Source organism: Martes martes (assembly GCF_963455335.1).
Source record: "Martes martes genome assembly, chromosome: 8".
Taxonomy (NCBI): Eukaryota; Metazoa; Chordata; class Mammalia; order Carnivora; family Mustelidae; genus Martes; species Martes martes.
Window position 1 is genome coordinate 141,562,092 of NC_137895.1, and position 140,754 is coordinate 141,702,845.

At 50.9% G+C, this 140,754-nt stretch overlaps 1 protein-coding gene across 2 annotated transcripts; it reads left to right on the plus strand.

Moving 5' to 3' along the window:
• Positions 1–391: 391 nt before the first annotated feature.
• Positions 392–92,298, plus strand: LARP4B (La ribonucleoprotein 4B). Of its 2 annotated transcripts, XM_080811236.1 has the most exons (19): positions 392–570; positions 26,359–26,493; positions 27,298–27,357; positions 44,931–45,081; positions 45,674–45,814; positions 58,493–58,571; positions 60,066–60,202; positions 66,261–66,364; positions 69,917–70,027; positions 71,442–71,495; positions 71,579–71,788; positions 74,170–74,276; positions 74,792–75,043; positions 76,012–76,057; positions 84,750–84,914; positions 87,262–87,386; positions 87,481–87,589; positions 88,730–88,998; positions 89,603–92,298. In XM_080811236.1, exons 2-19 carry the CDS (start codon positions 26,413–26,415, stop codon positions 89,616–89,618), a joined length of 2,217 nt encoding a protein of 738 aa, XP_080667362.1. In that variant the 5' UTR covers positions 392–570; positions 26,359–26,412; the 3' UTR covers positions 89,619–92,298. The 2 variants fall into 2 exon arrangements, with proteins under 2 accessions (XP_080667362.1, XP_080667363.1); XM_080811237.1 differs by having other exon boundaries at positions 88,730–92,298.
• Positions 92,299–140,754: the final 48,456 nt, after the last annotated feature.

Below are 140,754 nucleotides of genomic sequence, written 5' to 3' on the forward strand. Positions count from 1 at the left end.
GCAGCGGGGGCGGCGAGGGCGGCGGGGCGGGGCCGGCGAGGGCGGCGGGGCGGGGCCGGGAAGCGTGCGCGGGACGGGGCGGGGTTGCGTGCGCGCCCGCGCCAATCACAAGCGCCGCCGGGAGGGGCGCGCGCACGGAAAGGCCGGGAAGCGGAGGGGCGGGCCGGGCGCCACGCGCAGCCAATCGGGACGCCACGCCGCCCTGACGTGAGGCTCTCCCGGGCTCAGAGCGCCAGTCGACAGGCCGGGCCGCGGAGTGCGCGGGCGCGCGGGCGCGCGGGCGCGCCAGGCGGGACTTCCGCCGAGCCCCGGAAGCGAGAGCTGTGTGTTCTCATGCGAACGGGAAGGAGCGTTGGGGCGCCGGAGTCGCGAGGTTGAGACATTTTCGGGCCCGAAACGGGAAGGAGCCGCCGCCGCCCGCCGCCAGCCCGCGCCGCGCCGCCCCCGCCGCTCGTCCGGGCCGGCCGCGCCCTCCCCGCCCCTCCCTCTCGGCCCGTCCGCGTGTGGCGCGGTCGCCGGGCACCGGGGCTGCGGCGGTCGGCGGCCGGGCGGCGGCGGCGCTGCTGACAGGTGAGCGCGGCGGGCGGCGGGCGGGCCCCTCGGTGCCTTCCGCTCCCCGCTCGGTGCCGGGCCGCCGCCTCGGACCCGCGCCGCGCCCGCCTGTCACGGGCCGCCATCTTCCCGGAGGACGCGGCGGGCGGAGTGCGGGCCGGACGGGGCCGGGCGGCGGGCAGGGCCGCGGTGGCGGAGGCCGCGGGGCGGCCGGCGGGGCTTGGCCCGAGTGCGGGGCGGGCCGGGGGGGGGCCGGGCGGCGCCGGGGGGGGCGGCGGGCGGGGGCGGGCAGGGGTCTGGGGCCGGGCCGCGCCGCCGTCCGGCCCGCACTGCGGAGGCCTCGCCCTGCCCTCCGCCCCGGGCCCCGGTCCGCCGGCCGGCCGGGCGGGGAGGGGACGGGGTCACTGGGACCAGGAAGTGGGGATCCTGTTGCTCCGGGCGTGTCCGGGCGCTCGCGTCCTCCTCTCGGGCGGCTGGAGCCGAGGCGGGCTCCGGAGGGGCTGGAGGAACCCGGGGTCTGGGGACGCGGGGTGCTGGCGGCGGCGCCGGGACGCGCGGTGGCGAGGAGGACAGGTCAGCAGTGTCCCAGCACCGGCGCGCCGGGCGCGGCCGGTCAGAGTGGGAACTTCCCTTCGGCGCGGTTTCGCGCTCCGTCCGGCTGCTCCTGGTGTCTGCGAGCTGCGGCCTGCGGTTCTGGACGCGCCGCGGCGGGAGCCTCCGGGAGGGCTTCGGGGCGTCCGGCCGTCTCCTGGCCGCGGGCTGTGTGTCCTGCTGCGAGGGGACGTTCCGAGCCGTGGGGGGCCGGGCAGGCAGAAGGGCTTTCCTGGGGGGGGGGCGGTTGGTGCGGGTGCGGCGTCCAGAAAGGCCGGCGCCAGCCTGAGGACGAACGTCGTTAGCGTCCGGGTGTCCCTTCGGGAGTGCGGGTTGTCCTCCCGCCGCGCTCAGCCGCGCTGGTGGGCCGCGTGAGGGACGCACGACGCGCCCCAGTCGGGGCTCCGGGCTCGTTTGCTGGAGGGGGAGGGAAGGACGAGGTCCCCGTCCCCGGGGCTCTGCCTGCGCGGGGCGCGGTCTCCGTACTTCCCAGGGGCCGCTCCGTCCGGGCCGCAGCCCCGCAGCTGACCGGAGTTGACCCGCTGCGGCCGCCCGGCCTTCCCCGCGGGCAGCGCCGGAGCCGCCGTCGCGGGAGTCAGGCTGCCAGCGACCCTCCGCTCAGGTGTGCTGGGGTGGCTGGAGGCCTCAGGCCGCCCGTGGAGGGGACCGCTGACCTCCCTTCGAAGCTCGCCCGCGGCCGGACGCGCGCTTCGCTCCGTTCTGGAGCAGCGACTGAGCTCACTGACGGACACCAAGTCGTGGCACTGCCCGGGAGTGACCGGTCCTCTCGGTGCCTCGCTTTCCTCGTCTCATCGTCTGGTGTCAGCCTCGCGGGGCTGCCGTCCCCCCGTCGGCGGTGCTGTCTCCGCCGCGTGTTTGTACGACGACTTTCTCACCCACACCTGCGGGCGGCGCGGGCCTCCTCGCTGTTGCCGCGCTCTGCCCGCGGTGTCCGTGCCGGCTGGACGGCGTCTGCCGGGCTTGGTTTCTGCTCGATCGCCAGTTTTGCGCAGGGGAAGCAGGTTCTGAGGATAAGTGTGTATTTTGAGAAAGGAACTACCCTGTATTTGAGTGGCAGCCGGAGAGAAAATGGGTGATGAGGAGTTAGCATTTATTGGGCTTCGGCGAAGAGGAGCTGAAATTAAGTGGCAGCACATTGAGGGACGCGTTTGATTTTATGTAGGGCTCCGGCGGATTGTGCTTTCTTTTATTTGTGTTTTTAAGGATTTTATGGATTTGGCAGAGAGAGACAGCGAGAGCAGAAACACAAGCAGAGGGAGTGGGAGCGGGAAAGCAGGCTTCTGGCTGAGCCGGCTCTATCCCAGGACCGCGGGATCATGACGGACCCGAGGCGGACGCTGAGCAGCGGAGCCCCCGCAGGCGTCCTAGGGATTGTGCTTTAAAAAACGGTTGGGAGTTGGAGAATTTATGGAACTTAATATGATTTCCACTAATAAGCACAAATTTTGACAAATACGTATTTAAACTCTGCAGAAACATTCTAGTCGCTTGTTTTTATGAAGCAGTCTTCACATATCCTAAACCATGGTTCTGAAACGCAAAGTGCAAGTTGAGAGCCCCAGGTTGTTAACACTCATACCGTAAGCAGTGCCTTCAAGGAGCCCCAAGACTGTAAGTGGATTTGCAACAGTTTTACAAGTTTTTGTAGTGGGAGATCTGAGGCCCATGTTACCGAGTGGGAAGTGGGTGTGACAGACTCCTTCCACTGTTGCTTGCATGTTACGCTGCAGTTCATACTTTCCATAGTGATAAGTAGGATTATTATTTAGGTCTTCTAATTTTAGTAACGTGCTATCTTTTTTTTTTAAAGATTTTATTTATTTATTCGACAGAGATAGATCACAAGTAGGCAGAGAGGCAGCAGAGAGAGAGGAGGAAGTAGGCTCCCTGCTGAGCAGAGAGCCCGATGGGGGGCTCGATCCCAGGACCCTGGGATCATGACCCAAGCCGAAGGCAGAGGCTTAACCCACTGAGCCACCCAGGCACCCCTCCTTTGATACTTTGATAAACTGTCTTTTCACCATTTTTCTGTGAAGTCCTCATAGCTTAGTTAATAAGGACTGCTACTGAGTGATGCCAACAGTTTTGTGTCCTGTCTCACGGTTCGGTTTTTTCTTCAGTGTCCTCCTTGCTTCCTTGATAGTGGGACCTAGGTCACAGAGTGCATTGTAGAACACTAAGGCCATTTCGTATTTAAGTCAAATTTGAAAGTATGCTACTTAATTTTTAGAGGGAGTTTAATAATCATTGAGATGAGACTTAGTCTTCACTGAAAGTGTTCTTTTTTTTTTTTTTCACTGAAAGTGTTCTTAATGAAATTCGATATGCAAATGTATGGGCTTGAAAACTTAAAATTAGGATAGTATTTATTTGTGTGATAAAAATAAAGTGCCTTTTTAATTTACAACATACCATTTTACTCACACTGTGGCCAGAGGTTGCTTTATAGGCATATCCTGATTGCTAAGCCCTTGTAAAAACTCCTCCGTGACTGTCCCCTGTCTAAATGAGAAACGCCCAGGGACCCTGCTCCAGGGGCCTTGGCGTTTCTGCCCCCTCCTTGCTGGCTGGGCTGCCTTCCCTTGGCCTCAACTGACCACTGCCTCTCCCTCAGAAGCGTGGAGTTGCAAACGGTGTTGCCTTTGCTCCACATTTCTCTGCTTGAGATGGAATCTTTTTTTTTTTTTAAACTTCTTCACTCTTTAATCCATCTTTATAAAGGTATTCCAGGAGTCTTTCAGGAATGCTTGCCTTAATTTCTAAGGTCGTGCTTAGTGCTTTGCTGTTTCTGTAGCAGCTCAGGCACAGCATCTAACGAATTAGTGTAAGCTCCTTGTGGGTGAGATCTTTTTTGTTTGTAACCTCTTTGGCCAGCTCAGGTCCAGGTGCACTATACAGATCTTCTCAACTTGTGATCGGTTATGTCCCGGTAGACCTACTGTAGGTTGAAAATACTAAGTTGAAAGTGGGTTTCGTACACCTGACCTAGAGCATCATAGCTTAGCCTTGTTTGCTGTAAACAGGCTCAGAGCACTTCCATTAGCCTGCAGTTAGGGCAGAATCACCTAACACAAAGCCTATTTGTTTATGAAGTGTTGAGTATCTGTCTCCTGTAATTCACTGAATACTGTACTGAAAGTGACAGAATGGTCGCATGGGTGCAGGACGGTCGGTAGTCAGTGTATCTCAGTTGTTACTCCTGTGATCTAGGGGCTGACTGGGAGGGAGCTTCCTAACCTGGGGCAGGATCGAAATTCAGAATTTGAGGTACGGTTTCCACTGAATGTGTATTGCTTTTGCACCATTGTGAAGTTGAAAAATTGTAAGTCCAGCCATCGTAGGTTGGAGACCCATCTGTAGGTGTTCAGTAAACTGTTCAACCAGATGGAAAAAGGCGTGTCTAAAGACACCTCTCGTTTTGGTTGTAGGGAATTGATTTGCAGATTGTACAGTTGCACGCCTTTGTAAACAAACATAAAAATCTTCACTTGAAATGAGTGCAATAGAGAGTGCATGGTTATATAAAATAGACAAAATATTACTGATTTGATAGTGGTATCTAGTGCGTGCTGTGAATTGGATGGAGTCATTTAATCATGTGACTTACATTGTACTCTTTCTCAGTGTTTAAAAACTTGCCCCCTTTTAATAAAAAATGTTTCTTGGCTTTAAAGCTAAAACAGATTGTATTAATAAAACAAATCAATTACAATAGACAAAAATTATATTTATTTATTACTTATTACAAGATTTTTAAAATTTATTTGACAAAAGAGAGACACAGCAAGAGAGGGAACACAAAGAGGGGAAGCGGGAGAGGGAGAAGCAGGCTTCCCGCCGAACAGGGAGCCTAATGCGGGGCTTGATCCCAGGACCCTGGGATCTTGACCTGTGCCAAAGGCAGATACTTAATGACTGAGCCACCCAGGCACCCTGGGAATGTATTTTTAAACTTCAGTGGATTTTTCCATTTTTCATTTCCTGTAGAGAGTCTTCGCTTCAGGGTTTGGTAGGAACGAAAGGCCCTGGAGGAAAGACAAGGGTTTGTGCCTTCCTTGAGCAGGTGTTTTTGATCAGTAAGACGCTAGCAATACCAAGACAAATGATGCCAGAAGTTTTCTCTAAGGCTTGTGGTCTACGAGGGATTAGAAAAGTGGGATGTTTTATTTAAAGTAAAGCAGACAGGCTTTTGGATTCTTGAAGCTTCCATCCACAGAACTTGTTGATGGCTCTCAGCACCACACGCCCTCGAGTGGTCTCTCTGTCACTGTAGCACATCCTGTGGCGGACCCTCTCATCTCCCTTCCCTGCCTTATTTTTCTCTGTGGCTCTTATTACATTATCATGTACCATGTCATTTCCATAGTTCATGTATGGTCTGTCTTCTGGGGCTTGAATTAACTCTGTAAGCCTGAGGGTTTCTATTTTGTTCGTTGACAGGAACTCAGGCCTCTCAGTGGTACAGAGTATTCACCAAATAATTCGTGAATAAATCTGGGGGCCAGAGTGGTGAGCAAAAGGGATGGATTGCTCTGCTTTTTGGGGTTTATGGGCCACGGAGGCAGGTGGATGACCAGATAACCACATATGAGAGCCATGCATTGTGCTGGCCTTGTGGGCCTCATGGGCCCTCGAAGGAAGAGTGTGGTGGGGCAGAGTCAGCCTGCTAGGCAAACAGGGTGAGTGTCAATGACTCTGTGCACAGGGTTTGGACGAATAATCTGAATGAGGCTCAGTAAAGAAGGGCGAGTCAAGATAGCAGCTGGATCGTATAGGATGTGAGATGTCTTTGTGTAGGTGAGAAGTTTGCTCTGTATCCCAAGAACGGTGGAAAGCACTTGGAGGGTTTTCAGCAGGAGAATTACAAGACCAGAATTGCCATTTTAAGTGATTAGCCGGCATTATGGAGAGTGACGTGGAGAGGAAGGGAAGGGCATACATATGGATGGGCGTTCCACACTGGTCCCTGAGGTGGAGGGCCCTGGTGTTTATGCTTATGTGCATCCCAGGGGCAAAGGCCAAGCCCTGGCCTAAATGAAGAATAGCTTGCTTAGAAACTCATTCAGTTTTATTATACAGAATGTTTAAAATGATGGTTTAAAAATATGCCTTAAATTTACTAGTATTTAACAGTTGTAAAGTATGTTACATCAGCTTTTAAGGTGGGCCAGTTGACAGATTCCTTTTTTAGAAACATTGCTGAAAAATGAGAACATCCTGTTTTCAGATTTCCAAAAGCTTTGTTTTACTGTCAAAGCTCAAAATATAAGAACAAAAACATAGTGATCAATTTGATACACGTTTACAAGTCACCTTAATTTACAGATTTGTTATAGCTCTCTGAACATATTAAACATGCCCTTTTAAGTATTTTTTTTTTTTAAATACCGTGTCCTTTAAAACCCGTTCTTTAAAGATTGCTTTCTGAATATTTCTCTTGGTTGATTATTTTATCTCTATTTCATTCTTAAATCTTCCATCTGTGTAATTTCTGCCTTACCATATATATACATGTATACGCCCACAGAGGTGCAGTACCGTAGTCCTTTGCTGCCTGGCTTTTCCCAGCTCTGCAGAGTCATAGGATAGCAGGCACTTTTGAAAGTAGACTTGAAGTCCCTGTGGAAAGTTACCTTTTAGCAATCTAGGCGTTTAGAATGCAAAACCATTTTCTCCTTAGGAGGTAAAAACATTCAAATAATTGGTGGTCCGCTGGTTGTCATTTAGTGCAGAAGTTTAGTGTGAAAACCTTTTTGGATGAAACTTTCCTTGGGATTATTGGACGTTCCATGTTTCTTTTTGATCAATATCCATAACTCCAGTGCTGCTTGTTTTCAGAGTCTAATGCTGTTTCCGGTTTCCCTTCAACAGGTTACTTGTGTACAGACCATTGTACAAATGAGTAACTGGTGAATCAGCAGTATTTTCTTCTGCACCTCTTAAATGCGGGGGTGGGGCCAGCAGTGCAGACCGAAGGTCCGAATGACCGGGGCCGCACACTTCTTTCTGTGTGTTGTTGTGTTTCCATTTCTTCTGCTGAAATCGTTACCTTTCAGGCCTCTGTGCCGGAGAGTTAACCTCTAAGGGTGAATGGACTGGGGGAAGAAGAAAATAACATTTGCAGGCCGTTTGGGGGTTCAGTCGCTTGAGCTCCTGTCCTTGGCTCAGGTCATGATCCTAGGAGTGGGTCCTGCATCAGGCTCCCTGCTCAGCGGGGAGCCTGCTTCTCCCTCTCCCCTACCTGCTGCTCCCCCTGCCCACTCTCTCTCTGTGTTAAATAAATGAATAAAATTTTTTTTAAAAAAGAAAGAACAGAACATGCATCTGCCATACACATCTGCAGGAGTCTCTGTGACCTGGTAAGGCTTCCCTCGGAGTGCGTCTTCCCTTGGAGTGTGGCCTCTTCCTGCACAGGACTTCCTTGAGGTCCTCCTGACCCTGCGTTTTAGTAGGTTTGGTCAGGCCCACGGACAGTCTTGGGACTTTTCCTTTGAAGTTCAGAATATGGAAAGTGTGCTTGTCACTGCAGGTTTTTGCTCTGTTAACTCACTGTTTTTCTTGAAAATGCAAGATTACAGCTTAAGGTAAAGAGCCATAGGTCAGATGTTTTCCAAGGGTCATTATGTGGCCACAAATGATATTACTGGGCAGTTTTATGAGCAGGGAAATAAAAAGCTAGATCATTAACTTCCGGTTTACGTTGTAGCGCGGTAAGTTTGTTAGAAACTTATAAGGAACGTACTGACCGAGTGTTTAGTAATGGCATAGTACATTTGATCAGCCTTAATCCAGTTGTGTGGAGAATTTTGTTTTCATCAGCACCATTGGTCACTGTGGAGTTACCAGACGGAGAGAGAAAGCTTTTGTTCTTCCGCCCTGTTCCTACAGTGCTCTGTGGGAGTGCGGTAACACTTGGGACAGTCACTGTCTGAGGCTGAGTGTGGGTCTGCTTTATTTTATTAAATAAAATTTAGAGATTTGATAACTTATCTCTGAAATAACTGTCAGAAAAATAGTGTAACTCTGCAGTTGCTGTTCAAGGATTTTGGAGCTTTAATGACTCAAACCGAAGGCCCCAGGAGTGTAAAGTTAGTGCAAGGGGCAGCTAGTTAGCAGGTGGCAGAGCTCCGTGCCTGTGCTGTCCTCTCTGAGCTCAGCCCTGCGTTGTACTCTAATTACAGACCTCATGTAAGATGCTGCTTAATAGTGGGATTTCAAAAGAAAAAGTGAAACTGGTAAAAGCATTCACTTTATGTATGCTACAGAATTTTAAGTTGGCATTTTATTTTTTTTAAAGCAGAATCTTAAAGCTGCTATTAAACTGTGTTTTTAAAAACATTGAGAAAACATTTATAATAAGAAAAGTAAGGATATTGTTTATCATTTTAGATAATTTAACTCACTGGCTTTAATCAGCTTTGGAAGGCGCAAGTAGGTCTTCCAGTTTGTGTCCTCTATTAAGACTGTGGTTTACATACTGTCTTTGAGAATTAGTTTGAGAAATTCCTAAGAATTTGGCGGTTTCCTTCCTAAACTGCACTTTGGTATCTCTGCTGCTGGTGCAGGGTTCTGTGTTCACGCTTTGGTAGTGTCCGCGCCTGTGTTCGTGCTCCTCCCTTTTCAGTAAAGAGGAGCTCGAACCTGAGAGAGGGTCACTTCGGTGAGCGCTGTACCGCCTCTCCCAGCCGAGTTTACCGTCCTCAGCCGCTGTTCTCTTCCGCTTCCTGCCGTGTGCAATGACTTCAGATTTTAGCAACCTGGAGTTTGCCTACAAAATGTGAGAAATGAATGCAGATTGCCACAGTTCTCACCCTCAGCAGTGTGTTTGGCTTGGAATTCAGAGGACCCAAAATCCTTGCTTGTTTTTGTTTTTGTTTTTCAGAACACCTGTTTTGCTGTTTGGAAAACTGAGGCCTGGAGACAGTTTGCTTTACATGACATGATGAAGACTAGAAAATGGGGTCTATCTAGTTTCTTTCTTCTAAGTCCATTGCAAATAGGACCCAGCTCTTGCATATGCTGCGTTAGGTACAGTAACCTGATATATTTGTGGCCTATGCCACACAGCCCAGCTGAGCTTCAGAAATGCTGGTTTTTATTTTATTTTATTTATTTATTTTTTTAAGATTTTATTTATTTATTTGACAGAGATCACAGGCAGGCAGAGAGAGAGGAAGAGAGCAGACTCCCTGCTGAGCAGGGAGCCTGATGCGGGGCTCGATCCCAGGACCCTGAGATCATGACCTGAGCTGAAGGCAGAGGCTTTAACCCACTGAGCCACCCAGGCGCCCCTGACCAGAACGTTTTAATAGTACTTTTTATAGTGAGTGTCATTGGGGTCAGGGGCTCCCCACATCCCAGGACTGAGAGAAGTTCATTTACCTTGCTGAACAGCCTGTCAGAATTATTGGAGCCGATGAGGACTCTGATAGTTTGCTTGGAACTTCTATGGTGTTGTTAAGTTCATCTGTTGAACTCCAATCCTAACTGAGTCGTGATCCAGTTATTTCTAAAATGGAGATGGTATTAGGCCTAGGATACATATCCTTTGGTATATCAGAATGAAAGATTATCTAAAGTGGTATATATTTTTGAACTCATTAACTGTGGAACTTAAATTCTTTTTTAAGAGTAGTGTCAGTTTGGGCGCCTGGGTGGCTCAGTTGGTTAAGCAGCTGCCTTCAGCTCAGGTCATGGTCCCAGAGTCCTGGGATCGAGTCCCACATCGGGCTCCCAGCTCCATGGGGAGTCTGCTTCTCCCTCTGACCTCCCTTCTCGTGCTCTCTCTCACTCTGTCTCTCTCTCTCTCTCAAAATAAATAAATAAAAAAAAATCTTAAAAAAAAAAGAGTAGTGTCAGTTTTATAAGGAACACTTCATGTTAGGTGGTATTCGTTGCATTTCAGTATTCCCTTTTAGCCGGGTCATGTTGGGAGATGTGAAAGCATGCTCAGGTTGTCACACCTGGCATTTGAGCCCTGGTCTCAGGCTCTGGCTGCTACTTTGTGAGTCAGGGTGGTGCTTTGTGGCTCCCCAGGTCCGGCCTCTGCCTAGTAATTAGTTATGACTGCATTGGTGTTTAATCGTGCTCTGTGCCGTACCTGCCCTAAACAAGCTCACAGCAGGTCAGATGAGCATGCCCAGTGTCACTGCCCAGTTAGTGGGAGTCAGGGTGCTGGGTGTGCCTCGAGTCCCTGCTCTTGACCTCCTCCTCAGATGCCCAGCTTGCTGTCCATAAGGTGGACTAGGGGGTCCTTGAACTTCCTAGTCTGTGTTTAACATTTCAGGTATATGTCTGTTTTCCCTGGGGAAGGACTCAGCTTTCAGCAGATTTTCAAAAAGATATTTGACCTCCACCTTCAATACAAGTCATAGTTTTAGTGTGTTTGCTACTCGGAAGTTCAAGGATTCGTTGTTATTTTTTTAGTTAAATGTAACTTTTTATTGTCAGCATCACTCTGTAGTTAACTCTCTGCATGCTCAGATTCCACGTACACACGTATGCACACACACATACAGCATCTAGAGAGTATTTGAAAGGAAATGAAATGAAAATGAACCCATAGTAATTTTGCCCCAACCTAAAAACACTGCCTTTTCCTACATTAACACATTTTTGTAGTTTGCAGCAACAGAGGCTTTTACTGGGCATCATCATTTTAAATACCAAGAATTTCTTCTCATGTGTTTATTGCATGAAAAATGCAGTGACTAAACAAATGTGTATCTGCTGAGGTTTTGTTCTGTTAGGTTCTGTGTCAGAAATACAGTGACTGAGAAGGTAGACTTTCCTGCCTTCCCAGCACTGAAGAGACAGTGCACATTTGGCACACACTGTCCCTGGGTGTGAAGGCCTTGCAACCCAGGCGGTGGAGGAGATGGCGGGTCCCAAGTGCAGGCCTTTGGGGTTGAAAACTACGGAGTGCAAGACCGTCTCCTGTATCGGAAAAGTCATCTACAAAGAATTGGTGGGGTTGGAGATGCATAAGAAGTTGGGGTGGTAATTTGGTTCAGAGATGATGGGTATCTGAGCAGTTTTTATCAGTAATAGAGATCGGGAGACAGATACAGGCTTATTTGAGAGGAAGAAGTTAAAAGTGTTTTGTAGGTTTCTGGATTGGGCAGCTGGGTAGAAGTTCTGTTCTCTTTCCTTGAGATGGAGGGATTGTCAGTTTTTATTTATTTGTCTTAAATGAGAAGGGTGGTGGGAATGGATTTTTTTTTTTTTTACAGATACTTCTTATTCATTTGACAGACAGAGATCACAGGTTGGCAGAGAGGCAGGCAGAGAGAGAGGAGGAAGCAGGCTCCCTGCTGAGCAGAGAGCCCGATGTGGGGCTCGACCCCATAACTCTGAGATCATGACCCAAGCTGAAGGCAGAGGCCCAACCCACTGAGCCACCCGGGCACCCCGGGAACGGATTTTTTTTTAAAACAACTGATTTTGAGGAGTCTATAGGTCAAAAAATGGTCTGCAGAGGGGTGCCTGGGTGGCTCAGTGGGTTAAGCCTCTGCCTTCGGCTCGGGTTGTGATCCCAGGGTCCTGGGATCGAGCCCCACATCGCGCCCTCTGCTTGGCAAGGAGCCTGCTTCTCCCTCTCTCTCTGCCTGCCTCTGTGCCGACTTGTGCTCTCTGTTAAATAAATAAGTAAATAAATAAAAATCTTTAAAAAAAAAAGGTCTGCACATATTTGCTTAGTTACACTGATGTTCGTTCTGTGGTGTTCACTGAAGCCATGAACGCAGAGCCCAGGGAGGCACAGCTCACGCCGGTGAGCCCAGGTGCCGCGCCTGGTGGCCGGTGGGCCAGGCCGGCTGTGCCGGTGCCACCTGCGCTCTGCCTGCCCGTTACGCTGTCGGCTTAGAAAAGCCAGTGCAGTGCGTTGCCAAACTTGTTCAGCGCAGTTATACTCCTTGGTGCAGTTACATGATTTAGCTAATAGAAATGGATAAAAATAGTAGAAAAACATTCATAGGAAAACTCATTTGAAAACTTTGGAGTGTCTCAGTAAAAACAAACCACTAAGAAAACTGTTCACTTGGGTCTGTGGATAGGACGGTTGTAAACAATTGGAGAATAATTACTCCAGCAGGACTGTACGGTTCACACTTGGAAGCGAAGCTGAACGTTAAAGAGACGAAGTGCAAGTCTTAGGGGACGCGTTGCGGTTTACGTGAGAAGCAAAGACGGCCTCGACCGACGGGCTCGGTCTCAGGCAACCCGAGTGACGGAGCCTGGACAAGTCGAAGTGGCTACGGACCCGCGCGCGGGCTTCGGAAGGACCTGCTTTCGCTTCCGGTCGCTTCGGGTCGCGCGGGGCGGCGAGCGCTTTACTGCGCTCCGCGGGGGAGCGGCGTCCGCGGCCGAAGGGAGCGGGAGGCCGCGGGGATGACGCGTGTCCCGCGGCGAGGGCGTCCCGCGGCGAGGGCGGGCGTGCGGAGGCCTCGGGAGCGTCTCCCGGGAGCGGGGCGTCGGCCGTCCCGGCGGAGCGCGCCTGCCTGCGAGGCCCCAGCCTCTCCCTCCCGTCCTGCCGGTGTCTGGCGCGTCGTCTTCGGAGAGAGCCCCGCGGGCGCGTTTGAGCGGCGAAGGGAGAAGTGGGGTCCAGACCGCAGGTAGAGGACCCGTGCGCCTTCAGTGAATACGCTGTTTTTTCTCCAAGCCAATGTTTGGGTAGGATTGATTTGTTTGAGAGAGAGAAAGAGCAAGACGGGGAGAGAGCGGGAGCCTGCGGGCGGGGCAGACTCCCGACTTGGCGCTCGATCCCAGGACCCTGCGATGATGACCTGAGCCGAAGACAGACGAGTCATCGACTGAGCCCCCCAGGTGCCCACTCCAGACCTTCCTGGACGTGGAAACTACTGAGGAGAAACTGGGTCATTGTCATGAAGCGTTTTCACGTTGTCGAATGCATAGGCTGTAGCTGGGTCCCTAGCGCTGACTTAGGAGGCCTGACTTTCACGAGCTGTGTAGGAGGACGGTTGTTACAGAGTATTTCCCTCTCCCCAGAGTGCCGAGAAGTACACATCTGGTAGGAATATTAAATTCAAGAAAGGGGGATGCACTTTAATGTAGGTTTTGAAATTAGGCCTATTTTATCACCACTTAGAAAGCTATTAAATGGCTTTTAATTTTCTGAAAGACTTATTAGAGCGAGCCACGGCAGGACAGCATGAGCAGGGGCGGGGAGAGGGAGAGGGAATCTTCAAACAGACTTCCCGTGGAGATCAGAGTCTGACACGGCTCCATCCCAGGACCCAGAGATCCTGACCTGTGTGGAGGGCAGACGCGGGACCCAGTGAGCCCCCCAGGCACAGTAGTCGTCTTTATCACTTCCACCTGTTGGATCGAACTGCTCTTGACGTAGAGCCCTGCACGCTCTTGGGAATGTTTTCACGACTCGCTGAGTCCCATTGTCCTTCATTTGGAGAAACACTGTGCATTCAAGATGTTCTTCCTTTGTTTTGATTAATTGGCTGTTGATTAACACAGATCAAAAGTACCTTTTCTGAAAGTAAAGCTTTTTTTTTTTTTTTTTTTAAGTGTAACATCTTTGCAAACTGCATGCCTGTTAGAGGGTGAAGAAGTGGAAATAGTCTGCCAGTGTCAGGTGTACAGGTTTTTGTTGTGTTGGCTTTTCTTAAATTTAACTTTTTTTTGAGTAAACTACTCTGTATAGTTCCGGACTTCAGACCGGTTTCCACCTCTGATTCTGATCTTTGGTGCCCTCCTGGGTCAGCGGCATGTGGCTGTCCGGCAGCCCGGCTCAGTGCGCTCTGAGCCGCTGTCGAGCTCCAGCCTTTGCAGCTGAGCTCTCTTCTAAGGCTGCTCACCGCCACTGTGTCGTCCGGGGTCCCCTGAAAAGTTGTAGTTAGGTCACAGTAGATTGGGAACAGTAGTAAAATGTGGCTGGCATTCCTCAGGGGAATGAAAGACAGACAAGAAGACTGAGGTGCGCCGAGACTTCTCCTTTGCAAAGGGTTGAAGCAAGGTCCTATCCTATCCAGCCTTGGTTTTTCCAAGAGGACTTCGGGGTCTCTTGAAAGACTTTTTTGTGGTGTTGGTTCTGACCTTTCCTTGGTGCACCTGTACACTGATACTACATTAAGCTGTCAGCATTTTTTGTGTTCAGATGTAAATGAGAGAAAGTGAAGATTTTTAGGGAGAGTGTGGATTATCTCAAGAAAATGATGCCACGTTCAAAATGAAGTTAACAAAACTGCGTCATCAAACAAGGGAGAGCCACACATAATGCAGTTCCCTGGGGTAAAAATAAATTCTGAAAGAGATTGAATGAGGCATTTCTGCTCTTTGTCCATAAGGTGATAATACAGATGAAATGCCAGCAGTAGGCTGTTTTTTTTCCCCTTGGACACTAGACACACTTGGCTTGCAATCCGGAGGTTGTGTGCGGCAGAGGAAAGAGATGGCAGAGGTGGAGGTGCCCCTTGACCCAAAAGTGCCTGGGTGGCCGTGATCCCGGGACGGAGGGGCCCTGAGTAAGGCCTGAGCGGTTCAGCGGGCTGTCTGGCCTGCCACTGTGGCAGCCCTGGCTGGCCCGGGCTTACGGTTTACAGTATGGGAAGTGGTTCTTAATGGGGAAATGATGATAGACAGATGGAGGTCAGAGTACATTCTAAACAGGCTGGATTCGGGGCAGTTAGCTTCTCAACTATGGGATTGAACGTCTTTGTAGAAAACAGTTCTTCCTGTATTTCACTCCTTCCATTTTAGGCGGCACAGAGTAGACAGGCTGCATCGTGTCCGTGGAGGCCACTGGTCTGGTCTGGCCTTGCACTTGCTGGTCGTGTTCAGGCAGGCGTGCGGACCAGCCGAGCTCGTGCCCTGTGTAGCTAGGCCTAATGTGGTCGATGCTCTTTGCGTCTGCTTCTCTTGGGTGAAAAGATGTGTATCTGTTTCAGGACGTGGTCTTCTCCTGGAAAAGAAGTGACTCATGGTCAGAGGAAAAGATAGAGTTTGAGGGCAGAAAGGCGCTTTCTCTAAGGATATGATCGCCCACCCCAGCTTTGTGCCCTCTTTTACAAAATAACCATCACAGTCACACGCAGAGTGAGAGATAGGACTTTATAGTCTTCGTATTTGTTTCACTTGTTTCAAATAATATTTTATTTAGGCTTCCTTATGACCAAGTATTGGGCTGGTAGTTTGAAGTTTGTCAAAAATGCTTGTAACCAGAGGGTTAATGAGATGACCTAAACTCTCCCTTTGTTTTGTGCTATATTTTCATAAGAATTCCAGCTAAGACAGTCTTTTGAAATAATTGACCTCTCCACAGTGAGATAACATGTCATGCACCAATTTTTTTTTCTTTTGAGGTAGTGCGGGGAGAGGCAGAGAGAGGAAGAGAAAGAATCTTTTTTTTTAAAGATATTATTTATTCATTTGACAGGCAGAGATCAGAAGTAGGCAGAGAGGCAGGCAGAGAGAGAGGGGGAAGCAGGCTCCCCGCCGAGCAGAGAGCCCGATGCGGGGCTCGATCCCAGGACCCTGGGACCATGACCTGAGCCAAAGGCAGACGCTTAACCCACTGAGCCACCCAGGCGCCCCGGGAGAGAAAGAATCTTAAGCAGATTCCATGCCCAGCGGGGGGCCCAATGCAGGGCTCCATGTCGCAGCCCTGAGATCATGATCTGAGCGGAAACCGAGTGTCGACACTTCACCGACTGACCCACCCAGGCGTCCTGCCACCAACCAGCTTATTCATAAAGCTAGAAGGGACCTTTCTGGGTGTGTGTGTGTGTAGTTTCTAAAGAAATTCTAAAAAGCTGTTAGTGGGAAAATTTTTAAATGTAACTTTGGGGGTTTACTTCTCATGTAGGTACTTTTCCAGTCCTATTTGCTAGAGAAATAAGCGTGTCTTGTGTCTGATTCTATGCCCTCTCTAGGAGCAGAATCAGATCGAACTGTAAAAAATAAGTTACCTTTTCCCGCTGCCGGCTCTTTCAGTAGAAGCACAGGTGTACATGTGTAAAAGGAAATTTAAAAAATTAATCTGGAAGCTTACTGGCAGCATCTGTTCGGGACTGTTTCTCTACGGGGAGCCAGTTTAAATGTGTAATTGAACAACCACTTACTAAGGTTGGATTCCTTTCTTTCGTTTGTTTGTGTCTTTGCGTGCCAGCCGCAGTTACGGGGAAGAAGCTCTGCGGGGAGAATGGGCTGTCGTGGAGATAGTGCGTCGGAGAAATCGCTCTCCTGGAGACAGCTGTCTGTTGCTCTGTGAATGTTCCACTCTTCAAGCCTACAGAGTCCGTTGAATATATGATCTTTGTAAGGTGCCATGGAAGGTACATAGACTAACCTGCCCCAAGACAGGATCACGCGATGCAGACAGCCGCTGAGCCGCGAGATAAACCGGATAGTGCGGCCCGCAGCATCGGGCGAGTGCACGAGGAACCCTAACTCCTGTTGGAATATTTCATTTTCTTACGCCTCCATTTAGAGGTGTGCAAATGGAGTTCCTAGAAGAAAGTTGCTCTTCTTAATCAGTGTCCTTCCAGATCTGCAGATGCTCTGATTGTACTGGAATGATTTGAGTTAGTTCTTTGCCCATTTCTGTTTTTCCCAAGGAGTTTTAGTTCTGGAGGTCTGGAGGTCAACTGTCTTTCTACAAAGTATGTCCAGACATTGAAAGTAACAGATTTTGGCTTTTCTAACTGATTCTCAAAGGGGATCATCTAGTACTCTATTAGGGCAGTCTCTAAAGTTCTCAACCACCCGTTTTCCATATTTGGATAAACCTGTGTTTACTTACCTTGTTGAATGTTCATTTACGGTTTTTGGAAAACAGTCCCAGCAGTTCCAGCGGCGTTCTCAGAAGGCGTGTCTGTGCGGCAGCGTCTTGTCCCGTCCCGCGGCTCTTTTCAGGCTCTGTCCCTGAACCCCTCGCTCCCAGCTGTGGACTGCAGGACGTGGAAGGTGCCTTAGCTGACTTGACCTGTCCCTCATTTTGTGGTTGCAGGCCCGGAAGCGGAGTGTGGAGACAGCACTGCAGCTAAGCCACCTGTGTATGGCTGTTACTGACAGAAGGACTCTCTTGGGGGTAACCTGTAGCATCCATTGGTGGGACACATACTCCTCCCGTACCCTGTATGTAAGGACACGAAACACCTGGGTTCCTTAAAGAGGGTCGGGATAGTAGGGGAGAAGCACAGATGTGGTCAGTGCCCTGAAGAACTGGGAAGGCTGTGCGTGCGTGCAGGAAGGAGAGAGGAATGGGAAGGAAGCCCTCAAAGAGGGAGGAGCGGCCCAGGCCAGAATAGAGTGTGTGAAGTGTTGAATACCCGGGTGGGTGGGGAGACTGGAGGGTGACCTGGAGAAGTAGAGACTCTTGGCTTCAGAAGAATGTTTTTAGATTGAGAAAAGAGGTCTTATATCTGGTCCCCATATAGTAGAATCTCATCTCATATGAAATGTTTACATTTCAAGGTCAACTGATAAAAAACGATCTGTATACTTGAAAACTCCCCAGGAAGGTGCAACAGATCATCTCTCAACACAGCAAGTTTTTCTTTTGGCATCGAATCAGGTCTTCGTCATATAAAGAGATGAAATATTTGGCTTATATTTAGGCACTATGTTGGTTTTTTAAAAAGTGCTTGTTTTTAAATGCTTTCTTCAATCATCTGTGCACCGGTGCACTGTGGACTGTCCCCAGAGAAGGGAGGAAGGAATGGAGACCGGCTGCGGAAGCTGCAGGTGCTGGGAGGTCGTGTCACGGTGGAGATGCCCACTGGTGTGGGTCGGCGGGGTGAGCTGCCTGCCCTGCTGAACTCCTCTGTGGGCACAGAGAGTGGCAGAGCAGAACCTAGATGTGTGTCTATGGATGAGCTCGCTGTGTGACCTCGACTGAGTCATCTCTGAACCCATTTTCCCAGTCCACTAAGTGGGCAGGAGACCTTACTAAGAGAATTGAAGTCGATTCGGTGACATGTAAAGCACTTCAAGAATTATTGCATAACAGAGATCCAAATGCTAATTCTTTCCTTTTTGGATTTCTAATATGCAGACAGATCATCTATGTTTACACATCACCGTCTTGTAAGCAGGGGGAAAAATCATGTTTAAGAGAATGATATCTTTATTTTGATCGTTTTAGAAATTATCAAGTTCTTCAGCTATGGTTCTCATTGTTATACACGGGTCCACTGAAGCATGCCAAGCACATGGATGAAAATAAGGATCTTGACCTCTAATAGTTTGAGTTATTTCCACTTTCTGGCTATTATGTTGCGATGAGTACTCATGTGCAAGTTTTGGTGATGATACGTGCTTTCTGTTCTCTTGGGTGTGTACCTGGGTGTGGGATTGCTCGGTCATACGATGAGCTTGTGTTCAGCGTCCGCGGCCGTTTCCCAGAGGGGCCGAGTGGCCTCCCGTTCCCGCTGGCGGCGCACTGGGCTTCCAGTTCGTTCTGTCCTCGCCAGCACTTGTTGTTTGTCTTTTGATTATATCCATTCCGGTGAGTTTGAAGTGGCATTTCGTGTTTTGGTTTGCCTTTCGCTAATGACTAATGATGTTGAGCATCTTTTCATGTGCTTATTGGCCATTTGTATGTCTTTGGGAAAATGTCAGTTCAGACTCTGCCTGTCTTTTACTTACTTGTCTCTTAGAATTGAGTTCTAGGAACACGCTCTTCCCTCTCTTGCTCTGTATATATACACATATGCTTTATGAAGTATGTAATTTGCAAATATTCTCTTCCATTCCCTGGGTTATCTTTTCACTTTGCTGGTGCTGTGCTTTGAAGCCCAAAAGTTTTTAATTTTGATGAAGACCAGTGGATTTTTTTCTTCTGGTACCTGTGCTTTTGGTGTCCCGTCTGAGAAGACATCGCCTGGTCCAGGCCATGAAGATTCACTGCTGTGTTTTCTTCTGAGTGTTGCAGTTCTAGCTTTTACATTTAGGTGGGGTTTGTTTTTTTTTTTTAAAGTTTATTTTACTTTTTAGTGATCTCTGTACCCAACGTGGCGCTTGAACTCACAACCCTGCCAGCGGGAGTTACGTGCTCCACCCACTGAACCTCCCAGGTGCCCCATATTTAGGTGTTTGATCCATTTTGAATTAATTTTTATGTGTAGAGTTGGACAGAGTCAGCCTTTGTTCTCTTGCACGTGGATACCAGTTGTCCCATCACCGTTTGTTGAGAAGAGCTTTCTTCCCGCATTCAAAGGTCTTGGCACCCATTTGAGAATTAACTGACCGTAAATGTGAGGGTCTGTTTCTGGACTCTCAGTTCTGTCTGTTGGTCTGTGTGTGTCTCCTTATGCCAGTACCACACTGTCTTAATTGCTATAGTTTTGTAGTAAGTTTTGAAATTAGGAAGTGTGAGTCTTTCAGCTTTGTCCTTTGCAAGATTATTTGGCTATTCTGGGTCCCTTGAATTTCTGTAGGAATTTTAGGATCAGCTCATTAATTTCTGCAGAAAAGTCAGGGGGGATTTTGTAGGGATTGGGTTGACTCTTTAGATGTGGGGACTGTTGCCATCAGAATACCACGTCTTCCCATCTGTGAACGTAGGGTGTCTCCTCTCCATGAACACCAGGCATCTGTACATCAGGACTAGTTTTGTCTTCTGTTCGTGGTTCTCAAACATTGTGGTCTTGGGCCTCTTTGCACTTTGAAACATTATTGCAGATCTTTAGGAATTTAGTTTGTAGGGCTTATCTTTGTATTAAAAATTAAGACTCAAATATAAAAAGATTTTTCTTTGACAATGATAACAAAGCCATTACATGTAATATAAATAACAGTGGTTATGATAAAAGGTAACAGTCTTTTCAAAAACAAAAAATAATTTGATGAGAAAGACATTGTTTTATATTTATAAGTCTTTTCAATGTCTAATAGACTCTCAGGTCACTTCTTCTCTGTTTCTGCATTTGATCTGTTAGCGATATGTTATTTTGGTTGAAGGACGAGAAGGAAATCTGACCTTACACAAATACATAGTTTGAAAAGTGAGGAATCTTTTAGTAGTCTTTTCATATAACCTTGGCCATTCTCTGTAACTGCACCAGAACCCATCGCGGTTTATGAGGAGAGAGTGCGTGGCATCTTGGCATTGTTGGGACAATTCATATGACCTGGGGGCCCTGAGAAGGTCTCTGGGACCCCTGACAGGCCCAGGCCACCCTTTGTGACCCTCTGTCTTAGAGAACAGGACTGAGTTATGCATTTCCATAAGAAAAATGCTGTGACACCCATTTGGCAGTTTTATTAATCTGTATTGACAACCCACTGGGAAGGGAGTTGGATGCTTTTCCTGCTGGATCAGTGCTTACTCCTTCCTATAGGAAAAGTGCAGCGGTGCTCTGGGTTGTGTGCTTGCTTGGCAAACGTGCAGCCGGCAGGCCCGGTGAGTTCTATGAAGTGTGTGTGGTTACGAGACAATAAGGTATTCAAAAAATTGAGACTACAGAAGTGAAGCAAAATGAAAAACTACCCCTTTTTTAAAACACCTAGTTCATATTTGTTGTGCATTTTCCTTTTTTTTTTTTTAAGATTTTGCTTATTATTAGATTGAGAGAATTGAGTGGGGAGAGCGGCAGAGGGAGAAGCAGGCTCTCTGTCCCAGGACCATGGGATCATGACCTGCGCCCAAGGCAAACGCTTAACCAATTGAGCCCCATCCTGGTGTATATACTTGTAAATATTCATGGTTAGTTATGTGAATTTTAGAACATAGCTGTAATTATCCTGTCCATAGTCTGATACCCTGCTTTTTTAACTTAATGTAACCTCTGAATATTTTAAATAGTTTCTGCTTTTCTATAATTATTTTTATTTTTTTGTTTCTTGCTAAAGCTGCTGTGAACATGGTTTGTGAAATAGTTTACTTATTTTTATATTATTTCATTAGCACAGATTTTTTTTTTTTTAAGATTTTATTTATTTGACAGATCACAAGTAGGCAGAGAGGCAGGCAGAGAGAGAGTGGAGGAAGCAGGATCCCCGCCAAGCAGAGAGCCCAATGCAGGGCTTGATCCCAGGACCCTGGGATCATGACCCGAGCCAGAGTCAGAGGCTTAACTCACTGAGCCACCCAGGCGCCCCAGCACAGATTTTAAATAACAGCAAGCGTGTGAAGTTTTAGATGGATGTTGATACTATATTCTAGTCAAACTTTTCTTTTTACTTTTTATTGTGGGAATTTTTTTTTTTTAAGATTTTTATTTATTTATTTATTTGACAGAGAGAGAGAGAGAGATCACAAGTCGGCAGAGAGGCAGGCAGAGAGAGAGAGAGGGAAGCAGGCTCCCGCTGATTAGAGAGCCTGATGCGGGGCTCGATCCCAGGACCCTGGACTCATGACCTGAGCCAAAGGCAGAGGCTTTAACCCACTGAGCCACCCAAGTGCTCCTATTGTGGGAATTTTTAACCATAGAAGTAGAGCGGGTGGGTAGCAGAGCAGCCCTCTGTGTGCCCGTCTGTCTTCAACTGCCAGCCACTTGCTGCAGTCTTGTATTTTTGTTTCTTAAATTTACCAAAAAAAATTGTTAGCATATTTTAAAGCAAATTCTGGGAATGTAATGTCATCTGTAGTCTTTCAGTTTATATGTCTCCCAGATAAGACCTTTAAACAGACACATCACCTGGATTGTGCCCAAGTGGAATCAATAATCATTCGATAATACCCTTTGTTACCTAGGCAACAGTCAGTTTTTCCTGTCAAAAATGTCATTCTAAAGTTAATTTATTTCAATCCAGATACAGTTCTCTCGTTCCATAAGGTTATTTTGGTTAAAGCTTTTGTATTTTGTGGCAATAAAAAACCCCTCCCATTTTTCCCTGTCTTCAGTGCGCTGCAGACGCGAGGCCATCTGTCTTCTAGAATGCCCCACAGTTTGGATTTGGCTGATGGCTTTGTGTTGATGTGATTTAACATGTATTGTCCCAGAATTTCCTTTAAATTGGGAGTCCGATCTAGAGGTTTGATTAACTACAGGTTCTTTTTTTGGGAAGAATGACTGATAAATGGTGCTCGCTCTTCCCATGAGGAAGAATGTAACACCTGGTCGTCCCACTTTCCTGACAGGATGGAAAAGTTGCTCTAGTGTCCCCTCTCATCCGGCCGTTGTGCAGTTCTCCATCAGCTCTGCCCCGGGCCTGAGCAGACATCAGTGGTTATTGCTTTTTTATTTCATTAGCTCTTGAAAACAGTTCGATTTTCTGATTTGGTCTGTCAGTGTTTATCCGTCGTGGCTCCTGCTCGGAGAGCCGCTCGCCCTGACCAGCTGCGCTGCAGGCGTCACGCAGGAACGGCAGCCCGATGACTGCTGGCCTGTGCAAAGCTTCGAGAGGTGACTCGGTATCCTGAGACCCTCCAGAGGTGACCAGCGTGGCGTGTGGGTTTGAACACGTTTGTTACCCGTTCGTTCTGTCCAGGCTCTGTCCTTCCGCGGCCGTGAGAGCGCGGCCCTTCCCCTCCCGCGGCTTCTGTGCCGAGACCGCAGGCGCGCTCCCTGGCTTCCTTGCTGTCGTGGTGAGTGTGGCCCAGGTTGGCGTGTCAGAAGCAGTCACCGGCGCTCTTGGAAAGCGTGGACAAGATGAAGAAGGCCTGAGGAGTTGTCACGGGGGGAAGTGACAACCGAATGCCGTGGGAGGTCCTAGATGGGACCCCCGAGACCTTAATGAATGTTTCATTATGAAACAGACATCTCTGGTAATGGGAAAAGGATTCTTTAGGAACAGATCCGAGAGACCCATCCTCTCCCAAGTGTTTAGTAAGACTGATAAAACTTTTAGGTGTAGCTTTGACAGGTGAAATTTAAAATGTCCAACTAGCATAGAGACCACAGGACAGGAAGGAGGCCCTTTGATTTCATCTCTGCCTTTTCACTTTCAGAGATGAAATCAAACCAGGGAAGTCAGTCCTTTTGTTCAGCTCAGGAAGGCTTTGTGAAGGCTGCCACTGAACACTGTCGGGTTTTCAAATTCCTAGGTCTTATGCTGGCAAATGCTTTGTTTTGGGGATAAACCCCCCCCCCCCAATTTCTCTTTAAAACCTGGAGACCTGCTCTTTGGCCATTCCTGGAAGCAGTAGTTTAAATGGTTTAAGTCTCAAGTTGGTTTGGGGCTCCTGAATGAGTGATGAAAAGGTGGTTTTGTTATTTATTGAACTTTTATCAGTGTTGCGTCATCCTCGTACTCTGTCTTTATTTTAGATTCAGACATTTGATAAAGTCTGATTTTAATGCTTTGTACCTTTTGTGCTGCTTGAACAAGGTGGAGATCAGTAAGGTCTTTTCAGGTGTAGGACTTAGAAAAACAGTGCATGTTAGATCAGTAATTAAGAGATCTTGTGGTGTGACGTCAGGAGTATTTATTTGTGTACAGGAGGCCTGGGACACAGCCAGGTCGGCTATGTCCGTTGTGCTAGGACACTGCCGTGCTGCTTTTTAAACCTTTTGTCATGGAACATTTTCAAGCATGCACAAGCAGACTGGATTGAATCGTGAACCCCCATATCCCTCTTTCAAGGGGAACAAATACAAACTCCCACCTCTCTGTCCACGGTTATTTTGAGGAAAATTCCAGACATCATATTATTGACCCTGTAATATTTCAGTATGCAACTCTGTAAGGCCTGTTTTTTTTTATTTTTATTTTTATTTTTATTTTTTTTAAAGATTTTATTTATTTATTTGACAGACAGAGATCACAAGTAGGCAGAGAGGCAGGCAGAGAGAGAGGAGGAAGCAGGCTCCGCCCACTGAGCAGAGAGCCCGATGCGGGGCTTGATCCCAGGACCCTGAGATCATGACCTGAGCTGAAGGCAGAGGCTTTAACCCACTGAGCCACTCAGGCGCCCCGTGTTTTGTTTTTTTTTTTAATTAAAGATAACCATAGCATCATTCTCACATATTAGAAAATATAGTAATTTTTTGATACCATCAAATACCCCATCGGTACTGCTTCCCTGATTGTCATTTGTTTGAATTGAATAAAGCCACACAAACCAAGTAAAGCCATGGTTTGGCCAGTATGTGCATCTTGTGTCGGTGGTGTTGAGGAAGCCAGGCTACTTGTCCGAGTACCGCACCCCTGGGATCCGGAGGAGCGCTGTTTGTAGTGAGTTCGTAAGTAAGGAGCAGTAAGTTAGTTATGAGACCATCCTGGGTGTGTGCGTACTGTTCGTTCTTTTGTTTTGCAAGACCACTTCCTGGCCTTGCTGCTGGTTCTATCAGGAGGCACAGAGTCTCTGACTGAAAAAATATAAGTAGTAGTTGTAATAAAGGATTCTTTCAGTTGAATTTCCCCCTTTTGGCTGTCTTACCTTGTTTTTAACCAAACATTTTTTTATTTCGTTGAGAATCTTACAAATCGAGGAGTTCATAGTGGTAAAGTGTTTACAACACCTTCTGTGACATCTAGTTAGCATCCCGTGACTTCATTTCTGGATTTGGTGTTTGGGGAGAGTCGATGACTGACCGTCCGTCTGTCCGTCCGTCCGTCCATCCCTCCCTCCCTCCCTTCCTTTCTTTCTCTTTCTTTCGGTTTTATTTATTTGAGAGAGAGGGGGAGAGAAAGAGTACCAGTAGGGGGAGGAGTGCAGGGAGAGGGAGAAGTAGTTGTCCAGTGGAGCAGGGAGCCCAGGATCATGACAGGAGCCGAAGGCAGATGCTTCATCGAGTCACCCAGGCGCCCCTTGATGTTCGTTTCTGTGATAGTTTCACATGTTGCAAACTCTTACAGTTTAACATCAGATACCCTGATTTTGGAGGACGTTGACCTCCATGAAACTGATCTGTTTCAGGCGTTTCTTCGCTTCCTGCAGTTTATATTGCCAAAGCTGTCAGCCCAGAAGTGATTTTGTGCTTTCGTGCCTGATGGTAGCGTTGACCGTTGGAAGCGATACCTCCAGTCGTCAGACGATTTCATCAACAAGAGTTTTGGGAATTTATGATACGCAGATTATTGAGAGTAGGGAGCACCGTCGTAGGAACTAAGAACCTGCCTGGTTACCTTGCGAGACAGAAATAGCTAGCTTTCAAATCTCTGTATCTGGCCTGTGGCTGCTGTGTTTCAGGAGAGCCTGAGAGGAACCTGGATTAAAGCCAGTCCTAGTGGTTGCTCTGAGGCAGCGCGGCGCTGCAGAAAGAGGGAAACACCAGAGGTCAGCCCCGGGTGTCTGAGAACCCTGGTTCTTAAGCTGATCGTACGAAATAATGAGTATTGTTGTCTTCAAGAGTTATTATTTATGCTGTTTGGGAAAATCAGATGAGATCTCTTATTTGAAGTTCAGTCTCTAACTGTTGAGGCGAACCAGTGCTTTGGAAAGTCTGCTTTGCAGCAGCGGGGCTCGATCCCAGGATTCTGGGATCATGACCAGAGCTGAAGGCAGATGCTTAACCACTGAGCCACCCAGAGGCCCCGGTCCTGCTGTCTTGAGGTGGTTTTCGGTTTGTGTGGGTCAAGATTTTGAAGGGATTCCTTTTTAACTAATTATTGTTTATTTCTCTTTAAAACTCTTGTTCTGGAACGAAATGAATTAATGGGGCCAGTCAAAATGATACATGTAAATTTGGGATTCATCAAATCAGAAATTGGAGTCCTATTCTTTTTATTATTTTCTGTTTTTAAGAAAATGGTTTTCTGAGTATGAGTGGGTTTGTATGTGTTAACACGTGATTTCTAGTCTTAGTATATTCTTGGGTTGAATTATGGGCAGATTCCTTTTTTTTTTTAAGATTATGTTTGTTAAGACAGAGCGAGAAAGAGCGAGAGAATGTGCGCATGAGCAGTGGGAAAGGGAGAAGCAGGCGCCCCTGCTGAGCAGGAAGCCTCACTCGGTTCAATCCCAGGACCCCGAGATCACAACCTGAGTTGAAGGCAGACGAGTAACCTCTGGAGCCACCCAGGCGCCCCGTGGTAGATTTTTTTAAACTACCCAGACTGCAGAGGCGCCCGGGTGGCTCAGTCCGTTGGGTGGCTGGCTCTTGATCTCTCCTGGGCCCTTGATCTCAGGGTCATGAGTTCAAGTCCTGAGTTGGGCTCCATGCTGGGCGTGAGCCCAAATTTAAAATAAATAGGTAAATAAGCCGCTTAGACTCCAGAGGGATAAACACATGCCCTGGAAAACCTGAGAATTTTAAGACTTCCTAGTAACTTGATTTTGAGTATCTGTTGTATTCTGTACTTCAATTACTGATGTTGTCTTCTGTTGTTTCACAGCATTCTACGGTTGCCGTTCAGCTTCTCCCAGTGCAGCCACAAAGTAAACAGCTCATGACTTCTGATCAGGACACTAAGGTCGTGGCTGAACCGCAGGGCCAGCGAGTCCAGGAAGGGAAAGACAGCGCTCATCTGGTGAGTGTGGGTCGAGGCCAGAATTGGCCTGGTGCCTCGCTCTCCTCTTCTCATCACAGATGCTGTGTTGGATTTAATAAGTAAATCAGAGTAGTAACTCTGGCATATCTTACAACCGAAGTATAGGTGTTATATTCTGAATAAGTTTATGGGGAGCTTAGTAGTAGAGGAAGAAGTAGTAGGTGAGAGAGAAAACACGTATCTCTAGGCACTTAAAAGCTTTTGGAGTTGAAATCAAGAAAAATGCAGTGATTTATAAATACTGTAATAACATTACACCTGTTGTACTGATAGGTATTTAAAGAATTAACTAGGACTGTAAAATAAATTTTTTTTTTTAAGATTTTATTTATTTATTTGTCAGAGAGAGAGAAAGAGTGAGCACAGGCAGACAGAGTGGCAGAGGGAGAAGCAGGCTCCCTGCGGAGCAAGGAGCCCGATGTGGGACTCGATCCCAGGACGCTGGGATCATGACCTGAGCCGAAGGCAGCTGCTTAACCAACTGAGCCACCCAGGCGTCCCTGTAAAATAAATTTTGACTGCTTTTAAGATTTTACCATATCAAGCAAAGCAGATTTTTATTAAATTTTCCCCTTTGAAACTACAAGGAATTTTGCTTACAGTGGTCAGTTAGAATTTTAAAATATTTTAAGTTTCTAGGCTCCTACATCTTTCTAAATATTATTGGTTTGTCATGTAAAAATGTATTTTTCTTAGGGGGTTTTGTTTTTGCTAAACTACTGTGGTTTGAAAATACTGCCTTCCATTGTAATGATGGTGTGTTTGATGTTTTTAATTTTACAGATGAATGGTCCCATATCTCAGACCACTCCTCAGACAAGCTCCATCCCAGCTTTGAGTCAGGTAATTCACAGCCTAGAGGCGCAAACAACTATGTATTGTAACGAAATTAGAAAATGTTGATGTTTCCAACAAAGGGGGGTCTGGTGGGGGGGGAGCCCCATGTGGGTTGTTGTAAGTGGCCAGTACTCTGTGTCCTCCTCTGACTTCTGTGTGTGCTGCACGTCTAGGTCTACAGACGGGTGTGCCGCATGTTCATTTAGTGTCAAATACTCATCGTTGTGTTCTTAGTGATCCACTGGTAATCTGTGGGCTATATATGACTAGAGCTACATTTTGAAAGTCTTTGTTCTTTAAAGTACACAAGTCATAGTAGGCTTTTACTAAGAAAATCAGTTTCACGTTTTGGCTGTGGTTAATGAAAGAATAAGCAAATGGAGATGCATTGGTGTTTAACTCTGTCTTTACCTTATGTGCATACGCGTATGCCAGGTGCATTTGGAGCCACTCCAGACTTAGCTTGGCATCTTCTAAGTGATCTTATAAACCTGGAACAATTTAAAATATAAAAACTTCTAAAGTAATCTTAGAAAACTTAGAGTAAATTTTGTCCAAATTGCAAGCAGTTCATGTAGAAACTGAAGGAGGGATTGGATTGCTGATCCTTTTAATAAGGTAGAATTTTTTTTTTAAAGATTTTATTTATTTATTGGACAGAGATCACAAGTAGGCAGGGAGGCAGGCAGAGAGAGAGGAGGAAGCAGGCTCCCTGCTGAGCAGAGAGCCTGATGCAGGGCTCGATCCCAGGACCCTGAGATCATGACCTGAGCCGAAGGCAGAGGCTTTAACCCACTGAGCCACCCAGGCACCCCCAATAAGGTAGAATTTTTAAAAATGAAAGATTCCCTCCAAACTATTATTACTTCATTGTCGTTATTGTATATGTACTTTTTTTGGTATATTGTATTTTACATTGATTTTTTAAAATGAATTTTATAATATTTTAAGTAGTTTAAGATCCCAATACAAGACCTTTAGTAATCTAAAAAGGAAATTATACAGAAATCATTAAAAAAAAATCTTTTTAGGACCAATCTTCTTCCTCCCCATGGTTGATTTACGGTCGAACATAATATTCAGATAATCTTTTTAAAACTTATTGCAAGGATAAAACTAAATTTTGGAATCTTTTTTTTTTTTTTTGCCTGTTTTGTTAATTTATGCATAAATATTGAGATAAGACCTATCTAGAAAAGAATTGAAACACTTGAGCCAGAATGTAGAATTTCACTTCTCTACAGAAATAATATGCAACTAGTACTGCCTGTATATGCTTTGTCACTTGTAAGAGCTAATGCCCTATAAGAGACCCTTGATGGCAAGTTCTTGGTTTGGCCTTGATCTTTTGCACCCCTTGTGGCCCTTGGGCACATTCCATCTCTGATGCAAAGTTTTGTAAAATGTGGATGTACTATTTGCCAGTGTTAAAAGGGTGTTGCACACTTAGGTTTTTCATAGGATCATTAAATACTAGAGCTGGAAGGTGCCCTGGGAGATATCTGGGCTTATAACAAAGCTTTATTTACAACAAACTTGAGCATCTTTACAAAAAATGAAAGGATACACACATTTTTATGGAGTTGTAATCAGCACACATATATTTCACCTCATCTTTTCCCACATGGCATGATTTCGTCTGTGTATCTCCTTGTCCTTGCCATTATGGTATTTTCTTTATGTTGCATTGCTCTGGTTCTTTAGCCATTGGTTTGGGGGCATTTGTATTGTTTTTCTTTCTTTCCTGCTGTTATAAACGGCATGGCTTTGAATAGCTTTCTAGCTGGCATCATCACGGTGCGCCCGAGTGTGTGGGCGTGGCCGTCAGTGTAGAGCTGCAGGTGTTTCGGTAGCTGAGTGAGAGTGTCCGGCGGGCTGATTCCGGAAGCGGTCTGTTGAAGGTTCAGCCTTCCTCCAGCTGGATATGGTGAGAGTAGAATTGCCGTTAGTGGTGCCCAAAGAAGTGTCTGAATAATTCAGCAGCAACTTTGCATTTATCCAGTGGTAATATTAATCCTATCTATTGTACAGTTCTCCCCACCCCCGCCACTGAAACCTTACTGAATAGTAATTCTTTACAACCCCAGCCAATCAGTGAGCATTAAAAAAATGGATCTTTAGCTCATGAAGTTGAGACCCAGAGACACTTAAGTAATTTCCTCAAGATTACTTATTTGTAGGGTGGCAGAACCATAATTTGAACGCAGGCAACCCGGCTTCAGAGTCCAAACTCAAGGTAAGATACACCTCCTCTTTGGTGTCTGTTATTTCATTTAAAAAAAGAAACAAGTAGAAAATAATACCCCAAACAAAAACCTATTTGAATGATCTCTGAGTGGATGGAATTAACTTGGGATAAAATTGTGAGGATTTCAGGTGGGGAATAGCATGACTTGTATTTTAGGAGGATGGCTTTGGCTTCAGTATGTTTTTGTATATAATAGATTGTAGTGAGCAAAGAAGGCAAATAGGAAACTGTTAAGGAACGGAGGTTAGAAGCGATGATGGTGGATCGGACTAGGAATGATTGGATTTCAGATTATTCTGGAGGTGGGTTTAACCACACCAAGTGGTGGATTGGATTGGAGTGAGGGAGAGAGAAGTCAGGGGTAGCGGAACAGCCCGATGGATAGCGGTTTCATTTATTATGAGATGGAAAAAATTGGAGAAGGAAAGGTTTGTGGAGGGGAAATCCAGCTGGTAGAAACTCAGGCAAGCAGTGGGGGGGCAGTGGGGCCAGTTGGACCTCAGTGGAGAGGTTGGAGTCTGTTGGGTTTAAGTTTGAAATAAACAGAGGTTTTATTACTTACTACTTTATAAATTTATTATATAGAAAAGACCATTAGAACTATGTAAATATAGATTGGGGATATATAATTGAAAAGCAACTGAGTTACTACTTGGAATAAAATCAACTCTAATCCTTTTTTTTTTCCCTCCGTAATTTTTTGCTTATCTTGACAGACGTTTATATCCTGCAGTGGCATTCTTGGCTTTAACTTTTCTTTTCATTGATGCATCCTTTTCTAATCACCTATATTGCTTTTATAATTTGATTAAAATTTATTTAAGAAGTTATGTTCTATATTATTTTTAAAAAATGTTTCAAGTGGGGCGCCTGGGTGGCTCAGTTGGTTAAGCGTCGGCTTTCAGCTCAGCTCGTGATCCCAGGGTCCTGGGATGGAGCCCCTCATTGGGCTCCCTGCTGGGTGGGGAGTCTGCTTCTCCTTCTGCCATTCACTCTGCTTGTGCTCTCTGGCTCTCTGTATCTATCAAATAATAAAATCATTAAAAAAAAAAGTTTCAGATGTCTTAGTTTTCTCTCAGCAGTTTTAAGACCCATAAGGGCAGGAACTGTGTAATGGACTTCATTGATACGTCTTTGCAAGGCATACTTTACCTAAATTGAAAAATCTCATTAATATCAGCATGTTATAATTGATAGTTTAGTTGTTTATTCTAAAACTTATCTTTACCTAATCATACATATATCTGGTTACCATAGGAATTACGTATAATATCCAGAAGTTATAACTGCCTAATTTTTCATCCTACTTAAACTTCAGTAACACAGGGGCGCCTGGGTGGCTCAGTGGGTTAAGCCGCTGCCTTCGGCTCAGGTCATGATCTCAGGGTCCTGGGATCGAGCCCCGCATCGGACTCTCTGCTCAGCAGGGAGCCTGCTCCCCTCTCCCTCTCTCTGCCTGCCTCTCTGCCTACTTGTGATCTCTCTCTGTCAAATAAATAAATAAAATCTTTAAAAAAAAATAAAAAAAAATAAAAAAAAAACTTCAGTAACACACAAAAACTGTTCTCTTGTAAAATTCTCCTCCTCCTCTATGTCACTCGTGTCATACAGATTACATCTTTATTGCTACATGCCCAATAATATAGACTTACAATTTTTTTTATGCATTTGCCTTTTAAATCTGTAGAAAATAAAAAATGGAGCAGTAAATCAAAATAATAAGACTGGCTTTTGTAACTGTCCGTGTATTCGCCTTTGTCAGAGAGCTTTGTGTCTTCACACAGCTTTGTGTTACTGTGTCATGTATTTCATATGAGCCTGAAGGACTCCTTTAGCCTTTCTTCCTGGGCAGACCCGGTGTTAACAAACTGCTTCAGCTTTTGTTTATCTGAGAATGTTTTAGTTTCTTCTTCAGTTTTGAAGGACAGTTTTGCTGGATAAGGAATTCTCAGTGGACAGTTTTTTCTTTCAGTGCTTTAACTCTATCTGCCCCTGCCTTCCTAGCCTGTAAGGTTTCTGATGATAAACTGGCTGATACTCTCACTGAAGAGCTCTTGTACCTTACACGTAGCGTTTTTCTTGCTGCTTTCAAGATTGCTTTGTTTTTCAACAGTTTGATTGTAATGTCTCTTGCTGTGGGTCTTTGTGTTTATCCTACTTGAAGTTTGTTGAGTTTGTGGATTTGTAAATTTGTGTATTCATCAAAATTGGGAAGTTTTGGGCTACTATTTCTTCAAATATTCTCTCTTGCCCTTCCTCTGTTGGGACTCCCACGATGAATGTGTTGGTCCATAGGGGACATAGATGATGTCCTGTAAGTCCTTCAGGCTCTGCTCACTTTTCTCTGTTTTTTTTTTTTTTTTTTTTTTTTAACTCCTCTAGATAATTTCATTTGTCCCTGTTTAAATTTGCTGATTCTTCTGTCTACCCAAGTCTGCTGTTGAAAACCCTCTAGTGACTTTTTCAGTTCAGTAACTGTACTGCTGTTCAGCTCCAGAATATTTCCTTTTGGTTCTTTTTATAAATACCTGTCTCTTTGTTGGTATTCTCATTTTCGTTTTGTTCATATATCATTTTACTGGTTAACATTAGTTCGTTGTCCATGTTTTTCCCTTGTTCTTTGAGCACATTTAAAAATGTTGTTTTAAAGTCTTTGTGGAGTAAGTCCCATCTCTGAGCTTTCTTGGGGATAGTGAATTTTGTTCCTTTGAGTGAGTTGTGTTTTCCTGTGTCTTTGTTTGCCTTGTGATTTTTGTCGTTGCTGAGAACTGGGCATTTGATTTTATGTGTATAATGTCGTACTGTTTTGAGGCTTTCCCAAATTATTTTTGAAAAGACTGTCCCTTGTCATATGTGTGTTCATTGAAGTCTCTGTTCTTGTAGCTTGTGTTAGCCAATGTTTTGACAGAGATTTCTATTAATGCCGGGACTGAAACAGACAGTCCAGACCCCTTCCTCCCCAAAGGAAACAGGAGAGAGACTACAGCTACCCTTTCTAGTCTTCATAGATTGGCTCTGTTCTGAAACAGCCCCTCACGGATTAGCTCAGCATGCTTAGAGACTTGGGGATCACCCCAAGGTGGAAGCCTAAGGTCTTCTCAGGACTGTTCTGAGTGTCTGTCTTGCCTGGGTGTGGCTTTTGGAATTTCCCATATACATGACTGCTATTGATTTCCCTGATTTCCCAGAGTTTCACCCTAGCTTTTGTGGGCTTCAGACAGTCCTTTATTTACTTTATCTTTTTTTTGTTTTTTAAAGATTTTATTTATTTATTTGACAGACAGAGATTACGAGTAGGCAGAGAGGCAGGCAGAGAGAGAGGAAGGGAAGCAGGCTCCCCGCTGAGCAGAGAGCCCGATGCGGGGCTCCATCCCAGGACCCTGGGACCATGACCTGAGCTGAAGGCAGAGGCTTTAACCCACTGAGCCACCCAGGTGCCCCCTCTTTTTGTTTTTTTTTTTTTACACTTTAAACTGAAATTTTTTTCAATTTTTAAAGATTTTATATTTTTATAAAATACGAGAGAGCATGAGCAAGGGGGAGGGGTGGGGGGGAGAAGCAGATTTCTCGCTGAGCAGGGAGCCTGACTCAGGACTCTGGGATCGTGACCTGAACTGAAGGCAGTTGTTGAACTGACTGAGCCACCCAGGCGCCCCTTTTCGTTGTTTTCTTGATATTTCTGAGGGGAATGAAAGCTTGGAGATACTTAGTTCCCCATTTTCCTCGACTTTTTATAACATTTTAAAGGAGAACGTTTTCTAAGCTGTTATTTAATTGATTTTCTAATAATAGGGAACTACTGATAAACTCTTACTGCTTGTAACTTTTACAGAAATGCAAAACTTCATTGCCCAAACCAATAAAATGCAAACTAATGACATTCATTTAGTCTGGCAGGTGACGTTTTATTGGAACTAAAGCTGCGTCGCCAGATACTTGTGTTACCAGTTCCCCAGGGCTTCTTCAGCCTGAGCTGCTGAACGCCACACGCACGACTTGCCCATGACTTTGCTGGTGTGTTTCTATGGCATACTTGGTGTCGCTTGGCCCTCACCAGGCGTGAGTGAGTTTGGGACACTTTATTTTTTTTTAAGATTTTATTTCTTTATTTTACAGAGAGATAGAGAGCACAAGTAGGTAGAGAGGCAGGCAGAGGGAGAGGGAGAAGCAGGCTCCCTGCTGAGCAGGGAGCCTGACGCGGGGCTCGATCCTAGGACCCTGGGATCATGACCTGAGCCAAACTGAGCCACCCAGCCACCCCTGATGCTGGGACATTTTAAATCCAACTCTTTTCTCAACAGAGCAGGTCAGTTAAAGTATTGTTGCACAGTGCTGCTGTGCTCCTCAACTTATGTACAAACATGGGCATGTCTTTAAGATTTTGTGTTTACATCTTTTTAAATTAAATTATTTACTTGAGAGTGAGAGAGTGTGCACGAGTGTGGGGAGAAGCAGAGGGAGAGGGACAAGCAGACTCCACACTGAGCACGGGGCCTGACATGGCGCTCGATCTCATGACCCTGAAATTATGACCTGAGCTGAAATCAGAAGGTGTGTGTTTAAGGAGCTGAGCCACCCAGGTATTCCTGTGTTTGCATCTTTTAATCCTTTTAGAGCACCTGCAGATTCTGAGGCCAGTACAGACCCAGGTTTGAGGTAGTTGATGGGACCAGCGCTGAGACTTGCTGTTAGCATGCTTTCCTAGAGGCATAAAGAGTGACCAGCGTGTGGGGATGGGAGACGGTAGTCCTGCCTAGTTGGGGGGGATGATCTTACAAAGGATGATGCGATTGGGAAAGCATGGCTAGGAGTCATGACAGATGGGCAAACGCAGGCCGTGCTGGGGTTGTTTGGTTGGGTTCCGTGGATGGACTAGAGAAGGTGAGGAGGGAGGCATGACAGAGTAGGAGGCGGCTCTAGAGGTGGCCTGGCGCCAGAGTGCGAGGACTTAGGAGGGGTATTAAGGTTCTGATCTGAGTATTTTACTTACTGTCCTCATGCCAACTCTTTAAAACAGCTGTTGTGGGGCGCCTGGGTGGCTCAGTTGGTTAAGTGGCTGCCTTTGGCTCAGGTCATGATCCCAGCGTCCTGGGATCGAGTCCCACATCGGGCTCCTTGCTCAGCAGGGAGCCTGCTTCTCCCTCTGCCTCTGCCTTCCACTCTGTCTGCCTGTGCTCGCTCTCTCGCTCTCTCACTCTCTCGCTCTCTCTCTGACAAATAAATAAATAAAATCTTTAAAAAAAAAAAAGAATTCCTGACTTTAAAAAAAATAATAATAAAACAGCTGTTGCTGGCCCCACTTTACAAATCAGAAAGCTCATAACAAAGATTAGATGACTTTCCAAAGCTTATGCATGTAGTAAACATAAACCGAGCCTCACACCTGGACGATAATCTGGACTAGGAAGGGTTTGGGGAACTTTCAAGGGACTTGGTACTATTGGCCTGGTGGATGTTGATTTTCTTTTTTTCTCTCATTTGCTCTTTCCTTTGTCCTAGTGAGAATTTATAGACATCTGTGCGAGTGAAAATAATAAAGTAAACCTGATGTGCCCATCGTGACCTTGAAGAGTCCCCCCCCCCCATTTTGCTACTGGTATTTTATCTCTTCCTTCCCTATACACACACACTTTAAAAAAAAATGATGTGTATGTATTTACTTCTTGACTTGCTGAGGTGTTTGAGAGCAAATCCTGACTATGCGCCATTCACCGTAAACACTGCCGTGTGTGTCCCTTGTGGACACCGTTCTGGCGTCGCGCCTCGCAGGTACTCCTCTGTACCTGCGGGCTCGGTTCTCAAGGCCGGAAGTGAGCTGCAGCGCTCGCCGCCCGTACAGTCTAAAGAACACGGGTTCGTCGTCGTTTCTCCGTGGGTTGCCGTCATCCCACGGCATGTAATTCAGAGAATGCGGAAACAGCGTGGAAAACGCAGGAGTCTGCGATGTCTTGTTCTGGCTGGGATAACAATTGTAGGGATTTTTTTTTTAATAGAATGTATGAGAATAGGAAAAATACTACGGAAATTATGTATTGTTCTTCTGAGGCTTTGGATTCCCCGTGGCGTTTGGTCTCTAGTGCGTGGCGGAGGACGGCTGCTCGGCGGGGCCTCTTGTGGTTCGGGTTTTGGATTTGAGTGGCAGGGACATGTGACTGCTGTGCAAGGGGTTATTTTTGGTGTCTGGGTGTCGGCCTCTCGTCAGAAGTCACAGCAAGTTCGCGTGAGATGCACTTGGGGAGGCTCTGAGAACGGCAGGCATGGTTGTGTGAGCTTTTCAACGTTCGAACATGGGTTGTTGCTTCAGCAAAGAAGTAAGCGGTGACAGTGACAGCGAAAAAGCCGGCCTGTTGCCGGACTCTGTGGTGGAGGCGGAGTCGGGGCACCAGATAAGTAAAGCTTTGTCTTCATTATTTGATACCCTTGAAGGTGAGGAGCTGCCCGGCGTCCGACATGGAGGCGGCGGGGCGGCTGCGGGAGCCGCTCTGGGGGTGAGGGCTTCCGTGAGGCCGGGGCCCCCGCGGGGGCTGGGGCTGAGGCTGTCGTCGGACTCCGTGTCCCCTCCCGTGCCCCGGTTCCTGCCTAGGTCTGAAAGCTTCGACGAGACAGAGACGACTTCAGACCGTGCTCTGGAGCACGGTCGTGGCCGTGTCTCGGTCACTCGCGGTGTGAGCTCTGTCGGCGGTTGGGGTTTCTCTGAAGACGTTCGTCCCAAAGGTGACCAGGCTCTGTCTTCCGGCCAGGGAGTGCAGGGAGGCGCCCTCGTAGGGAGCCGTCTCGGCCGTCCCCCGGCCGCTCGCATAAACGCCCTCACAGGGCACAGCAGGGCGGTGAACGTTCAGATCCGAAGTGACGGTAGCTCTTCAGGCGGGTCTGGCAGGGGGCTGACGGGCAGACACCCTGTTTGCGGTGGTCACCAGGCACATGGGACTTGGAGAGAGAGCGAGTTGTACAGTATTTGTGTTGTAGATCCTGACGGCCTGGGCCTCGCCGAGGAGCTGTGTGCCCCCGTGTGTGGCGCAGCTGCCGGGGAAGATGGTCGCTCAGCTGTCACCTCTGAGGGACTTCGCAGAGGGGCCCGGCCGCCGGGGAAGGCTGCACAAGGCCCAGGACAGTTAGCGGCCCCGCAGGAAGAGCGGTCCCCACGGGGCATGCCCAGCCCGAATGAAAGCAAGGAAGTTTTTAAGGAAAATACTAAACCTGGTTTGGAACTAACGACTGTGTCTTTAAGGGCTCACGCTTACACCGGGTTCCCTCAAGATTGCACAGAAAGCAGCGCAGTACGTAATGCGGGCACACTCCCTGCACTTAACCGTAACGTGGGCACTAGCTCGCCGGGACGTGTGTGTGTCCTCCCGGAAGGAAGTGAGAACTGTAGTCTAGAACAGGTAAGTCCCATGGGTGACTCGCACGTTGATTCACTAACCCACCCTTCAGAAACGGAGAACAATGGTGGATCTGGGGCTGTAGCAGTGAGCGTAGGCCGGAGCTTAAACTCTGAAAAGGGAAGAGAAGATAATTCTCTGAGACCGCTGAAGGACAGTGATTATTTCCGCCTTGATGTCGGCAGGCCGGAAGGTAGTCTCCTTCCCCGGAGTCTAGATAGGATTCCTCCGAGTTGGGAAAGGTGTGTCCCTTGCCTGAGCCTTAGAAACCAGCGTCTTCCCGTTCATGCCAGTTGCCGAGAAGTAGCCCGTAACGGACCCGGTGATGCGGGACTGGCCTGCCTGCTGGGGCCAGCCACGGCCGGGGGGCAGCAGCCTGGCGTCTGCAGCCTGAAACCCGGAAGCATCCAGCCTGTGAACAAAGCCCACTCGTCTTTGCACTCTGAAAGTAGCTCGCCTTGCCCAGATGGGGATAAAGTGAGCATTTTTGAAGGAGAGGGTCATGGACAGAGGGCTTTCGAGTGGAGACCTTCACATCAGGTGGCAGACCTGTGTGCAGACGCTGGGGCCAGCCCGGCCCAAGCACAGATCTGTGATGTAACTGCGGCGCCGTGCAAGACAGGCGTGGAGGGAGTGTTCCCCAGAACGGGCACCCCGGAACTCGGGAGCTCCCAGGAGGTGCCCCCGGACGGCGAGTCTCTTGACGGCTCCGGCTGTTTTCAGGGTAGCTTTATCTCCTCTGCGTTTGCTTTCACCGGCCCAGAAGAAGAACGTGAAACTCGCCCGCGTGTTAAAACAGAAGATGAGGTGTGTGTGAAGAGTGCAGTGCGTGACCAGCCAGGGTCAGGAAGTGCCGGAGAAGAGTCACTGAAGGCCAGTCCAAGAGAGACCCGTGAGGGTGACGGAGGAGATGTGAAGTCAGACTCGGAGACCACCTCCCCCTGGGAGACCGGCGCAGCACCCCGCGGGGCGGCTCGGGGTCCGGTGGCCCCCACGGCGCCGCCCGGTGGCAGCAGCCGCTGCACGTGGGAGGGCGATGCGGCCGGCGCCCTGAGTGCCTGCAGACGGGAGGGTCCCGGTCGCGCTCCGCCTCTGAGCCAGGGTTCGAGTTCGGGCGAGCAGAGGTCGCAGGTAGGAGACACGGACTCTGTTCACAGCCGTGAAAAGGCAGGACTGCAGCAGGTGTTCTCAGACTCCGCTGAGGAGCGTGCGGATGCCTTAGTGGGTGGCACGACGGGGACAAGCACGCCGGCAGCACCAGGTCAGGGAGGGGAGAGGGACAGCATCCACGTGTGCGGGGTGAGCACACACGCTCGCCGTGTCAGGCAAAGTCGTGCCCGACCCGTGCCGAATGGCCCTGCGTGGACCGGCGGGGTGGATTTTGTGGGAAGTCCACAGGTGACTCTCAGAGAAATGGAACTGGGGGAGACTCTTGAGGGATGTTCCCGTGTGGCCCGAGTGGACGGATGCACAGACCCTCCTCACGAGGTGCTGCACGTGGTTCCTGTCATCGCAGGGGACAGTGCAGAAATAGCAGCGCCACACGGCGGGGCCCGTGTCTTCCCCCTCACAGAAGACGCTGTAAATACACCTGCGAACCCTGCAGGAGGGGACTTGCCCAGCTTCCCGGGGCCGTGGTTCTCCCCGTTTCTGAATGAACCCGCCTGTTACCCAGTGGGAGGGTTTGCACGTGCGACGTTTTCTGAAGGACTGGCCGGTGGCTGCCGGGAGCTTCCAGGGGGCTGTGCGTGGGCTCGTGCCGCCGGGAACGAGGCCTCGGAAGAGGAGCAGGTGCCCAGCGAGTGTCTGCACGGGAGGCCGCCGGACGTAGAGGTCGCTCTGTTCTGGCTGGAGAAGCCCCCCTACCGGCTACCAGTGGCAGAAGAGGCTGTTCTTTGGGGATGGCAGAATAGAGGTGGACAGTTAGTAAGTATGTTTTTCAGTTTTTATTGTCGGGGAATGCTGGTGCTTCACTTTGATTGCTTTTAACTTCCACGAAGTTTTATTCTACATAATGGACAGTCATTTGAATGTTTATGTCAGGCCGTGAGTTCTTGTAGCATCAGCTTACCCATTTCCCACCTGGGGACTGTGACTCAGTTTACCGTGTGATATATTGGGCCAGCGTTGGTGTGCCAGCTGTCGTTAGCACGTGTCTGGCTGTCAGACGCAGCTCGGTGCAGACCTCTGCTGTGAGGGCGCGGCGGCTGCTCCTCAGGGCTGCCCTGCCCCGCCCGGCTCCTTCCTCACGACCCCCTTGTCGGAACGGAGCAAGCGTTTGTCCCGTGGCATTTTAAAGTCCTTTCACAGAGGCCACACTCGGACAGTAGAGAAGACTCAAAATCCGTGCGTCCTGCTACACGTTTGCTGCTTTTCACTGGCTTGGAGGTCTGTCTCGTGTCCGGAGCAGCCCCTGCAGGCCTTGGCCACAGGGTGCTGGGGCGCTGCTCCTTGGAGAGGCCGCAAGCGCCGCCGCCGCCGCCGCCGCCGCCGCCGCCGCCGTCGTCGGTCGGTGCGGTGGCTTCTCGGCAGCCCGCGACGAGCCCGAACATCCCGCCAGACGTGCGGCCCGTCCTGCGCTTCACGGTCCTTCTGCACATGCGTGACTGAAGGGCAAACTGCTAACAGCAGAATCTCGTTGGCTCAACCGGCAGATTGTTTTGTTTATAAATTCAGTTTATTTAAGCTATAAACCGGGACGCCTGGGTGGCTCAGCGTGTTAAGCCTCTGCCTTCGGCTCAGGTCATGATCCCAGGGTCCCGGGATCGAGTCCCTCCCTGGCCTTCCTGCTCAGTGGGGAGCCTGCTTCCCCCTCTGTCTGCAGCTCGCCCTGCTTCTGTGCTCGCTCGCTCTCTCTCACACACACAAATAAGTAAAACCCCCCCTTTTTTTTTAAGTAAAACTAAAAAACCGTTCACCCATTTTCCTAGCCCCCCAACCACAGCCACCAGATTTGTTCTACGAGCTTGGTTTATTTGTTCGTTTTTAAATCCCGCACAGAAGTGAGATCATAGGGTGTCTGTCTGACTTGTTTGCTTCAGCAGAGCGCCCTGGCAGTTCTGTCTGCGTCGCTGCAGGCGGCAGGACTTCACTGGTTTCATTTACGACCGAGTAATGTTCCGTCGCGTAGACACCACATGCGCTTTACCCAGCAGCAGACACTCCGGTGGCTTCCATATCTTGGCTTCTGTAAATAATGTTGCAGGGAACATCCGGTGCAGATACTTTTTTTCAAATCAGTATTTTTGTTTTCTTCGGGTAAACATCTGGAAGTGGGACTCTTGGATCTTATGGGTTTCTACTTTGGGTTTTTTTTTTTTTTTTAAGATTTTATTTATTTATTTGACAGAGATCACAAGTAGGCAGAGAGGCAGGCAGAGAGAGAGGAGGAAGCAGGCTCCCTGCTGAGCAGAGAGCCCGATGCGGGACTCGATCCCAGGACCCTGAGATCATGACCTGAGCCGAAGGCAGAGGCTTAACCCACTGAGCCATCCAGGCTCCCATTACTTTCAGTTTTTTGAGGGACCTCCATACTGTTTTCCAGAGTGGCTGCCCCAGTCTGCGTTCCCCCCAGCAGTGCACGGCCTCCCTTGTCAGCATCCTCACCAGCACTTGTTATTTCTTACCTTTTTGGTAACAGTTTATTTACCTTTTTTAAATTTTTATTTTATTTATTTTTTTTTCAATAAAGATTTTATTTATTTATTTGACAGAGAGAGAGAGAGAGATCACAAGTAGGCAGAGAGGCAGGCATAGAGAGGGAGGGAGCGCTCCCCACTGAGCAGAGAGCCCGATGTGGGGCTCGATCCCAGGACCCTGAGATCATGACCTGAGCCGAAGGCAGAGGCCCAACCCTACTGAGCCACCCAGGCGCCCCATTTACCTTTTTTTTTTTTAAAGGATTTTATTTATTTAAGAGAAGAGAGAGAGTGCGCGCACGCACGTGTGTACACAGGAGCAGAGAGGGGAGGGTCAGAGGCAGAGGGAGAGACATAAGCAGATTCCCCTCTGAGCAGGGAGCCTGACACGGCGCTGGATCCCAGGACCCTGGACTCAGGATCCAAGCTGAAGGCAGGTGCTTAACCGACTCAGCCACCCAGGTGCCCCATGATAGTTTATTTATTACTAGTGATTTTTGTTGCATTAAGCAAGAAAAATGATTGATGGTAGTAAGGAGATAGATGCGGTTCAAATGTTAATGTCAGTTACATGAGCATCAGTAACATAGGGAATTACCCATTAATCTCTTTTCCATTCCCACATTTGGGACTTTTGCCAAAAGGAGTTAAATTTAAGTTAATTGCTTTTGTTTCTTAAATAGTCGTGGAGGCAGAACATCACAAAATTAGGCCTTTAAGTGATACGCACAGAACTGTTTGTGTAGCGGGCTTGAGGACCAGTCAGCTGCCAGTCTGTGCGGGGCTCATCCGTGTAGTGCACAGACGGGCCCTGGTGCTCCCTTCACATGAGATGCGCAGGTCCTTTTTGATTGTGACGTAGGCCTGCACGGTGCTCTCGTTTGAGCACATTTAATGCAGGTTGTTTTCTTTTCACCACTTGATTTCTCAGAGCCCTTGTCTGGACGTTGTTTCCCACCGGTCCTGGGCAGTGGCTCCTGCTGCATTTATCAGATGAAGAACGGGACGTGACGGACGCTTGAGGAGCCAGTGGACTGCGCTGAGTGGTTGCGCTGAGTGGTTGCGCTTCTTTGGCGGCAATAGTCCATGCTAACTTGAAATAAAACGTTTGAAAGTTTCCTTTCCCAACTGTTTCACATACTTTATATTCCCCAGCTCCCTTGTCTGCTTCTCTGATACTCATTACTGATTGCTACTCAGTAACGTGTCAGTGGGACCGTTCTTTCTCCTGTCCAGAAAAGAGATTCATGAATTGTTAGGTTTTTTGTTTTTGTTTCTTCTTCTTCTTCTTTTTTTTTTTTTTAAGATTTTATTTATTTATTTGACAGAGATCACAAGTAGGCTGAGAGACAGGCAGAGAGAGAGGAGGAAGCAGGCTCCCTGTTGAGCAGGGAGCCCGACACGGGGCTCAATCCCAGGACCCTGGGATCACGACCTGAGCCGAAGGCAGAGGCTTTAACCCGCTGAGCCACCCAGGCGCCCCTCTTCTTCTTCTTCTTTTTTTTTTTAATGGAGCCTACTATTGAGGGGTAGAGTTTCTTTAACGTGTCAGAATTTATTTATTGATTTATTATTATTATTATTTAAGATTTTATTTGTTTATTTGAGAGAGAGAGCATGGGGGGGGGGTCAGAGCTTGGAGCCTGATGCGGGACTCGATCTCAGGACTCCAGGATCATGACCTGAGCCGAAGGCAGTTGCTTAACCAACTGAGCCACCCAGCCTCCCTTGATTTATTATTTTTTAAGAATTTCTGGATGCTCTACTTTGAAAGAGTGGTGTTGGTCGTTTATATAAAATTACTTCAGGGATGGGGCCCCTGGGTGGCTCAGTGGGTTAAGGTCTCTGCCTTCGGCTCAGGTCATGATCCCGGGGTCCTGGGATCGAGCCCCGCATCGGGCTCTCTGCTCTGTGGGGAGCCTGTTTCCTCCTCTCTCTATGCCTGCCTCTCTGCCTACTTGTGATCTCTGTCAAATAAATAAATAAAATACTAAAAAAATAATAACATTACTTAAGGGCATGGCTATTAAGGTCAGCTCACTTTTTTTCTTTTTTTTAAGATTTTATTTATTTGACAGAGGGAGATCACAAGTAGGCAGAGAGGCAGGCAGAGAGAGAGGAGGAAGCAGGTTCCCCACTGAGCAGAGAGCCCGATGCGGGGCTCGATCCCAGGACCCCGAGATCATGACCTGAGCTGAAGGCAGAGGCTTTAACCCACTGAGCCACCCAGGCACCCCAGGTCAGCTCACTTTTTAATAACCACTGCTTAGCCATGAATTTTTAGTGGAAAAATAAGGTCGCCAAGCAGGTGAAACTTGAGTTGTTGATGGATGCTTGGAGTTCCACATGACTTCAGGAGAAGACCCACACCTTAAAGAAATACAGCAGACAAGTCATTTTTCATGTGAATTACAAGAAGGTAATGAGTTCTTGGTAATGTTTTGTTTTTGCTGATGTTAGAACAGTTTTCTAATTACTGTCTTCGAGGACATGTTAGTTAAGCTCTCTCTGCCATGGTTTTCTTCTTTGTGACACCCTCATAGGGCGGTTGGGATTCCGCTCAGGAAGGCACATGAATGTGCCCGGCACCTAGCAGACTCGAGGTAGTTGTCATGTCATCAGCTCCTAAGTATATGTCTCCATTCTTTCATCCCTTGTCACTCAAGAGCATCACTTGAATACCGGTTAACTGCTTAACATTGTGCTAAGTCCCAAATTCTTGACTTGGATTGGAGTATTCACCACCGAAGAAGTAGTACCTTACATAAGGATAGGTTTCTTTTCAGTTCTGGCACAAAACTCTTGTTATTCTTTATTAAACATTCATTTCTTGAGCACCTTTCTCAGGCACAGCTGTACTGAGGTCAGGACTGCGAGGCACTAGCTTCCGAGGTGTGACACTCCTGGAGAAGGGGAGCCTCGCTTTCTGCCCTGTCACGCGTGCTTCATAAGGAGAATCCCAGACAGGCCTCATTAGGCCTCTGGTTCTGGGGGGGTGGTGATCGGTTCCCTCACCTCGTAGGTGTGAGCAAAGTGCATACTGTCGTCTAACCACATGGCCTCTCCTGTCCGTGTCAGTTTTGGTTCTCACTGCAAGCCTTAATCGCCCCAGCCAGGGGGACTTATTCTGTCTTCTGAAGATTATTAATGCACACTTGTCCTCGATGGCGGATCATGATATTTCCTGACCCTTTTCACATCTGGGGACAGTACTGCGTAACATCTGCCCTTGGGCTCATGCAGGGAGGCTGCTCCCAGTTCAGGACTCCTGCCTGACGTTCCCTGAGGGCTCCTGGGACTAGGACCCTTGTCGCTCTCCTAGGAAACTCCGACTTGTGCAGGTGGTATCAAGGCTTGTGTTAACGTGGGCAAAGGAAGTTATTTTAGGTTTGCTGAGAGCATTGTGTTGACGAATTGGAGTGAGTTGGGGGAGCAGCTGCCCCAGGGACATTGATTTTTCTTTAGACTCAGATATCCACTTGAGGTGTGTGAGCAAGAGAAGAAAAATTAGGGGCTAGTTAGGGGCGCCTGGGTGGCTCAGTGGGTTAAAGCCTCTGCCTTCGGCTCAGGTCATGATTCCAGGGTCCTGGGATCGAGCCCCGCATCGGGCTCTCTGCTCAGCAGGGAGCCTGCTTCCTCCTCTCTCTCTGCCTGCCTCTCTGCCTACTTGTGATCTCTGTCTCTGTCAAATAAATAAATAAAATCTTTAAAAAAAAAAAAAATTAGGGGCTAGTTAGGTGCACTCACTCGTCCCCAAAGGAAATGAAGGTGTGAGCGTGTGGACACTGGGGGAGCATTTGGGACAAACAGCACGTTGGAGCAGGAAGGAGACCAAGGTCCCTGCGTGTGAGCAGCACGGAGCCCTTGCCCGACAGACCCGTTGTGAGACCTTTGCTCTTCTGAGGGTCTTGTGCTGTCTGTCTCCTTTGCTTATGTGAATGGTGGAGATTGAAGAATTTTATCCATCCACAGTCCATTTAGGTGGTCAGTCTGTGAGTTGTGTCTAGGACAGAAATGACAGTTGGGTCCCCCGTTATTTCCTGAATGTCCACGAAGGTAGGTGCCTCGTCTTTCATGTGCAGTTTCTGGAGAGCCTTCTGTTTATTGGGAACTGAGGAGCCTGCTGGTGGACGAAGCTGAGCTCGGCCTGTCAACTAATGTTCCTTTGCACGACTTTTCCTCCCCAGTGGATGTATAAATAGACTCCGCCTTTCTGGCCTCTCTCACACAGATGCGTTTCAAGTATGATTAGTGAGTAAAATTGTGTTTGATTGGAATTGGGATACAGATGTTTGTCACATTCTCCCCTAGGTACCGACAGCCAAGGTTTCGGAGCTAAACCCTAATGCTAAAGTGTGGGGGACGCCGGTGCTGCACTTGGAAGTGGGCGGCGCAGCGGACGGCGGTGTGAGTGCTGACTGGGAGGAGCCGTCGGGCCCTTGCACAGACTGCGGCCAGGAGGGTGAGCTGTGGGCGTGACTGGGATGAGGAGAGTCTTTGCTCTCACGGTGTTGTCTTTGTTCCCATTTTTTTTTTTTTTAAGGGTATTATTTATTTATTTGACAGACAGAGATCACAAGTAGGCAGAGAGGCAGAGAGAGAGAGAGGAGGAAGCAGGGTCCCCGCTGAGCAGGGAGCCCGATGCGGGGCTCGATCCCAGGCCCCTGAGACCATGACCTGGGCCGAAGCAGAGGCTTAACCCACTGAGCCACCCAGGTGCCCCTCTTTGTTCCCATTTAACCCATCTTGAAGGAATTGCTGACTGGGGCACGTGGCTGGTTCAGTCAGCAGAGCACGCAACTCTGGATCTCAGAGTTGTGAGCTAAAGCCCCACCTTGGGCAGGGAGCCTACTTAAAATTTAAAAAAAAGAAAAAAAAGAATTGAAAAAAGAAATTGTTAATTAAAATTTGTGTTGTGGTTATAGTACTGAAGAGCCAAGGAGTCCAAGTTACAGAAATTGAAGTAACTGCAGCTGTAAGCTTTTATTTTGTTTTGTTTTAAAAGAAAGTTACTCTTCTGATTTTGCCTTTTGGGATAAAATTCCTAATTACAGGATTGGATGCCAATGGTGATGGTGACAAAAGTCGTGAGAATGTGGCGCTGTCAGATTTGCAGGAGTCAGACCAAACCGCTGTGAGCACTTTGGCTCTGGATCGTTCAGAACATGAGTCTCCGCCTGAAAATAGCGAGACCGGTAAGGTTGTGTCATGAACTCACTCTTATATAGAGTGAGCTTTTTCATTTTGCTTTTTAAAAGCAAATTTAGCGTAAGTCTTTCTCTAAACACCGTGCCTTTCATTGGTTCCTTTGATTCTCCTTGAAATTCCCTCTTAAGTGGGTACGGAGCTCTGTCAGGAAGGCGCCGCAGGGAGCGGGAGAGCCGAGCGGTTCCTGGAAGGCGGGTCTGGGTTGACTGGGAGAAGCGGGAGGGGGACTGCAGGGCGAGGCGTCCGGGACAGTGCAGCGAGGGACCGTGAGTGCTGGAGGCGAGAGTCGGAGCCTGCGGAGTTTGCTTCTTCATAAAAAGGGGGGGCGTGTGGAAGGCTGTTTGCAGAAGAAAAAGAGCGGGAGGCGGGGGCGAAGAGAGCAGTTGTCATGGGGCCGGGATGCGGGCCGCTGTAGAACTACCCCAGGGAGATGGACGCGGACGGCTCAGTCCGGTTTTGGTTCTGCCTGCATCTGGAAGGCGAGCGCAGCGCGAAGGCCCTGCGGATGGTGGGGGGGCTGCAGCTGCCTCGCGAGCGGCTGGATGGGGCCGTTGGAGTGGGACAGATGACTCGCCGAAGGTGGCTGACGGGAATCACGCAGACCAGAGGCGCGGGGAGTGTGTCTGGGCCCTCAGGGGACGGTCCGGAGCCACGCGCGAGCCTTCCCGGCGTGTCGCTGCTCGAGGTTTCCCAGGAGGCAGTCTGTTAACACACGTTCTTGCACGTAGTGCTCACGCGCTTCCAGGGGACAGCGGCGTGTCCGTGTTGGTGTGTCCCCTGAAAGGGCGAGCCCTGTGAACGCCTTGCCTTCACCGTGGCCGCTGGCACTCGTCCTCCCGCCCTCTCTTCTCCCGCCTCTGCCTCTGTCACCCAGAGCCTGTTCTCACTTCCTTCCTTCCATCAGCTCTCTGCCTCTGGTATGTCTGGTCCTGACCGGATTGACGGTGGCCGAACAAAACAACGTAGTGTGCAATGCTGTCGTTTTGAGTTCGCGATCACAGACTCCCAGCTGTGCTGCCACGGGGCCCAGTGCGGCCGAGCTCCTGGACGGCCGTAGCGAGCCCTCTGTTTTCTCCTAGACCCTGGCGCTCTCCTCGTCCTCTTTCTTCGGGCTGTAGAGCTGTACACGGACGTACAACAGACCTCTCGTGCTGGAACTGGAGCCCAGCTTTTCTGTAGGTTTTATTTGCCCTGGTTTGGTGCACACGGTTGGGGGCATGATAGGGTTGATTTGCTGACTTCCGCTCCCACTCTGTTCTCTGCCGCGTTTGGTAAGATGTGTGTGTCCCTGTAACGCCGTCCAGATCGTGGGCATACCTGTCACCGCTGAAGGCTTCCTGGGCCCCTCCCTGCCCCGGGCAACCACTGATCCAGGCTCTCTGTCACTCTGGGTTAGTTTGCGTTTTCTAGAATTTTATATAAATGGATTTTTATGGCACGTGTGCTTTTTGTGAGGCTTCTTTTACTTGGCTTACTAATTTCAAGATTCACTCGTGTTGTAACATTCATAGGTCATTTTTCGCTGTTTCTGAGCGCAGCGTTCCGTTCCATCCTCTGTCCCGGTTGGTGTTTCATTCACCTGCTGGTGACTATCTGGGTGTTTTCCGGTTTGGGGTGGGGCTCTCACCAGTAAAGCTGCTATGAACACTTATAAGGCAGGACTTCGTATACATGGACGTTTTCGCTTCTCTTGGGGAAATACATAAGAATGGAATCGATGATCATCTGGTAGGTTATCTTAAGAAATGGTGGAGCTGTGGTCTGTAGTGGTGCCGCTGTAAGCGCGTCCGCCGTGGAGTGAAGCCCTGGCTGCGCCACCTGATGTAGTCAGTCCTTCAGTTTCAGCCCTTCAGAAGGTGGTTGGATCTTACTGTAGTTTTAAGTTCTTTTTCCTAATGACTGATAGTGTCAACCATCTTTAACATACGCATTTTACCATTTTGGTGAAGGGTCTGTTTGGGTCTTCTGCCCATTTTCCTGCTGGGTTGTTTATCACCGAGTTTTGGGAGTTCTTTATATGTTTGTACACAAGTTCTTATCAGATTTATAATTGCGAATACATTCTCTCAGTCTGTGGCTTGTCTTTTGTTCTTCTGACATTATCTTTTGAAAATTCGAAGTTTAAATTTTATAGGTAGTCTAGTGGTTTTTTTTTTTTTTTAAAAGATTTATTTATTTATTTATTTGACAGACAGAGATCACAAGTAGGCAGAGAGGCAGGCAGAGAGAGGGGGAAGCAGGCTCCCTGCTGAGGAGAGAGCCCGATGTGGGGCTCAATCCCAGGACCCTGAGATCATGACCCGAGCTGAAGGCAGAGGCTTAACCCACTGAGCCACCCAGGCACCCCAGTCTAGTTTATTTATTTATTTTTATTTTTTAATATTTTTTATTAATTTGACAGAGATCACAAGTTGGCAGAGAGGCAGGCAGAGAGAGAGGGGGGAAGCAGGCTCCCCGCTGAGCAGAGAGCCTGATGCGGGGCTCAATCCCAGGACCCCGGGATCATGACCTGAGCCGAAGGTGGAGGCTTAACCCACTGAGCCACCCAGGCGCCCCTGTGGCTCATTTTAAGTTAATTGTTGGATATAGCGTGAGGTACAGCAGCAAAGTCTTTTTTTTAATTACCATTTGCTAGAAAGACTCCTCCTTTTCCATTGAGCTGTAAGTTGCACACTACAACTTTGTGTTGTCATCAGGATCATTTGTCCCTACATGTGTCAGTTTATCTCTGGACTGTGTCTTTCCTTTCCACCCATCTGTTAAATCTGTTTTCACAACAGTGCCACACTGTTGTGATTACTGTAAGTAATTCTTAAAAACAAGTGGTGTTAGCTTTCCAATTTTGTTCTTTTTCAGAATTATTTTGGCTATTCTAGTTCCTCCTTTTCATTTCCATACAGGTTATAATGACCTGGTCAGTGTCTGTCTCCAAAGTGGTGAGATTTTTATTGGGATTGCATTGAATCCATAGATCTCTTGGAGAAAAATGTCATTTTAGTGTGGTGCGTGCGAGCTGTTGCATGTCTACACCTGGTTAGGTCTTCCTTAATATCTCTTGGCTGTATTTTTTACTTTCCAGTGTCCTAGTCTTCCACATCTTCTGTACTTATTTAATTTGAAATTATTATAGTATGTAGAAATATAGCGAATTTTTGTAAACTGATATTCTCTGGAAACATGTTAAGGTCACTTATTAGTTGTAGGAACTTTTTGCGGATTCCATATCTTTTACATAGACAGTCTTGTTATTAGTGAATACATTCAGCTTTATTTCTTATCCAGTCTGATTCCTTTTTCTTTCATTCTTCCTTTCTCTTTGTCTTTCTGTCATTCTTCCTTTTTCCTTTTTGTCTTTCTGTCTGTCTGTCTTTGCCTCTAACTTCTTCGTCTTGCCTGATCTCCCTGGATAGTGCCTTCATTACCAAGGTGGACAGAGGGGTACCTGGATGGCTTAGTCAGTGGCATGTGTGGCTCTTGATATGGGGTTGTGAGTTCAAGCTCCACGGTGAGTGCAGGGATTACTTTTAAAAACAGAGGTGAACAGATCATGAGAGCAAACATCTGACTAATCATAGGGGAAAGACATTGCGTTTTACAGTAAGTATAATGTTAGTTTTGTTCTTATGTACATGACCTTTATCAGGTTCATGAGGTGCTCTTCTGTTATGTTTGACTGAGAGTTTATATAAGGAGTGGTTGTTGGAATTTGTCATGCTTTTTTCTCCATCGTGGCAATGATCATACTTTTTTCTTTGAGTCTTAGGATGATTTTTCCTGTATTCAGCTCACCTTATATTCCTGGGATAAGCTTCACTGGATCATGATGTAATACATTTTTGATTAGTTGTTAGATTAGATTGGCCGGAATTTTGCATAGAATTTTTATACCTGTGTTTATGAGGGATGTTGGTCTGTAGTTTTCTCTTCAGTGTCTTCCGTCCTATGCAGTTTTTTGGGGAAGAGGTTATTTCTTTTTTAAATGAAGAAGTGGAGCCATTTGGGCCAAGGGTTTTGTGTTAGGGTAGGTTTTCAGCTGTAGCTTTTGTTTTTAAGTAGGCTCCACACCTAGCACAGAGCCCAGCACGGGGCTGAAAACCCGCAACCATGAGACCAAGACCTGAGCCAAAACCCTAAGTCAGACACTCAACTGTCTGAGCCACCCAGGTGGCCCTACAGTTTGCTTTTTCATGTAGGGCTACTCAGGTTTTCTGTATCTTCCTGAGGGAGTTTTAGTTACTTGGGTCTTGTAAAGATTCAGTCCCCGTCATTTGAAGTGTCAACTCTGTTTCTTAGACTTGCTCCTAATGCTGTGTTGATTCACCGTTTGTAGGATCTGCAGCTATGTCACATAACTCCTTACTGTTATTGGTAATTTGTGTCTCTTTTCTCCCTGTGATAAGTCCGTGTAGAGGTTCGTCAGTTTTGGTGATCATCTGAAAGAACCGGTAGTTGGTTTAGTTGTTTTTCCTCCATTGTTTTTCTCCTTCATCTTTCCTTGGTTTTCTTCTGATCTGTATGATCTACTTTCTCTTGGTTACTTGGGGTTTACTTTTTTCCCCTAGTGTCTTACAGTGGAAACGGTGCTCATTGATGAGAGGCATTTCTTCTTTTCTGAGGTAGCTGTTCACTTCCGTAAGTCTCCAAAGTAGTCATTAGCACAGCCTCACAAGTTCTGATACATAGTGGGTGTGGTTTTTTAAAAAATGCAGTTCAAAATTATTTCTGATTTCTTTTTGAAATTTTTTTCTTTGATCCATGGGTAATTTACAAGTCTGGTATTTAGCTTCCAAATATTTAGGGATTTTCCGGGAACCTTTCTTTTCTTGGTTTCTAATTTAATCTCCTTATAGTCATGGGACATAATTCGTATGACTTGAATCCCTTTAAATTTATTAAGATTTGTACTGTGGCCCAGAATCTGGGCCATCTTAGTACATGTTCCCTTTGCCCTTGAGAAGAATATGTATTTTGCTTTTGTTAGGGGGATGCTCTGTGGTTATCACTTCAGGTGGTCTTCATTCGTTTGTGTAAATTTGGACCTCCTTCTGGTACCCTTTTGCTTCCACCTTAAGAAGGACTTGGATGTTTCTTGTAGTGCATATCTGCTGTGGTGGATTGTTTCAGCCAAACCGGTTTTATTTTACATTCATTTTTGCTTTGTATAGAATTCTCTGTTGTCAGATTTTTTTTGGTCAAGCCCTTTTTCTTTATCAGTGGTCTTGGGCGTTTTGATTATGATGTAACTTAAAGACAGTCTTTATGTTTCTTATGGTAGGTGTTCATTGAGTTTCTCCAGTCTGTGATTTATAAATGTTTTCACCAGACTTGGAGAAATGTTGGCTATAATATCTTCAAATGTTGCTCCTCCCCCAATGCCTCCCTGGCCGTTTCTTTTCTTCTTGATCTCTGGCTATTCCTCTGTTAAGACCCTTGAAGTTGTCCCAGAGTTCACTGATCCTCTCTCCTTTTTTTTTAAAGATTTTATTTATTACTTATTTGACAGACAGAGATCACAAGTAGGCAGAGAGACAGGCAGAGAGAAGAAGGGAAGTAGGCTCCCTGCTGAGCAGGGAGCCTGATGTGGGGCTCCATCCCAGGACCCTGAGATCATGACCTGAGCCGAAGGCAGAGGCTTAACCCACTGAGCCACCCAGGCGCCCCTCTCCTTTTTTTTTTTTTTTTTTAATACATATTTTTAAAGATTTTACTTATTTATTTGACAGAGAGTGTGATAGCACCAGGAGAGGGGCAAAGGGAGAGGGAGAAGCAGACTCCCCGCTGAGTAGGTAGCCCGACAGGGCATTCTGTCCCAGGACCCTGAGATCATGACCTGAGGCGGAGGCAGAGGCTGAACCCGCTGAGCCACCCAGGCGCCCCATCCTCTGTCCTTTTTATAAATTCTTATTTCTTGGTTTCATTTTGGAAAGTTTCTGGTATATCTGTCTTCAAGCTCATTAATCTATAATGTCTAATCTGTTAATTCCATCAAGTATATTTTTCATATCAGACCTTGTAGTTTTCATCTGTAGAAGTCTGATTTGGGTCTTTTAAATATTTTTCATGTTTCTACCTAACTTTTGAAGCATGTGGACAATTGCCATGATGATTATCCTGTTGACACCTGTGTCAACTGTTCTGGCTAGGTCGCTGTTAGTTAATGGGTGACTTTTCCTGCTTGGTCAAATTCATGGTAATTTTTGGTTGGGTGCTTGGTATTTTTGTATTTCTTTCTTTAGATAGTTTGATTATTGTTCCAGGATGCATCTAACTGACATGGAAATAGTTTGATCTTTCTTAAAACTTGTTCTAAGGTTTGTTAGGCAGGAGTGGAGTGCCGCTTGGGAGCCAGTTACTTCCAGCCCCCGAGGCCAGACCCCATGCTCTGGGTAGCTGTGGTGTTCTGGTCCAGCTGGTGGGAGCAGGCACTGCTTCCAGCCCTGTGTGAGGGAGGGATGCATGCTGCGTCTCGTCCTTTTGGGTGCTTCTTCCCCACTTCCCGGGATCGCATCACACCCATGCTGTGACCGGGGTGCCTGCTCGTGAGGCCTTCCTGGTGTGGCCTGTCCTGGCACCCTCTTCTGTGCCTCTAGCTCAGCACGCCCACTGGCTTCTTGGCTTCCCATACCACTTGCAGAGCCCGGGCTTGGGAAAGTTGTAGGTCTCATATCTCTTAGGGACCAATGTTCCTACATCTGGAAAACTTGTTTCATTTACTCCGTTTTGTTTTTCCATTCAGAAATATCTATTCAGAACCCACCATGTGCCATTTACTTGGGATGCATCAGTGAGTGTAACTGACAAGAGCCCCTACTGTACTTGAGCTTACCTCTGTTTGGCAGAGACAGGCAATTGCTACTACACATACTAAGCTTGTGATAGATAGGGTAAGAGGATGGGAATCACAATAGAAATGACAAAAGCATAAGGAAACAGTATAAGAAAAATGGGGTAAGGTTACAATTTTTTCTAGCTTTATTGAGGTATAATTGACAAGTAAAATTTGAATATGTTTACAGTATCCAACATTGATCATTTGATATTATATAGTCAGTGTGAAATGATTACCATAATCAAGCTAATTAACACATCTGTTACCTCACAGAGTATTTTTGTTTTTCTGGTTTCGGTGTCCTGAGAACACGTACGATCTACTCTCCTAGCAAGTTTGCAGCATGTGATACAGTATTGTTGACTGTAGCCAGCGTGCTGTACCTAAGATCCCCAGAACCGCACTGAGCTGGTGACTGAATCGTATCCTGTGACCAGCACCTCCCCGTTGTCCCCACTCTCCAGGCATGGGTCTGTCCTTTGCTTGTATAGTTTGGACTTTGTAGATTCCACATACAGGTGAGATCATGTAGTTTTTCCCTTTCTCTGACTTAGTCACTTAGCGTAGTGCCTCAGTGCTCATGTTGTCTCAAATGGCAGGATTCTTCCTTTTTTATAGCTCATGTATATCCCAGTGTGTGTATACATCACATCTTCTTCATCTGCTCCTCCGCGGACAGCCACCTGGGGGGTCCTTGGTCTCGGCTCCTGTGAGCAGAGCCGCGGTGAACACGGGCGCGCAGAGAGCCTTCCAGGTGCTGATGTCCCTCCTGTGGGATGTGCGCCCCGTTGTGCGATTGCTGGGCCGTAGGGCAGCTCTGGTTTTAACTTTCTGAGGACACTCCGTACTGGTTTCCAGAGGGGCGGCCCCACCTTGCATTCCCAACAGTTCCTTTTTCTTCACATCCTCACCAACACTTGTTGTCTTGGTTTTTGATGGTAACTATCCTAACAGGTCTGATGAGTGATACCTCACCGTGGTTCTGATGTGCATTTCCCTAATGGTTAGTGATGTTGGGCACCTTTTCATGTACCTGTTAGCCATTTGTAAATCTTCTTTGGAAAAATGTATATTTAGGTCCTTTGCTCAGTTTTTTTGGAACATTTTATTTATTTATGAGAGAGCAAGTATGAGCAGGTGGAGGGGCAAAGAGAGAGGGAGAAGCAGGCTCCTTGCTGAGGTTAGAGCCTGATGTGGGACTCGATCCCAAGACCCTGAGATCATGACCTGAGCCGAAGGCAGACACTTAACCAACTGAGCCCCCCAGGTGCCCCCTTTGCCCATTTTTAAATCAGGTTTTTGTTTTGCTCTCAAGTGTGAATAAATTTCTTATATGTTTTGGATATAACCCCTTATCAGATAAATATAGATACTGTAAATATTTTCTCCCATTCCATAGGTGACATTTTCATTTTGTCAGTGGCTTCCTTTGCTGTGCAAAAGCTTTTAGCTTGATGTAATCACACTTGTTTGTTTTTGTTTCTGTTGCCTGTGCTTTTGGTATAGGTCCAAAAAGTTGTTGCCAAGACCAGTGTTGAGGAGCTTTTCTCCCACATTTTCTTCTAGGAGTTCTATAGTTTTAGGTGTTACGTGCATCTTTAACCCATTTTGAGTTGATTTTTGTCTACTTTACAACAACACGACATCTTATGTGATGTAAAATAAAGGTTCAATTTCATTCTTTTGCATGTGGCTGTCCAATTTTCCCAACACCACTCATTGAAGACACTTCTTCCCCATTAAATATTCTTGTCAGCCTTGTTGAAAATCAGTTGACTGTATATGTGTGGGTTTATTTCTGGACTCTGTTCACTGATTGTGTGTCTTTTAATTTTCATACCAACCTGTCTTGATGACTTAACTTTGTAGTGTGATTTGAAGTCCCCTTTGTCCTTTCTTGAGATTGCTTTGGCTATTCAGGGTCTTTGTGGTTTCGTATGAATTTTAGGATTGTTTGGTCTGTTTCTTTGAAAAATGCCATCGGAATTTTGGGTTGGATTGCATTTAGTCTGTGGATTGCTTTGAGAGTGTGGACATTCTAACGATAATGTTGCAATCCGTAAGTGAGGACTGTCTTTCCACTTACTTGTGTCTTACTCCGTTTCTTTGATCAGCGTCTGGAGCTCTCAGGGTACAGGTCTTTCACTTCCTTGGTTGAATTCTTTCGTGGGTATTTTGTTCTTTCTGATGCAGTCGTGAATGGGTTTGTTTTCTCGATCTCTTTTTCAGCTTGTTGGTGTTCATACGCAGACTGGCACATGGTGCCTATCACTCACATAGACTTCCCCACTTGTCTTCATTCTTGATTCTTGTTGTCGCTCTAAGGGGCTGTAGTCACGTGACCAGTCTTTGCATTTGCTGAGTCTTCCGTCCGCACGGCTGACCCTGCTGTGGAAACGCTGTGTTGAGTTCTCGGGTTTATCCTTGTGTTCTTCAACTCCAGGGTTTCTGTTTGGTTCTTTCCTGTGGTTTCTGTTTCGTTACTAAACTTGTTTCTGCATCATTTTCCTGATTGCATTTAGTTGTCTGTGTGTGTGTTCTCTTGGATTTCACTGAGTTTCTTTTAGGTGATTATTTGGAATCCATCTGTGTTTCATTGGCATCAGTTACCAGAGCCTTGTTAGTTTCCATTGGTGGTGTCGCATGTGCCCAGTTCTTGTAGCCGCATTTTGATGCTGTGCATTTGAAGGAGCAAACACCTCTTCCTGTCGTTACAGACTGGTTTTGTCTGGCAAGGACATTCTCCTGTGGGTTTGGGCTGATGGCATTTCCTCTGCTTTCACAGTCATGATGGGTCAGAGCTGGGTTACGAGGCTGCTGCTGGGTCTGCAGTGGAGTTAGTGGGCTTGTTAGCAGGCTGTGGGTCTCGCCTGGTCCCTGGGCACGTCTCCGGGTGGGCAGAACTGCTTGTGGACTGTGGTGCAGCTGGGAGGAGCTGAAGCCAAGTCCCAGGTGCGCTTCAGGACCCCGAGGTCGGCTGGCCTGTCTCTAGGGGCACTGACTGCAGGCATTTTCCTTTGGGACCCTTGGCCAACAGACCTGCTCAGGGACCAGCCGGAAGGTGGCTGGAGCCCACTTCCAGGACCCACGTAGTACTTGAGTGTGACTGAGTATGCTAACTGGACTGCAGCCCAGTGGGACTGGAGCTGGGTCATCGGCCATTGTGGGGTCCAAAGCCAGGACTGAGGTCTGCGCCTATGACCGGGGGCTTGGGTGGGCAAGGCTCCTTCTTGGCAGAGGATGCTGGGGACAGGACCAAGTCAAACAGGGCTGTAGCTGGGGCCTCTGTCAAGTCAGCTGCCTGTACGCAGCTGGGGCCCGCTCTCTCAAATGGCTCTGCGTAGCCTTGGACTACAACCGGGTTTCAGTCTCCTCCCTGGATGCTGCAGCTGCCATAGGGCACTTTTGTCTGAGGATGGATGCTGGATTGTTGCTGAGGGGAGCATGAGTGGGGACCCCCTCTTCTGCCATCTTGCCGCCGGCACCGCCCCTCCATTTCCAGCTCTTTGCCGGTTGTTCTCTCTCTCTCGCCTAGAAGCAGATGACCTCATGTCTGTGTCTTAATTGTGAGGACTGGAGCTGTCAGAAGAGGACTTTACTCCTGACACTGTCTCACATCCTGTGACCCCTGTGCCCGTGTGCTCCCAAGGGGCCCTGCCTCGGCTGCGTGAGGAGTCTTCCGCATAGCTCTGTTCTCACTTCCGTTACGTGAGGCCGCCTTCGCTATCCTGTCTTCCCCCACCAGAGCGCTCCAGAAGCATCGTCTGGATCAGCTGCCTCTGTGCGCTCGCCTCCCATGCGCCCTCAAGCCCTGTCCAGGTGGACTGTTGCCCCAGCCTCATCACCGGCACTGCCTTTCTCCAGGCCTCCGGTGATGGGGTGCTGCCAGGCCGAGTGGGGCACCCATGTCCTCCCTCATCTGGCCTTGCTGTGTCCTGTTTCCTGCTGACTCCATGTCCCGTCGCCCTGGCCTTGTCCTCTCAGTTTTCCTTGGGAGATTGGCAAGCCCAGGGGGGTCAGTCCTAGACCTCAGCTCTTCCTGTGTTCGTGGCTCGAGTCCCGTCCTTCACCTAGAATAGTCCCAAGTACTAGTTTGTCCTTGATTGTTGCACTGGCGTCCGCACTACACTCTTTGCTTCCCTCTTGTGCCTTCACTGTCCGTCTTCAGCGCAGAGCAGAGTAATTGCTCCAAGACGTCCGTTGGCTTCCTGTCACATGTAGGTTAGAATCCTCATGTCCTCAGCCTCCCTCCCTGCCTCTGTGGGCTCCTTCCTCATGTGTTCCCTTGTGCACATGGGGGAACTGCCTGCTAGGGGGTACGCTCCCTCAGACCCCTGCCAGGCGTGCCGTCCCCTCCGACGGGCTCTGCCCCGTGCCTCCTCTGGGGCGGCACCCCTCTGGCTGGCGTGACTGGAGCAGCTCTGCCCTGCTCTCCCCGCACCTGTGGTATTCTCCTCGGTGTCCGGTTGCCCCTGACTCTGTGTCGAACGTTCACTTATTCAGCTGTGCATTGCTTCTCCCTCCGGAGGCAGAGTTTGACACCTTTAGGCTGAGGAAACAGCTTTGCAAGAGTGCCTGGCGTGTGGGAGACAGTAGATGTCTGAAATCTGTGGTGGGGTACGAGTTTTAAGTGAGTGCCCAGGAGAGGCCTTTCTGGACAAAGGAATGACATTAGATTGTGTTTCAAGGGCCTTTTGTAATTTCCAGCCTCATCAAGTCCATTGGTTTTATTTTGTTGGTTGTGGGTTTTCTTGCTTTGTTTTATTGTCTGCTTTTGCTGTTTGGGGGTGGATTTTGGTAAAGCTCTATATGAAACAGGCACGAGCTCTCTGTTCTTATTTGTTAATAAATGCCCTACTTTCTCCTTACTTTTTGTTGGTCTTTGACTTTTAAAATTTAAGAGTTTCTTCTCAGAAAATTCCACGTATAGGATTACGCAGATCTACGCAGAAGTGTATGAAAAACTTGTTAGTTCTTTGTGTTTCCGTGCCTCTGATATCCTGGCAACCTAAAAATAGGGTCCTCGCCTGCTGTGCAGAGTCTGGGGGAGGGGAGCAGGGACCTCACCCCAAACTCCAGTGTGAAAATCCTGCTGTCACAGTGTGTGGCTGCTGGCGGTGCCAGGGCCTTACCCGGAGCTCCAGCCCCCTGGTCCGTGACCAGTGCCTCGTGGAAAACTCACTTAAATGTCGCCCACTGTACCATCTGTCATCTCGGGAGAAGTCTCCGCTAGTAGCTGGTGCCGGCCTCTGTCTGCTCGTGAGGGCCTGCTTACGTGGTACTTTCCCGTCGGACCCCTGAAGCACAGCGCTTGCCGCCTGGAGCTTTGACTGTGTGGACATTAGAGCAAGTTCGTAAGGCTCCGGTGTAGAGACTGCGTCGTCCTTACGGCCCGTGGGCTTAGAATCCCCAGCCTTTATCGTTCTGGCGTGTGTTGATCTTTTTCCTTGCTTTTATTCTTTCCTTTATATTTTGTTGTTGTTTAAGTATCTGTGTGCTTGTAGGCTACCTGGAAGTCCTTTTTGAATCAAGACAAGGTATTAAAGAAACTTAACTCCTTTTTCGGGGCGGAGGGGCGGGGAAGAAGGACCTCCACACTTTGCTAATAAGCCTTACTCCTCAGATTGACTGTTGTTTCGGTTTAGGGGAGAGGGGATTTTAAGTTTTTTGCCTCTAATTTCCTTTTCTTAGTAGGTAAAGTAGCGGTTTTCTTTCTGTCTGTGCACAGTGTAGATGAATTAATATGTATATTGAAAACAGGAGAATCACTGTGCTGAATCATCTGCTTGGTAAATTTTAAACCGTTTTTCCTGAGTTGATCATTTCTTTTATGTAGGAGGAAATGAGTCTCAGCCGGAAAGCCAGGAGGACCCCCGAGAAGTACTTAAAAAGACGCTGGAATTCTGCTTATCTAGGTAAGGATGCCGATGGCTTTTCTAGTGCCTGCTCTCTCGGGTGTTGTGCACTGGCTGTTGTGTACAGATGTGACGCTGTGCAGAAGGGGCAGGGAGCTGTTGATTTCTGCACAGAACGTGGGGAATTTGGAGGAGCGAAAGGCTCTGACGGGGAGAACTGAACCGGGTCAGCTAGGCCAGTGTTTCCCACGGTTCTCCCCAGATTCACTGTGATGATCATGACCTGGGTTGCTTTTTGAAATTCAGAGTCCTGGACACGACCCCCCCCGCCCCCACTCCCACGGAATCAGACTCTGAGGGTGGGACCTCACAGAGACACTCTTGAGCACAGTGAAGTCAGATTTCCTGTTCTAGTTCCCCCTGTACGCCAGGCTCTGCGGTGGCAAATCGTTCTGGGTGTGCCACTTGTAGTTTCACTTGTGCCTTTGTCCTGAGTACTGCCTTTTCTGTTGACACGCGGAATGGAACCTTTAAAGTTCCATGTGGCAGAAACATACATACAGGAAGATGGGATTGGGTTCAATGTAGTTTTCTTTGTGAGGATAACTGATGGGCCGTGTGTAAGGTTTTCAGTCAGCGATGGTGGTATTTCAAGTGTTTCTCTGGGGCCGCCTTCGGACTTTCACAGAGCCTCTGGGAAGGACTGCTGTAGAGACTGTGGGGCTGTGTGGAGGGGAGAGACGGGGCGGGTGCCCCAGCTTGCCTTCCTGGCCCACCCCTCCCCAGTTAGGGCCCTGGCACACGGCTCCTGCGTACGCTCTGCAGGGGAGAGCCGCTGCTCTGAGGCCGCGAGGTGGAAGGGGGGCGGCGTCTGCATCTCGCATAGCTCCCTCTGTCCCTCCTGCGCTACCTGACCGGTGGGGATGGAGCAGTGTTGCCATCTGCGGAGCTTGGAGACTGTCCTCTGCCTTCCCTAGGACCGGTGTGTCTGCATTGAGGTGTTCTGAGCACGTCGTCCTGTTAACGGAGACTTCTTATTAGAAGCCTCACCAGAGGCCCAAACCCCTGAGCTGCCAGCGCCTGCAGCCTGCCTGCTGTGACCCCAAGAACTGTGGGATTGGTCCCGGGTCCTTCTCTGCTTCCGGCTGCTGGCGTTCCAGATGGCTTGGCGGGCGCAGCAGGCACTTGGGCACTGGCCTTTCCTGGCCTGTCCGTAGCTTTCTTAGCTAGAAAGAAAGCTGGATTTTCTTACCTAAAAAACTGTGTGTGTATTTTTAATAAGCTACTCAGACGCTTTTTAGAACAAAGATAAGCTATAAATACATTTTTAAAGGATTATCCACTCATTCATTGTGATTGTAAAAGGTGCACTATACTTCTGCTCTCTCTGCCTCCCCAGATGTCTTTAAAAATTTTCCCTAATCTCCGAGAGAGGACGAGACACAGTTGGGCTTGGAGCTCTCATCTGGCTCTGAAGCCGTGCCACGCTCACCCCTCTTTGGAAGCGTCCCTTTAGAGAAGGAGGCATTAAAAGCTCTTGTCTTCTTTCCGCAGGGAGAACCTGGCTAGCGACATGTACCTTATATCACAGATGGACAGTGATCAGTATGTGCCAATCACCACGGTAGCTAACCTGGACCATGTCAAGAAGCTCAGCACTGACATGAACTTGATTGTGGAGGTGCTGAGGTGTAAGTAAACGGCGGCCTGGGTGGGTGAGAATGTGGTCTCGCCAGGTACTTGATGGCAAGTGTGGTCTTCCTTCAGCTTCCTGGCTGCTCCGGCCGTCGCCCTGTCTGGCGGGGGGGCGTTGATGGGCTCAGAAACGCATCTCACCGGGAGTGCGCCCGAGAAAGGCTGCTGCAGAGGCGGAGGGCCGCTGGGGCTGGTGAAAGATGTGGGGAAGGATGGTGCTGGAGGCCAGTTCCATTAGCATACTAGCAACAAGAAGGGCTTTACATTTCAAATTCCGGCTCAAGTTTGGGTGAAATGGGACTTTCTTTAAAAGGATATTGTGAGTGAAGTTGTTTCTTGGACCTCTGACCACATCACAGCAGGGTTTAATACCTCAGAGACCGGCAGGGGTTCGGGGACTGTGGGCTTCTAAGCTGTGGTTTGCTGGTGCAGGCGTCTCCAGCCCAGCCACTTGGTCGTGTGTTTCCGAAGACACCATCTGCCTGAGGTTACAGCCGACGTCCAGGGCCCCGCAGTGTGCGTGCGTGCCGCTTGGCTGGGTCCCCGTGGGCCTCGGCGTGCGGCTGTGAGACCACCGCCGCCCGGGGTTTTTGGAGGGCCTTTGTACGGCCTCCACCCCTCTCTGCCGCCCAGGATGGCTTCTCTGGGGATGAGTTTTAAATTCAGTGTCCTGTATATTGGATCTCTTTTCAAACGGGATTGTTTTTAATTAAAGTCACTTTCTGTAATAGGACTGCAAGTACCAGATGATTTATTTCTGTAGTCTCCCTTCTCAGGGTTGCTCTGACTCCTTCACAAAGAACACAGTGTACAGTGTGCCCCCTTGCCCCAAATATTTCTAAATGAGGGGACATCCGTCAGGCCAGAACTGAAACCCCATTTCCCTGTGTCACCGCTGTGACTCTGCGTCACTGAGGCAGCAGTGTTTCCACACTCTCCCCAGGACGACTGATAGGTAGCGATGCCTTTTTCTTGTGTGCGTTCGACTTCATAGAAGAATAGGTGAACATCTTATCTTAAAACTTGGTTGGATTTCTGTTCGCAAATGAAAGTTCTCTGCTTCCTGTTCCTAGACAGATTTTGTAAGATCACTAAATTATTTGAGCAGATAGTGAAGAAACGAGCAAGCATCATCTATGAAGTTTGAATTCTGAAAATTATAACCGCTGTTTCCCAAGATAGTTTATGCTTTCCAGTGTGGCTTTGTTTTTGACGTTCCATTCAGAACAGAAGTCTGTTTGATGGATCGGGTTGAGTTTGGTCCTGTCTGGCGCACTTAAATAAAGGCCAGTGGCTTTCCTAACCTAAAAACACTTACTCAGTTCACAGTCTTTGGTCACTTTCAGGAGTCCCAGATGTAGTTATTTCTTCTAGGCGTTCCTTGGAAACTCAGCTGCCCCGTGGATGATTCCTGGTTGACACTGGCAGGAGTCGTTCCTGCAGAGCATGAGCCTGTTGGATTGCCCTGTGTGGTTGCTGCAGGGAGGCTCTTTCTCTCCGTGGACCCACAGCCCTGCCGCCCTCTCTGCCCTTCTTCTGCCTTCCGTGCTGGCGGCGGGGGGAGGGTCTGGAGTTGCAGGGGTACCTCCTCGCCTTCCTCCTCAGTTCTTAAGTGTCTCATTGCCTCCGTTCACTTGGCTTCAGACAGAGACACATGTGCCGGCACGACGAACTGATGGATTGTGGAGTTAGCGTAGTGGTTGTAGTTCTGCAGACGGTGAGAGAAATAAGCCTCTGTGAGCAGAGATCTCCTGTTTAAATCTTACCCCCGTCCCCAGAATGCCTAGCACGTAACATTAGATACACAGTAGACACTTGATAACATTTTAATTTGAATATTCCCCAGTACAACACCAAAAGTCTGGTGTTGGTTGAACTGCATAAATTGTTTTTGTGTCATAATATACGTGGTACAGAGTGCATGGTACAGAACGCCTGATTCAAATGCTTTGCTTTTATACTTAATGCATTTGAAATTGCTGATTTAAAAATAGACTCAGGTGTTCGTCACCAGAGCATGAATAGATGCATTGTGATGGAGCCTCACCGTGAACGCTAGAACAATTAAAATAAACTAGGCTACATTTTCAGCAAGAATCCATCGTAATGCTGACTACAAAAAAGCCTGTTTCACGTGCCTACGGGACGATAATGTCTGCAGAGTGTAGGTACGAGTCACATAGATCGGAGTTGGCCTTTCGTGGGTTCAGAGGTCCGGGGTGAGAGTGTAAAGACGCGAGTGGGACTGACCTTCCTGGTTCAAGGTGAACCTTAAGTGGGGGGTGGGCACACGAACTGGGGACAAAACCGGGAGATGAGAAGCACAGGGAACTTCGCCAGTCCCTGCTCGTTTTGTTTTTACAGCTTTCCTGAGGTAGAGTTTACACACCTTAAGTTACTGCCTGTACATCTGTCAAGTCATGACATCTTTATGCACCTGCAGAGCTACCGTAATGGCGATGACGACCGTACTGTCCGCCCGGGAGTTTCCTCCTGCTTCAGGCAGCCCCTCATCTGCTTTTTGTCACTGTGCCTTAGTTTGCGTTTTCTGAAGCTTCATGCAAATGCAGTCTGTCGTGTAGTAGCCTTTGGGGGTGGGGGTCTGGTCTTCTGTGCTCAGCACAATTGTTGTAGAGCGCATCGCGGGGGGGGGGTCTGGTTTTGTGCCTCAGCCTGATTGTTGGAGGGCGCATGGTGGGGGTCCGGTCTCCCGCGCCCGGCGCGATCGTTGGAGAGCGCAGGTGGTTGGAAGCGCAGCGCATCGGTAGCTTTTGGCCTTTCATTGCCGAGTCCTGCTCCGTGCAGTAGATCGGCCACGCTTGGTTATTCACCCCCGTTGGTAGACTGGCTCTCGCCAGGTTTGGACCACTCCAGATCAGGTGCCGCGAGCACTGGTGCGCAGGTCCCGTTGTGCGCGGGCTTCCGCTTCTCTCTCTCAGTAGCCGGGTCGGGAGGGAGGGTGTATTCTAACTTGTGAAACTGCCCGCGGTGATGCGGCGCGTTGCCCCACACCCTAGCCGGCGCCGGCTGTGTGCGGGTGTCTTACTTGCGGATTCTCTGACTTTACCTCATTGCTCGTTCGGTTTCTGTTTCCTTAATGGCTGGTGACACGGAACGGTCTTTCCACGTGCCTCTTTGCTCTCCTTTTATCTTTGTTGGAGTGTCTGTTCTTGTGCCCCCCCCCCCTTTATTAGTTTTCTTACAGTGGAGGTTTGTGGGAGGGTATGTAGTGTGAGATCTGTGTTGTCATTATCTGGGTCCGGATACAAGCTGTTACCAGGCATGTGATTTGCAAATACATTCTCCTAGTCTCCAGCTTCTCTTTTGTATTCTACCAATAATAGTGTCTTTTGAACAACACTCTCTTGAATTTTTGGTATAGTCCAGCTTATTAATTTTTTTCTTTTATGATCTTGCTTTTGGTGGTATAGCTATTAAGAAATCTTTGGTTACCAAAGCCATGGAGGTTTTTTCCCAGAAGTTTTATAGTTTTAGGGTTTACATTTTTAGGTCTGTAGTCCATTTTAAGCTAATACTAGTATGTGGTTTGAGGTATGGATCTAAGTTCTCTGCCCTCCTCTCATGTGGATATGCAGTTGTTCCAGCGCCGTTAGCTGGCTGGGCTCTCCCTTCTCCCCTCAGTTGGATGGTGCCGTTGTCGGGATCATCCGCCCCCACTGCAGATTTATCTCTGGGCCTGTGTCCTTGATCTGCTTCTCTGTTTTGACACCTGCCCTGCAGTGTCTTTTTTTTTTTTTTTTTTAAGGTTTGTTGTTGTTGTTAAGATTTTATTTATTTATTTATTTGTCAGAGAGAGAAAGAGAGAGAGCACGCACAAGCAGGCAGAGAGGCAGGCAGAGGTGGAGAGAGAAGCAGGCTCCCCGCTGAGCAAGGAGCCCGATGCGGGACTCAGTCCCAGGACCCGGGATCGTGACCTGAGCTGAAGGCAGACGCTTAACTGACTGAGCCACCCTTAAAAACATTTTTATTGGGATTGCATTGAATGTACATATCGATTTGGGGAGAATTGACACATAACGATAGTGAGGTTTACATTCCATGAACACAGTGACTCTCCATTTATTTATATCTTTTATAATTTGTTCTTGGTAATGTTCTGCAGTTTTCAGTGTACAGGTAGTCCGTATCTTAACAGATTTTATAATTATTTTCCTGTTTTTGACACAGTTTTAAATGTGTTTATTTCAGTTTTCCATCAGCGCTAGGATGTAGAAATATCATTCATTTTTGTATTTTAGAGTTTGAAGAAAACTTTGTTAAAACTTCTCAGTTCTAGTTTTTTGGGAAATTTTTTCAGATTTTCTTCATAGAGATAAGCTTGTTGCCTGTGAATGGAAAGTTTCAGCTCTTCGTACCCAGTCTGGGTGCGTCCAGTTTCTGTCACTCGTGTTATTGCCCTGGTTGAGCCTTCGGGACAGTGCCGACCAGAAGTGGAGAGAGTGGCTGTTGTTGCTTTGTCCTGTCTTCAGTAAGTGTGATGCTAGACGCTGGCTTTTCCTACGTGAGGAGGTTTCCCTCCTATTCCTAATTTGCTAAAAATTTCTTTTCAGGAATGTTGGGTTTTGCCACATACTTTGCATCTGTGAGGTGATTGTATGTTTTTTTTTGTTTTTTTAGTCCATTAATGTGAATTCTGTTCCTTAATTTGTTTTTAAAGATTTTATTTATTTATTTGACAGAGAGATCACAAGTAGGCAGAGAGGCAGGCAGAGAGAGAGGGGGAAGCAGGCTCCCTGCTGAGCAGAGAGCCTGATGTGGGGCTCGATCCCAGGACCCTGGGATCATGACCTGAGCTGAAGGCAGAGGCTTTAACCCACTGAGCCACCCAGGTGGCCCTGTTGCTTAATTTTTGATTGGTGAACCAACCTTTCATTACTGAGATAAACCCCACTTGTCATGGTTTATTATCATTTTTATATATTGTGGGGTTCGATATGGCAAAATTTGGTGAGAATTTTTCATCTGTGTTCGCAGGGGATATTGGTCTGTAGTTTTCTTGCTTTGTGTTGTCTTTGTTCCGTCTGGGTATCGGAGAGCTGCCGGCTTCGCAGGTGGAGTTGGCGTGTGTTCTCTTTCAGGTATTTAGGAAGAGGTTGTGCTGTAGAATGGGTTTATTTTTTTCCTCAAGTGTTTGATAGGATTCTCCGGGGATACCACGTGGGCCTTGAGTTTCTTTCTCTCGTAGATCCGGGACTGTGTTGGTGACTGTCTTCTTAGAGCGAACGTTGATAGCCTGTATCTTTAAGGATGTTTCTGTTTCGTGTAAGTTGTCTAACTTACGTTTGTTGGCAGGAACTTTTTCATAATGTTCCCTTGGGGTACTTTCAATATTAGTAGAACCTGTAGCGAAGTTAGTCTTCGTTCCTGGTGTCCAGAGCATGTCTTCATTGGGGGTGGACAGCTCTGAGCCCTGACTGTGTTGTGCTGTGTTGTGACTGGAATCTACACGTGGTACAGTTTCGTAGACGTGACACCAAAACAGAACATCACGAAAAGGAGCGTATGTAAAAACTTGTGAGGTCTGAATCCGGCTTGTCCCTGTGTTAGCACGGTTGCCCCAGCACCACCCTGCTTGTGTTGACCATGGGCTGCGGTTGTGGAGGACGTCATTGCTGGGAAAAGCTGCGTAGGACGCCCGTGGCACCTTGTGATTCAAAATAAAGAGTCGTGATAGGTCAGAAAATTATTTTACACTAGGGGCTCGTAGAAAAGAGGAAGCCAGTAACTCTGAGTTGTGATCTACATGTTGTTTGCGCTGTTGAATCCTTGTTTCGTGGTGTTAAATTTATTCTAGATCTTAAAGGACTTTTTAAATTCCTGTGCTCCTTAGTTTTGAGAAATTTAACCTGAGATGGGTGTAAAACCTTCTGATGGGTTGTGTTAAGGTGTCCCACTGCATACAGGTGTCTTCGTTGTGTTTAGTAAATGAGATACAGCACATCACACTGGAGTGTCAGTGTTATGTCATAACTAGAATACAGATAATTTGTTTGAATATTTGTGTTTTACCATTCATTTTTCTTCTCTTTGTAGCTTTACCGTTAGTCCAAGTGGATGAGAAGGGAGAAAAAGTAAGGCCAAATCAGAGTCGCTGCATTGTGATCCTGCGGGAAATACCGGAGTCCACGCCTGTCGAAGTAAGTCCCCTCTGAAGGGTGCTTGGACTTTCTTTGTGGGTTTTTGTTTTATTTCTGTTTACTTCTGTGGTTTATTTAGAGGGCGTGTTGTAAAGAATACGCACAGTAACACTTTCTTCCCAGGATTTATTTATACATTGTTGGTTACAGTGTGACTCATTTTTAAGAGTGGTGCTCAAACTTTTTGGTCTTGGAGCTCCATTATATCCTTCACATTAAAAAATACTGAAGAGGGTGGGACGCCTGGATGGCTCCGTTGGTTAAGTGATCCCCAGGGTCCTGGGATCGAGCCCCGTGTGGGGCTCCCTACTCAGCGGGGAGCCTGCTTCTCCCTGTTACCCACCTTTGTGCTCTGTCCTCTCACTCTGTCTCAAATTTAAAAAAAAAAAAAGGTACCAACTTAGGCAATAATTTGAGGGAACCGCAGTATTTGATAGTGTCAGAGTCATGAAAAGTCTTCCGCAGTGACTGCGTTGCTAGGAGCCTCCGTCACTTGTCCAGAAGCGTGGACTGCGGTGCCTCTTGCAGTGACGAGCTGGCGGCCGCCCCAGAAATGAGGAGGAGCCTTCCTGTGAGGCTCCGACAGAGCCAGCTCTGGCCTGTTGACAGCACAGCCGCTGTCTGCTGCGGGGACTGAGACCCCGGGAGGTTTGTTCGTCGGTCCGGGGTGTCCGTGGGTCCGGCCTGAGGGATCGTGCCGCCCGCGCGCTCAGAGCCGCCTCTGTGGAGGTGGTCGGTGCATGTGCGGGTGTCTGAGGGACACTTCTTGGTGGGGTGTGATGGAGGTGCCCTTTGACAGCCCTGTCCTAAGAAGTCTCGCCCTTCTCGAGTGCGGCCCTTTTCCAGCGAGTTTTACTTTTTGTTCGGCGAACGCTGTCTTCTAGCTCTGTGTTCTCTGTGAAGGAAAAGAAATTGGGAATGAATTTCTTATCCTCTTCTTTTTAAGGTTGTCAATACGGAGTGTCCCCTTACTTCTTTCTGCCAGTCCGGAGCCTTTGTTAGCCCCCAGTGATCCGGCCCAGGAGGGCCTCCGAGACACCCGTGAGGGCCAAAGGGGAGAAGAGTGTTCTCTTCTGAGCTGCACCCGTTGATCTCGGTCTGTTTGTGTCATTCCAGACAGCACAGCCTAGGTCTGTGCTCAAGTTGAGTCCCGGAAGTGTTCTAGATTTTTTGTAAACCGAGGTTGAAACAGAAGGGAGGGCGGGGAGCGGGGCCGGATGCAGGGGCGGACGCGGGGCGCGCGGGGGACGGGGCGGAGCGCGCGGGGGGGCGGGGCGGAGCGTGCGGGGGCGGGACGGGGCGCGCGGGGGACGGGGCGGAGCGCGCGGGGGACGGGGCGGAGCGCGCGGGGGACGGGGCGGAGCGCGCGGGGGACGGGGCGGAGCGCGCGGGGGACGGGGCGGAGCGCGCGGGGGACGGGGCGGAGCGCGCGGGGGACGGGGCGGAGCGCGCGGGGGGCGGAGCGCGCGGGGGGCGGAGCGCGCGGGGGGCGGAGCGCGCGGGGGGCGGAGCGCGCGGGGGGCGGAGCGCGCGGGGGGCGGAGCGCGCGGGGGGCGGAGCGCGCGGGGGGCGGAGCGCGCGGGGGGCGGAGCGCGCGGGGGGCGGAGCACGCGGGGGGCGGAGCGCGCGGGGGGCGGAGCGCGCGGGGGGCGGAGCACGCGGGGGGCGGAGCACGCGGGGGGCGGAGCACGCGGGGGGCGGAGCACGCGGGGGGCGGAGCACGCGGGGGGCGGAGCACGCGGGGGGCGGAGCACGCGGGGGGCGGAGCACGCGGGGGGCGGAGCACGCGGGGGGCGGAGCACGCGGGGGGCGGAGCACGCGGGGGGCGGAGCACGCGGGGGGCGGAGCGCAGAGCCCTGCGCCCCGGCTGCGGAGCGCGTCTCCTGGTGCCGCGCAGCCCGGTGCAGGTCGGTGCTTGGAGGAGTCTGTCAATGGCCGTTCCTTTGGTTGTGTAATAGGCTTTCACGGAATGGCCCCGATTCCCCGGGCATGCGTTGCTCTGGAACCCACGGCGGTGTCCCTGGCGCCGCCCCTGTGCTGGCCTGTCCCCGTGGGCGCGGCCCGGTGTCTGCGCCGTTAGCGCCTCGGCTGTCCGCGGCGGGAGTGGGCGTCCCGCGCTCCTGGGCCGCGCGGGAGTTGGCGGCCTTCGCGGCGGGGACTCGCGTGGGCCGTCCGCAAGGGGACGGGGCTGGGATTCGGCACCCGCTGCTCCGTCTCCGCGCTGGTCCTCATCTCCTTCCCGCGCCTCCCGCTCGCGCGGGTCACGTTCGTTCTCTCTGTCTCCGTTTCTTGGCTTCTCGCTCCGACTCTTCCGTTTCCCCGGCCGCGTCCGGGGCTGTGGGGCCGTCCTCCGCGGGCCGGCGGCTGCCCCTTCCCGGGCGTCGCCGCTCCCAGGCCCGGCTGGCGCGCGCTGCCGCCCCGAACCCCACGGTATTTTGTTCGTTTGCTTCGGACGAGCTCGTTTTCTTTCCGAGAGACTGAGAGTGAGATGCGTTTATCCAGCATTTGCCGCTGACGGTGCTCTCCGTGCGCGTCCAGGTCCAGCCCCGCTCCGGCCTCCTTCCTGCCCGCGGCGTCCTTCAGTTCTCGGGCTGCGGCTCTCCTGGCAGGGAGGGTTTTCAGCTTTTGTGTGTTTGAGAAATTCTTTTCTTTTTTATTCATTCTTCTTGAGAAAATCTGTATTTTGCCTTCATTATGGAAGCCCTTTTCTCTGGGCGCAGAACTCGGGATTCCAGGTTTGCGTTCCCTCCCCGTGTGCGCAGCGGCCCGTCCGGCTCGTGCGGCGTTTCTCCTCTGCTCCGCTGCGTGTGGGCGCTGCTCCCCTGTCCCCGGCGCTGCGAGGACGTTAAGCAGCTTGATGGTGATGCCCCTTGGGGCCGCTCGCTCGTCTCGTGAACGGAAGTTTCCTGAGGTGTTATTTCTTCACTTTTTCTCTTCTCCCGTCTTTTCTTGTCAGAGTTCCTAACTAACTGCTGATCCTGCGACTGCATTTTTCATTCCAGAAGTTCTTTTTGGATCTTTGTTTCTTTCCTCTTCTGTGTCTCTCTTGAACGTGCTCCGTCTTTACCTTTTTGAATATAGACTGTATATCCCAGAACGGCTTTAACACTCTTGCCTTTTTATTCTGTCGTCTGTATCATTTCTGGGTCTCATGTGATTGATCTTTTTTTCTCCTTCAGGTCACATTTTTCTGTTTCTTTGTGTGCCCGGTAGATTTTGAATGGATGCCAGGCATTTTGGATTTCACTCTACTGGGTACTAAGTGTTTGCATATTGTTTCCTGGAACTGGCGTTGAGCTTTGTGCGGGGGTCCCTTCGACCCCCCAGGAGTGCTGTGAGGCGGAAGTAGGGCCCCGCGACTCCAGGGCGTGTCCGTGCCCACGCCAGAGCAGTGTCCTTCGGCACGCTGCGCCCGAGCGCCTGTGCGCTAGGAGTGTTCTCTGCTCTGCCTGGCGGGGGAGACACACCCCCTGTCCCTGGGAGTCATTTCTACTTGGTAAGGACACGTGTGGCATAGTTGAGAATTAATTTCTCCCTCTCTCTTTCCTGTAGGAAGTAGAAGCACTATTTAAAGGAGACAATTTACCGAAATTTATAAACTGTGAATTTGCCTATAACGATAATTGGTTTATTACGTTTGAAACTGAAGCTGATGCACAGCAGGTAAGCTGCTCCTCCCCCCACCCCCCCCACCCCCCGTGGAGCTCATCGTTACCTTTACTTCACAAGCCATATGTGGGGGGCACTGAGTTGGGGCCTAGAGATTACTGCTGTATGGTGGTCCTAAGTTTGATTATAAAGCGCAGAGGAAATCAGGGTATAGAGACTGAAGTAGGCATGTTTGTGTAGACCGTTTGTGTAGCAGTAAAGCATGTGGCATTATTTCCCAAGGACATGTAGGACAAGTAGCCCATGAACTTGACTTCTGTTCTTTTATCTGGGTAAGAGAAAGTTTTAATATTCGAAAAATGTTCTGGGAAATTTGAACGTCATTTTCAGTTTCACGAGAAATCATTGTGCGTGTCCGAGAGTTCCATAGGCCCTGGGGAAGCTCTGTGAGGAGAGGGGAGGAGTGAAGATCCTCTACCTGGCCTAAAAGAGGAATCTTAATTGGGGGAAACATTAACATGCTTCAAGGAATGCCAGTACAGTTGACCCTGAGTGGCAGGGGAGTTAGGGATGCTGACCCCATGCAGGGAGGATGCGCATCGAACTCTGGACGCCTCACGTCTGAACTGCTCGTACTCCACCGCCAGCCCCCCTGCAGCCTTACTGACAGCAGCGACATTTGGCACGTGTTTCGTATGTTATTTGTGTTGTGTACTGTGTTCTCACAATAAAGTAAGCTAGAGGAGAGAGGAGACTATGGAGAAAGTCATGGGGAGGAGAAAGTCCGTGCATAGTCCTGTCCTGTGCGTATCCACCGAAGTCTGCCTTTAAGTGGACCCTCGCGGTTCCGACGCCGGTTTTTGGGGGAGCTGTGCGGTGGGAGGCGACGTGGGTGCTGCGCTGATCAGAAGAAACAGGCCTCTGAAGGACGGGCGTGACTGGGTTGGAGGGAAGGGACACAGGCGGGGCCGGGTGGTGGGAGATGAGGGGATCCCGTTGGCGGAGCAGGCGAAAGGCCCCTCAGCAGCACGGGGCGGGGGGTGGCCGGGGGCAGCGCGGGCGGCGCGGAGCCTTCCGAGCTGAGGAGGGCCGTTAGGAGAGGCGTAGGAGCTGCGCCGGTACCGCCATCAGAGTATGTCCCTTTCTCCGACTGTGAATCCGCTTTCCCAACAGGGTAGCTGCTGGGGGCTCAGTGTCCTTAGTCTGTGGTCATGGGAGGCTTTGGTGACGTGTGTCAGTACTGATAGAATCGTATGCCGGCATCGTTCAGGAGAGTTTTTGCTAGAGTCTCCCTAGGTCTTAGAGGTTCTTTGAAGGAATCTGTGACCTGAAATGGGCTAAGAATCGGTGTTCCGGGTCTTGTCTGTCGTACCTTAACTGTACCGTTCCCTGTTTGAGGCGTTGGGTTGTTAGTTCATCTGACTTACAAGATTGACACGGTGGCATTTTGGGTGATTTTTGCCCTCAGGCTTACAAGTATCTGCGAGAAGAAGTCAAAACTTTTCAAGGAAAACCAATTAAGGTAAGCAAGACCTTCGTTATACTTTCTTTACTTGCAGCCCAGTTCTTGAGCACGCTGACAGAAATCTCTCTGTTCCCACCTAGGCACGGATAAAAGCAAAGGCAATAGCTATAAACACATTTTTGCCAAAGAACGGATTTAGACCGCTGGACATGAGCCTTTACGCGCAGCAGCGCTACACAGCCTCCTTTTACTTGCCTCCGGTCTACAGCCCCCAGCAGCAGTTCCCCCTGTACAGCCTGATCGCCCCCCAGACGTGGTCGGCGACACACAGCTATCTCGATCCCCCCCTGGTGAGTCCTGTCGTTACTCGGAGCTCGTGCAGCAGGACGCTGTGGACGCTGCACCGGGTGCTCGGGAGGGGTGTTATTCTGGTAGCGAACCAGGGACATAGATGGTTTGCCAGCATAAAACAGACCTAAGTTCTTTGGCGGATTTAAACTTATTCGGGAGATCAGTTGGCAGCTTCGTACCCGTACAAATGCCTTCGGAGGCTCTAATGTTGATCTCGGCCCAGTCCCCCTGCCCTCCCCTGTGGCGGCACCTTCCTGTGCCGTGCAGTCCCCGGGAGGACACACAGTGTGGTCCGGGCTCCGGGAGACCGGGGTTGCTCCGGAGCGCAGGGCGGGTCGCCGGGAGAAGTGCTTTTGAGGAGACAGAGGTGTGCCGGTAGCGCCACAGCCGAGGACGAGTGGAAGACCTGCGAGCTTTTTCCCTCACACCAGGCCTAGGGTCGACTGGCCGGCGGAGCGGGGCCGGTCGCTTTCCTCCAGGGGCGCTGCCGGCGAGAGCGGAGAGGTCGGGGAGGTCAGGAGGACCCTGCCTTGGCGCGGCTGCGCGCTTGGTGGAGTGTGGGGTGTGAGGAGCAGGGCTCGTCTGCTCGGCCCTGGCCGTTGGCCTCCCGTCCAAGACTGTGCGGACGGACGGACGGACAGGTGCGCCTGGGGCTGCGGGGCAGTGGAGCGTGCGGAAGGTCGCGGTCGGGAAAGCAGGAGGTGAGTTGATGACTGAGGATGCGGCTGCGGCCTGAGTCAGGGCCAGTCGTGCGGCGCTCAGGTCAGGTGCGGGGCGCGGGAGACGCCTGCGAGCCAGGCCCTGCCGCGGCTCCCCTTACCCCTCGCGGTGGGAGGAGGGCGTTGGCTGAAGGGAGAGCTGGAGAGGAGCGCGTCGCCTGAGCGGGGATGGTGCCTGTTCGCTGCTGACTCGGGAAGACGTGTTTGTGAAGGGACGCGGCTGGGGAGACAGCAGTGTCCGTCAGACACGTGGTCATTGGCAAAGTGGGACTGAATACGGTGAAACCTCAAATTTGGAGGTTGCCAGGTGTTCCGTCCTCCTCCGTTGAGCTTACAGCAGGGGCGTGAGGGAGGCGAGGCTGCAGGAGAGGGGGCGGCGTGTGCCGAGGCACTGGCAGCGGTGGCATCGTCGGGGTCTCGGAGCTGACCCAGAGGCGGAGGCGGGGAACTGGGAGACAGAGCTGTTCGGCTTCTTACTGTGCCCTGAGGCAAGTGCTTTTGGCCCGTGGCTTACGGGATGCGAGGAGGGCAGATGGGGAAGGGTCAGGACGGGTCCTCTCTGGCACTGGCAGAGCCCGGAGGTCTAGAACCCCACAGTTGCGGGGCCGTCAGCAGACAGGTGCTGGTGTTAGAGCCGCTTCTCTCTCTTCAGAGGGACTTCTCATAACGCACTCCTTTTTTGAAATCTTTGTTGCTCTCCGTAAAAGCCGACAGCCTCGTGGCTGATACGTGATGAGCGAACCTCCTGGGGAGATGGAGTCCTCAAACTCTTGTGTGGGAGAATCTCTCCCAAGGAGGCTGGCCGCCCTGGTCGTGCGGTGTAGGTCCTCTTAAGTCTCTCCTCTGACTTCTCTAATTGTACCTGTATCGGGCTGGAGTAGGGGCCCTTGGCACCTGGGGTCAGTTGTCTGGCCACTTAGGAGGGTTCCTATGACCCTGGTTTGGGGCACCTGAGGCCTTGTGCTTGCTTGAAAGCGTACTGTTTCATTTTGAGCAGATGTGAACATGCGGTGCCTGTGAACTCTCGGCGAGTCCTATTAAATTACTGGGTCAGGAACTGATTTATTTTTTAAACTCTTGAGCGCAGTCACTCAGATAGCAGAGTTGTGTATGTAAAAGTACATCCAGGAAGTGATTTGTCACGAGCGACCTTAGCATACATAGTTTATAATCTCAGAATCTGGTTTTGGTGGGATTGATCCATTTTTAAATAGTCTGACTCTGGCGGCTGTTCTCAGGCAGGGTGTTGAGGCGGCTCACAAAGTTCCAAGGGTATCTTTCTGCCCCGGCGTTTCCCCTGCTGCTTTTCCCTTTTCCTTTTTTTAAAAATCAGCTTTTGGTCCTCTGCTGTCCTTAACATCCGTTTTCTGTCCCGCTCGCTCTCGGCTCTAGCGTCCGAGTAGGTGTCAGTGGCTTCCTTGGCAGGCTGCTGTGAGATCACCCGAGTCGGCCCGGAAAAAGGTCTTGCCCCAGCCCGGCTCAGGAGATACTGGTCATTGGCAGTGATCTAACACCATGCTCTTTTCAGCCTGGGAATATTTTTGGTATAAAACGGAATAAAATGTTGAGAAACAGCCTAGATAAGCAGAAGGTCTGTATGGTGTTCGCCAATTCCAGGTCTGTTTATGGCTTGTTGACTTGTTTGTTTTTACTGAATCTAGGTGACTCCGTTTCCAAATACTGGATTTATAAATGGGTTTACGTCTCCAACCTTCAAACCTGCAGCATCTCCTCTGACTTCCCTCAGACAGTACCCTCCACGAAGCAGGCAAGTTGCATGAGTGGTTGAAGGGCTGTGGTTGTCTGGGGTTGGTGGTACCGGGTCACTGCCGTGTGGTGTGCTTGAAGGGCAAAGCAAGACAGGTGGCGTTAAACCTGGTGGTCCTCCCCACATGCACGAGTCACTTTGACTTAGTGAAGAAACAGCCTTGGCGATCCGTTGGGATGTGTTTTACCGCGCAAATCAGACTGCTTGAGGCGTGGACTTACATTCTGTGAGATGAAGCCCTAAAACGTGTGCCGAGAGCCTGCAGGTTGTCTGCACCTTGTCTCTGCGGGCGTCCGCTTTTAACGTGGGCTTGGACGCCACTGAGCAGGACGTTGATACCTTATAGATTCGCGCTAGCAGACATGGTATGCGTGAGCTGTTTCTTCAGTAACATTTTTAAGATTTTTCTAAGTAGAGAGCACATTTTAGCCAAGACATTCCTATATTAGTAATCCCATTTTAGGATGCCATGATCCCATTATAACTGAATGAGCATGCAAACCTTTTGTTTACAGGAATCCTAGTAAATCTCATCTACGCCACGCCATTCCCACCGCAGAGAGAGGAGCTGGGCTATTAGAAAGCCCTTCGATATTTAACTTCACTGCTGATCGGCTAATTAATGGTGTTCGAAGCCCACAGACACGGCAGACAGGTCAGCCTAGAACACGGATACAGAACCCTCCGACCTACACCAAGAGGGAGGTTGGGTCTGGCCGAGTGGAGCAGAGCAGCGCGGAGTCGCCTCCTGGCTTAGGGAGAGGGAGGTGAGTGCTTCGGAGCTGCTGTCAGACAGCTGCGACCTGCCTTTCCTAATAAGTTCGTAATATTTACAGGCTCCGTCAATTTAGGCATGTTTTGTAAATGTTATTTTCAAATACATTACAGGCAAGGGCTCTCAGCTCGTTAGGCCATCTTGGGCAGGACTGCTTGTAGATTTTCTGTAAAGGAAAGGAATTAGTCAGAATTATTTCTTTCCAGCTTACACAGACAGTACCAGTATATTCAGTTGGAATAACAAAGGGAGAAGTACATAAAAACAAAATTATGGAATAGAATTAGCCTGTGGGCTGTCAGGCCACAGAAACCTGTCCGGGGCATGAGAGTTGCGTGTGGCTTCAGGGCCCGCCAGGACTTGGCCGCTCCATCGGTGTTTGGTGCTTCAGTGCGGGACACGGTGCCGGTCCCAGACAGCTAGAGCCCTGTGCACACAGCGGGGAGCTGGCTGTTGGAGGTGCCTAGGGCTTGGAAACCTTAGTGCTGGCCGGTGGCAGCGGACGGGGGCTGACGTGGTCATGTCGGGGCTAAGAGGGAGGGAGGGAGAGCACGCCAGGCTGCTTCGGCGTCTTTCCACTTTGATGATTAACCCGGTCCGTTTTCATTAGCAGTGTTTAACAGTTCACCTGTAGCTCATTGTCTGATTTTATGTGTCTTGTCATTGCAACTGAATGGACATTCAGGTATTTCTGGAACAAAAATTCTAAACGTCCACTAGGAAAATTCTCTCAGTAGATGTTTTTCTTACTTTTTTGTTTTTTTAAATCTCAACATCACTTTCAGTCTTTTACTACAAAATTTTTGTTTTGCTTATACTTCCTAAGGTTGGGATTTTACAATAAAAAATCAACTGTAACAGATTACAAAGTAAGAAAGGCTATGTGTGCACATACATGTGCTCAGTGAAAAACCTTTCAAGTGGAAAAAAAAATCAGTGTTTTGCTTTCCTCTTCTCTAGGAAGAATTCCTTTGGCTACCGGAAGAAACGGGAGGAGAAGCTGACAGTGAGTACATCCAGCCCTGACACCATCAGAAGACTTGTAAACCTAATTTGTACTAAACAGACGTGCGATTTAACTGCATGAATGATGGTTAAGACGTGTGGAGCTTTTCTCTTACCGTGATGAGCGTCAGGTGATAACTGACTCGGCAGCCTGAAGGGGACAAGCTGGCGGCGTGTCTGTAGACATGCCGATCGCCGCCGTGGCTGCAGAGTGTCGCCCCCTGGTGTCTCCATGTGCGTGGGCTGTGCGGCAGGCACGGCCGACCACCCAGTAGGCATGCAGGGCGGTCTGTGCACACGTGGAGATGCGTTCCCTGGGTAACCGCGTGGTACGAGTGAAAGTAACTGAACTTAACGGTTCTTGACAAGCAGAGTGAACTTCTGTGTGGGAATTAGTTCATTGGTATTTTTCGTTCAGAACATTTAACTTGTATACCCTACACAGAAAGCATTACTGCTGGGGTTCCTGGGGGGCGCTCGGTGGGTTAAGTGTCTGCCTTCAGCTCAGGTCATGATTTCCAGGTCCTGGGATCGAGTCCTATATCGGGCTCCCTGCTTGGTGGGGAGTCTGCTTCTCCCTCTCCCTCTCCCCCTCCTCCTGCTTCTGCCTCTTTCTGTCTCTTAAAAAAAAAGGGAAAGAAAGCAAGAAAGCATTACTGCCTTCTGTTGTAACTTACGTTTGGAACAAACCCAGGAATAAAGGGAGGCTCATGTGAGTGCTGAGTACCTGAGGCATGGCCACATTTGCTGGGGTTCTGTACGAGTTCCTCCCGTGGCTCTCGCATGCGGGTGGAGCTGCTGTGTCTCCACACGTGGGAGGAAGGATATAGAAGGGAGAACGATATAGACATCGACACTTGGAGGACTGGAGAGACTGAGTAAATTCTTGGTCCAGCCCCCTGAGCCCGTGGGTATGTGCTCTCCCATTGGAAAAGATCTGTTTTCTCTGTCTTGAACTCGGAAAGTACAAATTAGTAGTTAGTAAAACACCCAGAATTCTGCCTTGTTGGTTAGTTTAGTCTGGTTTTGGTGAACCCTTTGGTACGGTCATTTTTATTGGCTGATTATAGTTGGAATTAATTCCTATAACGTTTGGACTGGCAAGGCTAGCATCAGAGTAGGTCGTCAGTTAATAGTTACCTTAAAAGAATTATTCTCCTTGGTTACTAAATCACATTTAGAGGTGACGTTTCTTCCCCCTGCCATCTCTGTTACATTTGTGTTCCTGACTCCCAGTGGTTGTGGCCACGTGGAACGCCAGGCATGTGATGCAGGCGCGTTTCTTTTTTTTTTTCTTTTTTATATATATATATTTTTAAATTTCTTTTCAGTGTAACAAAATTCATTGTTTTTGCACCACACCCAGTGCTCCATGCAATGCGTGCCCTCCCTAATACCCACCACCTGGCTCCCCCAACCTCCCACCCCCTGTCCCTTCAAAACCCTCAGGTTGTTTTTAAGGGGAGTGCATTTGTGGTTGTGTCGGGACAGTCTGGTGACTTCTGGAACTTAGAAATGGGTAATAGCGTGTGCTCTCCTGGCCCAGCCAGGCTGTGGGGCGAGGGCCACATTCGTACCTCACCTCCAGCCGTGCAAATCCTAAAAACTGTTGAACACTGCACTCAAGACGAGCCCTCACCCGTGGGCGCTGCCGCTCGGTAGCTCTGCACCTCGGCCGTTGTCGCCTGCCCCTCTTCTTCCTCAGGCCTCGGGGTCTAGTAAACTTCTGTGAAGTTTGAATGCCTGGAAATGTGGTCTTCTGAAAACCTGGGTTCCCCTCAGAAAATGCAAACGTTGAAAGCCCCTGAGAAGTACTTTGAGACCACGGGTCTGGGCCTCAGTCAGAGCCTTGCCGAGCCACCGAGGCTCCCGAAGTGTGGAGGGACCGAGGGATCGTAAGTGCGGGCTTGCTTCTGAGGGCTCGTCGCCCCCCGGAACGAGCTGAACCTCAGCTACCTGCACCGTGATAAAGGTGAGAAACGGACCCCGGAAAGACACGGTGGGGTTGATATTTTTAACTTCTTACCGTGTTGTAGTGGTTTATTGTTAAGTGTTCAGTTGCACTTAGTCGACCCAGTATAGCTTCAGCGTGGCGTCGTGATTCAGGACTGCCACGCGTCACCAGTGCTCGTCGCAGCAGGTGCGCACCTTCCTCCCCTTCCTCCCCATCCCCTGCCCCTCTCCCCTCTGGCGACCAGCAGTGTGTGTTCTACAGTGAAGAGTCTGTGCCTTGGTTTCTCTCTTCCCTTTGCTTATCTGCTTTTTCTTCAGTTCTGCATATGCGTGAGATTGTACGGTGCTGCCTTTCTTTGACTTACTTCACTTAGTGTAATACCCCGTGTTCCACGCATGTCATTGCAGATGACAAGATTTTGTTCTTTTTGATGGCTGACTAATATTCCATCGTTACACACACACACACACACACACACACACACACACACACACACAGTTTGGCTGTTGTAAATAGCACTGCTGTAAACACCGGGGTGCGTGTATCCCTTTGAATTAGTGTTTTTGTTTTCTTTGGGTAAATACCTAGTGTAATTGCTGGGCCAGAGGGTAGCTCTATTTTTATTTTTTTGAGGAATCTCCATATTGTTTTCCAGAGCGGCTACAGCAGTTTGCATTCCCACCAACAGTGCACGAGGTTCCCCTTTCTCCGCATCCTTGTCAACACCTTCATTTCCTGACTTGTTAATTTTAGCCATTCGGACCACTGTGACTTTTTATCTCATTGTGGTTTTGATTTGCATTCCTTGATGATGGGTGATGTTGAGCATCTTTTCATGTGTCTGTTGGCCATCCAGATACCTCTGGAGAAATGTCTGTTCATGTCTTCTGCCTGTCTTTTAATAGGAGTATTAATTTTGGGGTGTTGTAGAAGTTCTTGTAATTTTGGACACTAACCCTTTATTAGATACATCACTTGCATGTACCTTCTCCCATTCTGAAAGTTGCCCTGCAGTTTGGTTGATTGTGTTTCCTGTGCTGTGCAGAGAGTTTGTATCTTGATGAAGTCCCACTAGTTCATTTTTGCTTTTGTTTCCCTGGCCTCTGGAGGCTTTCCAAGAAAGAAGTTGCTACTGCCACTGTCAGAGAAATTACTGCCTGTGTTCTCTTTAGGATTTTTATGGTTTTAGGTGTCACACTGAGGTCTTTGAATTTATTTCTGTGTGTGGTGTAAGAAAATGGTCCAGTTTCATTCTGCATGTGGCTGTCCAGTTTTCCCAGCATCATTTGTTGAAGAGACTGTCTTGTTTTCATTGGACATTCTTTCCTGTTTTGTAGAAGATTAGTTGACTGTAGAGTTGAGGGTTCATTTCTGGGCTCTCTTTTCTGTTCTACTGATCTGTGCGTCTGTTTCTCTGCCAGAACCATACTGTCTTTATGACCACAGCTTTGTAAAACAGCTCGAAGTCTGGAATTGTGATGCTTCCAGCTTTTTTTTTCTTTTTCAGGATTGCTTTGCCTATTTGAGGTCTTGTGTGATTCCGTACAAATTTTGGGATCATTTGTTCTATCTCTGTGAAAAATGCTGTTGGTATTTTGATAGGGATTACATTCGACGTGCAGACTGCTTTGGGTCTTACAGGCACTTTCACAACATCTATCTGTTCTTTCAGTCCATGAACATGGGACGCCTTTGCATTTCTTCATGTCATCTTCAGTTTCTCTCATCAGTGTTTCACAGTTTGCAGAGTGTGCACGTCTTTCTCCTGTTTGGTCAGGCTTCTTCCCAGTATCTTACCTGTTTTTGGTGCAGTACCGAATGGGATTGATTCTTTAATTTCTCTTTGTGTTGCTCCATTATTGGTGTATAGATACACAACAGATTTCTATACATTGATTTTGTAACCTGTGACTTTACTGAATTTGTTTATCAGTTCTAACAGTTTTTTGGTGGAATCTTTCCAGTTTAAGGTATAGGCCATTATCTGAAAATAATGGAAGTTTTGACTTCTTCCTTGCCGATTTGGATGACCTTCATTCCTTCCTTCCTTAAGATTTGATTTAATTATTAGAGAGACAGAGGCAGTGAGAGAGTGCAGGTGGAGTGCAGAAAGAGAGCGCCTGATGGGGGGCTCGATCCCAGGACGCTGGGATCACGACCTGAGCCGAAGGCAGACACTAAACCGACGGAGCTACTCAGGCACCCCTGGACGACTTTTAGTTCTCTCTGTTGTCTGACTGCTGAGGCCAGGACTTCCAGTGCTGTCGTAAGTAACAGTGGTGAGAGCAGACATCTTTCTTGTGTTGCTGACCATACAGGAAAGGCTCTCACTTCTTCCCCGTTGAAGATGCTGTGGGTTTTTTGTAGATGGGCTTTATTATATATCGAGGTATTTTCCCTCTGTACCTACTTTATTGGGGGGTTTTTATCATGATTGGATGTTGTACTTTGTCTGCATCTACGGAAATGATCATGTGTTTTTTTATTTGTAAGCATTTTATTTATTTGACAAAGAGACAGCGACAGAGGGAACACAAGCAGGGGGAGTGGGAGAGGGAGAAGCAGGCTTCCTGTGGAGCAGGGAGCCTGATGCAGGGCTCGATCCCAGGACCCTGGGATCATGACCTGAGCTGAAAGCAGAGGCTTAACCACTGAGCCACTGAGGTGCCTGCTCATATGGTTTTTATCCTTTCTTTTATTAATGTGGTAAATCATGTTGATTGATTTGTGAATATTGAACCATGCTTGAAGCCAGGAATAAATTCCACTTGATTGTAGTGAATGATTTTTTTAATGTGTTGTTGGATTTTGTTTGCTAGTATTTTATTGAGAATTTTTGCATCCATGTTCATCAGGGATAAGTATGCCTGAACTTTTCTTTTTTTTAGTGGAGTCTTTATCTGATTTTAGAATTAGGATAATGCTGGTAGAATTCCCCTGGCAAGCCATTTGGCCCTGGACTTTTGTATTTTGATTACTTATTCAATTTCTTTGCTGGTTATTTGTCTGTTTAAATTTTCTGCTTTTTCTTGTTTCAGTTTTGGTAGATTATATGATTTTCGGAGCTTATCAATGTCTTCCAAGTTGGCCATTTTTTTCGCATGCAGTTTTTTTTATAATATCCTCTTATTATTGTTTGTATTTCTGTGGTGTTGGCTGTTGTTTTTCCTCTCGTTTGTGATTTTATTTATTTAGGGCCCTTTCTCTTTTCTTTTTGGTAAGTCTGGCCAGGGGTTTATCAGTTTTATTCATTTTTTCAAAGAACCAGCTCCTGGTTCATTGATCTGTTCTGTTGTTTTCTTTAGTTTCTGTATCACTTTTTTCTGCTCTTATCTTTATTATTTCCTTCCTTCTGTTGGTTTAGGCTTCGTTGTTCTCTTTCTTCTCTTCTAGGTGTAAGATTGTTTGAGATTTTTTTTGCTTCTTGACGTAGGCCTGTGCTATATACTTCGCTCCTAGAACAGCTTTGCTGTGTCCCAGAGGTTTTGGAGCATTGTGTTTTCATTGTCATTTGTTTCCCTGTGTTTTTTAATTTCTTATTTGATTTCCTGATTGACCTGTTCATTCATTGTTTAGTAGCATGTTGTTTAACCTTCAAATATTTGTGGTCTTTCCAGATTTTTTCTTGTGGTTGACTTCAAGTTTCATAGCCTCGCAGTCTGAAAAGATGCATGGTATGATCTCAGTCTTTTTTGTAGTTGTGGAGGCCTGCTTTGTGACCTAATATGTGGTCTGTTCTAGAGAATGTCCCGTGTGCACTTGAAAAGAATGTGTATTCTGCTGTGTTAGAATGAAATGTTCTAAATATATCTGTGAAGTCCATCTGCTCCACTGTGTCATTCCAAGCCATTGTGTCCTCGTGGCTTTGCTGCTTATATACTCTGTCCATTGCTGTGAGTGGGGTGTGGAAGTCCCCTACTGTTACTTGTGTTGTCACCAATATGTTTGTGTTTGTTATTAAGAGGTTTACATATTTGGGTGCTCAAATACAATTTTTAGGTCTTTTTTGTTGGATTGTCCCCTTTTCTATGATATAGTGCCCTTCCTGTTCTCTTGTTACAGTCTTTGGTTTATAATCTAGACTCTCTGTTGCAAGTCTTGCTACTCCGGCCTCCTTTGACAGCCAGGTACTTGGATAAATGGTTCTCCAGCCCTCACTGTCCATCTGGAGGTGTCTTTGGGTCGAAAATGAGTCATAGGCAGCCCATAGATGGATCTTACCTTTTTTTTTTTTTAATCTATTTTGAGTCTTTGTGTCTTTTGATTGGAGCATTTAGTCCATTTACGTACAGAGTGATTGTTGATAGATCTATGTTTTGTGCCATTTTATTACTGATTTCATTGTTTCTGGAGATTTTCTCTGATCATTTCCTGTCTTTGTCATTTTTGGTCTTTGTTTTCCCCTCAGAGAGTCACCTTAATATTTCTTGCAGGGCTGGTTTAGTGGTCATGAACTTCTTTAGGTTTTGTTGGTCTGGGAAACCCTTTGTCTTTCCTATTCTGAATGACAGCCTTGCTGGATCCAGTGTTCTCGGACGCAGATTTTTCCCATTCAGCACATTGACTGTATCATGCCACTCCCTTGTGCTTTGCCAGGTTTCTGTTGCAGAATCGCCTGCTAACTTTATGGGTCTTCCTTTTTAAGTTAATGATTTGTGTTGGTGCTTTGAAGACGTTTTCTTTATCACTATTTTTTGCAAGTATAGTTTACAGTATGTCTTGGTGTTGGCCTGCTTTTATTGGTTTTGATGGGAGTTCTTTTTTTCCTTCTGGATCCCAGCGTAGGGAAGTTTTCAGTGTTACTTCTTCACATGAGCTTTCTGCCCCCTTTCCTCTCTTCCTCTGGGACTGCTGTTGAGAAGAATGTTGTTATGTTTGAGAGAGTCACTGAGTTCCCTAAGTCTGTTCTTGTGTTCCTCATGTTCCATGGTGCTTGCTTGCTTCTGTTCAACTTCATTACTTTCCATTACTTCATCTTCTAAGTCACTAATTTGTTCCTGTTTCCTCCAGCCTGCGGTTCATTGCATCAAGCCTGTTCCTATCTTGTTTATTGTGCTCATCATCTCTGATCGATTGTTTTTTTGTTTGTTTGTTTTTGCTTTTATCTCTGGGGTAAGGGTCTCCCTGATGTCTTCTTTTCTCAAGCTCAGTGGGCATCCTTATGATCATTACTTTAAGTTCTCTGTCAAGCATATTACTTACATCTTTTTTGCTTAGATATCTGGCTGTGGTCTTAACCTTATTCTGTGGTTTGGGATGAATTCCCCTAAGACACAGTGGGATTTTTGTCAGCGTGGGTCCCTTTTCATTCTTTAACCTGCTTGAGTTAACCTCTCTTGAGTTGTAACAACCTTTCTCCAGATTCTGCCTCTGTAGGGAATCATCTTCCTGTTGGTGTAAGTTGCCGAGCAGTGTTGGTCCTTCGAAGCTACCTGAGCCCCATGAAAGCCGTGTTTCCGGTCAGAGTAGCCTGCACTTCACCCAGATAACTGTCCCCCTCTGTCCCTTATCTTCTCCAAGGAACTGGATGCTCACAGTATGACTCTAGCTTGTTAAAGCAACTTGCTCTGATAATTTTTCAATAAAAATACATCCCTTTCTTCGGGATCTTGGGTTTATAAATTACTCTTGGATATTATTGTGAAGAAAACTCAAGAAATCTGATAAAAATCTGTCATCAAATACCATGTTTTTACATAGTGATTTTAAAGTATAAAGTGTTTAAATAAATAAGGTTTCAGGTAACTGAAGTCCCTTCCCCCTTCTTAAACTATTTTTTTTAAAAGTATTTATTTGACAGAGATCACAGGTAGGCAGAAAGGCAGGCAGAGAGGGCGGAGGGAAGCCGGCTCCCCACCTAGCAGAGAGCCTGATGCGGGGCTCGATCCCAAGACCCTGGGATCATGACCTGAGCCGAAGGCAGAGGCTTTAACCCACTGAGCCACCCAGGCACCCCTTAAACTGTTTTTTAAAAGATTTTATTTATTTATTTGAGAGAGTGAGAGAGTGAGCAAGCATGAGAGGGGAGGAGGGGCAGAGGGAGAGGGAGAAGCAGACCCCCCATTGAGCAGAAGGCCGGATGGGGGAGTCAATCCCAGGACTGTGGGATCGTGACCTGAGGCGAAGGCAGATGCTTACGTGACTGAGCCACCCAGGCCCCTTTTTTAAACTATTTTTTAATGGAAATCTTTGTAAAGTTTCTTACATAAGTTTCAGAGCAGAGTGGCATTTTTTTGTTTCTTTCTTTCACTGTCTCCTCTGTAAGTCAGGTGACAGGCTCTCCAGTAATAACACAGTCCTTGTCTGGAGATGCATACGGTCAGTGGCCATACTCAGGCTGTCGTGATGTTCAGCGGGTGGGGTTGAATTTGCCTCCCTCACTTGTCCATCCGCTGTCCGTGTGCTGTGCTCTGCTCAGCCGCATGCTCGTGTGCCCCGGTCTGTGGCCGGCTGTGGGCCGGGAACCGGACGGTCTCGGCATCCCAGAGAGGTAGCTCTGTATAGCCGGCGGCAGCCTCAGGAGGGTTCAGCTTCCTAGCTGTGCTCCTGATGGTTCCAGTTGTGTAATAAATGACCTTTGCTTAAGTGACGAAGTGCTGTGGTGGTGGGGAGACCTCTGTTGTTCCCAGACAGGCGGAAGCCGGAAGTTGGAATGCATCGCGCGCCTTGCTCTTGGGCCCCGGGGCGTAGTCCCAGCCAGTCTGCGCTCCTGCAGCATGACCGTGTTGTTCTCTTTCAGAGGAGTCAAACTCAGTCTCCAACGCCACCAAAGCCCCCGTCCCCGAGCTTCGAATTAGGACTGTCCAACTTCCCTCCGTTGCCTGGGGCAGCAGGCCACCTGAAGACAGAGGACCTGTTTGAAAACAGGCTGTCTAGCTTGTTACTAGGGTCCTCGAAAGAAAGGGTAAGCTCCGGACCGCGGTGTCTGCCTGGTGCCGAGTCGGCGCCAGGTGCTCTGCCACACTCTTCCTACAGGCAGTGCTGGTGTGTGCGGGAGCTCCAGAGAAGGGGGTGATCCAGAGGCTCCGTGGGTGTGCAGTGGCAGGGTCAGACTGGAACCTGTGACTAGACCTTCTCTGTTCATTCCCTTACTGCCCACCAAGGTCAGGTGTAAACCGGTCTCACGTGCCATACGGATGCTCCCTGTCCCCACAGGGCTCAGATGGCGCTTCTGTTGTTGTTGTTCAGGACCTGCCTTTCTTTTACAAGTCCACAAAATAAAACAGAAGTCTGAGTTGCAGCAGAAGTGGTAGACTTTTTAGTGATGCATGCCACAGCAAGGGGCCTGGAGACGTCCTTCTGTAATTCTGCTTGGTGGCTTTGGTCAGCTCTGCGACCACACTAGTTGCTCTCCCTCTTCTGTAAGCACCTGGTGAGCTACGTGAGCCAGAGACTATGAGACTGCAGTGCTCCGTCTGGCTTCTACAGCAGTTCTCAAGGGACGGAGGGTCTATGCAGCTGCTGGGAATGATGCATGGCGCCTGGGTGAGCTCTCGCCGGGGCAGAGGTGTGGGGCACCTAGCAAGTTGCCACAGTAACAAGCGTCCTTGTGTGAGATCTCTGCCTGGCTCAGTCACAGTCCCCTCCTGCGCCCTGATGGAAGGCCTCTGGATTGGGGCAGGTGCCGCCTTGCAGCTGCACCAGCCCGTGGAGACGTACGGGGCCACCACACAGCCCCTGCGTTACCAGCTCTGGTAACCAGAGCCTCGGGGTACCAGGGGCTCGGGGTGGGGGGGCATTCATCAAGCCCTGTGTCCGGTCCCCGTCATGCTGCCACGTGCTTACTGCTCTGGTCCTTAACCTTGGAGGGGGCGTGGACTCCAGGGGTCTGTGCGTGACAGTACCCAGCACATGCTGCCCTTGGCGTGTCCTGTGCGTTATTTTATGTCTTAAACTTTCAGACCTTAGTCTCTGGGTTACAGCTGCCTTCTCCATCGATGTCAGAGTTCGAGCGCTGGAGGGACCTTGACTTCTAGCATTCCCCTGGCCTTAACTCCCCTTGGTGGCGGGGACGGGAGGCTGGCCTCCATCTGCTTCAAAAGCAGCAACTGCAATGGTTTACATTTCGAGTCTCCGTGTAATTTTTTTTTTTTTTTTTTTTTTTTTTTAAGAAAAAAGGGCCACTTTAAACGGGTCTGAGCTGGATCCCACTGCCGGGGGTGTCACAGCTTCTCCCCGAAGCCCCTGCAGCAGCTTTTTCCGTTGCCTCGGTGCTTGTGTGCGGGAGGCGGCTGGAAGGGGCTTGGCAGCTCGCCCCCGAGGGGAGCGGGTCGCGCACCGGCTGCCGTCTGCACTGCAGCGTAGCGAGACCCCTGGAGTCGATGAACCTTTACAGAAAGGAGGCGTTTTCTGCTCCCGCAGCTGAGCATGGACTTGTGAAGAGTCTGGTGCTCTGGTAGGGCCCCGGTGCCAGGGGCAGAGGGCACAGACGGTGCCATCCCGCCCACCTTGCTCCCTCCAGGTGTTCTCAGCTCAGTCCGCCTCCAAACCTTTGGTCTGCTCGGAAAGTAGAATTGGAAGGAAGCGTTCTTTGTGCTTGTGCAGACTGGCAGTGACGTGGCCGTCACCCGGCACGAGGAACGCCGCCCTGGTGCACTGCCTGGAGCAGGTGCCCCGGGTGCTGCTCACGGCCATGTCCCACGGCCAAGGGCAGGTTCATGCCCATGTTCCCAGCTTCCGTTTCCACAGCTGTTAAACTGGGGGTTCATACACCTGCTTCCAGGGGCGGGAACTGTCCGCGCCTGCCACCCACCTTGAGGCACCCAAATTGATGTCTGTATTGAAGGGTCAGTCTTTCGGGCTTTAGTTACAAGGAGCTGTGCGGAATTCGGTCGGGAGCTCCACATGTAACAGAGACTTGAAGGCTCCTCGTGTGCCAGGCTGTGCTGGGCACTGGGGTGTCAGGAATAAGGTGCCTTTGAAACTTACTCCGTGCAGAAAACCAGCTTATGGGCGATGCGAGTGGAGCCCCGAGGGGAGCCCGAGTCGCAGAAGTGGTGAGGGGGCCGTGGGCCGTGGGGGAGCGCTCTGGACAGGCAGGGCTCTCTTTCCTCATGCTGCTAGTTGGCAGTGTTTTCCAGCTGCCCCGCTTGGTCTAGGCCATGCTTTGACCCTGGTGCCCCCCACTGGAGGAAGGTGGGGAGGCTTGTCATTCAGACTAGGGCCTTTGTTTGTGTGTCTAATTCATGGGGACAGAAGTCTGAGGGCTGCATCTCTACCCAAGTTTAAACTGTCCTCCTCCTGGTTTTCAGAGCCTAAACGCGGATGCAGGCACGAGCACGCTTCCCGCGGTGACCCCCAGAGAGCCCTTGGTGCCGGCTCCCTGTGCCACGTCTGCAGCCGCTGGGCGCTCCCCCTCCCCCGCCCGGCTGCCGGAGTAAGTATTGCCTTCTGCCGCCCCTGGCGCCGTCAGACTGCCCTCGCCTGTTGCGGGGGAGCGCGAGAGTCACGCCTGCGGTGGCATTTTACAGGGATCCCAAGATGGTGGAGAAGCAGAGAGAAGCCTCGAGTGTGGACAGACTTCCTTCTGCCCTAACTACGACGGCCAGTAAATCGGTGCAGGTGAACGGTGCTGCCACGGTACGTGTCCCAGCCGCCCTGGCCGGGGAGGGGCTCGGTGTTCCTTTCCTGTGTCAGCTGCTTTTCAGTGACATCTGGCTTGCTGGGTTTTTACCTGTGTCGGTGCCATGCTTTCCGCACTGAATACCTCGGGTGTGGCTGCCGACCTCCCACCGAGGGCGCGGGTTGTCGCTCGTTGCTGCCACCTTGGGGGCTGCTGCTTTCCCTGTTGGTTGAGTGAGGTTGTCTTTTGAAGTGTCAAGACTGCAGCCCCATGTTTTCCATGGATTCTGATCACTCGGGCAAGTCTCCCCCCAAGGGATGTCGAGAAGGAGCCGCGCCTCCCCTGTCCACCTGTTCTCCCCGCTGGGCGGCTCCATCCTGGCCACGGGCCTCCCCTCCGGCTCCTCTGCCTGCCTCCTCCCCCCTCGGTGCACCCAGCCTTGTCTATTCTGATTTGGGGAACTTTTGTCTTTTAGATTTGGGAGTTAAACCCCAGCTATAAGGTTGCATCTTGAAAGGAAACGTTTATAGGTTACAGTTACTTTTAAGTTAGTACACGGCTCATGGAGGTGAGACAGTTCTCAGTGTCTCTTCTGTTACTCGGCTTTCAAGCTTCCACTTACCTGAAAAATTAACTTTTTGAAAAGTTTTTAACTCTGTCTTCACCTTTCTGAATCCACACCACCAGCCTCTGGTTTGAAATGGGCACAAACATTATTTGAACCTCCTTGGTCAGCGATGGGCAGCATGGCTTTCGGGGGTTCCAGGAAGCCTGTGCTGTGCAGAGTGACGGTGTTTGCAAGGACCGTGGGCAGGGTCCTTGGCTCTGCTTCTGGCTCTTTCCAGGGGCACCTTTTCTCACACCTTTTAGGCTTCTGTGTGACTTGGGAGGGCACAGGGTCGGCACTGTGTATCTCAGGACTGTTTCTGGTTTTACCCATTTTTATAAGATGTTCCTAGAGTGTCTCGGAGAGAACCTTGTGCTGCAGGGGAAACAAAACCTGTTGAAATTCATGAACTTTTACAAGTGATAGCGCTTCCGAGTGTGGAATTGAGCACCTGCTGAAAACTTGGTTCACTTAGCAGAAGCGAACTTACTCTCGCACATTTGGAGGTGTCCTTCCGTGTACGTGACCCTAGCATTGTGTCTGTTCCCAGGAACTGCGAAAACCCAGCTACGCGGAGATCTGTCAGAGGACGAGTAGAGAGCCTCCGTCTTCCCCGTTGCAGCCGCCGAAAGAACAGAAGCCCAGCGCCGTCGGCTGCGGGAAGGAAGAGAAGAAGCCCGCCGAGAGAGAGCCCCCCGCCCCCAAGTCCAACCCGGGACCACCCAAAGACCAGAGGAGGCCACCAGGCCGCCGGCCCTCGCCCCCGGCCGCCGGGAAGCGTCCACACAGAGAACAGAGCACCCCTCCCAAGTCCCCTCAGTGAGCGCCGAGGTCTGGGAGGGCTGTGAGGAGCTGGGGTCGCCACAACTAAGCACTGTCCCCCTCGGGGCCGAGAATGAGCCGCTGGTTAGGGGCTTGCAGCATAGACAAGGCCGGTGAGGTGCCTGCAAGTGGTTTTTCTTCCATGAGTCAGATTTCCCCCCTCTTGAAAAAAATCTATTTTTCAGGATTTAATTCATATAAACCTTATTTTAGGTTGGTGCTTAACTGGAGGTGATGCATAAGTCTGATTTTTTTCAGGATAGAAAATGCATTTATCCTAACAAATTGATATTTTTATTAAGCCTCCATGTGGCTATGAATGCAAGCTATATATAGTGAGTTTTTCTAAATTAAGCGGAACTATGCTACTTCTTTTTTTAAAATAACTGGTTAGCAAGTGCATTCCTCTGCGATGTCCAGACCGATGCGTGGGCTGAGGACAGCTGGGATGGAGGTTGGAGGTGACACGGTCAGTGTGGCCTGGAGAAGAGATGGGGTCAGGTCGTGCCCTCGCTGGCATGGGAGTTGTGCTTCATTCAGAACCTTAGCAAGTGACGCTAGTGTTTTGTTTTTGTTTTTGTTTTTGTTTTTTTTTTTAAAGTATAGCCCGTTTTTGATCTACTGGGCGAGATGCACCCAAGAGAGCCCTGAAACCTTGAGTTTTGATGTGCTGCAAGCAAGTAACCAGCCGCTCACTCCTGGCTCACGTGGCTGTTGTGTAAGATAGAGTCAAAGCACATTGTGAATAGAACTTAAATGAAAACATAAACCTGGTTGCCCACTGCCGTGTCCCCGCGAAAATGTACGCTGATGTTGTCCTGCTCCTGGGAGCAGCGGGGAGGGCGTGGGCACCACCGTGGCTGCCGCGTCTGCCCCACGTTAGCCGGCTCCGTGGGCGCCTTCCCGGACCTCCGCGGCGGCACACGGTGGAAGTGTTCCTTAAGTCGTGAGAGAGTGGTGTCTGCAGTGCCCTTGGTGGCGAGGCTCGCCGTTCCTCCGAGACGAGGGTCTCAGCGACCCCCTCTGGAAGTGCTGTGCTCTGAGGAACACGCATGCACTCACGCTAGCAGCTCATAATAAAGTTACATATAAATTATTTTGTTTTAAAATGCCTAAATTTTTTCTTGAAGTATTCTAAGCAGCAGACATTAAAACATTTCCTGCTAAATGTAACCATACAGTTTATTCCACAAAAAGTTATTTAACAAGACGGAGGGTTCTTTTTAAAACATTATTTCCATCCAATATTTAAAGACTTGAATTTTATTTAAACTTGAAAATGACTTTGCCTTAACTTTTGTATAAGACAGCTTAGAGTTGGTGGAGACTGGCCCCTGGGTTGGCGCGAGTGGATCACAGAGCCGCTCGGTTTGGTGGGGCTGCCGCCGCGGGTGTCGCTGAGCGCACGCTCTGTAGCACAGGGCCTGGCAGTGGCGTCCGTAGTAGACCCGAAGATTTCAACAGTTGACCTTTTCCAGATGGTTGGGGATCCTGTAAATGCAGGTGGTCGATGCTGTATTACATATGTGCACCTGGGAGTGTGTGCTTTGCTTGTACAGTTGTAAATAATCAGAACATATTAAAAAGGTACCCTACAGAGAAAAATCTGATAAAAATTATTGATATATTATAAATGTTGCTATTGAGCTGGATGTAGATAAACTAAATGTTGTGGTTTGAATATTATTTTAATTTGTTGAGGTGTTTTTCTTTTTCTCTGATGCTGGTGTGTTGGTCTGATTCTGCCTCTTTGCTGCTGCAGAAGGGACGTGGAAAGTCCTAGCAAAGCCTTCCGACGCTTTCGTGCTCTTCTCACAAGTCTGTAAATACGTACTAATCATAGCTAATGTGAAAGCAGAAGGTAGGAAGCCGGAGCTGGCAGGAGCTTCAGGAGACAGTAAAAGATGATCTACTTAAAATCAGAACTAGCTACGCACGGTTCGCCCTGCCAGAGGGGCGCCCGCCCTGGTGCGCGGGACCGTCTCCCCAGAGAAGCCGCCAGGACTCGAGTGTCCGGAGCACACCATGCTAGCGTAAGAGGAACGTGGGGGTTTCTTTTTTCGTAGGTGAGGGATTGCTGACTTAAGAAATCAGGAATTAATTGACCTCTGACGCCCCAACTCCCACGGGTGCTGTAAGGAGAGCTGGAAAGGCGAGGCCCAGGACGTCCTGCCTGCGGTGGTCTTTGCCGGGGGAGGGAGCGGACGCGGTCAGCCTCCGTCACCCCCCGTCCGCAGACCCCGTGGAGCTGAGACTGCTAGAGCCAGCTGTAGCCGTCCCCCGCAGGCAGGGTGAAGGTGGCCAGTAGTGACAGCAACGGGGCCGGGCCCGGCCCGGGGGCAGCTGGTGCGCGGGAGTGGCGTGGCCTGGCGGTCCGGCCCCACGCTGCTGCCCTGCGGCCCCGCCGGTCGCATCCAGGGTTGTGGCTCGCCCTGCGGGGGGTTTTATAGCGCCCTTTCTGATGAAGTCAAGATGATCCGCCAAATAGCTCTATCTCATGTCCGAAAACCAGCTTTCGGAGAGCACTGTGAGACTTCCCGCTCACGGAAGGGGAGCCCGCGCGAGAGGAGGCTGGGGACGCGGCTGGCAGACGGTGGCTCTGGCGCGAGGGGCCAGCAGTTGGAGGCTTTTGTCCATTTGTAGAAGCGGAAGTCTTTCCTTTCCCCAGCAGAGTCTCAGGGCGTGGAATCAGAGATACAGCAATCGCAAATGACACGTAACTTGTGAAATTGTGTGAGGACACTTGCAATTTGGAAATAGAGGGATGAGAATCTTGCCCCATTTCACCAGACATGAATTTCAGTAGAGTAGTTGCTTTTTAAGAGTTGGTGTCCCCGATGTTCCTGGTCTGGCCCGCCTGTCCCCGCGTCACTGATTGTCACTAGCGGGCGGCAGTAGACGCTTCAGGTGGCTGAGTTCGCCAGCGTGGCGCAGTTTACATTTACAAGCCGGTTCAGCTCGTTAGGAGAGCCGCGGGGGGAGGAAGGTGCGTGTCTGCGCCTGCTGCCGGCCGGCTGCGGTCGCGGGCTCGTGCGCTTGGTGGCCCGTCACCTGGAGCGCGGCAGACAATCCAAGCCAGGAGTGGGGCCGGCAGCCGCCAGGCCGTGGAGCGGGACGTAATCCGGAAGCTTTCTGGAGGGCCTTTGTTTTTGTTCTACTTCTTTTCATTAAGACTGGAATCAAGCTTATGTGTAAACTATTGATAATTTAAGTTTCCTTTTGTGTCATTCAGTGTAAAACTGTCTAATTTGGAAAAAAATGTAGGTTATGAAAAATAAAGATTTAGGCACTGTTCAATTTTTCTTTTGATTTTTTTTAAATTAAAAATTCCTTCAAGAATACATCTTTTTTAAAAATAATTCTTGTCTCTTCCCGTCAGTGTACGTGAGAATGGAATGTGATTGCCTCCCAGCTGGTGTTGGATTGTCGCGGCTTCTCGCACACTCGGAGCGGCCGCGGTGTGAGGGGCCCCGGGCGTCGTGGCGGGCTGGGGTGTTGCGGGGAGCCCTGCACGGAGTACGGGTTCGGCCACGGAGCGGAGTGTCCCCGGGTTGGGGTCTTGCATGCTTGTGTGAAACAGCGCATCTCTTGTCAGTGTTCCCAAAGAGGCCCTCGGCGAGGGGCTCTTGTGGTTCTCGGGTCAACGGAGCCTCGGAAACAAGGTAACCGACTCTCCCCGGAACACTGGCGACGCCACTGCCCAGGGCTGCGGGCGGGTGCACGGCCCGGACGTGGCTGAATTGGGGCTCGCACGGGTGGGCTCCCTGGATGGCGTTTGATCGTCCTCGTCTGAGCGGTTTCCTTTTCCCGTTCCTTCCTGCGGGGTTATCTTTCTCACACTGACGTGCTGTTCCTGCTCTGTTCCGCTACTGACTGTTACGTGTGTTACAGATACTTCCCTCGACCTCCGCCAGCTGTCTTAACTTAACTTACCTTACGGTGTTTGATTATCATGGAGTAAAATTTATCATTCTTCTCCTCTGTGGTCCTAGCGTCTTGGTCTTGTTTATGACGTATTTTCCGACTCTGTAGGCATAAGATAATGTGTGTGTACGCGCGTGTGTGTGCGTGTGCATGCGTTCAGTCCACCTGGGATTGCCAGCCTGTGCACAGTGCGTGTGTGGTCTGGGTCACGGCTGAATTCTACTCGGGCCATACGGAGACTCTCTTTTCTCTGCGTCACTCATTTCTTCTCCGTGATGTGTGCTGCCACCCTTGGTGTCTGCAGAGTCCCCACAGACGCGTGCTTGTTGTCCGGGCGCCCCCCGTTCTTTACGGTCCGTAGTTTGGTCTCTGCTGACACCGTAGGCTTCCGCTCAACTGGCGTCCCGCGTTACTAGGAGTTTCTTTATGGAACTCCTCGCAGTTGCCATTCAGTGTGCGCCACGAAGGCAGGGACTGAGCCCGTCCCAGTCGCCTCTGTATCCTCTGTTCGGAGTATACTGTCTGCCGCGTGGTCGGGGCTCAGTAAATGTTAAGTTGATGAGATATTGAGCACATATTCTTTTTAGCACAGCACGGGCCTAGAAAATTTGAAAGAACTGGGCTGATGCTTTGCTGTTTCCAGGTGACCATCCAAAACTCAGTGGCTTGACGTGACAGTCACACATCAGGATTGGCTGATGAAGGCTCGGTGTGGCGGCTCTGCCGACCCCGGCCCCACTTGTCCAAGATGTGTGGGGAGACACACGCCTCACCACTGTGCGCTGCTCCTCTGGGCCCACAGGCCAGCCAAAGCCCGTTTTTTGATGGCCACGGGAGGGTGCAGGAGCTGAACCGTGGCGTTTAAGCTTCCCTTCCCCCAAGAAGGCGGAATTGTTGCACTCCACTCCTTGGTCTGTCCAGATCTGTCACCAACATTGAAATCCTGTGTTTTTCTGAATCCTGGAACCAAAGCGATGGTTGAAGCAGCACCAGCAGACGGTCTCACACGGCGGGGGGCACGGGCGGGGAGCCCCGTTTGAGCCCAGGGCGCTCAGACTGGTGTGTCTGGGGTTCCCTTTGACGCTCTGTTCCCGGCCACCCTGTGAAGGCGGGTGGGAGGTAAGGTGGGGGGTCAGAGCGACGGGGGACTTTCAGCAGCGCCTCCCCACTCGGGTCTGCGTGTCTGTGGAACCAGAAACACCGCGGAGCGCCGCTAGCACGTCGGGCGCCCACCAGATGCCTGGGCCTTGTGCTCCTGTGCTGGGAGGCTTGGGTGGGTGGCGCCGGCCTGCTCTGAGCTGCAGCGGGCAAGTGGGCCACCAGGCAAGGGGGTTCCGCTACACTGTCAGGGCCCAGGGTGGCATTACCAGAGGAGCTCCCCCCGCCCAGCCAGCCCACGGGGGGGAGGAACGGCTCCATGGCAGGCGCTGGTGATGGCGTGTGCAAGCCACAAGGTGGCGCTGCAGCCATCCGTGCGTGACCCCCGTGGGACAGCCAGCGCCGGGTTTGCTCCAGCCCAGGCTGTCCTTTGAGCCGCGGTAGCCCCTTGTGTTGCTGAAACTCACGACCTGTTCGCGAAGGACTGTGCGCCCGTGGGCTCTGTCAGAACGCACGTGTGTGCAAGGGCCCTCCGGAACACAGAGAGGCAAAGCAGGTGTGCTCTGGGGGCCCGCAGCAGGACCCGTGCTCGGGACACTCACAGGCCCAACCAGAGGGCTCTTGTGAGCCCGTGCGGCGGCCCCAACGACGGTGGCCGCACGAGCCTGGGGTCCAGGGAAGGAAGGAAGAGCCGGCCGTGCCTGGCCTGGCCCCCGGTGGCCCGCGAGGCGTTCGGCACAGAAAGGTTGGCCGGCGGTGTCTGCGTGTGGGAACAGGTGGGAGAGGCGGGAACAGGCAGGTGGCCGCGCGTCAGGGCCGAAACCCCACCCAGTCTGCACCCAGCCCGTAGAGTCAGCCCTTTTGTCGTCGTGACCCGGGAACGGTCCCTGCCGCCGCCGCCGCAGGGCCGGGAGTGCGGGAGGTGAGAGCCGCCCGGGCCGCACTGCAGGTGGCCGGCTCGGCTCCCGGCCGCATCCGGCTCCCACTGACCCCGGGCAGCCTCCAGGCAGAGGCCGTGTGCCGGCGGGTTGCCGCCGGCCTGGGTACGGAGCCCGCTCGCGGCCGGGGCCTGGCCCGATGCCCCTGAAAACCCCACGAGCGGACTCTTCTTGTTGGCACCAGTGTCCGAGCCAGCCTGAGCCTAATCGGCAAAGGCAAACCGAGGTTTCTTCCTGCGGCCTCTCCTGCCGTGAGCTTGGGGTTCCGGGCGGGGGGTGGGGTAGGGACCCGGGAGGGTCGCCCTGCACGCCAGCTGCCGTGGAGGACAGTCGGGAGGTACTTGCGGTCGACAGGTCGAGTGCCCCGGGGAAGAAGCGGGCAGCCCCGCAGGAGCCCCAGACTAGTGCGGGCTCGGGGGCCGCCTGGGGCCAAGCCGGGGCCCAGTCGTCCTTGGGAGTTTTCTTCCCTCCGCCAACTTTGGGTTTCTTTTGCTCTTCGCTCCCTAGTTTCAGGAGTGTAAGATGACAGATTTATGATCCTTCCTGAGGTCAGCGTCCATGCTGTACATTTCCCTGTCCCTTGAATCCCAGTTCTTTGTGTTTTATTTATTTATTTTTTTTGAGATTTCTTCTTGACCCATGGATTTTGTAGAAGGTGGTGTTTCACTTCACGGTGTTGGGAGGTTTTCCTCTTGTCTTCGTGTTACCGGTGCCTTGTTTGGTGCCATCGTGCTTAGGGAGGTCGCCTTATGACCGCTGTCCCCTCCGATGCGTCAGGCTGGGCTTGGTGGCACGCTGTGTGGCGCTCCGGGCCTGCGCTCTGTGGGGCGGCCCCCGGTCCCCACTGTGGCGCACACTCCGCTGGCCAGTGAGCGTTTGCGGGGTCTTGGGGAGCTCGGATGTGGGAACCTGCACCTGTATCGTCTCCCTCCCCATTATTGGGCATCATTGGTCCCCTTCCCACCTGCACCCTCTCCGGCCCTCTGTCTCTGCTCGGGGCCGTGTGCGCACCGAGGAACCGTCCCTGCGCTGCGCGGTGTGTCTTCCACGAGCTCCTCTGTCTCGTCCTGTCCTCCCTTCCCGGACGGTGCTGGGCGTCATCTGCCAAGTCCTCATGCCCCAGGTCACCCGGGGGGTTAAACACACGAGTCAGCTGCTGTGTGCGACAAGCATGGCACCTGGCATTTCAGCACTTCAGCTGCTGTCACCAGCTCGGGGACCTGTATGATGGGCGCAGGCGAGCGAGGACCTGGGGACAGCAGCCTGGTGGGGCGGCTTGGTGAGAGGACATGCGGCAGAGCCAGCTGCCCGAGGGAGCCGGCAGGGGGATGGTGCCTCACTGGAGCTCACAAGGCAGCCTGGAGGGGCCACGGGCCCGCGCGGGTGTCCTCTGGTATGGCCGCGCCCGGCTGTGGGGAACCCACACGTGTGCAGTGGGCACAGAGGGTGCTAGACGGTGGGGGACAATGCGGCCAGTGTGGACGAGTGTCCATCCGGCTGACCGGGGGAGGGCAGTGTGGACGAGTGACCGTCCCGCTGACCGGGGGAGGTCGGTGTGGACGAGTGACCGTCCCGCTGACCCGGGGAGGGCCGTGTGGACGAGTGACCGTCCCGCTGACGGGGGGGGAGGTCAGTGTGGACGAGTGTCTGTCCGGCTGACCGGGGGAGGACAGTGTGGACGAGTGTCCGTCCGGCTGACCGGGGGAGGACAGTGTGGACGAGTGTCCGTCCGGCTGACCGGGGGAGGGCAGTGTGGACGAGTGACCGTCCCGCTGACAGGGGGAGGTCAGTGTGGACGAGTGTCCGTCCGGCTGACCGGGGGAGGGCGGTGTGGACGAGTGACCATCCCGCTGACCGGGGGAGGTCGGTGTGGACGAGTGTCCGTCCGGCTGACCGGGGGAGGACGGTGTGGACGAGTGTCCGTCCGGCTGACCGGGGGAGGACGGTGTGGGCGAGTGTCCATCCGGCTGACCAGGGGAGTACAGTGTGGACGAGTCACTGTCCCACTGGCCGGGGGAGGTCGGTGTGGACGAGTGACCATCCCGCTGACCGGGGGAGGTCGGTGTGGACGAGTGACCGTCCCGCTGACCGGGGGAGGGCGGTGTGGACGAGTGTCCGTCCGGCTGACCGGGGGAGGACGGTGTGGACGAGTGTCCGTCCGGCTGACCGGGGGAGGACGGTGTGGACGAGTGTCCGTCCGGCTGACCGGGGGAGGGCGGTGTGGACGAGTGACCGTCCCGCTGACCGGGGGAGGACGGTGTGGGTGAGTGTCCATCCGGCTGACCAGGGGAGTACAGTGTGGACGAGTCACTGTCCCACTGGCCGGGGGAGGTCGGTGTGGACGAGTGACCATCCCGCTGACCGGGGGAGGTCGGTGTGGACGAGTGACCGTCCCGCTGACCGGGGGAGGGCGGTGTGGACGAGTGACCGTCCCGCTGACCGGGGCAGGACAGTGTGGGCGAGTGACCAGCCAGGTATGCGAGAGGAATTGAGGGTGACCTGAAACCCCCCAAGGTGAGGGCAGCCGGTCTGTTGGGGCTGCCTGGTGTCCTGTCACGGAGATCCATGGCCTGGTGTCCTTGGCTGTCCCGGGAGCAGGGTCCAGCCGTGCTGCGTGGGAGCCCCGGGCAGCGTCTCGGGGCCACTGTCCTTGAAGCCTCCTCGGCGGCCCTCTGCCCTGAGGCTGCCCGTGTGTGACTGCCACCCAGCGCTGCTATAGCCCAAACCAGGGACACTTGGTGGCTTTCACAGAGTTCAGGGGTCATGCAGTGAGCGTGCAAGGGGCGTTGGGTCAGCTCGGTTCTCAGGGTTCGCCGCCACAGTGACCACTGCACTCCCATGGTGGTGTCCCCTGCCTGCCTGGCGGACCCGGCGACCTTGCTGGGGCTCCCTGGGGGGAGTTGTTGGGGCGGCACCGGAAGGGCTCAGCCGGTCGCTGAGCTCCAGGCGGCCCCACGGTGTCCGGGCCTGCCTCGTCTGAGTCCGTGTCCTCCTCACGTGCCCAGGCCTCATGCAGTCATGTCAGAGCCACCAGGAATTTCTCACCTCGCTGGGTGGACTCGGGAGCCGACCCCATCCTCGAGCAGCACTGGTCAGACCTGCGGGTCCACCCTGGGGCGGTGGTAGGGCGCCTGCGAGGGGTGGCCCGGACCCACGGGGACGCTCCTTGGGAAATGCCACCGCTGACACCGTGCATCCCGACCCCTCCCTGAGCCCTCCCTGAACCTGCCGGCTTGCTGCCACTGTGCACCTGTGCCGAGCAACTGACCTCCCCGTGGTGCCCCGGGCGGCCCACGGCCTCACGAGCCTCGAGCGGCTGCCCTGACCGGCCATCCACCCCAGCCCACGTGCCTGCCGCCACCCGTGGGAGTGCATGTGACCTCCGGGCCTGCTGACCCCGAGGCCCAGGGGCCATCTGACAGGATGTGGCCATGTGTGGCTGGCCCCCAGTGGACTGCACGCCCCTCTGGGGGCATGCACTGATTTGGGGGCTCTGTTTCGTGTAACGCCAGTGGCCTGGTGCCTGGAAGCGTTCGACGTGTTGGGCAGCCCGAGGGGAGCCATGTGAGAAGGCCGTCCGTGCCGCCTCGGGAGAAAAAAGTGGGGGGGGGGTGGCCGAGAGGGGGTGTGGCCGGAAGAGGCTGGAGGACCACGGCCTGAGCCCTGGGGGTGCAGGGGGGCAGCACGGGGCAGCTCCAGAGTTGCGTTTGCACACTTGAATTTTGGGAGGCCGCAGCGGTCGGGGAGTCCGGGCACCAGCGGAGCCGGAGCACAGAGGAAGGAGGTGATACGGGCCAACACGTGTGGACAGCGCCCTGCGGGCAAGCAAGCCCCCCAGAGCTCCCTGCATGACCACCGCTGCTCCAAGAGGGGCCCAGCTGCAGCGCGGGCTGGGGATGCTGGGTGCAGGGGTGCCTGCCTCCTCCAGGAGGTCGCCAGCATCTCGAGGGCTGACGAGGGGCTAGTGGGCTGAGGTGGGCCATGCTTCCCACGTAGACACGGAAACCACAGCGATCCCCTCTTCTGCCCTCGTGGACCTCTCCTCGACCACCCATGGGCAGCCGTCTTGGTTTCCCTGGCTTTCCGTCCCACTTTGCAGAAGGGACACCTTCAGGGCCAGTCGCCCTGACCATGAGCCCGACAGTCAGACTGGGCTGGAGGCCGGCTGAGCGGAGCCCAGTGGCCGCAGGGCTGTCTGTCCCACTGTGCTGATGGGACACACAGTCTGCTGCCGTGGGAGTGGCACAGGGGAGGCCTCCCACCTGTCCGAAGACAGGAGAACAGCGCTTCCCACCCCGCCCTCGGTCCTGCCCACCTCGGCCCTTTCTCAGTAAACCCACTCACGGCCAGTGCTCTTGGCCAGCACCGTCCTGCCAAAATGCAGTGTGAGTCCACACGGGACCGTGAGCGCCCTAGTCGGTGAGAGCATAGAAAGAAACGGGCCACTAACTTGGAGCTAAGTTCAGGCCCTCCATCCGCGTCCGCCTGCTTCGCTGCAAGACGCTAGGCTTCCCCGGAGCTCCAGACGCCTTCGGGGGTGCACGGCCTTCGGAGGTCCCAGCACCATTGGCCCCACTTGTATTTCTGGGAGCATCTGACCTTCCTTGCTCACTCTGTGGAATTAAGCCAGGAGTCTGGAGAGGCTGTTGTGCAACCTCGAGGGTCTCCGTCTGACACTCCGCCGCCCCTCCTGCCTGGACCGTCGGTGTCCCCGTGGCCTTCGCTGCTAAGGTCCACACTCTGGCCCGTGCTGGGTCCCCACGCAGTGGACGGATGCTGGCCCGTCACCCGGGCAGCCGTGATGTGCTCACAGGGGACCTGCACCCGGCAGGGGATCGCGGGACGGCTCAGCGTGGACGGGCAGTTCCGGCTTCTCTGCCGCCTGCCTCTGCGCCCGCTGGGGACCGGACGTCCATGTGTCCGGATCCAAGGGTCGAAGCAGGTCTTGCCGCCCCAACGGCAGTCCTGGCTCCCGCCGCCGCCTTCCAGTGCGCGTGGCGTTGCATGAAACGGGTCTGTCCCTCGCCTGTCCTCCCTGACCCTTTCAGGAGCAGGAGTTCTTCATTCCGAGGCAGAAAGCTCTGCAAACCGCAGTCACGGAGATTACCTGCCCCGTGTTTTTCTGGCGGTTTCATGGTTTCAGTCCTTGCGTTCAGGTCTGAGATCCATTGCGCCAACTTCCGCGTGGGAGGTGAGGGGCGAGCAGGGTGCCGCTGCCGCCCGCGGGTTGAGTGACTTTCCCCCGGTGGTTTACTTTGCACTTTGGTCGAACGTCAGCTGATCCAGTGTGTGCGAGTCTGATTCCCGACCCCGCTGTGCGCCGAGCCTGCCCGTCTGTCCGCCCACTAACTTGTCGGCCTCTGCTGACCGGGGCTTCTCGGTGGCTGGGAACCAGGAGGCGCCCGCCCCCCACTTAGTCCTTTATTTGCGAGGTCGTGGGGCCACGGCAGCTGGTCAGTTCTCATCAGAACGTCCTTCTGGGATTCGGATGGGAATCAGCAAGGATCTGCAGACCCCGTCGGGGGGTACAGAGTCCCCGGCCCTTTCCGAGGCTCTCCTGGAGCCCTCCGAGGGGTATTGGACCTTCGCACGGCGCTCCGTATGTCTTCTGTTAAGTTCATCTCTGCACGGTTCGTGTTCTGGCGCGGTCGTGGCCGGTGCTCCCCACTTCCTTGCCATCATTGCAGGCGCGTGGGAACATGGCTTCTGTGTCCCTCTAGCGGTCCCTGCCGGATCAGACCTCAGCCATGCCACCGGCAGCAGCCGTGGGACGGGTCTGGTCCTGCCGAGCCCTCGAGAATGTGTCTTTATTTATTTATTATTTATTTTTAAAGATTTTATTATTTGAGAGAGCATTGGGGGGAGGGTCTGAGAGAGAAGGAGACACCCCCGTGAGCAGGGAGCCCCATGCGGGACTTGATCCCAGGACCCCAGGATCATGACCCGATCCGAAGGCAGGCGCTTCAGGCATGGAGCGCCCCAGGGGCCTGGGAATGTGTCTTTATTTATTTATTTTTTTTTAAGATTTTTTTTTTTTTTAATTCATTTGACAGAGAGATCACAAGTAGGCAGAGAGGCAGGCAGAGAGAGAGGAGGAAGCAGGCTCCCCGCCAAGCAGAGAGCCCGATGCGGGGCTCGATCCCAGGACCCTGGGATCATGACCTGAGCCAAAGGCAGTGGCTTAACCCACTGAGCCACCCAGGGGCCCCCGAGGGTTCCACTTTTTTTTTTTTTAAGATTTTATTTATTTGACAGAGAGATCACAAGTAGGCAGAAAGAGAGAGGGGGAAGCAGGCTCCCCGCTGAGCAGGGAGCCCGATGCGGGGCTCAATCCCAGGACCCTGGGACCATGACCTGAGCTGAAGGCAGAGGCTTTAACCCCCTGAGCCACCCAGGCGCCCCGGGAATGTGTCTTTAAAGCAAACATTTCATAGCGTCAAATAAGCCCCGTGAAACACTGGAGCGCTGTCTGGAGACCAAGGGACCAAAGGCCCTACCGACGCCCTGGACGCTGCCGGCCTCCCTGCCCTGGCCTACGTGCCCTCTCCTTTGAAGACTAAAAATACTCAAAAACAGCCCCCAGCCCGGAAGCCGCAGGTGGCACGGCTCTGCCCGGACTCAGTGCCTTTCAGGGGCGCACGGGGGTACCCGGGGCGCGGGGTGGAAGCCCGTGTGCCACGGGGCGTCTGGCCGTGCAGCCCCGGCCCTGCCTGAAGACCACGCGTGGCCTCGCCGGGCATCGCGCTCAGGGCTCCCAGCCGGGCCGCTGCAGCGTCAGCTCGCGGGGGCTCCGGAGCGCAGAGCCACTCAGCTCCGGGTCCGCGGAATCCAGGCGCGCTGCTGCAGCCGCCAAGCCCGCAGGCACACCGAGCACGTGCGCCCGAGCACGCACACCGAGCACGAGGACACGCGCACGCACACCGAGCACGAGGACACGCACACCGAGCACGAGGACACGCGCACGCACACCGAGCACGCGGACACGCGCACGCACGCACGCACACCGAGCACGCGCGCCCGAGCACGCAGACAAGTGCACGCAGACACGTGCACGCACATCGAGCACGCACACCGAGCACGCGGACACGTGCACGCACACCGAGCACGCGGACACGCGCACGCGGACACACGCACGCACACCGAGCACGCAGACAAGTGCACGCAGACACGTGCACGCACATCGAGCACGCACACCGAGCACGCGGACACGTGCACGCACACCGAGCGCGGACACGCGCACGCACGCCCGAGCCAGTACACACCGGGGCAGCCGCAGGAAGGCCAGTCCCGGCCCGGCGTCCTGTGTCCCCAGCAGGGACGCCCCAGGGAGTCAGCCAGCAAAAGAGCAAGGTCACGAGGACAGGGGAGGGAGCCGCCGCCGCGTGCGCGTGGACGGCGCGTGGACGGCGCGTGGACGGCGCGGCGGAGCTCCGTGTCGCAGAGCCGGTGCGTCACGGTAAGGAGAGGCGGCCCCGGAGCGCTTTAGCGCTTTAGCGACCCGCGTCGCCGATGCCGGGCCGAGCCCGGAGCCTTTGCATTGCGCGCGGCAGAGCTCAACGATTCTGCTCTTGAACGGAGATGCCGGTGACCGCAGCCACGCGCGGGCCGAGGGGTGCGGGTAGGGACCCGCAGCGCGCACGCCCCGGGCCGGGAGGCGCCGAGTCCAGGCCGCACGCGTCGCCGCGGCGGGGAGGGCGCTCCGGGCGCGCGCAGGCCCAGCTCTCCGGGAGGGAGCGCGTCGCGACGCCCCGGGCCGCTCCGGCCGTGTCTGGTCCCGGTGCACCCGCTTCCCCGCGTCGCCTGCGCCCCACCCCCCGCTGCGAACACCGTCTGTTCTCGCTCTGGAGTTTATTCCTCTGTCCTTCGGGCTCCACGGTCAGCGCGGTCCCGCCGGCCCGGCTGTGGCTTAACTCGCGCCGCGCCGCGCCGCCAGGGTCCCTCCCCGCGGCCGCGGCTGAGGAGCCCCCGTCCGCGGTCCCGCCCGGCCTCCCTCCGCGGTCCCGCCCGGCCTCCGTCCGCGGTCCCGCCCGGCCTCCGTCCGCGGTCCCGCCCGGCCTCCCTCCGCGGTCCCGCCCGGCCTCCCTCCGCGGTCCCTCCCGGCCTCCCTCCGCGGTCCCGCCCGGCCTCCGTCCGCGGTCCCGCCCGGCCCCCGTCCGCGGTCCCGCCCGGCCCCCGTCCGCGGTCCCGCCCGGCCTCCGTCCGCGGTCCCGCCCGGCCCCCGTCCGCGGTCCCGCCCGGCCTCCCTCCGCGGTCCCGCCCGGCCTCCCTCCGCGGTCCCTCCCGGCCTCCCTCCGCGGTCCCGCCCGGCCTCCGTCCGCGGTCCCGCCCGGCCTCCGTCCGCGGTCCCGCCCGGCCTCCGTCCGCGGTCCCGCCCGGCCTCCGTCCGCGGTCCCGCCCGGCCCCCGTCCGCGGTCCCGCCCGGCCTCCCTCCGCGGTCCCGCCCGGCCTCCGTCCGCGGTCCCGCCCGGCCTCCGTCCGCGGGCGCGCTGCCCCCGCGTCCCCCGCTGCGAGGGCCGCCGCGGGGACCGGGGGCGCGAGTGCCTGCCCGGGGTCCCGGGGTTTTCCGCGCGTCGACGCCGGCAGTGCGCTGGCGGGGCCCGGGGTCGCTCCGGGCTTGACATCCCGAGGGACCGCCGCGCCCGTGCGCGTCCCCGCCCGCAGCGCCCGCGGTTTCCGACGGCCCCGCGGCCCCGCGGCCCCGCGACCTGCTGTTGGCGCCGCCGCGGACCCCGGGCTCCGGCCAGGGCGAGCCGAAGCGCGCGGCGGTGTGGACGCGTCTCAGGCGTCCGTCCCTGAGGACACGAGCCGCCGAGCGCCTTCTCATGAGTCTGTCCACGGCTTTCTCTGGAAACTGTCTGGGACCTCGGCCCATTGTTTAATTGAATTTTTTGTTTTCCTACTCTTAGGTTTTATACGTTCTTTGCGTATTCTGGGTGTCAGCGCCTTATTGGACACATGGTCTGCAAGCACGTTCTCCTGGTCCGGAGGCTGCCTTTTCGCCGGGGTGACGGATTCCTGTGCCCTGCGGGACGTTAGTCTGATGCAACCCACTTATTTATTGGTGCTTTTGATGCCTTTGCTGTTGGTGTCAAATCTAGAAAATCCAGGAAAACAACATCAGGGCGTTTACTGCTAAGTTTTCTTTCAGGAGTCTTACGGTTTCAGGCCTTACTTTCAAGTCTTTGATCCATTTCGGGTGAATTTTTGTGTATGGAGTACAGGAGTGGTCCCCTTGCCTTCTTCTGCACTTGGCTGTCCAGTGTCCCAGCACCAGTTACGGAAGAGACTGTCCTTGTCCCATTGCATATTCTCGCCTCCTTTGTCGTGAATTAATTGCCCATAGATGTGTGGGTTTATTTCTGGGGTCTCTCTTCCATCGACTTATATGTCTGTGTTTATGCCAATACCAAACGGCTTTCATTACTGTGGCGCGTAATACAGACGGAGACTGGCCTGCGCGACGCCTTCAGCGCTCCTCTTCTTTCTCAAGATTACTTTGGCTACTTGGGCCCTTTAGTGGTTCCGTATAAATTTCAGGATTGTTTGTTTTATTTTTGTGGAAAATGTCATTGGAATTTTGGTACGGACTGAGTTAAATCTGTAGATTGCTTTGGATAATGTGGACATTTTAACCATGTTAATTCTTCAGTCCATGAATGTGGTAGGTCTTTCCATCTGTGTCTTTTTCAGTTTCTTTCATGAATGCGTTATAGACTTTTGCGTACAGACAGCTCACCTCCGTGGTTAATTTTATCCCTAAGTATTTTATTGGTTTTGATCCAATTGTAGATGGCATTATTAATTTCTCTTTTGATCATTTGTTATTAATGTATGGAAACACAACAGATTCCTGTGCTGTGATTTTATATCTCAGAATCAATAATCAGTCCTGAATTCATCTATTACATCGAGTAGTTTTTGGGGGGAGTCTTCAGGGGTCAGTGTGTAAATATGACGTCATCTGCAAAAAGCGACAGTTTTACTTCTTTTCCAGTTTGGATGTATTTTTTGTCCTGCCTGGTCGCTATGGGTAGGATGTCCCGGAACGCCTTGAACAGGAGTGTGAGAGTGGACCTCCCGGTCCTGTCCCTGGTCTTAGGGGAAGAGCTTTCAGCTTTCCACTGTTGGGGTGACGTACGCTGTGGGCTTGTCAGACGTGCCCTTTATCCTGTGGAGGAGTGTTTCCTCTATTCTCACTTTGTTGGAGTCTTTATCGTGCACGGATGTTGAGTTTTGGCCAGTGCTTTTTCCGCACCCGTGTTTCTGCACCATGCGTTGACATGCTGATGGCACGTCTGTCCTTCATTGTGTCACTGCGCTCCATGCCACGTCGGTCTGCAGATGTCAAACGCTCCGCGCATCCCAGGGGTGGTCCTACTGGATCACGCTGTAGGATCCTTTCACAGTGTTGTTGGATTTGGTTTGCTAATAATTCACTGAGGATTTTTTTGGATCCATGTTCGTTAGAGGTACTGGCCCGTAGCTCTCTTTTCTTGTGTCCTTGTGGCTTTGGTATCAGGGTAATGCTGCCCTCGTAAAATGAATTTTTAATTGTTCCTTCTCTTCTGTGTTTTGGAAGAGTTTGAGAAGGACAGCTGTTAATTTTTTCTTTGCATGTTCCGTGGAATTCCCCAGTGAGGCTGTCTGGTTCTGGACTTTTGTCTGTCGGAGGTTTTCTATCACTGAGTCAACCTCCTTAGCAGTGATCAGTATTCAGATTGTCTATTTCTTCCCGGCTCAGTCTTCTAAGTGACCTTCTAGGTGCACGCACTCGGACAGGCTTCTGAAGTTACCTGGAGTCTGTGAAGCCGGGGGCTTGAACTGCCCCATGGGCCTCTGGGTCCGGTCCCTGCAGCTGTTAGGTCTGCTGCTGCTGGAAGGAGGCTTGGAGGCGGTTGGAGTCTCCTCCAGGGACGGAGCCCTCTGCTGGGGATGGGGGCAGGCGAGCGGGCTCATCTGAGCATCAGCAAAGGGAAGGGGAGCGTCGAGGAGGGCCAGCCAGGCTCAGATCCCAGAGCACAGGCCCTCATCAGGATGTGCCCCTGTGCCCCCCACGGCTCGCTCCCGGAGCTCCGGAGTCCCGCCGCTGGGTCAGCGACTGCTGGCCAGTCTGCAGGACACACAAGCGCAGGTTTGGGCTCCCGCGCTCGGTCACCAGAGGGCGGTGGAAGGCCGCGAAGGCCCCAGGCTCCGCCGCGGCGCCTCCTCCTCCCGGGGGCAGGATCAAGGCTCCGCTTGACGCCCGAGGGCCCCGCGCCTGCTCAGCCCGGTGCATTAATGCCTGCGGCCGCAGTCCTCTCAGGCAGCTCTGCGCCTGTTTCAAAGCCGATTTTGGGGCTGTGAGTTCTGGCCGGGCCTGGGGAGGCCCCCGGGCGGGCCGCTGTGGGCAGTGCAGGCCTGGCCTGGGACGCCCAGGAGGTGTTTTCACGCCCGGGGCCTGCGCGGAATGTGGCGGTGGGCGCTGTCTAAACGTCTCCAGTCCTCTGTCCCCGTAACCGTAAGGGTCAGGTCAGCCACAGCCTGGCGGGCCTCCCTGTCCCGCCTCCCTGTCCCTCGCCCCCGTCCAAGGCTGCTCGGGGGCTTCCCGGCCGGGCCCCGAGGCTCTGTGGCCGGGGTCCCTGACCTCCAGGCACCGTGGGGCCCAGGGAGCCGTGGGTGCTGCTGCAGGCCCGCAGCCCGGGGACGTAGATGGAGCCGCGCGTGGGGATGTCCCCCTTTGCCGGAAGAGCTGGAGGACACCGAGGCCGGGGTCCGCGTTTTCTTGGAGGGGGGGCATGTGTAGGCTGGACAGCCCCTTGTCTGGTGCCGGAGGATCTGAGGACCTGGCGGTCTCCCCTGTGTCACCCTGTGAGTCCCCAGAGTTAACCCCGTGTCTGCCGGCTCGGCCCTGCCGGCTCTGGGCCCCGTGCGGGCGGCTGCCGAGCCCCGAGGTGTCCTTCACACGACGGCCCAGCCGCCGCCTGGGCCTTCTCTCCCGAACACGTTTTCCTGCTTCTTCCAGATTCTGCCCAAATGTCCCCCATCTCCAGGCTCTGGTTCCTTTTCCCTGGACAATTCCTGCAATTTGTGTCCCTTCCCTCGTTTTACTGTGAGCGGTCAGGAGAAGCCGGCGCAGCGCGGACCCAGCTCAGCCTCCCGGGCCGCAGATGAAGCCTCAGCCCCGGCGGCTCCGGCGTTCGCGCGGGCGTTCCCGAGTGTTCCCGGGTGTGCGCGGGCCTCCGCGGGTGTTCCCCAGGGCTGGGCTCCCGCCGTCCGCACCACAGAGGCCTGGTTCCCACCAGACGCTCTGTAACGCGGGGGTTTCTCTCCTGCCCTCACCCGAAGCCCGTGAACATCCGCGTTCCGGCCGACAGGTGTATGGTTTTCCAGAAGCTTCTCTAAGTGCCTGCCCCGCCGTCACCCAGCCCCCCACGTTCCCGAACCGGGCCCTGCCGCCGCACCCCGCCCCTCGGCGCCGGGAGAGCCGCAGCCGGGCTTTCTCACGGTCGGGGCTGGTTCCGGCGGGAGGGCCTCGCTCTGGCCTGGGGTGGCCCCTGCTCCCTGTCCCCGCGCACCTTCCCCTCTCTTCTCAGGCGGACGCCGGTCCTGGTGGGTCAGGGCCCCCCGTGGCCTCACTTACCCCAGCCGCGCCGGGGTGGGGTCAGCATTCGACACAGATGGAGCCCGAGGGGCGGAGGCTGTGGGCGTGAGGGGCAGGGGTGCGGCGGGCGGAGCACCTGGGGAAGCCGGGCTGGAGGAGAAACGGAGAGCCAAGAGCAGCGCAGGCTGGCGAGGCCGATGAAGGAGGAGGGCCGGGACCCTATCCCGGGTGCCGAGTGCAAGGGCCCCAGGAACGGTATCAGGTTCACACTTGGGAAGTTCCCAGCAAGTTACACACGGGTGGACTGGGCAGGGAAGAGGCTGGGAGAAGGGGTGCGAGTCCTGAAGACAGTGCAGGGGAAGGTTGGATCTTGGTGGGAACGGAGAGAAAGGGGCATGGGGGGCCGGCCAGGGAGGGGGGCACCACCTGAGTTGTGAGCAGTGGGGCGTGGGCTGGCGGCGGGGGCAGGGAGTGCGGGGCCCAGCGGAGGACACGGGCTCTGACAGCGGGACAGAGCAGTGTGGGTCCCTGCGCCCGTCTCCGCTGCGGGTGGCAGGTGGCTGGTGGGGGCCTTCAGAGGACACACGTGGGGTCCGTGTCCAGCGGGTCTAGGCTAGTCTCCAGGGAGGGGAGCCCTGTGTCCCTTCGTGGAGAACGGGGGACATGGGAAACTACCCCCTGTCCTCCTGGTTCTGTGCCAGTCTCCAGAGAGATGGAAGCTGACCCAGGACCAGCCCAGCTGGCAGCAGGTGATGGGCTGGAGAGACACGTGTGGTGTGGACAACTCCTGCAAGGGACAAGGGTCACTGAGCTCCGTGGGAAAAGAGATAAGCCCCTCCCTGGCTCTCCACAGGCAGAGGTCCTCACGGGACCCTCTTACCGAGCACAGGACAGGGAGGGGATCTCAGCAGAACCTGACGCTGTGGTTGGGTTTGGGGAGGGACAGGAGCATGGGGGAGGGTCCTGACCGGCATCTCACTGAGAATACTGTCACACTTTGGGGTCCTTGGTGCTGTGTGCATTTTCTGCCTATAAAAAGTAAAATTATTTGCATTCTGCTTGGATTGTAAAAAGGAAGGATCTGAGCGATGCTCTCCGATAGCATGAGTTACTGAATTCCTCCTTTGGCCCTCACCACCTCCCTGCCCTGTGGGCCCAGAGGGCCTTCGCCCCAAATCCTCCTGCCTCTAGCCGGCCTCGCGCACTGGATGTCACCAGGCCCCTGAGCCCCAGCCCTTCTCCCTGCTCGCCCACCTTCGCTGACTCTGCTGGGGTCTCCAGGCTGAGGGAAGCCGCTGGGTTGAATCTGGCTGAGGCCCAGGGGCTCTCTCCCTCCTCAAGGATCCCACTGTGGGGTTATGTTTGCCAGAAACACTGCCACAGTTCCTTGAGCACTGGGAGCTGATCTCGGTGCCCCTTCCCCTGCCCGTGCTTCAGTCCTTAGCAGGGGACCGGGGACCCAGCACCGTGGACACTGCTGCCCCCCCCAAGGGTTCCCCGATGCCCCGCCTTCCCTGCCCCCGTGTGGAGAGGCAGGCCTGTCAGAAGTGGCAGGTGTCCTCGGAGGGGAGCATCTAAGAGCCGGTTCTGGGTTCTCTGTGCTTTCCTCCCACCCGGATGTGCGACCTGTCACTGGAGGCCTGGAATGAGGCAGGCGGAGGGGTGCGCCGGAGGGCCACTGGCCGCTGGCCGGCAGCGCGTGTGAGCAGGCGGGGAGGCAGGTGTGTTGCTCAGGGTGACCGGTCGCCCCGAGGGCGCACCCGCGCTCTTCCCTCTGACGCGTCTCTGAGGCCGGCCCCCTCCTGCCTCCTGCCTCGCGGGCGAAGCTCCTGCGGGGAAGGGCCGGGGCGGGGCGGGGGCATCAGCGCCTCCGTCCAGGGCAGGCGAGGGCTGCCGCCGGGGCGGCTCCGCGTGCTCGGGCTCACCAGCGGCGGTTCCAGAAGCCTCGGCCCCGCCTCCAGCCCCCGCGGCCGTGGACGCCTCGGCCCCGCTCCCGGCCGCGGCCCCCTGGGCCGGGCCCCAGCCGTCCGGGTGCGCGGGAAAGCTGGCCGCGAGCGAGGGCGACGGAGCCGGGGGGGAGGGGGCGCGGCGAGCCCAAGAAGGAGCCGCTTTGCTGCGGCCACGGTCGCGTCCTTCCCTGCGCTGGGGCGCGCCGGCCCTGGGGGCGCGGACGGCCCAGTTCCCCACGTCAGGCCGTCAGCCGCCGGCGCGAGGCGGTTCGGCCCCGATTTCCACACAGGCCCCGCGGAGGGCCGTGCGCCCCGCGGTGAGTGCGGCGGCTGCGCGCTCAGGGCGCAGGCGGTCCCGGTTGCCGAGGCTCCCGGCTGGAGAAGGCGCGCGGCGCGGGGGGAGGCTGGGGCCCGCGCGGGGGCGAACCCGGGGACCCGGCTGCTGGGCGCGGGGCTCGGCGTCCTCGGCGGCCTGAGAGCCCTTTCCCCGCAGCGCGGCCTGCGGCGCCGAGACTCCCGCCCTCCTGCCGCGGGCCCGGGGGCGGAGTCCTCGGCGCCGCGCACCCCTGCGGGCGGGCTCTGCGGGCTGCGGGTGCGGCTGGGAGCGCGCGTCTGCCTCCAGGCGGGGGCTCCTCCCCGGTCTCTGCTGCGGCCCAAACGGGGGTGGGCGTCCGGCCCGGCTCCGGCGGCTCCAAGGGCCCTTCCGCGGCGAGGCTGGGTTCCGGGAGTTCTGGACCGGCCCAGCCGCTCGGCTCCCCGTGAGCGGCGGGAGTGCCAGCTGCCGCCTGGGGGTTCTGCAGGGCGCCCCTGCCCGCCTCCTGCTCCCCGCAGATGCCCCCACGCTGGCCTGAAGGCCGGTCCTCCGCCTACCCCGCGGGGACTCCGCGCTCGGGGGAGGGAGCAGTTCGAGGCCCCCCAGGGTCTGGACCCCTGGTGCCAGTAGAGATGTAACGCGAGGCACGGAAGTAATTTTAAATTAACTAGTAGCCACGATAAAAAAATATACAGAATTAATTGAAGTATTTTTAATTGACTCAACACATCCAAAATACTGCCGGTTCAATAGATAATAATCAGAAATGATCAAAGCCCCGTGATGCTGCACACCCAGCACGAGGCGCTCTGGAGAGGGGCAGCTTTGGCCAGAGGGGCTCCCCTTCCGCACCCCAGTGGGCCTCCTGAGCCACGTCTGGTCCACCAACCAGGGACAGCAGAGCTCAGGAGCTGAGCAACACCAGCCCATCTCCCACGAGGGGGAAGCCTTGGGACAGTGGCCGGCTCTGGGGGCACAGCGGTCTTGTTCCAACTCCCACAAGGGCCAAGGGGCCTGTGGGCCGAAGGGATACAAGTTCAAGTTCTGCTTTGCCATTTAATAGCTGTGTGACCTGGGGCATGTCACCTAACCTCTCTGAGCCTCTGTTAATGCAGATGACAAATGGGGGGAGTAAAACCCACCTGTTGGGTCTTTTTTTTTTTTTTTTTTTTAAATATTTTATTTATTTTTATTTGAGAGAGACACAGTGAGAGAGAGCATGAAAGGGGAGAAGGTCAGAGGGAGCAGACTTCCCATGGAGAAGGGAGCCCGATGTGGGACTCGATCCCAGGACCCTGGGATCATGACCTGAGCTGAAGGCAGTCGCTTAACCAACTGAGCCACCCAGGCGCCCCTGTTGGGTCTTTTGAAATGAGGAAATCATGTGTGAAAATGCTAAGACCAGGACCTAGGAGGACCCCATGTGGGGTGACAGCGAGGCTCCTTTGCCTCAGCTCGGGGAGCTCAGTACCATGAGCGGCTCACCTGTCCCCCTAGGACCACCGACCTTTAAGCCCAGCCCCTCACCCCACGGCCCCCTGCTCCATCAGCCTCAGCCGGTCCCCAAGAGTCTGTCAACCCCCCAACCCCTGCAGGGACCGATCCTGAAGGTCCACTGCTGTGCCCCCAGAGCCGGCCACTGTTCCTTCTCTGAGAAGTGCCTGTCCTTCCCACCTCTCGGGCCGTGCCCCAGTGGCCACCTCTGGTTATGTGTCACCTGAGGCGCAGGGAGAGACAGGAGAGGCACAGAGACTTGGGAAAGACTGGGCAAGGGGTCTGGCCTGGGTTCTGGTTGGTTTTCCTTGGTCTAGCCCCTGGGGACACCGGATGGTACCCCTGCCCTCGCCTTGATGTGAGGCTCCTGCCACCTGACAGGCTGTCTAAGCCAGGGCGAGTGGTTTCCATGTGCCCGCAGAGTGAGCTGAGATGGCATGAGCACGGGGAGGAGGGGCCACAGCCCACGGAGCTGTCCCACCGTGGAAGGGACGGGAGCCTTCTAGAGACCCCAACCCTCCCGGGCTGCTGTGCAGTGCTGGCCGTGGGGCTGGGGGGCCAGCTTCCCTACAGCTGGGGCCCCCAGTCTTGCTGCTGGTGGACATGGAGCTGGGCCTCCCGCCTTCACCCAGTATCCTGGGCCCCTGCCTACCCCACAGGGACTCCCTCTGGGACCACCTGTCATGCCTGGGGGGAGCCAGAGCCTGGCTACCCTGACTGGTCAGCCCGTCCTCCTGTCCAGGCTCTGGACACTTGTCTGTCTGCAACAGAAGGCCGCAGCAAGCCTGCCTCCGTTCAGGTGCTCCCCTATGACTGGGCGACCGGGACGCTGGCCCAGCCTCCCTCCCCGTCGGCCAACTGGGGGAAGCAGGCCTCTTGCTGTCCTGCAGAGCGTGCGTGGGGCCTCCAGCCGGTGTGGCTGGACCCGGCGACTCTTCTGCTCTGCGTAGAAACCCGTGAAGCAGATGAACGGGGCTCTCATTTCCAGGGTCGGGTCACAAGGGGCTCCTCCGCTGGGCAGAGGAGGCCGGCCGCAGCCAGATCCTGGCAGAAGCCGAGCCCTCAGAGCTGCTGCAAGGCCTGGATTCCCAGGCAGACATGTAGCAGGGGCTGTGTGCCGGGGCTGTGCCCTGGGGCTGCTGACGGACGGGCTGTTTGCTACCCAGCAGCTGGCAGCCACGCCATTCTTCCTTGTCCAGGTGTGACCTCCAAGGACAGCGGAAGCCCCTGCAATGGGACTGTGCCCTTGGCATTATTTGGGGGACCCGCAAAGCAGTGGGATGGGATGATCACAGGTGGAATATTCAGGAAAGGTCCCCAGGACAGGGGTACCCCCCAGCTGTGGCAGCCTGCACCCACGCACTCGCCCATGATGGGGGCCTGGCAGTGCTTGGTCCTGGCGGTGACCGATGAGTCTGAAGGGGGTCAAGGAGGTCTCCCCTTCTCTGGTCCTCAGAGCAGCCCTGGGCATCAGACACTCGTGGGGCACAGACCTAGCGCAAGGTGTGCCTGCAACATTCACGGCAATCACGCCAGCTAAACCGCCATCTGGGCTACCCTCTGCAGGGGGAGACATGGGGGGGCATCTGCAATCCCCCACTGATGGGGCCTGTTCCTGAGGGAGTTGTACGTGCTTCTAGGACCCGCTGAGGGAGCCCCAGGTTTATTTCCAGAGACTGCCCCGGAGTCGGCAGGGCCCATCCCACGCCTGTCCTGTCCACTGTTCAGTTACATTTTGGGGGGAAATCAAGGCAGGACATCACCGAGTGAGTAATGCTCTCCAGCTGGCTGCCCAGGATGCGGGGCCTGGTTCCCAGGGGGACCTGGCCCCAGGTCTGACTGGCTTCATTGTTGGGGGACAACATGCTTCTAATTGTGGGCTCCCAGTTTAGAGCGGGGTCCTGTCTAGACCTGGTCCCCCATTGTAGGCCTTGCCTCTATCCCCAGCAGATCCTCTGTTACAGATCTGGGTCCCCCCCACCACAGAGCCACAGGTCCTGCCCCGTCCTGATCCCCCGTTACCGACCAGGGTCCTGTCCACAAGAGATGCTCCTCCACAGGCCTCGGCAGAAGCCACACTGAAGACCCAGGCCAGGTCCCTGTGAGACGCTCTTTCGTCTGCTGGGCTCCAGGTGTGCGGCAGGACCTGATCCTCAGTCAGAGGGGCCTGAGGCTGGCAAGGTCCCTGGGGGCAGCCGCATCTCTTGGTTGGGGGGGGCACTTTCTCTTCCGGTTCTGCCCGCTGGGAAGTAGTGCTCACAAATTCTATTTTGATAGTGGGATTTCTGATTCACTGGCACTGAGCCCTCAGTGAGGCTCTAAAAATGGCTTTTGTGAGCACTGACTCAGTGGTTCAGAGGCATCTGGAAGGCTTGTCCCTGCGGCAGAGGAAGGAATGACTCACCCGCCCACGCGGAGCTGGAGAGGTCCTTGACCTAACTCAGGAGTCGGAGTCCAGGCCCAGGCTCCTGCCGAGCCGGGCAGCTCGGGGAGAGAACGTGTCGGCCCAGCCTCCCTGCCTCCCTGCCTCCCAGGAGGGATGGACTCTCTGTACCTGTCCCAGCTATGAGGTGGGAGCGCACTGTCCCGTGAGCTCGGAGCTGGCCTCCGGGAGCCAGCACACCTGCCTGCGGCTCCTGCCACTCCCTGCACGGAGGCCTCTTGCTCTGCGTCACAGAGAGGGCACCACCTTTGACCAGAGGTCAGGGCCAAGACCAGGGTGCGGCACAAAACACACTTGGTCCGTCTCTGGTGCTGGTCCCACTCTCCTTTATTTTGCCGCGCCCTCCGGACAAGGCCCCTGCATCTCTCCGGGAAAGTCTAGTGCCCCCAGGCCTCAGCCCACATGCTGGTCATCGGCACGTCCTGTGCTGCTGGCCCCACCTGCCTGCCAGCCCCTGGGTGCTGGAGAACCAGGAGGGAGCAGAAATACCCTGCCTCCGTCAGGAGCTCATGGGAGGCCTCCCCATAAGTAGTGCCGAAGCTGGCATTTGTGGGCACAGGTCCTGCAAGAGCCGTTCAGAGAGCCCAGGAGGGGACAGCAGACGCCAGAGCCTTGTCCAGTGCCGACAGTCCAGGCATGCCGGTCCGGGGTGTCACTCAGCCCCACATGGGAGGAAAGCCCAGCCCAGGTCTTGGTGATCAGGGGGAGATGGCGGGTGACGGGTGGGCCTCAGTGGCCACGAGGCATCCAGCCTCTGTCCTCGGGGGACCCCCACAGCCCTCAGGTCAGACCATCCTTCTTTCCCACGGGCAGCAAGCGGGTGCGTGCTGACTGTGAGTCCACGGCCCACGAGGTGCCATGGCTCGAGTGACGCCAGCGGCCAAGCCCTGAGCGTAAAGGAAAGCCGGAACGCTGGAGGTGCGGTGAGCAGGAGGACGAGTGTGGGAGGCCTGCAGAGGCCCTGCGGGCCCAGTTCTGAAGGGCGTGGCACGTGCGGCCTGACAGCCTCCTTCCCCAGCGAGAAAGGGTTTTCCACTTCCAGGCTCCCCGCAGCCGTGGATGGGCGGGCGGATCGCGCTCGGAGTGCGTCGCTGGCTGCCCGCCAGGGCTGAAGGCAGCTGCGCCGGCGTAGAGGGACCTACCTTATAAATAATCCAGGGGAGGGAGCCGGCCTCACCCTGCGGAGCCCAGCCCAGCCCGTGGGCCTGGGCTTCTTCGAAAAGAGGGCAGATCTTTCTGGCTCAGAGGGCACCCAGAGGGCCTCCTGGCGCTGGAGGCCCAGCTGCTGCCTTGGAAGGAAGGTGAAGGCAGAACGCTAATGCCCGGCCCGGGATCCTCGCCGGTGCTGTGTTAGAAGGCCCTGGAGACTCCCTGAAATGCAAAAATCAAAATCAGGCTTCACGTTTGGAGGTTAGGGCTCCTGGTCAGAGCTGGAAAGAGGCCCCCTGTGCCTCGGGCCCTGCTCATGGTGGGGGGGTTGTCTCACCAGGTGGACTGGGAGGCTCTGTGGGGCGCGTAACACCCTCCTCCAAAACCCAGCAGCATAAACTGACAGCTGTTTACCAACTTTGTGGGCCAGAGTTCGGGTTCAGCAGAGCTGTCTGGGGTGGGTGGCGGGGCTCCTTGGCTGGCCAGCATGCCTCCAGTGGGCCAGGTGCCTTCACCTTGTGCCTGTGGCCTCTGCAAGGGCAGGAAGGTGCCAGCAGGGTCCTCCCTCGGGGGCAGAGGCCCAGACACCTGCACGGCGGCCACTTTCCCCACGGTCGGACCTCAGGGGCTGATGCAGCGGAGGGGGGTCACCAGGGGGCAGCCCTGAAAACTGGGCACCACGCGACTGAAAGCCCAGCTGAGAACAGAGGCCACGTCTGCCCCGTGGAAGGCGCTGGAGACACAGGCTGAGGGAAGGAGTAAGTGCAGGAGAACACGGGGCTGAGGTCCGGCGGACTGTTCTAGGGCAGCAGGGAACACAGCGTCTCCTGCCCGGGGCGGCGCCGCAGACGAGCTCTGCCCGGCTCCAAGGGCTCCCAGGGACCCGACTCTCGCTTCCTGCAGGCACCGCCACCGCAGGCCTCCCCGGCTGAGTCTGGGGCAGCACCGAGGCCCCTGGGGCCACTGCAACACCAAGGAAGTGAGTTTTGAGGAGGACAAGCCAGAAATCGGGAGTGCCCACGATCCGATGGGCAGAGCGTGGTGGGGACCGGCTCGGAAGAGGGGCCCAGGGTTGCAGAAACATCTAGAAACAGCAGGACTGACCACACCCTGCCCAGCCACCTGGATAATCTCTGTCGGCACAGCCCTGCCAGCCGTTGTTCCCGAGATCCGTCCGCGCACGTGGGGCGGCCTTGCCCAGCGGCCACCAGCGGGCCCTGCACACGGCGGAGGGGCGGAGGGGCGTCTCCTCCGGCCGCGGGTCTAGACGGGCCCGACCGCCACCGGCAGGCGGGACGCGCGCAGAAGCGACCCCGCGGCGGTCGCGGGCGGACGGAGGGGGCGGCGGCGGCCCCGGCAGCGGCTCCCGGCAGGCGGCGGGGCGCGAGCTCGGGACTCTGGGGTCCGCTCCGCGGAGGGACGTCGCTCCGGAGGCTACGGGGGCCGCAGCCCTCGGGGGACGCCGCGGTCTCAGGACACGCGCGCCACAAAGACCGCGGCGGCCGCGACGGAGCCGAGGCGGGCTCTCGGCTCGGGGTTTCCTCCGGGCCGGTCTCCGCGCAGGGACCCCGCGAGCCGCCGACCCGCGAGACCCCCTTCCTGCGCCGGGAGGAGCCGCGCGGTCACGGGCCGGGAGCTCGGAGCGCGGCGGGGCCGGGGAGCCGGGGGACGGACGCTTCTCTCCGCCGCGCCCGGAGGGGCGGCCCGCGCGCTCGGCTCCTCCGGCGGGACCGGCGGCCGCCATCTTCCTTCCGGCCCCGGGACTCTACGGAACGCGCTGGGGGAACAAAAGCTCCGAGCGCGAAGCCGAGCGCATTGCTTGGTCCGGCCCCTGGCAAGGGCGGTGCGGTTGGGCCTGGGGCAAAGACGCTTGAGAATCCCGGCAACGGGCCCCAGATCAGAGAACATCCGGCCAAGACCAAGGGCACCGATCGGTGAGAACAGCGGGACTCCAGAGCTCCGGGAACACGGCGCACAGAATTCATGGCTTTCCCCCCAGGATCCTTCAGTCTCGCAAAGTTAAATTTTTTTAATTTTATTTTTTTCTTATTCTACTTTCTAAAAAATTTCCTCTTTCCTATTTTAACATTTTTAACTATTTTATCTTATCAATGCCTGAATAAAATTTTCATTGTTATAGTCATACTTTATCCCTTCATCGCATTTAACATTATTTTGTATACATATAGGTTTTTTTTTCTTGAAAATTTTGGGATACAATATCTTCTAACTCATCAAAATACGCCCTAAATGACAGAAGCTGGAGCGGATGCGGAGAGAGGGGAGCCCTCCTACACTGCTGGTGGGAATGCAGGCTGGTGCAACCACTCTGGAAAACGGTGTGGAGGTTCCTCAAAAAGTTGAAAATAGAGCTACCCTCTGACCCAGCAATTGCACTATTGAGTCTTTACCCAAAAGATACAAATGTCGTGATCTGAAGGCGGTACCTGTACCCCAGTGTTTATAGCAGCAATGTCCACAACAGCCAAACTATGGAAAGAGCCCAGATGTCCATCCACCGACGAATGGATAAGGAAGTTCTGAAGCTTGCGGAGATTTTCGGGGATACCGTGGAAACAAAATTGCCGACGCCATAGTCTCTGATTCAACGAGTCACATGTTCAGTGAGTCCCATGTACTTAGATTAAGCATGGCTCAAAGGATTCAAACATATGGCAGTGACGGGGGACTCGTTATAAACGTTTATTAGCAAGAACCTTGGGAAGATGAGGGCTATCAACTCATGAAGAAGAAACCAAGGACAAAGGCTGTAGATATTTCTAAGACATTTGGAGATACCAAGAATGTAAATCTCTGTTTTCTATTTTGTGTTTAAGATTTATCCACTTCGGAGAGAGAAGGAGAGCACACAAGCAGGGGGGAGGGGGGAGGGAATCTCACGCAGACCCCCCTGAGCTGGGAGCCTGATGAGGGGCTTGATCCCACAACCTCGAGGTCATGACCCAAGCTGAGACCAAGAGTCAGATGCTTAACCAACTGAGCTACTCAGGCGCCTCTCTGCTTTCTTTTTTAAAAATTGCAGTGAAATACACATCATGTAAAAATTACTGCCTTAACTATCTTTAACTACAACTTAATTGACATTAAATACATTCACGTCGTCTGTCACCACCGTCCACCTCCAGAACTCTGGTCATTTTGCAAAGCTGGAACTGTCCCTGTTGAGCAATGACTTTCCACTGTCCTCTGCCCTCGGGCCCTGGCGCCTGGCGTCTGCCTTCTGTCTCTGTGAATTTGACCCCTCTAGCAACGTCACTGAGTGAAACCATGAGGTATCTGTCCTTTCCTGACTGACTGATGTCATTCAGTGTACCGTCCATCCACGTGGCAACACGGATCCGACCTTCCTTGCTTCTTCAGGCTGGATGAGATTTCATTTTATATGTAACCCCACATTGTCCTTACCCACTCATCCACTGATGGACACCGGGGTCGCTCCATTGTTCAGCAGCTGTAAATCGTGCTGTCAACACAGGGGGCACAGATATCGGGGCGAGTCCCCGCTTTCATTTCCTCCGGATACATACCAAGAAATGGAATTGCTGTATCATGAGCTAATCCTAAATTTTTTATTTTTGTGAGGAATCGTCATACTGTTTTCCAAAGCACCTGCACTATTTTACATTCCCATCAACCACACACCGGGAGTTTTGCCGATATGTGCTGTTCTCTGGCTTTATGGCAGTCGCCGTCCTAGTGAGTGTGAGGGGGTATCTCACTGTGGCTTTGATTTGCATCCACTCAATAACTAGTGACACAATATTTTCATGGGTTTAGTGGTCATTCGTGTATTTTCTTTGGAGAAACGTCTCTTCAAGTCTTTGCCTATCTTTTAGTGGGTTGTTTTTTGGTTGTAGTAGCTCTTTATATATTCTGGATGGTAACTTCTTATCAGATGTATAATTTCCAACTATTTTCTTGCATTCCATAGGTTGCCTTTTCACTCTGCTGATTGTGTATTTTGATGCACCGAAGTCTTAAATTTTGATGCAACCCTGTTCATCGACTTTTAATTGTGCTGCTTGTGCTTTTGGTGTCCTATCCCAGAAATGACGGCCAAAGCCAAATTCATGAACATTCCCCCTGTATTTTCTTCTAAGAGTTTTACAGTTTTAACTTTTGCATTTAGGTCTTTGATCCATTTTGGGTTAAGTTTCGCATGTGGCATATGTTACGGTTATGTTTCTTCTTTTGTTTGTGGACGGCCCATGTTCCCAACCCCATTTGTTGAAAAGACTTTTTCCCGATTTAGTGGTCTTGGCACCCCTGTTGACAATCACTTGACTATGGATGTGAGGATTGATTTCTGGGCTCTCCATTCTGCTGTTTTATTCTGCCTGTCGGTTTGACAGTGGCACACTGTTTTAGTAACTTCAGTTTGTCGTAAGTTTTGAGATCAGCAAGTTTGAGCCCTCCAGCTTTGTTCTTCTTCTAGATTGTTTTGGCTGCTTGGGGGTCCCTCGACGTTCCATATAAATTTTAGGATGGGTTTTTCTGTTTCTGCAAAAACTGTCATTGGGGTTTTGATAGGTTGCACTGAATCTGTAAGAGAATGTAAAACTTGATCCAAGTCAGGTCAAGGTCCTTTTCTTTTTAAAAGATTTTATTTATTTACTTGAAAGAGAAAGAGAGCATAAGTGGGTGGAGGGACAGAGAGAGAGGGAGAAGCAGGCTCCCCGCTGAGCAGGGAGCCCGATGCGGGGCTCGATCCCAGGACCCAGAGATCATGACTTGAGCCGAAGGCAGAGGCTTAACCCACTGAGCCACCCAGGCGCCCCACATGTTGACAATTATAGCTGCTCTAGATCTTGCGCTAGTTACTGGGAGAGGTTATATCTCAGGAGCTCCTTTCTGTGTCCTCCAGAATCCAGACACTCACTTTCGAATAAAGTCTTGTGGAGTACAGCAGTCCTGAAGCTACGCACATGCTTGCTTGTCCGGGGAAGTGGCATTTTCTGTCTTCTCACATGTCTGAAAGGAGCTTCGTAGACTTGCAGTTACGAGAAAGCTTCAAGACCTTCGTGTGCATTTCTCCGTTCAAGCTTGACTGCCGCACATCGGCAACTCAGATTCAATTCTTAGAAGCACACGTGACAAATTTCTATTTATACTCCTTGTCACATAGAGGAAGCTCCCACCCTTTCCAAGGTTGCTGGAAGACTCTATCGTAAATGGGTGTTGAGTTTTATCAAGTACTTTTTCGATATTTCCTGAGAGTCCTGTGAGGTTTCTCTCATGTGACTTACCAAGGTGGTAAATTGCATTAATTGATTTTCTGTGTGAAGCCACATCATGCAGTCGGGTTAAGTCCAAGTCGTTTGTCATACATCACTTTGCTCGTATGGTGCTCAGTTCTGTTGCTAAAGTTTTGTTTAGGATTTGGCCTCTGTGTTGGTAAGTGATGAGGTAGCTAGTCTTCACAGATGACCCCACATCTCCCGGAATTCATGCAGTGCGTGGGCAGGCCCCTTGCCCTTTGAGCCTGGATGCAGCCCGTTTTAAACACTCGGTGCAGCGGAATTAACGCCGAGCTCCTTCTGGGCACAGGTCTCAGAAAAGCTGTGTAGGTTTGGCAAAGTCACTGTCGAGAACCGCCACGTGCAAGCCTTACTGACTGGCTGGAGAATCCGCAGAGGGGCTGCACGCTCGAGTTCACGTTCTGGGACCGTGTGGGGAGGGGACTGTCCCATCATCCCCGCGTGCTGGCTGAGCCTAGTGTTCCAGGGGTCCCCAGCCAGGCAGCACACGGGTGATGAAGCCATCTCGGACAGTCCCGCAGCTGAGCCTGACACCACCAGCCCCTGGGAACCGTATGTCTGCACAAGGGCCTCTGCAGGCGTCCTGCCCGTGGAGAGAATGAATGTTTGCTCTGCACGCCACCAGGTTTGGAGAGCTTGTTCTGCATCGATACGCCGCCCAAATGCTGCTTTTGTTTGCTGTTTGTATTAAAATTAAATCAGTTCATAAAATAAGTTGGGAATATGCCCTCCCCCCCCCATTTTTTTCTATTTCCTGGAAGAGTTTATGTAATGTTGGAATTAACTGTCGCCTGCAGGTTTAGTAGAACTTGACTCTGAAACGTCCTGGCTCTGATGCTTACTTTGTAGGAAGGCTTTTTTAACCCGTGGTTCTAGTCATTGACTGATTAAGCCTGTGCTTCTCGGGCTGAGCACAAGGCTTCCCAGCGTGCCACCCAAAGTCACGGGGCAGATTTTTTCATTTTAGAGGGAAAGACGTTGTCATGTGACACCTGTTGGACCCTGCACACACTTGTGACTCGAGGTAGTTGCTGGTTTCCCCATCGGGTCACACAAGGCTCCTGTCGATGATGTGTCTTTGTGGAGCTGGTTTGGGTCGTGGGGTCCGGGCTCCATCGAATTCCACGTCTGAGGAGCTGTGCAGGACCCAGGGGGCAGCTGCTCCCCAACACGGTACAGGTGTGGTTGAGAAATTACTTTTTTCTTTCGTGTATGTGTATACGTGTGTTTTTTCCCAAAAGGCAGATAAGTTGTTAGGATACAGCACGTGCTTCCTCTCTGCTGTCTTTGTCTGCCGGCTCCGGGTTTGTGAATTTTATGAATCTTTTCGAAGAACCAGCTCTTGGCTTTATTGACATTTTATGGTGACTTTCTGTTTTCAGTTTCTTTGATTTCTGCTCTTATGTCCATATTTTCTTCCCTCTACTTCCCTTGGGTTTCTTTTGCTCTTCTCTTGTCTCATTTCTTAAGGTGTAAACCTTGATTATTCATTTGAGAACTTTTTTTCTCTCTAATAGAACCATCGAGTGCTTTCGTTTTCACCCGAAAGCACCGCTTCTGCTGGATACTACAAATTCCGATATGTTGTATTTTCATTTTCATTTAGATCGGAATACTTGCAGTTTCCTTTGAGACTTAATTCCATTATTGTCAGAGAGCCCATTGGAAACGATTTCCCGTCTTCAGGACTGTTTTCCGCGGTGACTGCACCATCTGGCCTGGCCCCAGCCGCGCGTGAGGGTCCTGCTTTCCCCACGCGCTCGCTCGCCAGCACTCGTTCGCTGCCTGCGTCCCGGTCGTCCTGCCCGGTGGGACTCCGTGTGTCTCCGTGCTGTCGGCCTGCACCTACCTGATGGCTCAGGAGGCTGAGCTGCTTCTCACGTGCTTATTAGCCTTTTGTACCTATTTTTTGGAGACATGTTCATGCATGTCTGTGGCCCACATTTCAGTTGAGTTCTTGGTCTTTTTGGTGTTGAGTTGTAGGAGTTATTTATATATTTTGGATGTTACACCTTCCTCAGATACGTGATTTGCAAACATTTTCTCCCATTCTATACGTTATCGTTTATTGCTCAGCGTCCTCTGATACATAAAAAGTTTTTAATTTTGATGCAGTACCTTGTGTCTCTGTGCTCTCTTGCTGATCATTCTTTTGTGGCCGTATCTGAGGATCCATCGTCAAATTCAAGGCCATGACGATCTACCGCACTGTGTTTCTATTCGTTTTAGTTCCTATATTCAGGATCCATTTTGAGTATGTATTTATATCTGGTGTGAGGTAGGGACCAAATTCATCCCGTTCAGTGTGGAAATCTGGTCGTCCCAGCACCATCCGTTGAGGAGACTTCTCCTTCCTCACTGGGCAGACGTGGGTCCCTTGCCAGAGGTCAGTCAGCGGTAGACGCGTACGTAGGTCTCTACCTGGACTCACTTCTGCTCCCTTCGGCCCTGCGCTCCACTTGTCTTATGCAACGCCGCACTCGTTCGATGACTGATGCTTTGTGAGGACTTCTGAAATCAAGAGTCCTCTAGCTTTGTTCTTTTTCGAGGTTGTTTTGGCCTTATAGGGTCTGTTGAAAAACCAGATGAGTGTGAGGATCACCTTCTTCATTTCTACAAAAAAGGCTGTTGGAATTTTAGCAGGGAGTGCATTGACTCTGTAGATGTGGCTTCAGTAATGCTGACGTATTAGCAATATCGTGTCTTCCTTCTTAGGAACAAGGAACGTCTTTCTCTGTTTAGAGTCATTTCATTTCAGTGGTGCGTGGCAGTTTTCAGCATCCAGGCTGGGTCCTGGTTGGGCATTTCATTCTGCAGACGCTACTGCGGTGCCGGGACCTCCCTAACTTCACCTTCAGTTTGCTCCTTGCACGTGTGCGTAATTGCTGCTGGTTCGTGAATGTTGGTCTTACAACCTGCAGCTTTGCTGAATTCCTTTATTAATTTCAGTAGCTCCCTTGTGGCTTCTGTGGGATTTTCTGTCTATAGCGTTATGCCATCTGCAAATAGGGAGGGTTTAATTTCTTCCTTTTGAGTTGGGGTGCCTTTGTTTCCTCTCCTGTTCCAGTTGCTTCCGCTAGACCTTCCAGCGCGAGGTTGGATAGCAGGATTGGAGTGGGCGTCTCTGTCTTGTTAATCTCAGGGATGAAGTTTCTGATCTTTCACCGCTGGGTATAACATTAGGTTTCTCATGAATGATGTTTATCACGTTGAGAAAGTTCCCTTCTATCCCTAGTTTTCTGAAACTTTTTATCATAAAAGAGCATTGGGTTTCTTCAAATGCCTTTTTGCGTTGATTTAGATGATCATTTGCCTTGTTTCTTTTGTTCTAGTGATGCGGCGTATTATAGTCACTGATTTGCTTACGGTGAACCACACTTGCATTTTTGGAATAAATCCTACTTGGGAAGGTGTGAAATCCTTTTAACTTGCCCTTGGATTTGGTTTGCTAGTATATTAGTGAGGATTTTTAGAATCAATATTCATAAGGGTTATTGGTCTCCAGTTCCTCTTTTCGGTTGTCTTCATGTAGCTCTGCTATCTACGTAATGCTCGTTCACTGAGTAAGTTAGCAATGTTCCCTCCTTCTTTCTTTTCTGGAAGAGTTTGAGAAGAATTGTTGCCAGTTTTTCTTTAACTGTTGGATAGACTTTTCCAGTGAAGCTGTCTGGTCCTGGACTTCTCTTCAGTGGAAGATACATGATCACTGATTCAGTCTCTACTTCTTACAGGTCGGTTAGGATTTCCCATCTCATACTGAGTCTGTTTAGGGGATTTATATGTTTCTAGGAATCTGTCCATTTCACTTAGGTAATGCGTCTGTTAGCAAAGGACTGTGTGCGCATCCTTTCCCTGTGACCCTTTCCACTTCAGTAAGGTTAGTGCTTCGCACCTTCTCTCTTTTGTCTTTTCCAATCGAGGTTTGTCAATTCTGTTATCTCCAAAAGAAGCTTTCTTGTTTTGTTTTGTAGTTTCATCGTTTTTCTATTCTCCAGTTTACTTATTGCCTCCCTAATCTGTATTATTCCCTTTCTTCGGCCTTGGGTTTACTTTTCCTTTTCTGGTTCTTCACGGTGTGAAGTTAGGTGATTGATGTGAGATCATTCTTCTTCTTACTTTATTAATTGGTTAATTTTTAAGTTGAAGGATAATGGACATATATTAGTTTCAGGTGTACCCAGTGATTCGGTATTTATGTACATTACGAAATGCTCAGTGTCATAAGTGTAGTTACCATCTGTGACCATACAAGGTTATCACCGCATTATTGACTCTTTCCTATGCCGTGCTGTTCATCCCTGTGCCTCGTTTATTTTGCAGCTGGAAGGTTGTAACTTTTAGTCCCCTTCGCCAATGTTGTCCCTCCCAACACCGCTCTCCCCTCTGGAAGCCACTAGTTTGTTCTCTGTATTTATGAGTCTGTTTTGTTTTAGTTTTTAGACCGCACGTATAAGTGAGATCATACAGTCTTTGTCTGTCTCAGTCTGACTTATTTCACTTAGCATGATACCCTCTAGGTCCATCCATGTTACCACAAATGGCAAGATTTTCTTCTTTTTTACAGTTGAATAATATTCCATTGTGTTTTTACACCACATCTTTTTTTTTAAATTTTTAAAAAGATTTTATTTATTTATTTGACAGAGAGAGAGAGATCACAAGTAGGCAGAGAGGCAGGCAGAGAGAGAGGGGGAAGCAGGCTCCCTGCTGAGCAGAGAGCCCGATGCGGGGCTCAATCTCAGGACCCTGAGATCATGACCAGAGCCAAAGGCAGAGGCTTTAACCCACTGAGCCACCCAGGCGCCCGTACACCACATCTTTTTTATCCATTCATCAGCCGATGGACACTTGGGCTGTTTCCATGTCTCGGCTGTGGTTTATAGCACTGCTGTAAACATCAGGGTGCATGTATCCCTATGAATTATTGTTTTTAGATTCTTTGGGTAAGTGCCCAGTAGTGTGATTGCTGGATCATAGGGCAGCTCTATTTTTAACTTCTTGAGGAACCCCCATACTGTTTTCCAGAGTGGCTGCCCCAGTTTGCATTCTCACCAATGGTGCAAAGGGTTCCCCTTTCTCCACATCCTCTCCAACACCTGTTCTTTCTTGTGTTGTTGATGTTAGCCATCCTGACAGGTGGGGGTGGCACCTCACTGTGGTTGTGGTTTGCATCTCCCTGATGACGAGTGATGCTGGGCATCTTCTCATGTGTCTGTTGGGCACCTGTGTGTCTTCTTTGGAAAAGTGTCTATTTATGTCTTTGGCCCATTTTTTAAATTGGATTATTTGGTTTTTTGGGTGTTGAGTTATATAAGTTCTTTATATACTTTGGATACTAACCCTTTATCAGTGGTTTTGATTTGTTATTTCTCTGAGGTCTTCTTTTAGAATTTAGGCATTTACAACTTACACCTGTAAGTTTTGGTATGTTGTGTTGTTTTTTATCTCTAAGTACTTCTTCATTTTCTCTTCGACTTCTTTGGCCCATTGGTTGGTGGAGACTGTGTTGTTTACCACATATTTGTGAATTTCCCAGTTTTCCTTTCATTATCTTTTCTAACTTCATTTTATTGTCGTCAGAAAAGATACTTTGCATCATTTCAATTGTTCTATTTACAGAGAATTGTTTTGTGGCCTAAATTATGCCTTATCCTGGAGCACGTTCTGTGTGCACTCGAGAAACGTGTGTCCTCCGCCGGGGCTGGGCGGCGTGTTCTGCAGGCATCTGTTGCGTGCAGTTAGCGTGTCGTTCAGGAGCCCTCTCTCTTTAGTGGCTTGTCTGCACTGTCCGTCCAGTATTGCATTTTACCGTGTAACTGTTTGTCTCCCCCTTCTGTCAGGGCTTGCTCTGTACATTTTGGATCTCTGTTGGGTGCATATATTAATATATAATGTCTTTATTTCTTTTAACAATTTCAAAATATATTTAAAACAATTTTTGACATGGAAACATTTTTATTTTTTTAACTTTTCTTCATCAAGTAATCTCTGCACCCAACATGGGGCTTAAACTCATGACCCCAAGACCAAGAGTCACGTGCTCCACCAACTGAGCCCGCCAGGTGCCCCAGTAGTTTTTTATTTAAAGTCTGTTTTGTCAGATATTAGTATACCCACCCAGGTCCCTTTTGGCTACTGGTTCTACGGAATATCTTTTCAATCCTTTCACTTTAAATCTATTTGTGTCTTTGGATCTCAGGTGAGTCTCTTGTAAACATCACATAGTTGGATCATGTTTTTTTTTTCCTCTCAATTTTAATCCATTCTACCAATCTCTGCCTTTTGATGAGAGAGTTTAAAGTACTGATAAGAAAGATATTCTACACTTCTGCTATTTTCTTTGCATCTTACATCCTTTTCTGTTCCATATTTCCTCCACTACTGCTTTCTTTTGTGTTTAGTTGATCTTTTTTTAAAATTAATTTATTTATTTTAATAAACATATAATGTATTTTTATCCCCAGGGGTACAGGTCTGTGAATCAGCAGGTTTACACATTTCACAGCACTCGTCATAGCACATACCCTCCCCAATGTCCATTTCCCCACCACCCTCTCCCGTGCCCCCTCCCCCCAGCAACCCTCAGTCTGTTTTTTGAGATTGAGTCTTTTATGGTTTGTCTCCCTCCCAATCCCATCTTCTTTCATTTTTTCTTTTCCTACCCCCCCAACCCCCCCACATTGCATCTCCACTTCCTCATATCAGGGAGATCATATGATAGTTGTCGTTCTCCGATTGACTTATTTCGCTAAGCATAATGCCCTCTAGTTCCATCCACGTCGTCGCAAATGGCAAGATTTCATTTCTTTTGATGGCTGCATAGTATTCCATTGTGTATATATACCACCTCTTCTTTATCCATTCATCTGTTGATGGACATCTAGGCTCTTTCCACAGTTTGGCTATTGTGGACATTGCTGCTATAAACATTCGGGTGCACGTGCCCCTTCGGAGCACCACGTTTGTATCTTTAGGATATATACCCAGGAGTGCAATCGCTGGGTCATAAGGTAGCTCTATTTTCAGTTTTTTGAGGAACCTCCACACCGTTTTCCAGAGTGGTTGTACCAGCTTGCATTCCCACCAGCAGTGTAGGAGGGTTCCCCTCTCTCCGCATCCTCGCCAGCATCTGTCATTTCTTGACTTGTTAATTTTAGCCATTCTGACTGGTGTGAGGTGGTATCTCATTGTGGTTTTGATTTGTATTTCCCTGATGCCGAGTGATGTGGAGCACTTTCTCACGTGTCTGTTGGCCATCTGGATGTCTTCTTTGCAGAAATGTCTGTTCATATCCTCTGCCCATTTCTTGATTGGATTATTTGTTCGTTGGGTATTGAGTTTGCTAAGCTCTTTATAGATTTTGGATACTAGCCCTTTATCTGATATGTCGTTTGCAAATATCTTCTCCCATTCTGTCAGTTGTCTTTGGTTTTGTTGACTGTTTCTTTTGCTGTGCAAAAGCTTTTGATCTCGATGAAATCCCAATAGTTCATTTTTGCCCTTGCTTCCCTTTCCTTTGGCGATGTTCCTAGGAAGAAGTTGCTGCGGTTGAGGTCAAAGAGGTTGCTGCCTGTGTTCTCCCCAAGGATTTTGATGGATTCCTTTCTCACATTGAGGTCCTCCACCCATTTTGAGTCTATTTTCATGTGTGGTGTAAGGAAATAGTCCAATTTCATTTTTCTGCATGTGGCTGTCCAATTTTCCCAGCACCATTTGTTGAAGAGGCTGTCTTTTTTCTATTGAACATTCCTTCCTGCTTTGTCGAAGATGAGTTGACCACAGAGTTGAGGGTCTATTTCTGGGCTCTCTATTCTGTTCCATTGATCTATGTGTCTGTTTTTGTGCCAGTACCATACTGTCTTGATGATGACAGCTTTGTAATAGAGCTTGAAGTCCGGAATTGTGATGCTGCCGACTTTGGCTTTCTTTTTCAATATTCCTTTGGCTATTCGAGGTCTTTTCTGGTTCCATATAAATTTTAGGATTATTTGTTCTATTTCTTTGAAAAAAATGGATGGGATTTTGATAGGGATTGCATTAAATGTGTAGATTGATTTAGGTAGCATACACATTTTCACAATATTTGTTCTTCCAATCCATGAGCATGGAACATTTTTCCATTTCTTTGTGTCTTCCTCAATTTCTTTCATGAGTACTTTATAGTTTTCTGAGTATAGATTCTTTACCTCTTTGGTTAGGTTTATTCCTAGGTATCTTATGGTTTTGGGTGCAATTGTAAATGAGACTGATTCCTCAATTTCTCTTTCTTCTATCCTTTTGTTGGTGTAAAGAAGTGCAACTGATTTCTGTGCATTGACTTTATATCCTGACACTTTACTGAATTCCTGTACAAGTTCTAGCAGTTTTGGAGTGGAGCCTTTTGGGTTTTCCACATATAGTATCATATCACCTGCAAAGAGTGATAGTTTGACTTCTTCTTTGCTGATTTGGATGCCTTTAATTTCTTTTTGTTGTCTGATTGCTGAGGCTAGGACTTCTAGTACTATGTTGAACAGCAGTGGTGATAACGGACATCCTTGCTGTGTTCCTGACCTTAGCGGAAAAGCTTTCAGTTTTTCTCCATTGAGAATGATATTTGCGGTGGGTTTTTCATAGATGGCTTTGATAATATTGAGGTATGTGCCCTCTATCCCTACACTTTGAAGAGTTTTAATCAGGAAGGGATGCTGCACTTTGTCAAATGCTTTTTCAGCATCTATTGAGAGTATCCTATGGTTCTTGTTCTTTCTTTTATTAATGTATTGTATCACATTGATGGATTTGCGGATGTTGGACCAACCTTGCAGCCCTGGAATAAATCCTACTTGGTCGTGGTGAATAATCCTTTTAATGTACTGTTGGATCCTATTGGCCAGTATTTTAGTGAGAATTTTCGCATCTGTGTTCATCAAGGATATTGGTCTGTAATTCTCTTTTTTGATGGGATCCTTGTCTGGTTTTGGGATCAAGGTGATGCTGGCCTCAGAAAATAAGTTTGGAAGTTTTCCTTCCATTTCTATTTTTTGGAACAGTTTCAGGAGAATAGGAATTAATTCTTCTTTAAATGTTTGGTAGAATTCCCCTGGGAAGCCGTCTGGCCCTGGACTTTTGTTTGTTTGGAGATTTTTGATGACTGTTTCAATCTCTTTACTGGTTATGCGTCTGTTCAGGTTTTCTATTTCTTCCTGGTTCATTTGTTGTAGTTTATATGTCTCTAGAAATGTATCCATTTCTTCCAGATTGTCAAATTTGTTGGCGTAGAGTTGCTCATAGTATGTTCTTATAATTGTTTGTATTTCTTTGGTGTTGGTTGTGATCTCTCCTCTTTCATTCATGATTTTATTTATTTGCATCCTTTCTCTTTTCTTTTTGATAAGTCTGGCCAGGGGTTTGTCAATCTTATTAATTCTTTCAAAGAACCAGCTCCTAGTTTCGTTGATTTGTTCTATTGTTTTTTGGGTTTTTTTTTTTTTTTTTTTTTGGTTTCTACTTCATTGATTTCTGCTCTGATCTTTATGATTTCTCTTCTCCTGCTGGGTTTAGGCTTTCTTTGTCATTCTTTCTCCAGCTCCTTTAGGTGTAGGGTTAGGTTGTGTATTTGAGACCTTTCTTGTTTCTTGAGAAAGGCTTGTACCGCTATATATTTTCCTCTCAGGACTGCCTTTGTTGTGTCCCACAGATTTTGAACCATTGTGTTTTCATTATCATTTGTTTCCATGAATTTTTTCAATTCCTCTTTAATTTCCTGGTTGACCCATTCATTTTTTAGAAGAATGCTGTTTATTCTCCATCTATTTGCATTCTTTCCAAATTTCCTCTTGTGATTGAGTTCTAGCTTCAGAGCATTGTGGTCTGAAAATATGCAGGGAATGATCCCAATCTTTTGATACCAGTTGAGACCTGATTTATGACCCAGGATGTGGTCTATTCTGGAGAATGTTCCATGTGCACTAGAGAAGAATGTATATTCTGTTGCTTTGGGATGGAATGTTCTGAATATATCTGTGATGTCCATCTGGTCCAGTGTGTCATTTAAGGCCTTTATTTCCTTGTTGATCTTTTGTTTAGATGATCTGTCCATTTCAGTGAGGGGAGTGTTAAAGTCCCCTACTATTATTGTATTACTGTCGATGTATTTCTTTGATTTTGTTATTAATTGGCTTATATATAGCTGCTGCTCCCACGTTAGAGGCATAGATATTTAAAATTGTTAGGTCTTCTTGTTGGACAGACCCTTTGAGTATGATATAGTGTCCTTCCTCATCTCTTATTATACTCTTTGGCTTAAAACCTAATTGATCTGATATAAGGATTGCCACCCCAGCTTTCTTCTGATGTCCATTAGCATGGTACATTGTTTTCCACCCCCTCACTTGAAATCTGGAGGTGTCTTTGGGTCTAAAATGAGTTTCTTGTAGGCAGCATATTGATGGGTTTTGGTTTTTTATCCATTCTGATCCCCTCTGTCTTTTGATTGGGGCATTTAGCCCGTTAACATTCAGGGTAACTATTGAGAGATATGAATTTAGTACCATTGTATTGCCTGTAAGGTGACTGTTACTGTATAATGTCTCTGTTTCTTTCTGATCTACTACTTTTAGGGTCTCTCTGTGCTTAGAGGACCCCTTTCAATATTTCCTGTAGAGTTGGTTTGGTGTTTGCAAATTCTTTCAGCTTTTGTTTGTCCTGGAAGCTCTCTATCTCTCCTTCTATTTTCAATGATAGCCTAGCCGGATATAGTATTCTTGGCTGCATGTTTTTCTCGTTTAGTGCTCTGAATATATCATGCCAGTTCTTTCTGGCCTGCCAGGTGTCTGTGGATAGGTCTGCTGCCAATCGAATGTTTTTACCCTTGTATGTTACAGACTTCTTTTCCTGGGCTGCTTTCAGGATTTTCTCTTTGTCGCTAAGACTTGTAAATTTTACTATCAGGTGACGAGGTGTGGACCTATTTTTATTGATTTTGAGGGGCGTTCTTAGCATCTCCTGGATTTTGATGTTTGTTCCCTTTGCCATATTAGGGAAATTCTCTCCAATAATTGTCTCCAATATACCTTCTGCTCCCCTCTCTCTTTCTTCTTCTTCTGGAATCCCAATTATTCTAATGTTGTGTCGTCTTATGGTGTCACTTATCTCTCAAATTCTCTCCTCGTGGTCCAGTATTTGTCTCTCTTTTGCTCAGCTTCTTTAACTCTGTCATTTGGTCTTCTATATCACTAATTCTTTCTTCTGCCTCATTTATCCTGGCAGTGAGAGCTTCCATTTTTTATTGCCTCTCATTAACAGCTTTTTTGATTTCAACTTGGTTAGATTTTAGTTCTTTTATTACTCCAGAAAGGGCTTTTATCTCTCCGGAGAGTGTTTCTCTAATATCTTCTATGCCTTTTTCGAGCCCGGCTAGAACCTTGAGAATCGTCATTCTGAACTCTAGATCTGACATATTACCAATGTCTGTATTGATTAGGTCCCCAGCCTTCGGTACTGCCTCTTGTTCTTTTTTTTGTGGTGATTTTTTCTGCCTTGTCATTTTGTCCAGATAAGATTTGATTTTTCCTCTGGAATTCCGCTGTTCTTGGTGAGTGAAGTTGGTTTTGGATGGGTTTCTTGTTGATCTTCTGGGGGAGGGGCCTGTTGTAGTGATTCTCAAGTGTCTTTGCCGCAGGCGGAATTGCACCGCCCTTGCCAGGGGCCGGGCTAAGTCATCCACTCGGGTTTGCTTTCGGGAGCTTTTGTTCCCTGAGCGCTTTCCGTAGAGTCCGGAGGACGGGAATGAAGATGGCGGCCGCCCAGTCTACGGCCCGGAGGAGCCGAGAGCTCGGGGTCCCGCTCCTCAGTGCGCCCTCAGAAAAAGGCACCCAAGCGCCCCCGTCTCCCTGGCCTCCGGCCGCGCTCCGAGCCCACCCAGCCTGCGACCGGCACAAGGTAACCCCGGGCTGAGAGCTCACTCCTCGACTCTGTCGCTGTAGCCGGTTTCCCCGCTCTAATACCTGCGAGCTCTGTGACACTCAGACACCCCCGGTCCTTCCGTGACCCCGCAGGACCTGGGGTTCCGTTGACTCCGCCTGGGCTTCCCCCCGGTTTAGCCTCTGGAACGATGTCCCTCTGTGGAGCCGACTTTTAAAAGTCCTGATTTTGTGCTCCGTCGCTCCGCCGCTTGCCAGGAGCCGGCCCCTCCCCCCGCGGTCTGTCTTCCCATCGCTTTGGATTCACTTCTCTGCTGGTCCGACCTTTCAGAAAGTGGTCGATTTTCTGTTTCTAGAATTGTTGCTCTTCTTCTCTTCGATCTCCCGTTGGATTTGTAGGTGTTCACAATGGTTAGATAAGCTGTCTAGCTGCTCTCCTGCTACCCGATGTCGTTTCAGCCGGCTACTTCTCCGCCACCTTGACTCCTCCTAGTTGATCTTTTTTTTTTTTTTTTTTTAAAGTGAACCATTTGATTGTCATTTCGTTTCCTTTTGTGTATGTATTTTTAAAGATATTTTCTTTTGGTCACCATAGAGACTGTGTCTAACATCCTAAACTTCAAACATTTTTTGAGTTGTTACCAGTTCATATTCAAAAGCACACAAAACTGCGCTGTACAGTTCTGCCCTTTCCTGGTCATGCTGTCGTCACAAGAAATGCCTTCATACAGATGTGCCCAATAATATAGATGCACGAATTTTTAAAAAATTCAATAGGAAGTAAATAGTAGAAATACAAACCAGAATCCAATATGCTCACTTTTGCATTTGTATGTGTGTTTACCTTCACTGAAAGTCTTCACGTCCTCATACAGCCCTGAGTTGCTGTTTTCTGTCCTCCCATCTCTAGGGCAATTCCAGTGCTGGTAGACTCTCTCAGATTTTGTTTTTCTGGGACTGTTTTATTTCTTCTTCATTTTTAATAGACAGTTTTGCCAGATATAGGATTCTCTGTTGACAGTTTCTTTTAGCTCTTTAAATATGTCAACCCACTGTCTTTTGGCTGCCAAAGTTTCTGGTGAGAAACTGGCCGTTAATCTTTTGAGGATTCCTTACACACGATGAGTCACTCCTCTCTGTCAACGTTCTCTCTTTGTCTTTGTCTTTCCACAGTTTAATTATAATGACTCTCATGTAGGTCTCTGAGTTCAAGCTATGTGGAGTTTACTGAATGTCCTGGATTTGTAGGTTTATAGATTTTTTTGTTTAAATCAAATTTGGGACATTTTAAAAAGATATATTTTTTTATTTATTTGACCAAAAAACAGTGAGAGAAGGGACACAAGCAGGGGGAGTGGGAGAGGGGGGAAGCAGCCTCCCTGCTGACCATGGAGCCTGACATGGGGCTTGATCCCAGGACCCTGGGACCATGACTTGTATTGAAGGCGGACATTTAATCCATTGAGCCACCCAGGTGCCCCTGAATTTGGGCTATTTTTAATCATTATTTCTTCCAATATTCTTCTTGCCCCTCTCTGTAGCTCTCTTCCTGGGGCTTCTGTGTGTATGTGTTGGTTGATACGCACAGAACGCACACGTATCTGTATGTTCGTTGTTCCGCCAAGTCCCTTGGGAACTGTTCTTTTTTTTTTTTTTTTTCCCATCTTTTTTCTTTCTGCTTCTTCAGACTCAATAATTTTTTCGTTGTCCTATTTTAGGTTTGCTGATTCTTCTACCTGCTCAAACCTGCCGTTGAAACTCTCTAGTGAGTTTTTATTTGTTTGTTGTATTCTGCTCCAGAATGTCTTTTTGATTTCGTTTTCATTGTTTCTACGTCTTTGGTGATATTCTTGTCCTGTTTGTGCATCGTTTTCCTGATTTGCTTTAGCACTTTGTCTGTTTTCCGTCAGGTCCCTGAGAATGTTTAAAACTGTCATTTTAATGTTTTTGTCTCATAAGTCCAAAGTCTGGACTTGCACAAGGTGATTTCTGTCTGTTACTTTGTTCCTTCGGACGGGCCATGCTCTCCTGCTTCTTTGCATGCCTTTTGCTGCTGCTGCGGGTGACAGCTGAGCAGCACGAGGTGGTTCCTCTGGAAGGCAGACTCTCTGGCTGTTGCCGGGCTGCTGACGATCGTACTGGCTGATGTGCACCTTCCCCGCACTGGTGCTCGAAGGCGTGCTGCTCCCTGCTGACGTGCTCCCTGAGGGCTTTGTTCGTCCGCACCCTGTTCAGCTAGTGTCTTGACGAGACTTTCTACGATGCTGGGAATTAAGACGAGAAACAGAGAAACACGGAGGAAAAAAAAAGAGTGACAGAGACTACGAGGTAGAGGGAGAGGCAGAGGCAGAGCAACTGGTCAGAGGGAGCCAGACACAGAGACGCCGCGAGAGCGAGCACGTCCTCTCCCAGCCTTTGCGAACTGGTGCGGTGCGGGGCCCTCCTTCAGCTGCTGCAGCCGGGCCCCCGCGAGGGAGCCCCTGCTGGAGTTCGGGGCCTTCCTGGGCCTTTTCCAAGCGTGCACTGTGCTTGGGCATGTGTCTGGCTGTCTCAACGTCCCAGTGTATACAGTTTATTCGCGTGTCCTAGTTTCCCTCAAAGCCCTCCCAGCTTATGCTGTAGGCAGGTAATGATGTATTTTCTACAGCAAAGTTTTGCTCCAGAAATCTGAGGGCTGTTGGTTTGGCTTGTGGTATTTTCACGCAGTTTTCCTCACTTGCTAGCCTGTGTTCCCAGCTGGGCGAAACTGACCTGAGTGCCTTGTGTGGGCCCTTCAGGTCGACCCCATACAGGTGCCTCGGCGGGAGTTTGTTTGTAAGGTCCGCCCTGCGCCCTCCAGGACCAGGGAAGTGATTCCACAGCGGGAGTGTGGGCGCTGCTCTGCACCTGCTGCCTGCTGAGATGCTTGCGTAAGACAGCGGCCCCGCCGGGCAGGAGTGGCACCGGGACAGGGAAATTGCCACAGAGCTTTCCTGCCAGCCCAAGTCCCTCTTTCTTGGTACGGTGCTCAGTTGGTTGCTGTAAACTCCTGCTGTTTTCCAGCATTCTCAGAACGTGGATTCTTACAACCTCTGCTGGTTTCTCAGTGTCTCGTTAGGGGGGTGAGAGCTCGGAGCTCCCTACCGTGCCACTCTCTGACGTCGCTGTCAAGGCTCACCGTGATTAGAATTCTCACAGGGCATTTTGCCATCCTTTTAGCTTGAACCGTCTGTATCACTGTATTTGAAGTTAATTTCTTGTTTACAGCATATATTGAAGTCCTTTCCTCCCTATGTTCTGAAAGTCGCTGTCTTTTAATTGGTAAGTTTATTGTATTGTTACTTGTATTGAATGTAATTATTGATATGCTTTGAGATCCAGGATTTTATTTTTATTTATTTATTTATTGAAGATTTTATTTATTTATTTGACAGAGAGAGATCGATCACAAGTAGGCAGAGGCAGGCAGAGAGAGAGGGGGAAGCAGGCTCCCCGCGGAGCAGAGAGCCCGATGCGGGGCTCGATCCCAGGATCCTGAGACCGTGGCCGGGTCCGAAGGCAGAGGCTTAACCATCTGAGCCGCCGAGGTGCCCTGAGGTCCATGATTTTGTTACTTGTTTTCTTATTCCCTCTGGTTTTTATTCCTTTGTTTCCCCTTTTCTGCTTCATTTTTGGTTATTTGAATATTTTAAACATTTAGCTTATCTATTCTGGTTTTTATTCTATCTCTCTGTATGTTTTTTCAAACGGGGTGTTGTAGGGACCAGAACGTACATGGGTTTTCATAGTCCACTTACGGCTTCAAGCGGGACACAGACACCTCTTCGCCACAGTGGTGTCACCGTCCCCTCTTTACGTCGCCCTTGTCACACACAGTGCGTCTGCTTACGCTGGAAAGCCAATCAGGGTTGTGATTTTTGCTTTCCACTGCCAAACATTTTCAAGAACTGGAAAAATGGTCGATGATCCTTACGCAGGTGTTTTAAGGCTCTTTTTGGTGCCCTTGCCTGTGTCGGAAGAGTTCCCTTTAGCACTTCTTTTGTAGCAGGCCTGTTGGCAAGGGATTCTCTTTGCTTTGCTTCATCTGAGAATGTCTTTACTTTCACTGGATATACGGTTCTGAGTTGAACCATTTATCAGCCCTTTCTTCCCAGCACTTAAAAAGTGTGTCACTTCCTTCTGGCCTCGGTGGTTTCCGATGTGAAATCTGCAGTCACGTGAATCCTCGTGCCCCACAAATAGCCTGTCATTTACTCTCATTGCTTTCTAAGTTTTTTCTTCGTCACTAGTTTTCATCTGTGTATTTATGGTGTGTTTGCGTGTGCATTTCTTTAGGTTTATCATACTTGTGTTTTACTGAGTTTCTTAAAACTGAAGACACTGAGGTTAATGTCTTTTGTCATATGTGGGAATTTTCCAGCCATTATCCTTTAAATAGTTTTTTTCTGCACCATATTCTTTTCTTCTGTCCTTCTGGGACTCAGGTGGCGTGACTGTTAGACAGTCTGATGTTATCCTACAGTCACTGAAACCACCTTTTTTTTTTTTTTTTAATCTTTCTATTGTTCAAGTTGGAAAATTTCTATTAATGATTGTTCAGGTTCACTCTTTCCTCTCCCATCTCCATTCTACTATTGAGAATGTCCACTGGGTTTTATTTTTTTTAAAGATTTTATTTATTTATTTGACATAGAGACAGCGAGAGAGGGAATACCAATGGGGGAGGGGCAGGGGAGAGGGCGAAGCGGGCTCCCCGCTGAGCAAGGATTCTGATGAGGGGCTCGGTCCCAGGACCCGGGCTCATGACCTGAGCCGAAGGCAGATGCTTCACGACTGAACCACCCAGGCGCCCCATCCACTGAGTTTTTAATTTTTCTGTGGCTGTAACTTTCATTAACGAATTTTGCATTTAATTTTTATTTATATTTTCTATTTCTTTGCAGTGACTCTCCATCTTTCCATTCATTTCAAGAGCGTTCACTTTCACTGCCTTTTTTTTTTTTTAATATGGCCAAAGGATTTGAATAGACATTTCTTGCCCGAAGGCACGCAAATGGACCACAGAGCACATGAGAAGAAGCAGAACCGGTCCACCTCAGGAAAGCGCAGACCAAAACCAAACCGCGAGACATGGCCTCACGCCCACGAAGGCGGCCGCGTCGGGGCGACAGCGGCGTTTGTTAACAAGGGTGCGGGGAGGTTAGAGCCCTCCGGCGCTGCTGCTGAAAATGCAAGGTGAGGTGGCCCGCGCGGAGAGTCCGTGCGGGTTCCTCGAAAGTTGAACACCAAGTATTTCCACACCATTGGCAGTCGTTTCCCATACTCCCATCCTGTCAACCGCTGATCCGCCTCCTGCTCTGTCTCTGCGGACTTGCTTCTTTTGGGCATTTTGTACAAACAGGTCACACGGCGTGTGGCCTCTCGTCTGACTTCTCTCGCCAGGCGTAATGCTCTCAAGGTTCGTGCATGTCGCGGCAAGTGCGAAGACTGCCTTCCTTTTGATGCTGAGTAGCGCACCCCTGTGTGATGATGTCATCTTGGTTTACTCGTTTCCTCATTGACAGAAATTTGGATGGTTTTTCTGACTCTTGTGGATAGTTCTACCACGAACACGCACGTGTGTGTGTTTATTTGAACACCTGTTTTCAGATTTCTTCACCTTCGCGTCTTGGAGCATTTTTGTAAGAGCCGACTTCAACGTCCCAGGGGGTTCCAACGTCTGTGTCCTCTTGGCCTTACGGTCTACGGATTGTCGTTCCCATGCAATTTGAGGTTTCACTGGTTCTTCTTACGTCAAGCAATTTTGATTGCATCCTGGGTAGTTTGAACGTTCTGTCGTGGGAGACTAGGGCTCGTTTAACCCTGTGGAAATTGCATGTGTGTGTAAGGTCGTCACGCACACACTTCGGAGGTGAGTCCGGATGTCCTTGCACAGCCGCGTGGGTCCTCTTTCCTGAGATCCTCCTTCTCCACAATTTCCCCGGCATTTTGTAAACTTCCCAGAACTCCCCCATTTCAATCTTCCAACCAGAAAAAAGGGCTTTAATTGCCTTCCTCTGCTGTACATTCGTGCACCTAAGCACGCGTCCGGGGCTGATCCCCCAGAGAGGAATAAGGGAAAGCAACGTTTGCTTCTGTCTGTCACACCGTCTCCGACGGAGAAGGCAGAGAAGTTCCTGCTTGTTCGGTGAAGCTCGTGGGGGCGGCCCTTACTGTTGCTGTCGCCCCTGCTACCACTCAGAACTGTTCCGAGATTGAGAAGCGGGGAAGTAGAGAAAATGAAAAACAGATTCTGAGCACCGGGACGCTCCTGTTCCATTACTCAAGCCAGGGTTGGGCAGCTTCTGGAGACGCCTCCGTCTGCCCCCTCCTCTGGACTGTAGGCCTCGCAGAGCCCGGGCCGGGTGACGCGGGAAGCGAACAGGGGTGAAGTCACTGCTGGTTTGGGGTCGTTCGCATCCCGCTCTTCTCCGCCTGCCGGCTGCGGCTGTCGGCGCGCTGCGGCGCTCGGGACGCCGCTGTTGTTCTGAGCAGCTGCCCTCAGCGGGACGGACAAAGTGCAGCGTGTTCCAGCAGAACAGGAACCCAAGTTTTCACGTCCCAACTACTTGCACTATTTTTTTTTAAAGACTTTATTTACTTATTTGTCAGAGAGAGAGAGAGAGAGTGAGCATGCACAAGTGGGCAGAGTGGCAGGCAGAGGCAGAGAGGCTCCCTGCCGAGGAAGGAGCCCAATGTGGGGCTCGATCCCAGGACCCCGAGATCATGACCTGAGCCGAAGGGAGCGGCTTAACCGACTGAGCCACCCAGGCATCCCTCACACTATTTTAATGTATCACATAAAACGTGGAAACCTTGCCGTGAGCCCGTCCGTGCTCCTTCCACGCCCAGCCTGGATGTCATGGCTGTTAGGTCTGTTTTAGCCACATGCATGATGGACTGCAGAGGTGCTGTTACAGTATTGGCTTGAAATAGTCACTTGTAGATGTAGAAATTAGAGGCAAATAAAGCAAAAAAAGGTCTTGTATTCAGCCAGACAGTTACCCTTTCTTACGCTCTTTATCCGCTTCTGACAGTCCAACTCCGATAGCGCCTCCTTCTACTGCGCAGACCAGCTTCCTCATCCTTACAGTGTTAGTTTTCCGGCGGCGAATTCAGTTCTGTTATATGAGAAGGCATTTTGCCTTGAGTCTTTTTTTTAGACTTTATTTTTTTTTAGAGTAGTTTTAGGTTTACAATAACACCGAGAGGGAGGGAGAGGGATTTCCATGCACTCCGTGTCCCCACATGCACAAACAGCACCGCAACCAACACCGCAACCAACACCGTGGTGCGCTTGTTCCTGGGGCACCCGGTACCAGGACTCCCTGTAGTCATCCAGAGGCCACAGTGAACTGAGGGGCCCTTTCTTGGTGCTGCCAATCCAATGGGTTCGGGCAAATGTATGACAAGTCTGTCATCGTATCATACAGTGGTGTCATCGCCTTATACACCCTCTGCACTTGGGACAATTACCCTCCCCACTTCCATTCCTGGAACCCAGTGGTCTTTTCATTGTCCTCATAGTTTGGCCTTTTCCCGAAGGTAAGAATTTTTTTTTTAAGTATTAGGTTTTTTAAAAAAAATTATTTTATTTATTTGACAGAGATCACAAGTAGGCAGAGAGGCAGGCACAGGGAGGGGGAAGCAGGTTCCCCATGAAGCAGAGAGCCTGATGTGGGGCTCAATCCCAGGACCCTGGGATCATGACCCGAGCCGAAGGCAGAGGCTTAACCCGCTGAGCTACCAGGCACCCCTCAGAAGTTCATCTAATTCAATCATACAATATGTAACCTTCTCAGGTACACTTCTTTCACTCAGTAACATGCATTTAAGATTCCTCTGTGTCTTTTCATAGTTTAATAGCTCATGTTTTCTAGTCCCGAAGAATATTTCAGCGTCTGGATGCTCCGCAGTTAATCTGCGCATTCCCCTATTAAAGGGCGTCTTGCTTGGTTCCAGGTTTTGGCAACTACGAATGAAGCTGCAGTTAACATCTGGGTACAGGTTTCTGTGCGGACATATATTTTCATATCCTTCGGCTAACTATAAAGGAGCATGACTGCAGGGTTGTATGGTAACGGTATAGGTTTAGTTTCAGAAGAAACTGCCAAACGACAACGTGGCTGGGCCCCGCTGTATTACCACCACCAGTGAGGGAGAGTTTCTACTACTCCGCATCCTTGTCAGCATTTCATGTTGTCAAGTAGTACAGAATTTGGTTACCCTAACAGGTGTGTCATCATATCTCATTGCTGTTTTCATTTCCATTTCCTCGATGATGTAAGGTGGGGAGCATATTTTCATACCCTTATTTGCCATCTGTGTATCTTCTGTGGTGAGGTTTTTCTTCAGGTCTTTGATTTTTAATTGGGTCGTTTGTTTTCTTGCTGTTGAATTTTAAGAGTTCTTTTGTATGTATTTTTGATAATAATACTCTACCAACTGTATCTTTTACAGATATTTTCCCCCTTGTTAGGATTGTCTTCTAATTATCTTGCTATTGTCTTTTACAGAGCAGAAGTTTTAAATTTTAGTGAAGTTCAGTTTATCAATTATATCAATTATAATTTATCAATTATATTCATTTGATGCATCATTGTGTCTAAAAAGGCAAGACCATACCCAAAGTCATATAGGTTTTCTTCTATGTTAGCTTCTAGGA

What these genes read in the sequence shown, in the direction of transcription:
- LARP4B (XM_080811236.1), top strand. Translation starts at nt 26,413, where the DNA reads ATGACTTCTGATCAGGACACTAAGGTCGTGGCTGAACCGCAGGGCCAG. An exon ending in GATTGTGGAGGTGCTGAGGT is followed by an intron (nt 60,203 to 66,260) that starts GTAAGTAAACGG and finishes TTCTCTTTGTAG; the next exon opens with CTTTACCGTTAGTCCAAGTG. An exon ending in GCTATCTCGATCCCCCCCTG is followed by an intron (nt 71,789 to 74,169) that starts GTGAGTCCTGTC and finishes TACTGAATCTAG; the next exon opens with GTGACTCCGTTTCCAAATAC.